Below are 144,179 nucleotides of genomic sequence, written 5' to 3'. Positions count from 1 at the left end.
GGAGATCCACCCTGAATGTGTGTGGCACCATCCTGTGGATTAGGGTTGAAGACTGAATTTAAAAAAAGAGAAAGACCAGAACATTTGCAGCAAGATAGTTGTTTAAGAGGAGGGAGGACATGAGTGGAAGGGATAGGAAAGAGAGAGTGGATGGGGGGACTAAGGGTGAATGTGATTGAAATATATTGTATGGAATTCTCAAATTATTAAAAGATTGTGTGATTTTTACCAAAAAAAAAAAGAACAACAACAAAACTGAGCAGAGCACCTGCTATCATCACTCTCTACTTTCTGATTGCAGACACGTGACCAGATGCCACATGCTCCTCTCCCCACAGCTAGAGTTGCCCATGCCCCCCCCCCGCCCAGATGATGGACCAAGCCCTTACACTGTAAGCCAAAATAAACCTTCCCAGGTTGATCTTATCAGTTATTTTGTCATGGCAATAAGGGAAGCAACTAGTTCAGCAGGCAATCTTCTGCCCTAGCAATTGGCCACTGTGAACCACCACCCCCCATTATAGTTCTTTAAGAGGCAGCAGACCACAAATTCTCTCCTAACTGATGACAGCAAACATGGGAAGAAACAAAGATGTCTCAGTGGATTCAGCAGGAGCTTCTGGGTAGAAATGTCATTTTCTCCTTGAGAAGAAAGGATAGGTCATTCATGCAAGCTGGCTATGATGTCCCTGAAAACACAGATAGCTATGGGCAAAAGAGCAGGAGATGAATGGAGCACAGTCAGCAGTATGATCACTCCCGTCATTCTCATCACTGGTATGGAACAATTCCACATGTTAGCACATAATTATGTACTGTTAGCATTGTTGTCTTGTCCTATTATTTCACCTATATGATCTATCTTACTGACTGGATTTCTACCTCTGTACACAGCTGTCATTATCCTCCTCTGCTATTGGTCATTCTCCGGACTACACAATGCTGTGATGGAACCCACACTTCATGGATATTGGTGATATGATTTCCTGAGCAATACTGACTTCAGTCAGGGTCATCTGTCAGGGAGTCACCTGCATATTAAGAAAACAGAACCATGAACCCAGAGAGCTTGCCTAGGATCCAAGTAAAAATCAAGATGACTTTCCTGACCTAACATAATAAATAGTGCTTGTCTGCAATTCAGGCACTCAGAAGATGGGAGCAGAAAGGTCCTAAGTTTGAGTCAAGCCTGGTCTGCATAATGAGAGCCTGTGTATGGATTATATGACCCGGGTACATATCATAATTCTACTACAAAGTACTGTGCAAGTTACTTACCCTCTGTGAGCAGTAGCTTGCTCAGGCAAATTGTGGCAAATATTACTGAGATTTGCCAAGAATTATATTAAACAGTGTTTGTGAAAAGCTTTGGAGACATCAACAAATAATAGCTATTTGCTACTGTTACTATTCTGTTTTATAATTATATCCTTCCTTAACCTCATCATAAATAATCACCCTTTTCTTGGTGTTACCACAGAACATTAAAGAATACATAATGATCTATAATACCCAGTATGTATGTTATATTTACCATATGCTTGTACTAGTCGTGATAGCCTTAATTACATGCTTAACTGTGTTAAGCTTTGTCCTACAAGCTACATTTGTGTTAATTCACTTAATCCTCACCAGGCAGAAGTGAAGCAACTCACCCCTGCCATGTAGGAAGGGGTAGGCTCACATCTAAAATGACACAAGCTGGTTCATAATGCAGTTGGTTGTAGATGGGCTAAGCTGGTTACCCGGGCTGTGAGTTTTACAGTCATGTTCCCCATGTTTAACTAACCCTTAACACATCTCCGTCACTCCACTCCAGGCGTGTGGTTGTCCATAAAAGGCCTGAACAAAGGAGATGCCATCAGCAAAATACACTAGGACTTCAAGAGCTAACAATCATAGAAGATGCCAACTCTTTAGTGTTCAGGTGCCCAGTGCCCAAAGTCCTGGCCTCCTGAACATTTCTGGCTCAATGAAATAGGATAGAGCATAATCTAATGGGGACATCCCTTGGCACAGAGAATATTTGCTCATTCTTTATACTGTGTGGAATCTGTCTCCTTAAGAAAGTTCTTGAGGTAGGGCAGTGGTGGCACACACTGTTAATTCCAGCACTCAGGAGGCAGAGATAGGCTGTGAGTTCAAGGCCAGCTTGGTCTACAGAGTGAGTTCCAGGACAGCCAAGACTGCACAGAGAAACCTTGTCTTTAAAAAAAAACTAAAAAGAAGGAGAAAGAGAAGGAGTAGGAAGAGGAGGAGGAGGAATGCTCTTGAATGTGCTATGAATATCAAACCCTGGGAAAGTTTGTCTGGAATTGCAGAAAAAATATTAAGCAAATAAGTTTGATTGTTCTCTCCCCCCTCCCTCTCCCTTCCCCTGCTCTTTTTTTCTCTCTATCCTCACTTGCCCCCATCTCTGGTTGACAATATACAGAAAATCATGACTTCCTCAGAGACCCACAAGCCTGGCCACTGGTAGAGAGGACAGATTAGGAGCATGGCTCTGTACACAAAAGGAAGCCTAGCTCTTCATCATCCATCCCCAACAGTAAGGTCTACACCTCTGTCCTCTGAATTTCAGACACAGGAGATGGCAAGTTGCCCGAGTCATCAAAAGAGCACACACCTGCTTCCACTCATTGCTGCCTGAGCCTGGGAGTGCAAAGAGGAAGGCTAGATAACATGAAGCTTCTTCCCTTGCTAGAAAATTTAGGCCCACAGGGGATGATGAAGAAGCTAATGAGGCATCATCGTAGTTGCTCAAGTAAGCATGATATGTATGCATTCAAGTACCCCGAAGTCCGTTGCTGTGAGCCTTCTCTAAACTAGGCATGCGGATGAATCAGGGAGGTTTTGTAAGTAAACAGATCCTGATAGGTATCAGGACCCATGCTATTACAGAGGAGCTGTGCAAGGACAGAAAAGAGCTGAGCTGCCAGCTGGTAGAAGATGGGTGAGGGCAGAGTACAGTGATCTCTGAGCTGAAGAGCAAGTGGGAGTGGAGTATGAAGACATACATATGGGAATGGGTGTGCATGTACTTGTAGGCACATGCAGCAGAGGCCAGAGATTAACCCCAGGTGTTGTACTCAGACACTGACCACTGACAAGAAAGTCCCAGAGATTCTCCTGTCTCCACTTTCCCAGTGCTAGGATTACAGGTACACATTATCACTCATGGCTTTTGTTTCCCTCCACCCATCAGGGGCTCTGGAGATGAATCGCAGGTCCTCATGCTTGCACACCAACTATTGCGCTGAGTGAGCTTTCTCTGCAGCCCTGAGATCTTTCTTGACTCCAGCTTACCGTGAGCCTCCTTCCGTGTCTTAGAACAAATTTATACAGGTGCCATCCTTGTCAACTAAAAGGTGGCAGATATGACTAGAAATTCTAAATGATGGCTATGCAGGTCCAACCCATGAGCCCTCTCACCCAAGGCTGAGGCTTTGACAGAAAAAAATCAGTGCTTGAGCTTCTTATATTTTCATATACCCATAATCTGCCTTGATTATTCATTGACTTAGAATTCATGCTTAGAAGTGGCATATGGTGGAACTAAAGGACAAAAAAAAAAAAAAAAAATAAGCTCCATGGCCTCTACCAAGGCCTCTTCACTTCTCTCAAACTCAGTTTGTTCAGCTGTGGAATCAGTTAGTCAGAACAGATGACCCTGAAGTCAATTTTATTTCAACTGTCTCTGAAAAAGTTGAACTTCTTCAGCCTCAGCCTGTCTCACTAATCTTTCATTTAAGATGTTTAAAACAGGGGCCATGGAAGTGTCTCAGTGAGCAAAGGTGATTGCTGCTTGCTCTCAAGTCTAACAAGATTAGCTTGATCCCCAGAACTCAAATGGTAGGAGAGAAATGATTCCTGCAAGTTGTCTTCTGATTTCTAAACACCTATGGTACACACACACACAGAGAGAGAGAGAGAGAGAGAGAGAGAGAGAGAGAGAGAGAGAGAGAGAGAGAGAGAGAGATCACCTGCATGTCTTGCTAGTGTAGAGTTTACACCACTGTATAGTCACTTGCTTATTGCCTAACTATCCCTGCCAAAATGAAATCCGAATGAGAGCCAGAACTTTTCTTTTGATTATTCTTATATCTCCTATCATTTCCATCAGGTTTTTGCAGAATACAACATAACTGTTACCCAGTGGTTGGATTGGAAATCATGAGGGTAAGGAGCAGGCACAGAAGAACCCTAGAAAGCCATCAAGTCCTAGGGGCTAAACAGAATCATACATGGTGATTTTCCTGAAACTGACATAAGTGGCAAATCAGAGGAGGCAAGAGGGCCAGGACAGCTGAAATTCAGCCATTGGGATAAAAAACTTAGTTGATACAGGGATAAGAGACAAAAAACAAAGGCCAAGGGCTAGAATGGACCAGAAAGCTATAGAAATGACATAAGAAAAGACCAGGTTCAAGAAAATGGCTTTAGCCATTTTCCAATAAATTTCCAATGCCATTAACAATGTGAATAGTTGCACGCCTTTAATCCCAGCACTTGCACTTAGGAGGCAGAGACAGGTGGATCTCTGTGAGTTTGAGGCCAGCCTGGTCTCCAGAGCGAGTGCCAGGATAGACTCCAAAGCTACACAGAGAAACCCTGTCTCGAAAAAACCAAAAAAAAAAAAAAAATGTGGATAGTATACAGCCCCTAAATAGACTGTTGTAACCCAACAGAGGTGGGAAAGACAGGCTCTATTTTATTCCAACCACCCAATTAGACTATAAGAGATGTATCCCCTGAAGTTTTCTATCCCCTGTGTTTAACTAGTCTTAGATCCATTTTTTTTCCAAGTCAAAGGAAGTCTTGAGTATTCTAATACAGTATGAAGGCTTATTAGCCTATACCAATGTTGATATTGATGATGATAATCATGATCACAACAGAATCTCACTTTTCCAAAGGATTTGAAAATAGAAACAACAAATCACATCCTTTAGAGGCTTGTCAGGTACCAAACACTATTCCAAAGACTCATTTAACCCTGCCAACATCCTTATGAAGTAGGAGCCATTATTATTACTGCTGTATAGTGAGGGGGTGGAATCACAAAATGGTGATACTTAAAATCAAACACAAAATAGAGCATGTAAGAGCCAAGTTACATGGGAACAGGCTAATTTTATAATAAAACTTGAGGGGGTGAGGGACATTGCTATAACTTAAACTCAAAAATTAGCTATAAATTTCCTGGCCGGCCAGAGGAAAAGGGAAATCAGATGGGCTTTAATCAAAGATAACACCAGGGAAATTGTTACAAAAAAAAAAAGAGCCCTATGGGCCTAAACCCAAAACTTTAAAAGGGTGTGGTCAGAGTGAGCAATGCCTCTGTAGAGCCAGAGTCCGAGGGAAGTATGGAGTTAGAGAGGAAAGTAGACCCAGATGACAAAAAGGCCAGCAATAATGAGAGTGAGGTGAAACTGAGACTAGAGGAAGGAGGTGAGATTTTCCACATGCAGAGAAAGCAACAATGGATGTAAGCCATCAGTGCTGAAGGTCAGCCCGGGGCATGCAGGGCTCTCATCCTGGGGGCCTGTAGTGCCCTTTGACCCCAGGTGTAGTGCTTGGATCAGTGGTCACTAGATCACTTGGGAAACTTACTAGAAATATGGAAAAATCTGCTCTCACCCAGGACTACAACAAATCTGCATTTTTAATGAAGACACTGTGTGTGAGTGTGAGAAGGATCCCTGACACTTCCTGGGCACTAGGGATCTGGTCCGGGTTTCATAGCAATCATATGAGAAAGATATTCTTCTTGTACCCACTTTCTAGATGAGGACACTGAGACTCATCATCGCTACAGAATAATGGGGCTGGGATTTGTTCCCGAGCAATTAGCTTCAGGTCCAATTCATTTCTATTAAGGATTCTGTAAGCATTCAACCCAGGGACCTGGGGGAAGAGATGGAAAGCAGAGATAATAGCAGACACACTGCTGCTGGTATCTATCCTGAAAGGCCAGAAAAAAAGGCCTGTATCAGTGCTTCAGCAAATAACAGAGCCTTCAGTAATGGGTTCTGAAGGAAGAGGGGGAGGCAGAGGGAGCACGTGTGATGGAATCAGAGGGAGCACATGTGATGGAGTTAGAGGGAGCACTGTGGAGTCAGAGGGAGCATGTGTGATGGAGTCGGAACATTCAAGAGCATGACCAGGGTAGGACTAAATCCAGCTCAGAAAACAAGCCCTTTTACATTGTAACAGAAGGCAAGCAGAGGCACCTCAGGCCAAGAAGCTGCCTTATCTGAGATGTGCCATCACTCCCCCGCCCCCACTCAAGTTAACTGCAATGCTGTGACATCCTTGGGGCTGTTCCACCTCTTTAGCAAAATGTCAATGTGGGAGCAAACTGAGAAAGAGCATGTTTTTCATTTGCCAATTAGTCATGTACCACTTGTAACGGCTCTTGTGTGTAATTTGTGTGTGTGTGTGTGTGTGTGTGTGTGTGTGTGTGTGTGTGTGTGTGTCATGTCATTTAACTTTCTCCTTATTTGTGGTTGCTTTTGTTATGTGGGTAAAGGATGTCCTGTATTTAACTGGATTTCCAGGAGCCAAGTGAGGACACACCACAAATATCTAATAAACTTCAGGAGGTAGAGGCACAATGGTCACAAGTTCTAGGTCATCTTCACCTAAATGGACAGTCTGGGCTACTTTAGATCTTGTCTCAAAAACAAAACAGAGGAGGAAGAGGGAGGAGGAGGAGGAGAAGACTGTATTTACTGCTGGGTTGCCTCTTCTTAAAAGAGTGGGTAAGTCCCCCATTGTTCTTCCAGGGAGATCAGGCAGGGTCAATCGCCATGAGGACTCCTCATGGTCCCTGCCTTGCCTCACTGAGCCCCAGGGAATTCCTGTTGCACTTCTCTTTCATCTTCATGGGAAATGGCAAATTCACCACAAGTAGGTGTGCGGTATGAAGGCACTAGCTGGTGTTCTCGTCTAGGCTGCTGCTTTGTTTCGCTGTTTTCCTGCCCCTTCTTGAGAAGATAAGATCTGGACAGGCTTGTGGTTCTCTCCCACTGGCCCTCAAAGGTGACGCTAGGCCAAGTTCCCACTTTGCAGGCCTCTCCTCAGAATCACACTCCTCTTCAGTGTTCATCATGAGCTTTGGTTCACTTAAAAGTAGTGGTGGGAGATGCAGCTTCCCAGAACATAGAACAAGATCAAGGCCTCTGGGCTTCCCTTTCTTCTCCTAAGATCTCCAAGCAAAACCAATTTGCATGCCCTGACAACCTGCACCCCCTAAGGGGAGATTCAAAACCCGAGGTTGCTAGAGAGGCTGCCACCTTCCCCAGATGATGGGACTGGAAGAAAAGGAATGCTTAACAGAGTACAAACATCAAGGGTCTCTGAAGAGCAAGAATTAGCCCTGCCCTGTAAGACACTGGGACTAGCTGGCCCAGTTACCAGAGAGTTTCTTCAACCCTGGAGGAAAGAACCCCAACTTCCATCACACCTCCTTCCTCTAAAGCTCCCCATCTCCTTCCTCCCTCTTCAGAGCCCTGGACTGTAAACAGGCAGCTGATACAGTTCACTTGGCACTTCTGAGAGCTCACTGGGAGATTAGAACAGCTGTGTGTAGGACTAGCACAGACAGAGGGTGGAGGAAGAAGAGGTTTGTCTCTTAACTTAGAAGCATCAAGGCCTCCTGACTCAGGTCTCAGGTCACGGGTCAGGCTGAACAGAGAGAGAAAAACAGAGTCTGGGGTTTGTAGTATGTGAGAGCAGGAGTCTGGTGTGGCTGTGGTCCCAAGTGACCCAAGGAGAGCCTTTATCAATGGTGAACCCAGCAGCCCCCACTCCCTCTGCCTGATACATAAGTCAGACAAACAGGCCTGCACACTAAGTCCTCCAAATCATGAGGCTGCAAGGGGAAAAGGGGGCAGCTCTGGGGCTGGAGGTGTGGACATATATAGGAATAAGACAGCCAGAGTTTAGAGAAGAGGGGGGAAGAGAGCTGCGTAAACCGTGTCCAGAGGGTTTCTATCACTTCCTCTCCTGCTCCCTAATGTAATAAACTAAGTCTCTCTGTCTCTCTGTGTGTCTGTCTGTCTGTCTCTCTCTCTCTCTCTCTCTCTCTCTCTCTCTCTCTCTCTCTCTCTCTCTCTCTCTCTTCTCTCTGTGTGTGTGTGTGTGTGTGTGTGTGTGTCTTTCTCTCTATCCCTCCCTCTTTTTCCTCTCTCCTCTCCCCCTCATCTCCTTGCTTATATTTGTGATGTTCAATCCTAAGTACATGTGAGTCTCACTTAGTGTTCCCCCAAATCCACTCTCCCAGACTTCAGAGAACCTGGCTTCCTGAAGTGCCATCCTGAAGAATAAGTCTGAGAATCTGTTAGTCACATGACTGGGTGGAAAAAGATGGAGTGCTTCACACAAACCCAGAGAAGTCTTTTATTCCAGCATCCATGACTCCTCCTATCAGAGGCTGAGCTCTCCCACCCCCAAAAAAATCCCAGATGTCTCCCCAGAACAGAGCATGGGGCCATGCAGAGCATAGGCTCTGGGTCCTTTTCCCCTTGCCCTGAACTGTATTCTGGTTCCACCATTTTCTCTGTGACCTTCCAAAAACAAGAATTTCTCTATACTTCATTCTCTCCTGTCTAGAAAAGGGACAGAAATGATCCTTTTTAGGACTAAGTGAGACAGTGTGTACTCAGCACGGGGCCTGAACAGATCCAATGTTCAATCAGCAATAGTTGTTCTTATTTTCATTATCGTAAATGTCATTGCTAGGACCCCAACCATTCCCAGTAAGACCCAGTAAGCTACTGTGGACACTGACACATGGTTTGCCCTGTTTAACCCTAAGGGTCTTGGGCCCCAGTGTAGCTAAGGATGGGTCAAATATTTTGAATATCATCTGATGACTTCAGTAATTCTGTCTTCCACCTTTGGTCAGAACCAGCTTTGCTGATTTTGTTATAGACTGAGTTTCCCTACACAGTCTTGCCCTTGTTTTACCAGGTCCTTATGAAAGGTTCAAAAGGAGGCTAAGCAGCAGCCCTGATGGGGCTTCTGCCAGTCACTACTTCGCATGGCTGCATCCACTTCTCTTCCTCTTCCGGTCCTCTTTGCTGATCTGGACTCTGCCTGATATTCTTGTCACAAGGTCATTGCCCAGGTGAGCTCAGCTCAGCGTGAAGCAAAACAGCTTATCTGAAGGCACCACACAGTCCGTGCAGGGAGGGACCTCCTTCCTCTATCTCCTGTTTTCCTACCAGCAAGTGGACTTTTCACTTTTCTGCTCCATCTTGCAAAAGCCAACCAGAAGGATAATTATCTGACTCTGGGATCCCTCACATGGGGGACACAAGCTGCTTCTGAGTCTTCAGGAGCTGGGTACCCAGACTAGAAGCCAGCAGGCATTCCCTCGGGTTTCTGCTTGGGGCTAGCCACTTGGCTTTAAATGATGCCTGAGCCCAAATTGTTTCCCAAAAGGTCATGACGTTTGTTTGTTTCTGAATTTCAGTTTTAGATCAGCTGGATCATCTCCAGAGCGGAGCCACTCTTGATTGCCACTGAATCTTTCTCTTATCCATACCCACCCTCCCCCCACTCCTGGGCTCCTGGGATCCCTGCTGAACCAGCTGCAGGTTTGTGCACACAGGGTGTTTTTGTATACTTGGGGCATGAGGCGTGTTTTATAAACACACAGTTTACTCTGCCTGGGAACTTAGGGGCTTTCCTCTGGGCGGGAAACAGCTGTGAGGAGCTTGACCAACCTTCATTTTGTGGAGAATGAGATCTTACATCTGACCATCCGTGTGACTATATTAAGAGCTGACCTCTTTAAATGGGTAATAGATATGGCCGGCCACAGTGGCTGTGTTCCTATTCTTACACCTCAGGATCCTCCCAGAAATCGTAGCTAAGAAAGGAGGCCTTGCCTCCAGTTTGACTGCTAGAAATGGCATCGCACAGTGCACTGCCCCATGTCTGGAGTCTGCATGCCGCCTACTAGCAGCACACTCAGCTGACTTCTGTGAGCCACGTAGGCCACAGAATCATGGAATTGTAAGCCTGAAGGAACTTCAAGAGAGCCCTTCACGCAGCACACTAGCTAATCATTTCCTCCTGTGTGCAAAGCCCAGTGTAAGTGTCCACACAGGTGAGCAAGACCCAGCCCCTGCCCTCAAAGTATTGACAGACAGCAGGCCCTTCTGCCGTCCTCCAAAACCTTCTGCAATCTCCTCAAGCAGGCTCATATTCTCCTGCTTTGTATTTTCCTGTCTCTGCAGGCCCCTGTCATGGTACCTACCACAATGCCTAGAGAAAGTTCCAGAAGGCAGGACCTACTGTGCTGGTGATTCTGATGTTCTGTGGACCCTTTTGTAAGGTGTTCACAGAAGGGAAATAAGACCAGAGTAGATTCGCTACATTTACTGGCCACTTCATCTAACTACCAAAACAAGCTAAGGTTGATGGCTTCCTGGACAGAAATGGGTGGAGAAGTCAAAGAGATGCTGCCAATCTGGAGATCCCAAGGAGAAGCCAGTCAAAATGGAAAAAAAAATCTAGCCCAGGGCCCCTCTTGACCCTCTGAAAACCTTCAATTATGTCTGAAGGAGGGTGTTTTGGTTCTCTGGGGCTGCCAAAACAAAAATACTACAAACCAGGTGGCTTCAGGAAGAAATGACTTCCTCTCAGTTTTGGAGGACAGATAGATGTGCAAGGTCAAGGTTCAGCAGGGTTGACATCTGAGGATATCTATTCTTGGCTTGAAAGCAGAAACTTCACCTCTTTGTCTTCACACAGTCTTCTCTCTGTACCCATCTGTGGCTTGGTTTCTTCATACAAGAATATTATTCATATTGGACTATGAAGCATTCATATGATCTCATCTTTATTGTGTTACCTCCTTAAAGACCCTATCTCCTAATGCAATCACAATCTGGAGGTTTTGGGAATTTAATCTTCAATATACAATTGGGGGGGGAAGGACACAATTCAGCCCATAACAGAAATCAACACTGGTAGCCAGGTATGATGGTAGAGTAGGCCTATAATCCTAGTATGGGGTGGGGGTATTGGGGCAGGAAGCTCACAAGTTTAAAATGAACATGGGCTATACAGCAAGACTGTCAAAGAAGGGAGCAAAGAAAGGGGAGGGGAAAGGAAGGGAATATGGAGGGAAAGAAAAGGAGGAAGGAAAGAAGTCAATTCTGATGCTCAAGATGTACCAGGGAGCTTTTATTAGTCAGAGCCAAAAGATCAGGAATTCCTTTCCCACCAGTGACCAAACCGAATTCATATTTTGCTGCTACCCTTTCCTGTATTCGAATCCTTGTCCCTCTCCACAGCATTGCTGCTGCCTCAGATGTCTATATCTGAGACAAGGGCAAGAGGAGGTGTCAACAAACCTATCTCCCTTGGGACTATGATAGAAAATGATATAGATGGAGACCATCTCCAAAGAAAACTACTGGCTTGTTTCTGAAAAGCCATCAGCAGAACCCAAACAAAAGCTCCAAATGCCTAATGTGCTGGCTCTATGGAGAAGTGCCAGGCCACCAACAAGCAGCAGTGGTGCCAGCCCCAGATACTGTGTGCAAGACAGAACCAACGTGGGGCAGAAAGAGATCTAGCCAGTGAAATGGCCTCCCCTTCCCATGCCTCTTTCTATTGGCTTGTACAGGGTCCTGAGTCCTTAGCAGCCTCAGATGTCTTTCACTACAGCTTGCCAGTTGGCTAAGCATCACATTGGAAAGGAGTACAGGATGTGGGCTCCCTGGTGAACTGGTGCATTGTAACCAGGCTGAGCTTAGCTTGATTTCACAATGCCAAGACAGCAAGAGGGGGCTACTGCTGACTCAGTGCAGGAAAACACAAAGGAGAGCTGTTGGGGAGAAGGGGTAGGGGTGACTGGGGATGAGGCAGGCCCACAAAAAAACATAACTAAACTGCCTTGAGATGCTCAGAGCCCAGTTCCAAAAGTATAGCCCAGCTGTCTGAGGAAAAGAAAGTTCGCAGTCTTCTCAGCTGCACCTGAATGGATCTCAGGGTGAAAAGTCCTGAAGAATTGCAGAGACCAGCTGCTGACTTCTCTGGGTGATATGAAAGCTTACTCCCAAACCATCTCAAGCAGTCAAGATGCCAGAGTCTGCAATCTGACCCCGAAATAGCACCAATGCCACAAACCGAGGTGCCAGTTCTCCAGCTGCAAGCCAGAACATCAGAGGCCACACATCTTCCTGAGCCAGGAAACATCTGGGATTTGCCTGGAGAAAGACACATTTTGTTTTTCTTTCAGACAGACTATCAGTAGAACTCATAGTAGGGAATTGGGTCTATCACAGAAGAGACTCTGGGACAGAAAGGACAGATGAGATCAAGATCATCTCTGGGAAGAGATCAGTCTCAAAGGTCACAGGAGATACACACAGAACTGCTTATACTACCTATGATCTTCCCCTTTGACTAATAAAAGCACTATCTTCATGACTTGAAGAATCTGTCTTCACAAGGCCAGAGGAGTATTCAGTACTGGATTTCTGGTGATCCTATTCATTCATTCATTCATTCAACCAACACATTTTGTTCAGTACTCAATTTGTGCCAGACACCATACTGGGTGGAGAAAAGGATAAATGAATTTTCAGGCTCTTCTTCAATGACACTTACATTCTATCAAAGAAGAGGGAAATAATCAATGGCACAGTTCTGAATATTTATAAGTGGCATGTGCTGTGATGAGAGAATAATAGGATAGGATCCAACCAAGGAGGAAAGGCTTCCTTGGAGAACTGATACCTGGGCTGAAGCCTGGAAGGTAAATGGGAATTACATAAATAAAAGGATGAGCTCCAGGCAGAGGACATGAGCAAAAGCTTTAAGGTTGAAAAAAATCAAGGGAGCTAGGAGAAGGGTGTCAGATGGGTCTGAAGAGCATATTTCTCAGGGGCAGCACATCACACAAAGCCTTGTAAACTCTCTAGAGGGTTGCTATTATTTGAATAAGAAATGCCCCCTGGAGGTTCATGTGTTAAAGGTTAGTTACTAGCTGGCAGGCTTTTGGATCACAAAGGCTCTAACCTCATTGGTGGATTAACCTCTTGATGGGTCTATAATTCGATGGCATTGTTGGGGGAGGTTGGTTAAACTAGGAGGAGGTCTAGTTGTAGAAAGTATGTCACTGGGGATGTGCCTTGGAAGGACATAGCTCATTCGTGGTCCCTCTTTCTCTGCTTTCCAGTTTCCATAAGGTGAGCACCTTTCCTTCTACACACCCTTCTACCATGATGTGCCACAGACCCAGAAACACTGAGCCAATTTAGCATGGCCTGAAACCTCTGATGCCATAAATCAAAATGAACCTTCCCTTCTTCATGTTGATTTTCCTCAGGTATTTTTTCACAGCAATGAAAAGTTGACTGACGCGAAGATTGTTAATTTTTCCAGAGAACAATGAGAGCCATGGAATGGTGTGAGGGAGAGAAGAGATGGTATGATAGCATATGCTACCCAAATACTTACTTACCTACCTAATTTTGCCTAGAAACACAGAAGAAACCTGGCCTTTTGTCTGATCCCATCAGGATCTGCAATCTCCAAACCAGGCAATTTAAGAAGGTACATTGCTCCTAGCAAGCAGAGCTAGATAGCCAAGTGATTTACAGAGGCAACATGAAGACTTGTGCTTTCAGTGAGGCAGGACACCCCTGTGGGCTCAAACCTGAGCTGTGCAATAAATGGCATCTGTGCTGTAAGGCAAACAAAGCAAAGCAAAGCCTCTCTCAGGGTAACTGGGAAGCAAAGAGAGTGCTTACTTTTATAACAAATTCCCCTCTCCTGAAAAGCATTAAGCTTTGAACCCTTCAATGGGTTCCTCCATTCATGAGGTAAGAGTCCTCATTATCCAATCACCTCCCAACGACCCCACTTCTGAACACTGCCATATTGGGGATCAAGTCTTCAGCACATGACCTTTTGAGGGGCATTTACGTTACACACCGTAACAATGGATTTCCACTTCTTTTTCAGCCAAGTCCCTATAATAATCACTCCTGAGTTGTCCTCATCAGTATACATCAAGGGATCTTCTTATAGACAGTTACCCCCACTAGCTACCTCTCAAGGCCCTTCTCTGACCTCTAGACACACTCTCCACCAAGATATGGCTAGGAGAGACACCATAAGTAATGGGGCTCCCTCTACTGATGGCTTTTGTGGTGGGGGAGCCCAGGGAGAATGTGGGGATGAGGCTCTCTCCTGTCACTGTTCAGAAAAAAAAAATAATTTTCAGGAGAACCTTGTACTCACCTACAATCTACTACTCTCAAATAAGCATAGCTTAATCCCAAAGATTAGAGGAGCCCAAGTCCTTACAAAAGTGCCAGGGCTCCTAAGACAACACAGAACTTGAAACAAAGGCTAAGAATGGTGTTACATATCTGGACTCCAAAGACTGAAGGATCTGAGGCAAGAGAACCATGAGTTTGAGACCAATCTGGGCTATAACACAAGATCTTTTCAAAAGTAGGGGCAGAGTGTGGAGGAAAAACTTGCAGTTATAAACTAGGATAGGCCCTTAATTCAGTGCTGGGCTGTACCCATGGGATGAGTTTTAGGGCCTAAAATATAACAAGCTCAAAGAATCAAGTGTGCCAAGTAAGTCAGGTAAACATCCATGCTGACTGTCTTGTGGAGGGAGAGCCAGCTTCCCTCCCTCCTCCAAAGGAGTTCTAAAAGCTGTTCACAGATCAACACAAGCTGAAAACTCCAAGGGAAGTGCCAGTAGAAGTAACTACATGAAATATAACATATATTGTTCTCATAGTGCCTTAACATCCAGGTAACCCTAAAAAAAAATCAACACCTCTATATGTCTGAAAATGTTACCAAGAACAAGCTGAGGTGGGGGTATGATGTGCTCAGGTCCCTCTGCAAGTTCCACCTTTGAAAGGATTATGATCCAGGAGAACCCAGAGGCCTGAGTTCTTCCTAGAGTCCTTCCAGGGAAGGAACTCGGGGAGCCAGCCATCTCTCCTTCCGTGCTGAGTCACAGTGAATACCTTCCACAGCTTACCCAGCCTCAGAAACTCCAACACACAAAGCCAACAGTCTTGGGGAGAAACATTAGTCTCTGCTACCCCAAAAAACACCATGAAACAGTCAAAAGAGGCCAGCAGAGCATACAGTTGTAGGGAAGATGGAGGCTCTATGGTTAATCTTGGGGTAACCCCCCTCAGCCCAATTGTATACAGTCCAGTACCAAGGACACCGAGTGCTACTCAAGTGCCCTATTTCCATGATTCTGCTGTCCTTGTATCCGTTACTCTTAATCAAATCCAGTCAGAATAGCATGCTAAGATCTTCCACCATCCTGCTGCCTCTCCTCCAGAGTGTCACTCAAGCTGTGTGCCAGTGGACCATGCCCATTAGTCACTTAGTGACTCAGATATCAGACTGACTATCTCATTATCTCAGTGCTTATATGTAAACAACGCTTTGATTAGACTGATGGTACATCACTACGCCTATAGCAGTCACCATTCACCTCACTTCATCTCTTCTTCATTTGAGATTACGTTGTCTCACATCTTCAAAGGATGAAGAAGGTAAAAGCAAAAGTAAATATGGAATTTGAGAAAGAGAGAGAGGGCATCCACATAAATTTTATTATAGCTGTTCTATAAATAATAATGCTATCATTTATTGCTACTCTCCTATTAGGCCTCGTTGATAAATTAAACTTTAACATAGATACATGGAGAGAAGAAAAAAAACAAAATAAATAGATTCACTACTCTGGGTTCAGGAATCTGCTGGGGTTGCATAACACACCTCTGTGAATAAAGAGGGCTATGATCCTCAGTTTGGGAGCTGGTTAGATGTAGAGGATGGGACAAGGAAGGCAATCGAACTGAGCTAGACTCAAGCCTGGGTGATTCCTAAAATACTAGTGCCATTATCCAAACACAAGGGAGTCAAGATGCTGGAATGACAAAGGGCCTGATGAGTAGAATGTGGATGTGCCTACTAGAATCTGATCTACCAATGAGGCAGAGGTGGTCCATCTAGTGGAAACCATAAATTTATGGAAGGAAAAGAATGCAAGTTACAAATAGCAAGAGAAGAGGGACTGGTTTACGGGCAATCACATTTCTTGAGGCCCTAGCACCTTGTTCCCCACCACCTATTTTCCGAGCTCTTTGAAAAAAATCAGTTCTCTTTCAAAAGTCATAGCTTTCCCCCACCAGGGAACACATAATTGAGAAAAGAGTCAGTGGCTGGGAATATGGTTCAGACCGTAATATGCTTGCCTAGCATGTACAAGACCCTGGGTTCAAACCATGGCATTCCATAAACTGGGTGTGATCATAAACACCTATAATCCCGAGCTTGGGAAGTGGAGACAGAAGGATCTGTTCAACGGTGTTCTTAGCAGCACTATTTGTAATAGCCAGAAACTGGAAGCAGCCTAGATGCCCCTCAACTGAAGAATGGATACAGAAAATGTGGTACATTTACACAATGGAGTACTACTCAGAGGGAAAAAAAACAATGGAATCTTGAAATTTGCAGGAAAATGGATGGATCTAGAAAAAACCATTCTGAGCGAAGTAACCCAGTCACAAAAAGATAAACATGGTATCTCACTCATGGTAAACTCACTCATATGCGGATTTTAGACATAGAGTATAGGATTACCAGCCTACAATCCACACTGACAGAGAAACAAGGTGGACCCTAAGAGAGACATGCATGGTCCCCTGGAGAAGGGGAAAGGGTCAAGATCCCCTGAGCAAATTGGGAGCACGGAAAGAGGGAGGAGGGAGCTAGGAGAATGAGAAGGGGAGAAGAGGAGGGATGCAGAGGACATGGGGGAGAAGAAAGGTTGAGTCAGGGGAAGAATAGAAGATAACAAGAATGGAGATACCATCATAGAGGGAGACATTTTAGGTTTACAGAGAAATCAGGCATTAGGGAAATGTCTGGAGATCTAACTAACAATCTAAGCAACAGAGGAGAGGCTACCTTAAATGCCCTCCCCTGATAATGAGATTGATGACTGACTTATATGCCACCCGATAGCCCTCATCCAGCAGCTGGTGGAAGTAGAAGCAGACACCCACAACTTATCACTGAACTGAACTGGAATCCAGATGCAGAGAAGGACGAGTGAAGAGGAAAGGGATCCAGACCAAGCTGGTGAAACCCACAGAAACAGCTGACCTGAACATCTGGGAGCTCTTGCTCCCCAGACTGATAGCTGGGATACCAGCATGGGACTGATCCAGATCCCAGGAACATGGAATTCAGTGAGGAAACCTCAGAAATCTACGGGACCTTCTGTAGTAGTTCAGTCCTTATCCCTAGCACAGGTGTGGACTTTGGGAGCCCATTCCACATAGAGGAATACTCCCTGAGCAAGGACACACAGGGGTGGACCTAGGCCCTATCCCAAAGGATACTATAGATTCTGATGACTCCCTATGGAAGGCCTCACCATCCAGGGGAAGCAGAAAGGATATGTGACAGGTAGGGTTTTAGTTGGGGGTGGGGGGTAGGGGAGGATGAGAGAGTCAAGGGAACTGGAATTGTCATGTAAAACAATCTTGTTTCTAATTCAAATTAAAAATTAAAAAAAAAAGAGTTCAAAGTCATCCTTAGTTACACTAGGGGTTCAAGGTTAGCCTGGGTTATATATGATGGGGGCTGGGGGACACTGTGTAGACACATGTAGTGCAAATGAAGTGAGGGTACAGAAGAAAACGTAAATGTAGGGATGGGTGCACAAGGGTTTCAACCACCAATGTTTTCTGCTGCCCTGGCCTTTTATCCTGACTTCTTTTCCAACCGTGAATTCCTCTCCACTTTCTAGAGATCCTGACTCAGTTTCTCCCAATACTCCCAGGATTAGAAGGGCCAGGCTCCCAAATAGTGACCACCACTGGACCAGAAGCTACTTTCTTGCCAGCACCCACAGCTTCTTACCTTCTCCCTCACAGGCAGGCCTGGGCAGGCCTGACCCAACCAACCCCCAGCTGGGGTGGGAAAGCTGACATCTCCCCAGAGGTGACTCAGAGGACATGTGTACCAGCAGCCCAGGTCCTATCACTGGGTCTAAGTGTTCCCTTGAGAACAGTTATCAGGCTTAGAAACCTCTTCAATCCAAGATCCCATCAGTGAAGCCTAAGAACAGAAATCAATCAGCTCCACACAAATAAGTTAATTTCTTTTGAGACCTTAAATTGCTTCAGTAGCAGTATTTCTTCATAAAAAAAAAAAGAAAGAAAGAAAAGACCCTGTCTACCTCTATAGGTACTAAAATGTTTCTTTTCTCTCATAATGCTACAAACTCAACTCCATCTCCACTCTTTATCCTTTCAAAAGGGAGCTACTAAGTTGAAACAGTTGGTCAATGATCTGTTCTGTACTGCTCTCCAGATCTGAAGTCTATAGAAAAGGTGAAGGCAGCGCGCGTGCGTGTGTGCATGCACACACACACACAGACACACACACACACACACACACACACACACACACACACACACACACCTCCGGTTTTTAAAGAAAGCCAGCTTCATTATAGACCTGCAGGACCTCCCAAGAGAGACCAGAGGAAATGAACCATAACAGGCAAGGAGGACCATGACTTCTCACCCAGAGCTGCCAACACTCAGGTATGAACCTTTGCTCATCACTCTCAGAACACTCCTCTTATCTTGTGCAGTTGGCATGGCCAATTCCACATAAGACAACAGAAAAATAAAAAGGGACTTTTTCTAATAAATGGTCCTTTGCAGCTAATCCACCGTCTGTAACTGTCAGCCTTCACAGAGCTGGCAGCGCGCCCATCCGATAACAATGCAGCTGTGACCTGAGAAACGTGAGAAGAGGGGACGCTTAAGAAAGATGAAAAACATGTTTGGTAGCTATGTCTAAGGGGAGGTCCAAGGGGAGCTCTCCTAGGGATGTCTTGTCAGTTTAGGGACCCCAAAACCAATACACCTGGTATATGAGGTTTCCCTACAGCAACAGTGGTCAGTCAGATGAGTGAGACCTGAAAACAGAATAGTCTCTTCCTTTCTGCATAGACATGGATTTCTTAAAGTATCCTGAGTCAGCTTTATGGAAAACAGCAATAGTGACAAAGGTGGCACATCACAAATCATATGGTTTGACTGTCCTGAGCCCCCTCCCCACTCCTCCAGACTAGGGACACACACAGGCCTGCAGAAAGATAGCCCAAAGCAACAGAATCATCCACTCCTGATCTACAAGCTCTAGCAAGTAGCCATGACAAAGCAAGGTGGAGCTATCGGGCCAGTGTTCGGACTAAAGATCATATGTTCTTAACCCACAAGTGCACAGATACTCAGGGAGATATTCAGAATAAAACCTTTTCACATTAGTGCTGCCCACAAGAATCTGGGATTTGAGAACATATAGATTAGAAATGCTCTCTCTCTCTCTCTCTCTCTCTCTCTCTCTCTCTCTCTCTGTGTGTGTGTGTGTGTGTGTGTGTGTGTGTGTGTGTAACTGTGGAAGAATACATAAGTTTTGTCTTGTTTTGCAAAACAGTGGATGATGGTCCTTAAAGAACAACATCCAATGCTAACTCTCACACATGTGCACATATGTGTAGTACCCCTACAAACAGCAGGAGGGGGAGGGGCAGAGGGAGGGGCAAGAGAGAGGCTACTAGCTAAGGAATCTGACAAGAAAGGAATAAAGAATTTAACCCTCATCCAGGTACCCCTGTCACCATCTATGACGGCACTTCGACATTTTTCCCCAAACCTGTCCCTCAGTATGTCTTCAAATTCTGCCATATCATTCTTGCTGCTTTTCCTTAGGTCCCTGTGAGCCTCGGTGGGCCCTACTGAAGTACAGCGCTCTGCAATGTCTCCAGCTAAGGAACCTCTATTCTGTCTTGAAGGAACTAAGGGCTGTGAGTTTTAGTCAGGAATTATCCTTGACCACTCTTCTACCTTGCTCATTGAGACAGGTTTTCTCATCCAAACCCAGAGCTTGCTCAAGAGCTAGATATGACTAATCTACAGCTAGATACAATGAGCAAGCAGGCAGCTTGCTCCTGCAGTCTTACCCTCGCCTTCCAAGACTAATGTCAGAGGTGTGCCACCATATCCCAGCGTTTACATAGGTTCTGAGTATCTGAACTCTGGTCTTCATGCTTGAGTGGCAAGCACCAGACTACTGAGTCATCTCCCCAGCCTACCTTACATTTTTACTAGCTAAAATTAATATGTAGAGAATCTACCATGTGAGCCTTAAATCATACAGTGAAGTGACGTCCAATATCATGCAGCTATCACCATTATCTAACCCCAGAACAACCCCACCACTCAGCAGAAGAAACCCCACACTCATTAAGCAGTGACCCACAAAACCCTTCTTTCGGGGAGGTATTTTCTACTGACAGAGCCAAGCATCATGCTCATGGGAAAATAAAATGCCTCTTTGGGGCTGGGATTATAGATCATGCTCCTGAGCTGAGAGGCAATAAACTGACAACTAGAACATTATTCAACAGCTATTACACCTGAAAGGGGAGCCTGAAAACATAAGTAACTTGTCCAAGGTCCTACAACAACATATGAAGTCACACTGTGTGCCTCAGAAATGGGGCACGTGCTTGAGTTTGGATGCCACAGGCTTTGTCATCTTCTCCATTGTACTGACAATATTGATAAGGTACCCTTGCACTCAATCATGCCTGAGGACACTAGGAAGAGGGACAGTTTTAGAGAGTTTTCACCAGATAGTTCTAGGAATTGGGGGGCAGGGGCTTAAAAACAACAGCAACAACAAAAGGTGGTAGACTATCGGAACTCATTAGCAGAGGAGATGTGAGCAGAGTTAATGAAGCCAAGAAGTCCAACTGCCATTCATCGCACTACACTAGACCCAATGTGGAGTGGAAAGGTACAATGCCCCAACATCACGGATCTGGTCCCACATAGTTACATCATCTCTTCCTAGATGATTTCTCCCATCCAGAGCCTGAAAGGCATCCCAGCACTCTTAGCCATTCCTACTGCTTCCTGGATCTTACTCTTTTCCTGTCTGTTCCCATTGTCGCCACTGCCTTTATCTAGAAGTCATCTCACCCTTAATTTTTCTATATACTATCTCTTCTGATGAGCACAGACCTTAACAACACTCCTTGTCCTAAAACATAGAAAGTACACAACGGTAAGAATAGCAACCATTTGGGGTGGAGAGATGGCTCAAGAGTTAAAAGCACTTGTTCTTGCTGAGAACATGAATTTGATTGCTAGGCCCCAGATGGTGGCTCACAGTCATCCATAACTCCAGTTCTAGGGAATCTGATGATGCCTTCCTACATCTTAGGGCACCAGTCACAAGGGAGTAAACAGACAAACATGTAAACAAAATATTCATACACATAAAATAAAACAAATAAATTCAAAAAATAGTAAATACTTAAGAGTCCTTGTGATGTGTCGTACAGTTGCTGTATCAGCTACTCATCTGTTTCTGTGATGAAATATTAAACCAGGAGCAATGTCTAGAAGAGTTTAATTCATCTCACTGTTCCAGAGGCAGAAGATTCCATTATGGCAGAGGGACACACCGGTGAGCGCAGTTGTGGCAGCCAGAGCAGGAAACTTAGAGGTCAATCTCTGGCACAAACAGAAAGCACCAGAACCAGCTGGAAGCGGGGCCCGCACCCAGTGACATACATCCTCCAGCAAAGCTGTACCTCCCCATAACCTTATCCCCAAACAGCACCACCAAATGGGGACCAAGTAATCAAATATGTGAGCCTATGGGAGACATTCTCATTCAAACCACCATAACTACCTCTAAATGTACACTGCATGCCCTCATTTAATTTCCATAAAAGAACCCAGATGAAGAAATGGGCCCAGAGAAGCTAAATAACTACTCAAAGCCTCAAAGCCTGTAGGAGGCAGAACAAAGACTAGAATTGTGGCTTTTCTGAGTACAGAACCCCTTTTACTAAATGTATAGGTACATACGGCAAGTACGCAGGTATGCATTTGTTCATGGGGGTGGGTACACACATGTTTGCATGTGTGTGTATGTGTGGAGATCTAAGGTTGACATCAGATTGTCTCCCTACATTCCTCTCCACCTTATTCATTGAGATGAGGTCTCTCAACTGAACCAAGGGTTCTCTAATTGGGCTAGTCTGGCTAGGAATCTTGTGCTAGGGTCCCTGTCTCTGCCTTCTTAGTATTGGAATTAAAAGTGGGCCACCATCCTCACCTGGCATTCACATGGGCTCTGAGGATCCAAACTCTAGTCCTCATGCTTGCACAGCAAGCACTTTACCTGCTAAGCCATCTCCCCAGCCCAGTCCGGAGTCTCTTTTTTATTCCTTTCATGTTTGACCTTATAATATAATCATTTCCCCCTTAGACCCTTTTAACCACTGTAATGAAGGGCCTGCCGTAACCAAGTGTACACATCACAGGCAGACCTTCATGATAGGATTAATACTGCTTTCCAATTGTCTCACACACATCAGTCATTGCTTTCTGCCAGGATAGAGGCACTTTGAAAGCAGACACCTATATGGAAAAGCAGTTGAACACCATCTCCCACAAGTATATATTAGTCTCCTTCTCATCTACACTGCCTTAGCATCTGTGTCTGAATCAAAATTCAGAAAGGAAACTAAGGAACCTACCAGAAGGTATGATGTATCCTTATATGTTGACCCACACAGTAAAAAAGAGAATTCATGCAACACTGAGAAGACAGAAGAAAGACAGGGTCAGAGTCACTCATTTCTTTGTGGTTAGCCTCGAACCCCATGTTCTCTACCAATATCAACCCAGTAATAACAACCCCCTGACATATGTCAGGCACTGTTCCAAGAACTGAGTTTTCAATGCATGAGCCCACATACAAAGGCCCTGAGCTCAGACTGTTTTATCAATGAGGAAACAAGACTCAGAGGAGTAATTTTCCTAAAGGCTCGTTGCTAGTTGATGGTAGAACTGGAATTCAGACCCTGGGCTTTCTGGTTCCAAAACCAGAGAAGACCTCTACAACCTATTTATGGAACAATACCTCTTATCTAAGTTCAAATTCTCAAAGTTATCATATTAGTTAATGTTCTCTATCCCATGAGAACATCGATAGATACACAGAAGATATGATGCCTGATGCAGAAAGGTTTGACACCTATACAAGAGGACTGATGATGGGAAAGAGGCAGGATACAGGTCAGCTAGACATGGACAACAATGAAACAGGCAGCCTATGAGGGTCTTAACAGGAGAGAAGTGTGGGACATACTCAGAGAAGAAATCTAAGGGGGCAACTTCAAAGTTTTCCAGTATTCAACCATAATGTAAGAACAGACATCTTGCAAAATGCAGTGCTAGGACATACCCCACACAGCCATCAGAAGGAATGAAAACAAAGCTGTCATAAAGTATACCTAGGATTCTTAGTGGGGGCCACAGATAGGCCAAAGGACTCAGCATCAAGGACCTCTCCAAGCTGGAGCCTGGGTGATTGTCAGCTGGGTGGGAAACAGGGGAGTATTGTAGAGACAGAGAGCAGCAACAGGGTAGGGGATGATTTGGTGAATTAGGAAATGCTTATGGGCACTGAGTGCTCACCCCTCTGATATTCCATTCATTAAACAAGTATTGACTGAGCTTCTGTGTGAGCCAGTACAGTAACTGGGGCCTGAAAGAGGAGGCAAATACCAGGAAAAAAAGCCATGATCTCAAAAAATTCTTACAATCAAGGCATTCTACCCTGGAGCCACTTGAAGGTGTTAGATCGTGACATCTGCTTTCCAAAAGCCTACAGATAAGTTATGGACACTAAAAGGCACAGGGATAATGAAATTGCTTTCCAGTATTTTGTGTGTGGTGTTAGTGAAAGTGCTGGCAGGCCTTATGCATGCTAACAAACATTTCTCCATGGAGGCCTATCATCAACTCTACTATGAAATTTTGAAATAAGAAAACGCAAGACATGCTGTAGTAAGGGTTAATCTTTCTAGATGGAAGAATTAGGAGCATATTTGGAAACAGAGAAGAGTGCTGGCCAAATTTAATTATAAATTGCTTTACATTGTCTTAAAACATTCAATTCATTCCCCACAGAAACTGAATCTTATTACCACCATCTCTCCAGCACCATATCTGACTGTCCTAGAAATAATACTAAAAAGCCCTGGTCATTTCACCTGAGCCTAGTTAATCATATTCAGCCCAAGGTATAAACACAACAATAATTTATTTTAAATATCCTCCACATTTTCCGGGATGGAAGTTGGCATGGGTAGAAGAGACCTAGAAAGTCATCCAATCTGATTTCCTTATTTTCAAAATGCAAAACTCAGGCATAAAGACATGAGATGGTTTTTTCCTTGGTGAATCTGTAGTTTTGGCAGACACAAGTCCAAATATCCTTGCAGTCCCTTGACACAGAAGAAGAGCTCTCCACCAAGGGAGAAATCAGGGGTCAGGACAACTCTCAGGTCCTACAAGGCCAATCCCTGAACCATACTTTCACTGACCCTCCTCACCTGACTCTCATTCTATCAACCAACCCCAACTGGATGCAGAACAATAGATGTCACTTGACAAAGCTCAAGTGTTCAGACTTTCCCTGGTCATGGGAACTCTCCAGAGCTACCCGGGCTTTCCTGGGGCTACCTAGTTCTGTCCAGAACTCTGAAGTCTAGTAAGACAAGCCCTCGAGGAACCAAAAGCCATCTCAGTTTCTTAAAGCAAACAGACATGAGAGCAACAGGCCACCAGCAGGAGTTCCTCGTTTAGTGATTCCCTTTGCCAGAGTACACCAGCATCATCCAGGGATGTGGCTTAGCCCTAGCAGCCCTGCCCTTGTCTCTACCGAGTCAGAGGAGACACAAGGGCTCAGACATTGGAGGAGGAAAACTCAGGGGCAGTGTCAAAGAATCCAAGGGCTCTTTGGGGTGGGTGGGAACTGAAGAATGCCCACCAACACCATCTTGGATGGAGAAAGGGGAAACGAGAGTTTCCCCAGAAGACTGCACCCTGCCTGGGAAGGAAGCAGTACCCCAGAAATGACACTTGAGGACCTGGCTTGAGGCCATGAGTGCATATAGCTCAGGGGTTTTGTTTCCACTTTATAAATGGAAGGAGGGAGGTGAGGAGAGAAATTCTTTGGCTGAGTAACACAATATTTCTGAGTCCAGCCCACCAGGCTGAGCCCTGGGAAGAGCAAACAAGCAGCCTCCTCAGTCCTAACAGGTTTGTGGACACACAGCCCAACCAGCTACCACTCACTGCACTGATGCAGATGCTGGAGAAAGTGGGGAAGCAGACTCCAACCCCCAGGGCCAGGCCAGAGCCTGAGGAGGCCCCATTTACCCCATCCCATCTCTGCTCACTTCCCTTGCTGATGCAGTCTCAAAGCCAGCCCTTAGTCCAGAATTTCGTCTTCTCTGGGACCTTCCCAAATGCTTTCTACCCAGGCCAAAGGATGGAAACGTAGATGTGGCATGTGTCTAATAAGCAGCCAGATGGCTTAATGAGATCCAAATGGTCAGGTACAAAGAGAAGATGCCAATAATTACCATTCCTGTTGCACTTAGCAGACAACTGGGAGTTGCTACTGTTTTCGTTCTTGTAACACCTTCTAAGTCGGCCTTATCTGCCCATTTCATTATAGATAACGAACAAGAGGTAGCTACTGAAACAACAGTCGGGTTTTGAGTCCACACTGTCCACTTCTACTCTCACACCTGCACAGGCACTCCTAATCCAGCAGTCCAGTCTACATGGGTAATGGAGAGGAACAGAATTAATACTGGCCTTCCCACACCAGAGGCTATACTAACTCCTGGCATTGCAGATCAAGAAGGTGAACAAATAAAAGGTTCTCAGTTGGCAGCTCTTAGCGGCGGCCAGCAGGCCTGACCCTTAATCAGGGCAGCCAGCCCAGCCACAGCCCATCCCTGGCAGGTGCCCTCTAGCCTCTCCTGCCTGCCCCGCCCATCCACACACTCCTGCCCAGAGCCCTCCTCTTGCTGTTTGTTTTGCTGAGAGTTTCCGTTGGCTCGAGTGTGGGTGTTTGTTGTATTTCTCCTGCAGATGGCAGACAGCATGCCCTCCCCAGCATCACCCCACCCCAAGGGCCGTGCAGCAAGCAAGTGCTGCACGGCTGAACAAAAGCCCCAACAGGTGAACAGCCCCGTCTGCCGGTGCCTTTTATCCAACCCAAGGCACGGACAATATCTTTACAAAATTCCTTTCAACTCCCCCATCATCTGGAACGCTTTCTGCCTGGCTCTGGTCCTACCTGCGGGAGCCCCAGTGCCCTCCACCCTTACAAAAACAGCTGCCCCCCTGATGGGACAAGGGACACAGGGTTCCAAGGGAGCGATTGCCTTCCTTCTTTCTTCCAGCCATTACACCTCTCAGTACTCAGAGATCTGATAGTCACAGAAACTTCTGGCAAAGACTGCATTGATCACTGATATGTAGAAAACAGAAAATGACTCCAGTCCTCAGAACTCCTCAGCAAAAGGAGGGTGACCCTAGGCTTTTTACTGCCCCTGGGGGAATTCATGTCGAGGCTAGGGATTCCCTGGGGAATAGGAATAGAAAGAAATAACGTGTCTGGGTCCATAGTATGAATGCTCTGACCTGGACTTGGTCTGTACTTGCCTGGAAAAACGTCTCAGCACCACCCCTCCCTCCTTCCCTTCCCTCCATCCTTTCTTTCTCTCCCTCTTCCTCTCCCACTCTCCCACCCCTACCACTGCACCTGACCAAGGAACCAGGTCAACTACCACAGGAGACAAGGGACAGAAAACCTCTGATGTCCTCACCACTCATGACTGAGGTTAGAGCCATAACTGGAAGTACCCATGATCATCCCCTTGTTGATAGCTTACCTACTTAGTCTTCTAGGGTTTTCTTGTCAGTTCAGTGGTTGTTTGTCGTCTCTCGGTAATACACCCGAAGGTGAAGTGTCAGGCTCTATCTACCACCCTCTCGATTGTTCTCATATCCACAGGACCTCAGAAACACCCATTGTCCTCCAGGAGAGGAAACTAGTGGCCATGACTTCTCACCTTGATGGGCAATTCTGTGGCTACTTGAAAAAAGGGGCTTGGACATCTCACAGCCAAACCTACTGGCCGGCTGGGAAGGAGCTGTTTCTTGGCAAGAGGAGGCAGAGGATTCATGCCAGAGCACCCAAAGGGTCAACAGAAGGTAGAACACAGAAATTTCCAGGGCTGGCCCCATGGCAGCTCTGTGGGTCCTGACACAGGATCCTACAACACAGATTCTAAGAAGTTAGACTTCTATTCCAAGTTGCCAACTTCTAACACACACACACACACACAAAAAAAACCTAGAACTTAAATGGTAATGTACAAAAGTTCCCATCCACAGTCCCAAGACACAGTGTGACCCAGGTACAGGGGCAGTCTGAACCCTGCCTTTGGCTTCTGTGATACCTTTACTCTTTGTATATGACTTCTAGACCTTCAAGGCCTGGCTCTGAATGTTTCCATTTCTGTGAAACCTCCAGCCCCTTCAGTTAGTCCTAAGTAGAAGCTGAGCACCTCTGTAGGTCATACCCTCAGTGCTTACTAAATTCTACCAGGCATTGTAATCATTTCTGGACTAGGGGCTGTCTTACTCACCTCTGTTCCCACTCAGCACCTAGATCTCCATATTGCCAAGAATGGACATTAGAGAAATATTTTCTTGATCAATATATCCAGGATAATCCCCAAAACCTTTCTGATTTGCTACTAGGGATTGAGGTCAGACACTCAGAGAAATGAAAACAAGAAAACCCAAAACATGTCCCCATCTCCTTGGAGAATACACACATCACTCTAAATTTCAAAAGAGAAAGCACTGAAGATGTGGGCAAAAGGATGTGAGACCCTTCACACCCTCACTGGGCATTGCCATGAATTTCCACTTCTAATTTCACAGTACCTAACTTCTAGTCATCCATCAGAAACTCTGGTTAACATGTTAAAGATAATATCAAATCCCCAAACCCCTAAACTTGAGGACATGCAGACTTCCCCACTTGTGTGGCTGGATACAGCCTGATAGTCATGTGTGACTCTCCCTGCTGCAGGATCACCCTGGCCATGCCGCTAAGCCTCTGTGGTCAGGACCCCAGGGAGGCCTCTCCATGATTTGCATATAATCACACAATGCCAGGCACAACAAAGCCACTCAATACAGGAGAGTCTTCTCAGCTGAGTTTAAGGTTTAATCTCCTTAATACAAAAGTTTCTGCTTTGCTTTGCAGGGTTCTGGGACTCTTGTTAATGATGCTAAACAAATAATCACCATTTATCCCCCTCTGGAGGTTTTACCCAGCGTATTGTGGATGCACAGGCCCTTGCTATTGTGGTTTATGGGCCAAGCCTGCACCTGCGCTGTGTGAGTGCATTTGGGCATCCAGCGGGGCTCTTTAAAGAGAGCCGGACATAGGGACAGGAGCTAGAGCCAGGAAGGAGGCACTAGTCCTGGCACTACTGCAGCTTCTGCAGATGGTCCTTCTAGGCTGCCCATTGCTCTGGTAGGCCCTTCAAGAAACACACAGGAAACACCTTCAAATCCTTCTCTCAAAATCCAGCTCCTTTATGTGTGGGGCCTCTTCCAAGTTGATCTTCTTCATCTTCCTGTGTCTATCCTTCACCTACATGCTTCCCCTCCCAGACTCTTCCCTTCAGTAAGCTATCTCTTACTCATGGCTTCCTAATTGATAGGGGTGACTAAAGACTTGGCTGGGACTGTTGACTAAAGTGTCTATCTACAACCCCTCTCGAGCATGACAATCTCCAGACAATGAGTCTTTACACAGTATATCAAAGCTCCCAGAGAGAATGGCCCAAAAGAACTGTGCAGAGGCTACAAGGTGTCCAGTGACCTAGGCTTTCAAATCCCAGAATCTCACTTTGTTGGTCATTGAAGACATCTTCCTAAGGTCTTCTCAGGAGCCCTTACCCTAAAATCAATCCAGAGCAGTGTTTCCTGGCACTGTGTAGCCTAACCTTTGTAAACAGAGCATTACTGTTACTAACGTACATGTGCTGGGTGTTGGTATCACTGACATGCTTTTCCCCAAAGACTCAAATTAACATCTTACCCTTGTTCTGGCCTAGTATAGCATCTCCAGTTGGCCTAATGCCAAGCCCCTTGACTGTCAGCAAGACCTTTGCTTTCTCTTCATGGCTACTGGCTGTAGATGCTTGTCTTTCCTATGACCAAAGGTTCTCACAATGTCACTGCTTTTAGGTTGTCTTAACTATAGAGACAGGGTTACATGTGAGCAGGAGAGGTCTATTTTATTTGGTACTGCGTCCCATGAACACCTAGCAACACTTGGTCAAACAGGCTTCAGCAGACTCAAGCCAGCCACATGCTCCTTGGCTCCAGCCTCGGAGTGGCAGGTGTCTGGCAGGGAAGTCCCTGCTCTTAAAGTGGGGACATTCTGCAGAGGCTATAAGGTGTCATATTATCTGGGCTCAGAAATCAAAGCATCTCTCTTTGTTGGTCATTGAAGACAACTTTCTCATATGCCAGGACCATAGGCAACTTTTGTTTGCTTTTCTCCATAAATAGGTTTTGGATTTTAGTGTGAAGAATTTAAGCCATGGGGGTGGAAAAAGGAATGAAGAATACAATAACAAACTGCCATGTACCCACAACCTAACTTAAATAAATAACCAAATGAATCCTCAGGGTTCTGAGGAGCTGATGAGAGTCAGCTCTGCCCATTTTCATGCAGGAATAAAAAGACCTGGGTGGGTGGGGCGGAGAAGTAACCACAGCACTGGTATTGGCTGCTCTAGTCACAGAGGGCATGCTGGTTAGGTGGGCAGCTTGGAGGGATGATCTAAATTGGAAACAGGATGTGGAGGCCACAGAATGTTCTTCCTATCCCCAGTTCAGAGATTTTCCCAGATGGCAGTCTGAATTAGGCACCAACTCCTTAGGGATGCCCTAGGACTTGAGTATCAGGTCCCTAAACTTGAGTCTTTTATGTCTACCTATCTCCCACCCTTGACTGTGAACTCTATGACTGTACTTTATTGATGTTATCTCACAAGCTCTTGTACAGAGTCAGGGCTCTGTTATTGAGTTGAGGGTATGATTTATACTTTTTTGTTTGTTTGTTTTTGGTTTTTTTTTTATTAAAACTTTGCATTTATTTGTCAGGTATCACAATTTTATCCGTTGCAATCATTTTTCAAACCTAACCTGAAGGAATTTTCATTTTTACAGCTTTTTAAAAAATTTTTTCAGGCCGGGCATTGGTGGCATATGCCTTTAATCCCAGCACTCAGGAGGCAGAGGCAGGCAAATCTCTGTGAGTTCGAGGCCAGCCTGGTCTCCAGAGCGAGTGCCAGGATAGGCTCCAAAGCTACACAGAGAAAACTTGTCTTGAAAAACAAAACAAAACAAATTTTTTTATTAGTTCAAATTAGGAACAACCTTGATTCACATGTCAATCCCTCTCCCTCCCCTCCCTTCACCCCTCTACCCCTCCCCCCACCTATCCCCACCCTATCCACCCTCCACTCCCCAGGCAGGGTAGGCCCTCAACGGGGACTCCCCAAAGTCCACCACGTCATCCTGGGCCAGGCCTAGGTCCTCCCCCATGTGTCCAGGCCAAGAGTGCATCCCTTCACGTGGGATGGGCTCTCAAAGTCCCTTCTTACACCAGGGAAAAAATACTAATCCACTACCAGTGGCCCACTAGAGCGTGAAGGCCTCCTAATTGACATCCATGTTCAAGGGTCTGGATCAGTCCTGTGATTTATACTTTTTAACCCTTCATAATTAATGGTCCAGGGACAGAAGAGTTAATAGAAAGGGAAAGGACCAAGGGCTGAAAATTAAGAGACCAAAACCCAGACCCCAGACCCTAGATTCTAACACCATTAAAGGGAGCCAAACCACTTTGGGGAAATGGCTGATGGAATGACTAGGGCAGGAAACAGACAAGTAGAGCTTGTCATGCCAATAAAGGTAGGGAAGTACACACACACACACACACACACACACACACACACACACACACCGTGGGCTAGATCAAATGAACCCTCTAGCCAACTAAGAGAGATTTGAGTGGTCAGTGTGGATCATTTTGAAGAAACAAAAAGAAGTAATACTTTTACCTGAAAGTATGAAAGGCTAAATGAGAAAATGAGTCTGACATGAAGAATTCCAAATAACTTAGAGCAGTATTCTACCCTCTGGGATCTGGAACAAAGCTCTCCACTCATAACTGTGGCTTGTCTACAGTGACTTTTCCTCTTTCAACAAGTACAGTATGGAAAAGGAGAAATTACAGTGGAGGAAACCGACCAGTCAGGTGACCAAGGGCAGCATCAGTGGTGTTATGCTACATTAATAGCACGTGTCTTTGTTGTATTAAGAAAAAAAATGTCACTTTATCACTGTGATCTTCTAAAATACCCATAGCTCCAGTCCAATGCCTATACAGATTTAGAACAAATTCTAGCTTAGGCTCATTCTTACAGAGTAATTGTGGAAATTGCCAAAAACAAGAAAATTCTTGAGAAATTTTCACAATTAAAAATCGACAAAAATATGGCTAAATACAATACATGATCCTAGAATAGACAAGGCAATTCGAATGAAGTGTGTACTTAAGTTAATATGCTTAATCATTAATTATAATTATGGGAAGTGGGGTACATGGGAACTCTTTGCTATTTTCTATTCATCAAAAATGCTCTTTAGACCAGGCGTTGGTGGCGCACGCCTTTAATCCCAGCACTCGGGAGGTAGAGGCAGGTGGATCTCTGTGAGTTCGAGACCAGCCTGGTCTACAAGAGCTAGTTCCAGGACAGCCTCCAAAGCCACAGAGAAACCCTGTCTCGAAAAAAACCAAAAAAAAAAATGCTCTTTAGAAACTAAACCTATCAAAATAAATATTTATTCTCATGTTCCAGGAAAAACTTCACTGTAAAAGCAAAGTGAGGAATGGATGAGTCTCAGTGGCCTTCAGAATCAAAACATCAAGAAGTCTCCAACATGTTGAGCTAGTCAAAATCTAGGTAAAATTAAAACTGAGTTGGACAGCCATGGATATCACCTTAAGCCTGAGATGGGAGTGTCCAGAAATAATAGAAAAGATGGAAGCCAGGAGCTTAAAGGTGGTACATGCCTTTAATCCCAACACTTGGGAGGCAGAGGCAGGTGGATCTCTGTGGCTGGATATTTGATCACACCATGTAAAATGTGCCTTCTGACTGGTTTAATAAATAACTGAGTGACCAATGGCAAGGCAGGAGAAAATAGGTGGGACTTTGAAGGAAAGAGAGGAACTGAGGATCAATCTAGGTGCATGGGAGATGCCAGAGAGACATGGAGCAAGTCAAACAAACAGAATGAAAAAAGGAAAAAAGACACATGGCAGAACATGGATGAGTTGAAACAGGTTAATCTGGGTTATAAGAACTAGTTGGATGCAAGCCTAAGATAAAAGCCAAGCTTTCAGAATTAATAAATATGTCTCCATGTCATTATTTGGGGCTAGCAGTCTCAACAAGAAAGTCTCACTATAGATCTCTGAGTTCGAGGCCAGCCTGGTCTATAGAGCAAGTTCCAGGGCATCCAGGGCTACACAAAGAAACCCTGTCTTGAAAAAAAAAAAAAAAACTACAAATATCCAATGAAAGTAGGTATGCAACTAACCATGCTACATCTATTTCAGAGATAACTGAACAAGTATGAACACTCAGGATTGCAAAACCTGTGATACCTTGCTCATTTGCTGCTCACCAACAAGTCCTCTTCTTCTCCCTCCCTCTCCCTTTTTAATACAGGGTCTCACACTATAGCTCAGGCTACCCTGGAACTCCCTGTGGGTCCCAGGATGACCTAAAACCTACAGCAATCCTCTTGCCTCAGCCTCCCAGAAAAAAAAAAAAGAAACATAGTTGGAGCATGAGACAATAGGCCTGGCAGTGAGCAGCTATCAGACCAACTGAGCAAAAGGACAGGGCCTAATACTAAGTCCTCTCAGAAGCTGCATGCCAGAGAAGGACTTGGGGACACAGGTGAGTCTTCAAAATGGTGCTAAGGCTAGGGGTGGAGTAAAACCCAGGATGAGTGAATGTGGCTACCTGTGTATGTGATCAAACAGTCCCTATTTTAAAGGATACACACACACACACACACACACACACACACACACACACACACACACACTTTATTAGAATACTCATGTATAGGAGGTGAAATGAGAATAAGTAAGAGGGGAAAAAAGAATAAATCAGGAAAGGAATCCTGCCCAGACCAGCCATGAACTGAGACATAGAAGGACGTGTGTGTGTGTGTGTGTGTGTGTGTGTGTGTGTGTGTGTGTGTGTGTGTTTAAAAGAAGACAGAGGTGAGGAAGAGAATGAAGAAAAATAAATGACACAGAAGCCCTTAAAAGTGTGATGGAATCAGACATCAGACATAATTTTTCTCAGAATTGGAAGGAAGCACTAAGAAGGTGATAGTGGAAAGAAGAGGCAGACTTAGGTGAAGGAAGACATGAGAGTGTCGGGTCTACAGAGAGTTATTCTGAGCGGCAGAGAGGAGGGCACACTCCACCAAACCAGTGCCAGGTGAGGTAACCTGTCCTTCACACTGTAACATTATAGTTAATCGGATATTAAATACAAGCCTTGGGAGAAAGGAAAGAATGGCTAACTGAAAAGAAAGGGCAGTGGCTAAGGACAAACCCTGGAAGTTCAGAGGAAAGGTAACTTTGGCCATCCTTGCACCATGAAGATGGCACAGACAGAATCGTGAGAACAGCCCCTTATTCTGCTTTCATTATGTCAACTGGGTGACAATCCTTTGTCTCCCAGACTCAGTTTCCTCATCTTCAAGATGACAAGCTAAAACCCATGTGATTGTCAACATAATGGGTGAGTTGACACAGGAAGTGAGTTTAGTGACCATGGTGGCCTCCAGCCTTCAATCCCTTCCTGTTGCTAGCCATGCCAACAATGTTTAGGGAGCCCATTCTTCTCTGAGGTTGTCAACATGTGTCATCTACACAGAGCTTGGCACTCAGCTCACATCTCTTTGATCCTTTCTATGACCTGGGGATGAACCCACCCACAGTCTTTTGCTTTCCACAGAGCTGAGCTTAGCAAAGGACTTCACAAGACTATTTTATCACATTCTAGACCCAAAATGTCTCCATTAATCAAAGTCTCTGAGGCCAGACATCTCAAAGTAGAGAAGAATTAAGGTTCATTTTTTAAAATTTCAACCTGAGGAACAAGCTTAAAAGCATCTTTTCCAGTTTGTTATTCCTGGAAATGCTACACATTGATCTAGCCTTGTAGGAAATGTCCTTGTTCTCTCGTGTTGACCTAGGACATGTCATTTCAGTTTCCTGGGTCTTAGCTTGTCTCATCAATAAAATAAAAGAGTTGAAAGACATTATTACCCCTAGGGAACCTTCTGGCTCTTATTATTCCACTCAGGGGACAGAGTGCCCTGATCCTATTTAGGACCTCAGGATCCCCTTACCTTTCAAGTACAATCTCACTGACCCATTTACCAGATTAAAAGTAACTCCCGAGGCTGACTTCACAGAAGCAGGGGGACTCTCAGAGAGCTGCTGGCCATGATTGGAATAGGCAACCGTGAGTGTCACAGTCAAATTAGGGAAAGAGCTCAGAAAGTTGGGGTCTTTACCACAGGATCTCAGAATCTCACCTATCTTCTCACAGATGAGAAAGGTTGGGGAGATGAGCCCATATCCTGCTACTGGGAAACTTGTATGATCAACATGCAGTGAGCCTGGGACCAGGACACTTTGCCTCCCATTAGCAGGAGGACGTTGAGTGGGTGACTCAACGTCTTAGCACCTCTCTTTCTTGTAAAATAAAGTGAGGAGCTTTGTCACGTCTGTTTCACAAAGTGGTTGTATCAAAGGGGGCCCATGTGACTTACCAACATTCCTTACAAGACTCCACCAAAGTACAGCCCTATGTGAGAGCATGTTAGAAATGCAGACTCTCAACACCTATCAGAATATTCCTTCTTTAATTAATCCTGGTGTAATTGGCTAGCATGGTAGAGTTTTAAGAGAACTGTAAAAATAAATAAATATACAGGTGTACATCTTAATTACCATCAAAATACTTAAGATGATACCAAATTCTCATTCTCTCTTCTCTCTCTCTCTCTCTCTCTCTCTCTCTGATACACACGTGCGCATACACACGCGTGCGCACGAACATGCACAGGAACGCTCGCAGGCACACCTGCAAACAGCATTTCCCCTCCTCCCTCCATCAGAGGCCTACATTACACTGCACGGTATGTGGTATGCGTCACAGCCACTTCCTACAAGCTCACAGTGTCACCTACTGGAAAGACAAAGGCAGGACGTGTGAGCTGCTCAGGGGAAACAAAGCCGCTCAGGTGCCAGTCAATGGGGCCTCCACAGGCTGGGGACTCTGCAAAGCAGTGGCTCTACAGGAAGCTATCATCCTGGGTGACAGGGACCACTCATTCCCAGTAATCTAAATTTCCTCCTCTAAGATGTCTCCACGGGGAGCCTTTACTTCTCTGTACCCCTTAGTTCTCCTTCCAGCCCTGACTGTCAGACAGCACCCACCAATCCTTCTGGGCTTCCAGCACATTGTTTTAAGCATCACCACACCCAGAAAAGAGCCTGGAAAACAGAAAACGCACAATATATATTTTCTGATGAATGACAAAAATAGATTAAGTGAATGGTATGCTCTCAAATTAGGGACACTTCCCTGGATGTGGAGGGAGCAGATCTCCTTAGAAGCAATCAATCATCAGTTATCTGGGAGGAAAACTGAAGAATAACACAGGGCAAATCAAACCAGATACTCCATTTCTTCTCCTCCCCCTCTCCCCCTCCTCCTTTTCCTTCTCTGTCTTTCTTCTTTAACTTAGGCCTCACTGCAATGTGATACAAGAAAAATTTTGGAGGGCTTCTGAGAAACCTCCTCAGAAACCAGAGCACTGAACCCACTCTGGGTTTCTGCTTTCCCAAACACTTCTGGCTTTGCTGGCTTGACTGGTTTTCACAGCAGTCATAAAGAAAGCTCAGTGGTATTACCCATGATCACTTCCTACAGGCAATAAATCAATGGATTCTCATATTTTTGAAAGACAGGCTTTCTCAAAAACATCCACTGAATATCTTCTGTGGTTACACCAGGGACTCTGGATGCCTTACAGTTTCTGGTGATCTCCGGTATGCATATTCTTTAAGAACACTTGACTGATGTCACCAATTTGTTAAAACTGGATTTCAGTCCAGGATGAGCCTCGGAATTTTCCAATGTAAATTGAGGGGTTGAGAGGTTGGGTGGGAGAAAACTAGATGATCCAGAAGGCTCCCTTATGGCTCTCTGAAATTTGAGAGTGTGTGTGTGTGTGTGTGAGAGAGAGAGAGAGAGAGAGAGAGACAGACAGAGACAGAGACAGAGACAGAGACAGAGAGACAGAGACAGAGAGACAGAGACAGAGAGGCAGAGAGACAGAGACAGAGACAGACAGAGAGAGACAGAGACAGTCAAAAAGACTAGGTTATATTTAATCCCCCTGCATCTCTCATTTGGGTTTTGCACACAGGAAATGCTTAAGCGATGATGACTACTTGGCCTTGTAAGCAGAAAGGGCTGGGACAGCTGCTGTCTTCACTACACCGGATTGTAAGCATGCACACATGCACACATGCACACACGCACACATGCACACACGCACACATGCACACATACACACACGCACACACACACATGCCACTCTGGGAGGAAAGGTGCTGGAGAAAGAGAAAGGGAGCCACGGGGTTTCATTGTATGGGCCAAGGCTGCCTGGGGGACCCAGATCTTAGATTTCATCTTCATGAATTATGCAGTGAATGACAGCTAGAGCTGCCACACAGCAGAAGCTGTCCTTCCTAAACCCAGATGGCTCTGCTCCTCTCCCGAGCACCCTCTTCTCGTCACATTGCCTCCCCTGTCTCCCCACCTTTGCCTGAAACAGTCCTTAGTGCCTCTCCTTCCCCCACCTCCATCTCTGCTTTACTCATGGCTGTTGTCACCCCTGCCCAGAACATGAAGGCTCTCTTCTTTGGGAACATCCCAGGGGTACGGGCCCTCATAGTGGTCTTCTGTTTCATTCTCCAGAGGCCTACATGTCTGGCCAGGGAGCAGCCTCAGGCCTGCCAGGGTGAGATTGCCTATGCAAAAGAAGAGTTGGACTCAATGGGATGCCCAGATGGTGAGGGCTTAAGCTAACTTGGCACCAGAAGAGTTTGGGAGTAAAATTGAGGAGAGGCAACAGAAGAACAGCTGTGTGGGGAGGCTCTACAAGTCATCTGGACTAAAGCTGGGGAAGAGGGACCCTGGGGAATCGCAGGGACCAAGAGTTCTTGGAAGTTAACATTGCCTGTCACCATCACCCCCAGGTAGGCTCTGCTCTAGGTCACCACCTGATCCTTGTCCCCCTGGAACTTTTCTCTATGGAATGGATCCCCACAACACCCCTTTCTGCCATCCCTGCCCTCCGGAGTTCTTCAACCCCTGGCATGGCCAGAATGCCTGCTTCCCCTGTGGCTCAGAGGCCACCCAGCCAGAGGAGGGCAAGGACACCTGTATCTGCCGGAAACCTGGGCGAGTGTTCCAGGTATGTTCTCTGGCAGTGGGACTCAAGGGTGGGCTGTATATCCAGGACTGCTTTGGTTTGCAGTCTAGTTTAGCTTGGGCGTAGCCTGATCAATGTTCTTGGCTTTCCAAAGGACATGGGAGTGAGGCTGCAAGATACAGGGCCTTGAACTTGAATTTCATAGAAAAGCTAGGTAATGCTTTATGGGACTAATAAAAAGTGTTTGTTATACAACTGAAATTCAGATTTAATTAGTATTCTGTGGGTTTAGCTAGTTAGTCCATTTGTTTGCTTGTTTGCTTGCTTATTTGTTCATTTGTTAAACGTAGCTACTTTCCTAGAAGGAAATGCCATTGTCTCCCATGATCACTCTCAAAACACCTTCACCCAAGCACTTCCAACCTGAATTCTTCTGTAAGCCAGGAAATGTGCATGTAAATCCTCCCAAATGATTGTGCCAGCCAGACCTTTCCAAGTGCATACCAGTGACCATGCCCCCATGCCACTTCAACCCTGCTTTTGCTCACTTCTCCTCTCCTACCTTGTCTTCTGATACATTTCAGAAAAATTCACAAAGGGCGATGGGTGGTTCATCACCACCAAGCATTAACCAGCCAAACTGAAATAGAATTGTTATCACACATCCTTGCTTCCAGCCCAGTGATAGTCAGTGCCCTTGCCTCCCTGGCTACGAAGACATTGGTGAACCAATGGGCTGTGTCCGGAGGGAACATAAGAACTGCAAGGATGGATCCACTTGGAACCAGGAAGGATTGTGTTTGACCAAAGAACAATGGAATGACCACTGTGCCCACGAGGTAGAAGGATGCTCATAGATTACACCCTGTCCTCCTACCCCTCCCCTCTACCATTCCAAGTCCAATCTGCAGTATTCCATTAGACCCTCCCTGGAAGTACAGAAGGCTTTCCTCTGCAGTTTGAAGTAGTTCCTCGAGGGAGATGGAGGCTGCTGAGGAGTCCCTCCTCCCAGGAGATATTCTCAAGAAGTCTATATTGCTGTGCAGGTGTGTCCCACACCAGGAGCTGCTCACGGCTATGACCCAAGCCTGGGGCTCTGCTTGTGCTGGGGACAACAGTCGAGTGGAATGTGTGGGCCCCTCTGCTCACAAGGACAGAGACATATCCTGCAGCTCAGCTGCGCTGAGGGTTTCCCACAGATCTCTGCCACTGAAGGCACTGGAAGCCAGGTATGGAGTCCTGAGGCCCAAACCTGCACTGAGTCAAAGTGTGACTAACTGCCTTCAAAGATGGACTGTGTGTGGTATGACTGTGCATGGGCCTAGAGGCCACACTGTGCACAGCTCACATCATGCTGCAAGCTACCCTACATATAATATTCCAAGGCAAGAGAAAAGGCCCTTTTGGCAGTTTCATTTCCTCTCATAAACTCATTAAAAATGCTTCAGTGTGTGTGTGTGTGTGTGTGTGTGTGTGTGTGTAAGAAGTAAATACTTCTAGGAAATGCCTAGGAAAGCATGATTCCAGATTGTTTCTGATCAAGTAGTTCTTAGATCTACCATAATTCTGCCTCCTGTCCACCCCTCCAGACAGTCACAGGGGGCTCCCCAAGAGCCCTAGGCTCTCCACACCTTCCTACTAAGTGTGCTATTCTTGGTGTCTTTAAGAAAGAGCTAGTACTGACTATCTAAACCCCTCACATCCTCATTCCTAGGACTTTTACCTGTTGGACAGGCCTTCCTCACCACGTGCTGTGGGTCATCCCTGCAACTTGGACCAGGGGAAGAATTCTGTCCCTCTGTATGTGATCAAGGTGAATGGTAAGAGAGGTGAATAGAGGATGCCACAGGGATGTCATGATCCAGGACAATACACGTGTAAACCTAATCTTTTGCATGGCACGTGTTCAGCCCTCCAGCAGAAGTTGAGGAGTGGTGGGCAATACCTACCTAAGAAGGTATCCCTAAGAACTACAGATGAACTCTGGTTCCTTCATGTTTTATAGGGTAGACTCTTGTGACATACAAATCAGGGCTTCCTAGCTTTAGATTATACCCTTGTAGTAGGAGGGTCTCTCACCCCAGTGCCCATGGAGTCAAAGCCTTATGTCTTGGTTTAGAGCATGGTTTCCTGGGCCTGACCAGACCAGGCCCTGAGCTTCTGCACCTATTGGCCCTGCCTCTCATGGACACCAGGCATTCAGACCAGAGTCCAGGTGAGTTTTACCTCCACCCACCGCCACAGCTATCACCCCACCCATGCCCTTTCTCAGGCTATAGCTCAGGATCATCTGAAAGTAGCTGCTGTGCCTCAAGCCCAGAATCTTTCCTAGGGAAGTTAAGAAAAGAACATCAGCCCCACCCTTGGTCCCTGAGTCTCAACTCCACACACTCTGGAGACATGTCAGGTATCCAAAACCCCATTGTCTGCCTCCAAACCAACGACACACTGGCCTTCCTGGTGACTCATGGGCACTACCCAGAATATGACCTGTGAGTATCCAGTGTCACTGTTCTACACCATGAATGCTATGCATCTGCCACCACCTCCAAATGGTAACACGACCCACTCTCTCCATGCCCAGTGGCCACTTCTACAACACATTGCAGCAGTTTGACTGGGGGCGCTTCCGGGCCCTGGCTGAGGAGCTCCAACTTGCTGAGCAAAGCCCCCGTCTCTTCCTGCAGCAGTTCCAGCTACCTGGAGTCTACGTCTTCCATTTGAACAGCAATCGGCATAGGAAGATGGTTTGTCTATGACAGTCTGCCTCGTTTAAGATTCCATCCACATTTCCCCTCTCTTAAGAAAAATATTGTCTCAAAACCAATCAGATAGCTATCCAATGACAGACAGACCCTATCTGGCATCATCAAACTTCCTGGCTCCCATAAGCCTGAGAGATGATTCTAGGATCATTAAGGTTCCTGTCATAGTAGCCCAACATATAATGTGTTAGAAAAGTTGGGTGTGTGAGCATAGTGGACTGACTGGTTTAGGATCTTGGCTTATCTCTCACACTCCTCCATTTGATCTTCCCCAACCACCCTTCTTTCATCCTTGCATACCCCAAGTCAGTCTACATAGTGACATATCCTAGGAAACTACACCCTATGCCATTATGTATCTTGTCTATGTCACACAAAGGATTTAGTATCTCACCTTGTGAGACAGAGGCCTTCTAAGAGTCCCATGGGCCTAGTCCCAGAGCGTGCAGTCAGCCCCATCTATATGGAGAGTCATCTGATACGAATGAATTTCCCAGGAAAACCCAACTCCTGCCCACAGCCCCTAAAGCTTTTTATCTGGGCCAGTTGGTTAATGTTGACATGCCTAGGTTGCCTCTGTCCCCTGACAGTCTCCAGCAAATGGTGTCTCAAAGACTGAGTACATTTCTCTTCACCCAGTACCTCCGTACTCTCCCACCTGGGGGCCAGTGCTTTGCGGATGGGCCCTTTGCCTCTGCAACGCCCAGGTATCTTATCCAGTCTGGTATTGCCAAGATCCCCAAGCCAGTGAAGAAGCCTCACTGGCCAGGAGTCCTGGGGGAGATGATGCTTCTTCTGGGGCTCTGCTTGCTTCTTTTGGTGAGTAAAGCTAACGAGTAGCACCTTGCTGGCATGTGAGCTGATCTTTCCACCCCCTTCCTTCCAGCTCTGCTTATAGGAGGCAGACACAGAGGGAAGGAGTGACACGGAGGCCTCGGGCCTCTCGTGCCTAACACTTAATAGGGAGAATATAGACAATAAAGGAATGTGACAGAGCTGTAGTAGAGCAAATGCTAGTCACACAAAGATGGGGTTGGCCATTCTCTCTTGGAGGTCGGGGTAGACTTCCCAAAAGATATGGTCCCTGCAATGGGAGACACAGAGGAGCACAGTCTCTGTGATAATAGCGGAGTTGGTAAGTCAAGAGAAAGAAGTGTGTTTTCCAAAGCAGAAATAAGTAGCAAAGAGAGTGCAGTCAGCCCTCCAAATGTGTTAGGACACATTTTCAGGGAGGAGCCAGAAAGATAGTTTAGTAGGTTGCATGTTTGCCTTGCAGGCATGAAGACCTGAATTTGATCCCCAGAACTCATGTAAAAATTGAGCATGCCGGCACATGCTTGTAAACCCAGCTTTGGGGAGATGAAGACAGATGTATTCCTGGGGCTTGTTTGCTAGCAAGCCTAGCTAAATCAGCAAGCCCAGTTAAAGACCTTGTCTTATAAAACAAGGCAGTTAGCAACTGAGGAACACCTGATGTTGACCTCTCGCCTCCACATACACACACACACACACACACACACACACACACACACACACACACACACACACACACACACAAAGAATTAATTGAAGGCCGGGCATTGGTGGTGCACACCTTTAATCCCAGCGCTCAGGAGGTAGAGGCAGGCAGATCTCTGTGAGTTCGAAGCCAGCCTGGTCTCCAGAGTGAGTGCTAGGATAGGCTCCAAAGCTACACAGAGAAACCCTGTCTCAAAAAACCAAAAAAAAAAAAAAAAAATTAATTGAACTTATACTGAACAAGCACAGAATTTTTTTGTCATTATTCTCTAAACAATATAGCATGACAACTGTTTACAGAATATTCACACTGGATTAGCATATTATGTTTATGTAGTATTCATAAATATAGATGAATTGAGGTATATCACAGGGTGTGCATGAGTTATAAACAAATAATATGCCATTTAATGTAAAAGACTTGAGCATCCATGGGAGGTTCTCGGACCATTCCCCATGGATGCTAAGAGATGACAGCATTTGCAGCAAAGTTTCAAAAACATGAAACACCAGTCTTTAGCTATGGGGACCAAAGACTGGCCCCATGGCTGGAGCTTAGGCTGTGAGGCCAAGGATGAAATTAAAACAATTCATCTTTCTAGCTAAATTGTGGCTAGGTAAACCAAGAAATTTAGGCTTTGTCTTCTAGGCAACAGGTAAGAATTTTTGACCGAATGAAACTATGTGAGGAGACTTTAACTTGTGGTAAGCAAGAGAGTAAAAGGTAGGGAAGGACTAAAGAGGTGGAGCTATGAGAGCAAGACCTTTCACAGGGTGAAGGCAAAAGAAAATGGGATACCCCCAAGTCACATCGAAATGGGGAACTCTCATTTTAAATTCTCCAGAAAGGGTGCCTCTTATCTTCCCCTTGCCTTCCTATCACCCAGTTGTATGCCCTGTAGATTCAATGTAACCAACTCAGCTGGGTTCAGAAGGCTGCTCCACACCCCATCTTCAGAACTCACCAACAAGAATATAACCTTGGTGTCTACATCTCCTCAAGAACTGGGATGACATCAGTGAAGAGAGGCCAATCACACCAAGAGTGTGGAATCCTCAGAGTTGAAGAGAATCATGGTAAGTGACAAGCTGGGGTAGAACCCAACTGATGAGCTTCTTTCTGCCCATCTTTCATCTTTCTGGGTTACTCTTTGCTCAGTTCCCACCATCATTCATTCACTTGTTTTCTCAGAAAACATTTACTGAGTGACTACTATATACAGATGCTATTAGGCACTTGGAATACAGTGGAGAGTGAGAAAGAGACAACTAAACACAAATTTGTCAATGGAAAAGTAGCATAACCATGTACCAAGGACTCAAATTAAAAAATGGCAATGTCGGGGCTGGAGAAATGGCTCAGCAATTAAGAGCACTGGCTGTTCTTCCAGAAGACCAGGGTTCAATTCCCAGCACCCACATGGCAGCTCACACCTGTCTGTAACCCTGAGCTCTCAAACCCTCACACAGACATACATGCAGGCAAAATACCACCACAAATGAAATAAAAATTATTTTTTTAAAAAGAAATGGCAATGTCACTGTTGTCTGGCGTGCTGGTCCATAGCCAACCACCTTGGATTCCTTATATTTGAAAGGAGATTAGGAAATAGAGATTGGTAAAGGAAATGGATTTATTTTTATTTGGCCCAATCAGGGAGCTAAAGAATCTAATTTCTATCCACTAGGCCTGTGGCAGTATTGCAGTGGTTTATATTTAGCCTTTATAAGACAAAGGCCAGAAGATACAGAGATTTTGGTGTGGAATTGTTGACTGGGTCTTTTCTTGGAGAGAAGGCTACTTGGCCCCAGGCTGCCTCCACCATCTCTGTGCTCAGTAGACGGCCTCTATTCACAGCACAAAGGGTTGCTACATCTTACAAATTATGATGGCCCACCAGCCAGAGGGCCAAACTGCAAAACGCATTGTACATCCTGCTGAGGCTTCCCCCTCCAACTGGTGCCACTCAAAATGTGGTCAGAGAGCAGGGCTGGGATTCAGCTGTGCCTCTAGAACTTCATATGCATAAGATTCCCAGCTGAACCTGAAGAAGGGGGAGCTCTTGGTCCCCAGATGATAGCTGGGAAACTAGCATGGGACTGACCCAGACTCCAGGAATCTGGGTGTCAGTAAGGAGGCTTCGGAAATCGTGGGGCCTTCTATAGTATATCAGTACTTATCCCTAGCATAGGTGTGGACTTTGGGAGCCCATTCCACATAGAGGAATACTCCCCGAGCCGAGACACACGGGGGTGGGCCTAGGCCCTATCCCAAAGGACATGACAGACTCTGAAGACCCCCTATGGAAGGCCTCACCCTCCCTGGGGAGCAGAAAGGGTATGGGATAGGTAGGGCTTTAGTTGGGGGGGGGGGGAGACTGGATTCACATGTAAAACAATCTTGTTTCTAATTCAAATTTAAAAAAATGGAAAAGCCAGGCGTTGGTGGTGCATGCCTTTAATCCCAGCACTAGGGAGGCAGAGGCAGGTGGATCTCTGTGAGTTCGAGGCCAGCCTGGTCTCCAGAGCAAGTGCCAGGATAGGCTCCAAAGCTACACAGAGAAACCCTGTCCAGAAAAAAAATGGAAAAAAAAATTCCCAGCTGTGGGGAGGGGTAACCTGTGGTCTTCTGAATCCACAAGACAGTGGCCAGGTACAGCAGTCTGCATTTCTGTCAAGTTTCTCAGAAACACTAGTGGTGTTTTTACAAGGACCATGCCTTTAGTAGACAGGCCGAATCTGGATCGCTGAGAGCCTGTAAGAAGGCACACTGCAGATCTGCATCTGGGGAGGCTAGTCATGCTTCCCATCCCCCACAGGTGGGACCTGGGAGGATCAGGTAGACCTAGAGTGGTTTGACACGGAGGCCTTCTTTGAGATTCTGCATCGGCAGTCTCTGACAGTGACAGCCAAACTCAGCCAAACCAAGGAGCAGGTAACTGGAAGCCCCCCCGAAGGTGCTGCCACTCAAGGCTGGCAGAAACAAGGGGAACTAGAAATGGACTATGAGGGAGGGGAAGACATGGGGGGGGGCTAAGAATCTGGGGGGAAGAAAAGTGGGATGGATAGAAGATTTCAGGTTAAATTAGGAGGCGTTTTAGGAAACTTAAAGGTTTTAGAAAACTTAAAGCCTAAGAGTTAGGGGAGGGACCTAGCAAGGCCAAATAAGGGGCCTCAGGTCTTCAGTGACAGGCATTGGAAATGAAGTCAATAAAATTAGGCCAAGAGATGGGAGTGTAGCTCAGTGACAGAGCAACTGCCTGGTGTGTTGGACACACTGAGTTTGACCCCCAGCTCTGGGTTGGAGCCTTGAAAGAAAAAATTCATTCTTGTCAGTTTTATTGATGTCTTCAGAGGAGGGGTTCTCTGGAGTCTCTCCAGATATTGACAGCAGAGGGCGCTCTAAGCCTACAGTAAAAAGCTGATGGTTCTAGGATGGCATTCTTGGCTAACTCTATCATCTCTCTCAGCTCAAAGTCCTCTACCTTAAACTTCTGAATGAAGCTGGTTCCCTCCGACTTCTGTGGCGTGCTCAGCACCGCACCTCAGGCTCCACTAACCAACTTCTGGGGAGCGCCCAGAGAGAACAACAAGAGGTTGGACTTTGAATTCCCACCCAGCCTCTGTGGCCAAGCACAGCTGTGCCCCCTCACAGTCCCCAGGCTCCCTCCCTGAGAACCCTCCCACCCAGTCCACCTCCTTGGCCCCTGCCCACCTCCTTGGCCCCTGCCCTGGGCCCTCTGGAGTTCCAAAGGAAGCTGGGTGTATAGTTCCCAAAGTCGCTGTCCTGGGTGACTGAATCCCTACTGGTAAACAAGTCAAAGTGTCTTTGACCCAGGCTGCTGAGGCAGTGGCCCTGGCTGCAGAGGAAGAGTCTAAGCGGAGGCAAAGCCTGGCAGGCCAGTATGCAGCAAGCCTTAGTCACCAGCTGGAGCTCCTTCACCAAGACCTCTGTGCCAGGCAGGGCCAGTGGGCCTCTTTCTGCTCCGCGTTGATGGAAGCTCAGTGGCTGCTAAAGACACCTTCAAGCTCTAACCCAGGGAAGTCCCCCCAGCCTGGGCAAAGCCCCAAGGGGTATGTACCTGGTTAACCTGAGTCAGGCTTTTAGGGAAGGAATGAGTATGACTTCACAGGGTCCCAGAAGTAACCATACTAACGTGTCCTTTTCCCATGCCTCATTATCTCTGCCCTTTGACCACCCTGTCATGTCCTGTGTCTCTGCAGGGTGCCTTCTCAGCTGGACATACTGCTGGGCCACTTGTCCCAGGCCATGCTGCAAGAAGGCCACCGCTTGAAGGCCTGGGGCTTCCTGGGCACTGGCACAGGGGCGGAGCTGCTACAGCCAGGTAAGCCCCACTTGGACTCATCTGGGGTCTTCGGGGAGCTGGTCTCTGCCTTGAAATTAGTCCCTGCATTCCGGGTGACAGGCACCACAGAAACTCAAGTTCTGCCCCTAAGGCACCTGCAGCAGGGAGCGTTGAGGGGATTGCAAAGCAGTTGAGTGCCCCGGGGGTTGGGAGGGGGTTCCTGTTCAATGACCCCACACAAAATAGAATAGGGAAGTTCAGAAATAGGGAGGCCAGAGAAGGAAATCATACAAATGACAGCTTTGCAGACCACGTGATAGTTCTTTAAAGTAAAAGCCAGGTATAAATGTGAACCATCAATTTTGGAAAGTGTTGGATTTGCCTGGAAAAGATATCCCTTGGTGATTTAAAAGTATGCTGAGTTCTGGAAATTCCCACCCCCAACTCGATACCCACATACCTTTCCCCAAAGGACCCCCAACCAGCCTGTAGTCTGACGAGATCTCAGTGGTGCATTCCAAGGGAAAAGCAAAAAAAACAAGGCCTCTGTCCTGGGGAGCACCATCCTTGTGGGACTGGGGTGAAGTTCTTGCTAACTTCTTCCTGTCACCATGAAGACTTGTAGCCTTCCCTAATCACCTCAGGGGAGGCCCAGCAGGCAGCCTTTGCTTTCCTGCAGCCTCAGCGTGTCCTGATGACATCATCGTGAATCCTGTCACCAAGTTAATGGTTCCTGGGCCCAACTGTATGATGCTCCCAGTCAGTGGCCACATGGGGCCCATACCCCCTGGCTACTTTATCCACCCTGACACTGGGCGTGTGCTGCCTCAGACTGGACACCTGGGATATGATCTGCTGAAGGCAGCCCTGATACCCATTACTGACTATAATGCAGGTAAGACCCTGGCCCACTAACTAGCCCCAACCTTACTTTGGGTTTCAGAGACAGGGCAGAGCTCCCTGGGGACCTCAAGAATGAATACCCAGGGACCACAGCCCAGGCAGCAGGGCTCTATTCTTGGACAGGGGTCTTGATGACTAGCAAACTAGTAAACACCTCTTTCTCCTCCTCCTCCTCCTCCTCCTCCTCCTCCTCCTCCTCCTCCTCCTCTTACTATTTCCACTGGATTCAGGTGGCACAAGCCTTTTATCCAACACTTGGGGGGCAGAGGCAGGCAGATCTCTTGTGAGTTTGAGGCCAGCCTGCTCTACAAAGCGAGTTCAAGGCCAGCCAGGGCTATACAGAGCCTGTATACCCTGTCCAAAAAAGGGGGGCAGAAAACTGTTCAACAAATGAGAACAGGTGTTCACAGCTACTTTTTTTCCCCTGATCTGTAGAATGGGTGGGGGAGGGGAAGAGGCAGGCGGGGAGGCTGGCAAGTAGATGGGTACCCATACCTCCCTGTCTCCCTATCCAGATGTTGTCCGAACATCAGAGGTTGCTGTTCTCCCCTACTTGCCCTACCCAACAAGTCCTGTGACAGGTTGCCCTCCAGCCACTCGCCTGCCTACCCTACAGCCAAGAAGAACATCACAGCTGGGGGCTCTCATGTCTGACCCCATCACAGGCATCGAAGTGCCTGTGCTTGCTGTGACTCTGCACCCCCAAACAAGGCAGTGGCTCACTCTTGGAGGGACATACTGCAATCCTCTCACCAAGACATTGGCCCCTTTGGAGTTGGGGGGCCCCATGAAGGACCCAGTCACAGGAGGCATCGTGCCAATTCTAGGCGTTGGGCTGGATGAACACACAGGTCTGGCAACCTTTGGTCTCTTCCACCCTGTTGTCCCTGTCTGGCCTGGATGCCCAATTTCTCCCAGCCTCCAACTTCCTCTTGCTCTGGCCAGGCTGGAAACTATGCCCCATCCTCTCTTTCCGCTCTGCCTCTGCCTCTCTGTTAAGCATCCCCAAGATGATTTTACAGTAGAAGTAAACCCAAGAGGGCAGCTCTTCCTGCCAGTACCACATACTCCCCTTGTTCTTGTCCTTGGTACTGCATGGCCCTGCTACAGCTCACTTTTGTCGTCTTTCTTCTCCCATATGCCTTGCCTTGCATATTTATACTACCAAGGATCTCTTTCCTACCTAACCTTTTAGGTGTCTTGCTTCCAGGTCAGGTGCTTGCAGTGGGAGGGCTGCAAGATGGCACAGGGAGCCTCCTGCTGCCTGGTGACAACTTTGAGGAGCCACTGAGTGGGAAGACAGTCCGGCTCCTGGGAGCTTCCCAACAGGCAGGCCAGCTATTACCCCACCCAGGAGGGTCACAGGCACTGCTGGATTCCAATGTCCTGGTGGCCCAGAGGCAAGTTATTCTGAGGCTCCAGCAGTGTCAGGAGACTCCAGGGTCCAGGGCACAAGGACTTCTGGAATCTGCCATAAGGGACATGAGACGAGCACTGGCTTTGAGTCTCCACCATATCCTCCAGCAGGCACAGAGACTGGAGAGACAGTTGCAGGCAGCACGTGACATTGAAGCCACTGGTGGCTGTATAGGTATGTGTTGTTTGAGGCCCTGAATTCCCAGTTCCAGCTTGGCTGCATGTTTCAGCTCCTCTCAGCCCAGCTCAGGACAGGGCCTCGGCTCCACTGGCCTTACACATGTGCGACCAAAATAAGAGACTAGATAGAGACTTTGTACCCAAACCCTGTGAGTGGCTTTAGGCTGCATTACTCTTTTGTTCTCTTAATAACATTGAGTCTTATAATTTATGTTTATAAAATACACCATCGTGTTCAAGCCAGGCATTGGTGGTGCACACCTTTAAACCCAGCACTCAGGAAGCAGAGGCAGGTGGATCTCTGTGAGTTCAAGGCCAGCCTGGACTACAGAGCAAGTTCCAGGCCAGGTTCCAATGCTACACAGAGAAACCCTGTCTCTCTCTCTCTCTCTCTCTCTATATATATATATATATATATAATATATATATATATATATATCCTTGTTTTCATAAGGTTTCCAGGCACATAACCAGCATGACACACATTTTACATGGGGATCCTAAAGTATAAGGAGTTGAGTGACTTGCCCAGCAAAGGTTCTGCAGCTAGTTGGCAACAGAGGCAGGCCCAAGGCTAGAATCCCTAAGCCCTCAACCCCCTCCTCACTGTTATTCCTAAAACGGTCTTCCTTTTCCACATATAAACCCAGAAAGGGAGCTGGCCCTACTGTCCCACCTCTTCACTATAACCCATATATATATATATATATAAAAAGCAGGAAGAGGAAGTTAGAGTGGCATCGTTCTGGAGCTTATCTCACATCTCACTCTTTCTAGAAGCTTCCGCCTGCTCGTGGTATAACAAAAAAAAAAAAAAAAAAAAAAAAAGAAAAGAAAAGAAGAAGAAGAAGACGACGACCCTGGGGGTTAGAACTGAGGATCAAAATTACAGTACTTCCCAGACTTAGTTAAAATAAAAGACTGAATAAAATATAATTTATATGGACTATGGACTTCTTAGCTCAAATTCTGACACATAGAGGATAGGTACTCAGGAATATGAGTTCCCATCTCATCCCATCCCACTTCTCAGTGTGGCCTGGAAATTTTTCTCGGCTTCCCAAAACATCTGATGCCATTCAGGCCATGGTAATGTCATAATGTCTTCCCTTCTGAATTAAAAATGCCATCTTGGATCCAAGGGAAACACAGGCAGTGTTTAAACAGCAACCTCTATGGTCAGGGATGAGGCACTTAAAGCCTGGGAAACCTCAGGTGGTTTTGCCTAACCCCCAACTCCTCTTCTCCCTATATTAGGATTAATGTGCTACCCTAGGACTGAGCTCTGGGTCCCAGCCCTGTATGGAATGGAGATTCCAGACCCTGAAGGCTCTGGGCTTATGGTACCTATCCTGGGCATGCATCGAGATGGGGATTCTGGGAATACCACACCTTTGGCTGGCACAATGGAGGACGCTGCTGGTAAAGGTGAAAGGCATCTTGGAACCCCTAAAGCTCCAGGGGGTCAGGAATGTGGCTTAGTCCCTGGTAGAGAAAGCCTTGGAAGGATAGTTGGCCCTGATGCACTGACACATAAGCCAAGAGAAGGGCACGTTCTGATGATTCTGCTAAATTTCTGAGAGCCCCAAATAAGATGTCAAAGGTCTCAAAATGTCAGACCTGCAGATCACAGCTCTCCCCTGAAAGATCAGGGTCCTTTCAAAGATAAGTACTAAGAAACCATCCACCCTCACACAGCTACCTGCCCCAGCTCAGAGCTCTGAAAAGGATAAAGGGGACTCTGGGGGCTTCTTCCCATGACCACTCTTCTTTCCTTCATCTCCATTTACTAAAGTCAGTGGCGGCTTTGACATCCCACAGGTCTTGTCCCAATCTCCATTGGGGCTCAAGCCATCGATCCCTTAACCGGGGAGCATGGTCCTGTCATTGGTGCTCACATGGATCCCTCTGCTAGAGTGGTGGTGCCTGTGGTACAGCTGCTGGAGGCCTTGCCACGTGGAGTGAGGGACCCCAATCTGGTATGTATGAGCAGCTGTTCATTCATTCACTCAACAACCACAATGTTGAGAGCCTTGTAGGTTCCAGGCAATGTGTGCACGGTGGAGATGCAAGGCAATTGGGCTTCTGTCCCTAGGGAAGTGGTTCAAACCCTGATTAGAGGTGACAATGATGTGAAGGGAACTCATGGGAGAGACACTGAACCCTATTAGAGAAGAGTTCAAGGAAGGCTTACCACAGCAGATAATGCTTGGGCTTGAAGATGAGGGCAGAGAAAGCCACTCCAGCCTCATGACAGCAGGACAAACAAAGATGCCAAGAATGAGGCCATAAATGTGTGGAAGTAGAATGATGGATAGATAAAGGAAGCAGAGAGGCCCGTGAGGAAGGCAGGAGATAAATGGCAAACAACCTGTGTTCTTAGAGGCTAAGAAGTGGACTGGGAAGACCATGCAGAGTCAATGAAGTCCAAGTACATATGCAATAGGCTAAGGTAATTGTTTTTAAACCTTTACATTTAAAAACTATGGAATATCAAAAAGTTATTTATAAACCCACTCCATTTTAAAATTACATAAAAGAAGAAGCAAAAGGCCCTTTCCCTAGCAACCTCTGTACTCACGTCACAGGTCAACACCCCAGCAGAGACCTCTTGCAGATGCTACTTCCAGTCTCGCCCACCAAATGTAGCCACCATTAGCAGGTTGTCACTCCTCCTTCCAGACGTTTTATGCTTATGTATAACCAGCATTCTAGAAATTTCCCTCTGGCAGATGTGCAAAGGATGTATGGAATAGAGCCAGGCCAGTGCAGGAAACCCTGTCAGGAGGTTGCTGCAGTAATTCAGCTCTTGGCAGACCTTCATCAAAATAAAAATGATTTAGTGTCTTACCATACATGCTGAGCCTAGTTACAATTTCAGACACAAAGATGGATGTGTGGTAGGAGCTTCTTGATAGAAACTGGGACACTTAGAGTCCTACCACCACCATTTCACAGATCAGCATGAAGGAGTCAGGCTGGTAACTAGTCACTTACCTGTCTTCTCTGGCTCCTCAAGAGAAACACCAAGGCAGGAGGCTCAGGGACTCTGCAAAGACTAGGCTGTAAGAAGGAGGGGATGGCTAGGGAGCTAGAAAGAGGTATGGGGTTGTTTCCTATCTCCAACCAAGTCAACTGCCTCACCAAGTCAGGCATGGCTGGTCAGGGCATCCCGAGAAGCCTTGAGGTCTACAGCCAAGCAATGGGTACCTGTGGCTGTTCAGAAAAGCCTGAGCAGTCTGAACATTGCAGCAGATCCTCTTGGAGCAGGAGCTAAGGGCCCATCAGCAGTACTGGCAGCTTCGGGAGCAGGAGGAACAACAGCTGGCAGAACACTTGTGGCACCTGAGCCAGGAGCTCCACTTCTGCCCTGGCCATGAAGCCACACTGCAAGTAAGACCTAAAGGACCATCTCACCATTTCCACTCTGTAGATGGTTCGTTGTTTTTGTTTGCTTGTTTTTCTCTTTACTCTTTGAGGGGCCCACCATCCAGCTCCCAAATAGTCACACAGAGACTTATTCTTTCTTATGAATGCCTGGCCTTATCTTGGCTTATTTCTAGCCAGTTTTTCCTAACTTAAATTATCCCCTTTGCCTCTGGGCTTTTACCTTTCTCTATTTCTGGATAGCTTTTCTTTCCTTCTTATTCCATGTGTGCTGTGTGGCTGCATGGCTGGGTGGCTAGCCTCTAGCATCTGCCTCTCCTTCTCATTTTCTTGCCCCTCCCTTTTCTCTTTTTCTCCTTCTATTTATTCTCTCTGCATGCCAAGCCCCACTTATCCCCCTCCTGCCTAGCTACTGGTGGTTCAGATCTTTATTTGACCAATAGGGTGTTTTAGGCAGGCAAACAGAGTTAAACAAATACAACATAAAAGAATGCAACACATCTTTGCATCATTAAACAAATGTTCCACAGCACAAACAAATGTAATACATCTTCAACTAATACTCCACAACACCACTCATCTGCCATCACCATACAAGTTCTGCTTTTAATGTCTAGAGCCCTTGTTTCCCCATTGGCCACAAGAATAGAATCCATCTCAGAGTAGACACAATCTCTATCTTAGCTATTTTTCTATTTCTGTGACAAAATGCTATGACCAAGGCAACTTATAAAAGAAACTGTTTAATTGGGCATATGGTTTCAGAGGGTTAGAGTCCATGATGGTGAAGCATCATGGCATGGTGGAAAGAACATATGAGAGCTCACATCTTGATCTGCAAGTAGGAGGCACACTGGGAATAGCATGAGTCTTTTGAAACCTCAAAGCCCCATGACACCCCTCTTCCAATAAGGCCATGTCTCCCAATCCTTACCAAATAGTTCTGCCAGCTAGAGACCAAGTATTCAGATATATGAGTTTATGAGGGTTATTCTCATTCAAACCACCAGAGTCCACAAATTCATAGGGCACTAGAATCTCAGTCACCCCTAAGTCCCTCAGCTGTATGAAAGTAGAAGGGAGGCTGGTATGAAATGGCCAGGCTTAAAGCCCTGCCTTCCCTCCATGGCCCAGCCCTTTGTACTTTGTGTCCAATCTAGCTGAAGGCTGCTGAGGAGGCCTGTGCAGCTCTGGAGGCCTGCTACTTGCAGGAGACAGAACGCCGAGCTAGAGCCCTGAGCATGCTCAGCAGCCCAGAACGGTGCTTGCTTTCTCAAGGTGGGTAACAGGTCCTAGTAGTGGTTACCTTCATCCACCACTGCCAGGGAACATGAGAAGCCTCTCTACCACCTGAATGTACTTATCTCTCATTGATTCCCACCAGGCCCCAGCTCATACCTAGCAGGTTCACTGGCTCCAATCAACTGTTAGCTTTTCTTCTCTCCTACTTACTATGCTGCTAGCTATTGTTTTGTGGACTTTCTCTTTGCCCTTTGCAGCAGACAAGAAAGAGTGGGAAGAAGAGGCGCAAGTGCTGCTGGGCGTGCGAAAGGTCCTGCATAGTTTAGGACAGGCATCAGAAAAGCTCAGGAAAACGTCCACCAGGCTGCAAGGCCAGGCAGAAGAGGTGTGCCTGCAGCAGAGTGAGGATCAGAGCCCACGTGTCTGGAATCATCACAGGAAGGTGGGACCTGAGGCTGGCAAGGGGACCCTATGGGATAAGGACATCATCATCAGAAGGTTCTCCCAGGGTCATATAATATTCAGGGGCTGATGGGGCCCAAAGATCACTGGATAGACAAAGAGGAGCAAGCAAAAAGAGTAAGAAAGTCCATTTAAATTTGGCATTATGCTTCCTGTGTTATAGGTATTACAGCATCTCTCTGATGAGTTCCGGGAGGTAGTGAGGGACAGGCAGAACTTCCTGAATAGGGCTCTTGGAAACCTTCAATACCACCGGGAGCTCAGCCACCTCCAGCTCTTGCATATCCAGGTACTGACCCTCCGGACTTGGCCAAAAAATCTGAGTTTCCATCTTTGATAGGAGATCCACGGAGAAACTCCCAAAAAGGATTTGTGAAATAGGGGTTCCAAGCATGGAATTCAGTTCTCGCTTTCATCCTAGGTCACTGTCTCAGGAACTCCTGTGTGTTTGGAGAACTATCCTGGAGACAGATTCTATGGAACAGTCACTACTTGTCTGGGGAACCAGGCTGCCCTCTGCCCCCTGCTGATCCCTTTCCTGAAAGGCATCACTGCCATGCTCATAGAGGATCAAGGCCATCATCTAGGGCTGGAGGACCAGGCACCAGCAGTGGGTAAGGTTGGTCACTTGCCCACCTTCCTCTTCTTTTGACAACACCATTCATGCTTTGATACTCCTTATATGGCAGTTAGGGCTTCAGGAATCACAGCATCAGGCCACAGTGGGTTGTTTAGGAAGGACACAGAGAAACATGATATATTAGTTATCTATTGCTATATAACAAACTACCCCAACGTTTCAAGGCTTCTTAGGTTACAGTTTCTGTGGGTCAAGAATCTGGGTAAGGTTTGCCTCTGGCTCAGGGCCTCATGCAGGCTCCAATCTGGGTACTAAGCAGGGCTGCAACATCTCAAGGCTTGACCTGGAGGAATTCACTTCCACACTGACTCTTGAGGTTACTGGCACATCTCCAGTTTTCACTGGCCGTTAACCAAAAAATATCAATACCTGACCGCAGAGACTTGACAGTGCATCGCACAGCCTGCAGCTGCCTCCCTCAGAGCTAACAAGCAGGAGAGTAAGTGAAAGCAGCAAGATGGGAGGCTTTGATATAATCTCATGTGTCAATCTCAGAAGTGACAGCCCATCACAGGCCCTATTTCATTCTGTTGAAATGAATCACTAAATCCAACCACACTCTAGGGGAGGAACTCATACAAGAGCTGACACACATTGTGAAAGATCATTGAGGCCAGCTTAGAGGCTGCCTGTCACCATATTTGGTGGGGGGTGGGGAAGGAGAAGAGGGAGAAGAGAGCTAGTTAGCTGGCTAGCTGTACTGGGGATTAACCTAGAGGCTTTCACATGTTAGGCAAGTAAGAACCCTACCACTGAACTGTATCTCTAGCCTGTGTTTTTTCTCCCATCTTTTATTTTAAGGAAAAGTTTTACTAAATTGTGCAGATCAGTCTCGAACTCACTCTGTAGCCCAGGCAGGCCTTGAACATGTGGTCCTCTTATCTCTACCTCCCAAGCAGCAGGGATTATAAACCTGAATGACCAGGTCTAGCTCTTAGGCTCTTCTTTCACTTTGGCTACATAACTATACTTTTACTCACTCACTCATATTCAGATGCAGACAAAGCTGACAATATCTGGACCCCACCATTATTCTCCATTATGAAGAAAATAGATACCTTGTTCCAAGACCCCAGGGAAATAGCTGAACTACAAAGACAAATACATCTCGGACCACACAGACCAGGTAATCTCTTTTCCCTTGAAAATTACTATGGTGTACTCAAGGTAAATGATGATGTAACCTCCAAGCCCCAAAAGATATTGAACCCAAGGATATTGGATCCTATCTTACCAGGCATCATTTCCTCCTTGCCTCCACCCCTATTAAGTCTCCCAAGGGATTTTTCCATGTAAAACATATCAGGCAAGAATCAAAAGATCATTGACCCATAACCTAGTCAATTCTTTCTCTTTTTTTTTTTTTTTTTTGGGGGGGGGGGATGGTTTCGAGACAGTGTTTCTCTGTGTAACTTTGGAGCCTGTCCTGAAACTCACTTTGTAGACCAGGCTGGCCTCAAACTCACAGAGAACCTCCTACCTCTGCCTCCTGAGTGCTGGAATTAAAGGCAAGCACCTAGTCAATTCTTAGAAGAAAGTTCCTAAAGGTATTTTGCCTTCCAATCAAATGCTGAGTCTAAATCTTTGTATTTAATCAACATGTTAAAAGGGAGTTCACAGGACACATGAGATACAAGGATACAAATGAGAACCAACAGAAAGAATATTTTGCCACCCCCAAAAAAGAGCACCCAGATCACTTTGCCAATGTGGGGCATTTTACAATGTCATGTAGTGTTCTGAACCTATGGTAACTCATTTACAACAACCTGCAAAGGTAGGTATTAATATTCACTTTATAGGGGAGAAAAGTGAAGGCTCTGTATAGGCCAAGTAAGTAGTCAAAGATCCATTGCTGATGTGTGGCTCAGCTGAAACTCCGGGAACCTTCCCCAGAGTCTCACTCTCAACCTGCATCCTAAAGAAACTATCCAGGACCATGAGGCACTGCCAAAAGAGATGCGGGCAACTTCCTTGATAATGAGATTGATGACTACCTTATATGCCACCCTAGACCCTTCATCCAGTGGCTGATGGAAGCAGAGGCAGAAACCCACAGCTAAACACTAAACTGAACTCCTGGAGCCCAGTTGCAGAGAGGGAGGAGTGATGTGCAAAGGGGTCAAAATTGGACTGGTGAAACCCACAGAAACAGCTCACCTGAACAAGGGGGAGCTTAGGGACCCCAGACTGATGGCTGAGAGGCCAGCATGGGACTGATCCAGACCCCCTGAATGTGGGTGTCAGTGAGGAGGCCTTGGCAATCTGTGGGGCCTCAGGTAGTAGACCAATATTTATTCCTGGCACATGAATGAACTTTGGGAGCCCATTACACATAGAGGGATGCTCTCTCAGTCTGGACACATGGGGGAGGGCCTAGCCCCTGCCTGGGATGCTATGACAGATTTTGGAGATCCCCCATGGAGGGCCTCACCCTCCCTGGGGAGCAGAGAGAGGATGAGGGGGACTTGCGGAAGGGTTGAGGAGAGGGAGAGGGAGCTAGGATTGACATGTGAAGCAAGCTTGTCGCTAATTTTAAAATTTTTTTTAATGAAAAGAAAATAAAAGAGAGATGCAGGCAACGTACTCCTGTGAATGTCCAGGAAGGCAGATTGGTGTGTATCAGGAAAGCCAGGGCAGGCTTGTAGGAGAGCAAGCTCTGTCTCCTAGCATGAGGATTAAAAAAAAAATACTTTAAACTCCAGTTGTGGCTCTTGGCTGGCAAAGCCAAAATTATATACTATCTGGACCTGGCCAAATAAATAAATAAATAAATAAATAAATAAATAAATATAAATTTTAAAAAAGGGTTACTGATTCTGATTCTGGAGGTTGATCAACGTGATTAATTCCTTTCATAGGAATTGATGAGAAACAAGGGGAAAGACATGAACCCTCATTCAAGGATAACCCTCTCCAACCATTGTAAATTCTTATGCGTACTGTCTTGTTTGCCCCCGAGAAAATCTAACTCTAATTCTATTATTCATTTCTTATATAAATAAGAGAAACAATACTCAAAGATGCATGTGACTCTCTCAATGTCTTACACAGCCCGTGCCAAGACACAGGTATCCTGATGGCTACTTATTACATATTGCTGGCTAAGCCATTTTACATTGTCCTCTTAAGAATAAGACAATAGAAGTGTCTAAAGTCCCACTTAGATAAATACCCATTTAGAGCAATTATCTGGAGGCCCTTTAGAGACAATTTTATAGATAAGGAAAAATCTGAATACATCAGCACGTATAGAGTGCTTGCTGTATGCCAAATGATATTCTGCATATAGCATGTCCAAGGAGCCAAACAACTTTGGATCTACTACTGAGAAAATACTGCCACCTCTTCTGTGCCTCCTCCTAGGTCTTCTGTTCCTGTTGACTGGGGCTCATTTTTCCATGTAGATGACTGGGGATGCATGAGGCACAGGCCTCCCTGGAGGATGGACTGACAGACAGACTGACGGATGATGGATAGATAGAAATAAACACTTCCCTAAGTTGAATGGTCATTTTATTGTTATTGTCAACTAATCATTACTGCATTAAAAAATCAGTGAAATTATCACTAACTTGTCTTGATTTCTGCAGGCCCAAGAAACTCTTTGCAGAATCTCCTGAAGACTCAGACGATGCAGGGAGAGCTGGTAACTGTGCAAACCATGCACCTTTCTGCCTGGGAGTTTGTAGTTTACCAGTATGGTCTCTCCGTCCTGCACCTCCTCATCCCCCAGCTGCAGGTACATCTGTTTCTGGCATTCTGTGAGGCAGTCTCCCATGAAGCTGTGGAGGTCAGGGTGGCCAGGAAGAGACTCAAGAGGCATCAAATTATCTCTAGGAAGAAGTTCCTGCAGCAGTGAACTGCCTCCCTTAGGGCAGCTGATGGGAGCTATGACAGCAGTCTCAAATCAAACCTTTGGATGGATAGTAGCCATGTGCAGAAACCAATCAAACACTGTCTTTTGTTGATAATTTTCATGAGGCAACCCAATTGTTTCAAAACTCTGACACTGATACAATTATTTTTTCCACTTTCAAATGGAGAGAAAACGATGCAGAGTGGTTGGGTCAGCTTACCCATGGTCATAACCATGAAGGCAGAACCATGGTTAGAATCCAAGCTCTGGGTCTGTCAGTCTAGGAGAAGCAGAGGGCTGAAATGATTGTTGTTCCTACAATCACAGTTGGTATAAATATAAAACACACAGCTAAAAGCTTCATCTTCCAGCAGTGTATTCTGATTCTACTTCCCCTGAGTGTACTTATAATTTAAATGGATGCTCCAGTGCACTTATTTCCTACTATGTTTGATGATATATAGCTGAGGACAACTTTTTAGCAAAGGATGGGTTTTGGTTTTGTTTGCCATTCAGGCTCCGGAAACCACCCTACAGATTGCTTCTCATCTGCCTGCCATGGAAGTCACAGGAAATGCCTTTGAAGGTTCCTTCTTCTATCAGGTGATGCAAATTCATCTCGGGATGGGGGCTTTTGGATTCTGAAATCTGGTCAAGGCACACAGAAGCAAAAGGAACCAATTTTATAAAACATTTTTCTCCCTCAAACCCTAATGAATTTTATTCTCCTTTGAGGGGGGAAAAAGCCATTTAACTAAAACATAATAAATGTCAGTGAGTAAGAGCTTTTCTAATCAGCAAAGTAAAAAGTCCTGGCTGGTGCCCAGTGGAGCATAATGGCTTCATGCCCATTTATGGATCTATGGCATTGTACATCTGGTGTTGTGAAACTGGTATTTCCCGTAAGAGTCATGGGCCCAGCTTCAGGGTATCTTTCACAATCATATCTCCTTATAGAAACAGTCCTGTATCTTTCCGGCCTCTGTAGTTCCTCAAGTCCATAGACTGGAAGTCTCTTCCTGGTAACTCCAAGCTGATGTATATGAACTTTAAGCACTGAAGACAGTCCATTGGTAAACTAGTCAATGTGACCAAGAAACAGTTTAAACTGTTAGTAATGGATTATTGGGGGCTTTAATAAGAACCCCCAGGACACATAGATAGATAGATAGATAGATAGATAGATAGATAGATAGATAGATAGATACATACATACATACATACATACATACATACATACATAAATACAAAGATACATAGATACATAGATAGATGGATAGATAATGCTCATTTGACCTTCAAAGAACTATGAACTCAGCAAGAATTTAGCTCCATTTTACTAATGTCCAAGGAGTTGGGGCAGTGATGGGAGGAGGGGAGGGGGGATTCTCATAGGCAAGGTATCAGGCCCTTAGTTAGGTTCCTTCTATGTGTTGTATTGTTTTCAATTTCAGCAACCTTACAGGATAGGTACTCTTTGCCTCCATTTTGTAACTGGACAGTGGAGGTCTAGAGATGTTATATAATAGTCTAAGTGTTAGCAAGAGTTGAGAGTCTAGTTCTGATGTATTTGTCACACACCTCATCCCCCTAATCCATCGCTAGTTCAAGGTACAGCTCTCAGACCCATTCCAACCATCTTAAGTTTTTCTGTGCTAATCCACTGCCTCCTGGGAGAATAGATGAGGGTGTCATCTCAGAAAAGATGTTTCACAAGTGGTTTGAGAACCCGATGACAATGAAAGCAAAAGGATGGAGCCTAAGATCCTCTCAGGCCCTTACTCTTGACCTGTGATCTTGGACTGACTGCATCAACTGCCTAAGGAGTATGCAAATGCCTGGCCCCACCCACAGCCCCAAGCTAGACTCTGGAATGGGCTTTGACAATACTACCATCTCCTTGGCAATGTCCCTTCAACCTGAGGGCTGGAAAAGCACTGCCTAGCGAAAACCTTGATCAGGTGGCCCCAAGAAGAGTCACCTGGTTCTGAATCTCAGTCTGTCTTCTGTAAATGGAAGTGTTCTTAAACAATTAAGAGATGGCCACAGAGATGGCTTGGTGGGTAAGGGTGCTTGCCACCAAGTCAGACCACCTGAGTCTGCTCCCCAGGAGAGAACTGACTCCCTCAAGTTGTGGCCTCCACATTCATACACACACACATACATACACGCACACAACACAAACACACACACACACACAGAGAGAGAGAGAGAGAGAGAGAGAGAGAGAGAGAGAGAGAGAGAGAGAGAGAGAGAGAGAACCCAGGGAGGGCAGCGGATAAATAAATGGGAGAACGTAGGCAAAGTTATTTTTTCAAAGTTGAACTAAAACAAACTTTCTTCATCTCTGAAGCTTCCTTTCAGTAAATCTTAATCATGCCCAAGGAGTCTTATTTTAAGTGAACTGAGAAATGTGGAAATGCTCACAAGATTGACGTGTCTTTGCTCGGGGCATCTTTTCCACACAGAGCACTGAAAACACCTTGTTTGTTGGGAGAGAGTGTTTGGCCTCTGTGGGACGTTTCGTTCTGTTGTTGATCCACTGCCTGGCCCACATCACTACTGGGGACTTCAACCAGGACTGCAACCCCAAATTTCTGGGGTCGTTTTATGAGGTAGTTAAGACATGTACAGAACTTCTCTTTCTCTGTGACTCAAACGTCATTCCACAGGACAATAAATGCTGTAAGCATTGAAATATTTGGGGTCTATTGGAGTCCCATTGGTGGCCTGACTGACTGGGAAAAGGCTGTTCCTGGTCAAACTTCCGGTAATAGCATATGACAGAATGCATGCTCTACTGGGGATGCAGACTAGCTCTGAGGATAGTATCTCAGCTGTGGCAACACTGTCAATGCATAAAGCTCACCAGAATTGTTGGGGAGAGAGCAGGTGGAGATGGTCTCGAGCCCCATTTTGCTTTCAAGCATCATTTGAAAGCTTTAATAGCAATTACTCCAAAGTCATACTGAGCTGTCCTTTCTCTTCCTTAACCAGGGGCTGAAAGCCTACTTCAAGGAGGCATTCTCTACTACACTGCAGATGTCAGCAGTTTCCTGGGACAGTAAGTTCGACCAAAGCCTAAGTGCTGTTCTGCTGAAAGAGCAGTCCACCTCTGAAAAAGAAAGAGATCTCCTCTCTAAACTCATTGAGAGGAAGTGTGAGCCTTGCTTGTCAAGACAGTCATCAGAAGAGGTAAACTACATTTGTCTCAGATATCACATGGTCTTAGTTAAAAATCAACTCCCTCACAAAGAAAAGGCCTTGCTGTGTGGCCCATTCAGATAGGTCCAACACTTCCTTGAGTTGTCACTGCCTATTATCAATAAATAAGCAGAAGTCTATTGTAACCTCATTGTGACTCAGAGACTAAATGTAAGTGACCAAATGATCCTACGTTTATCCAAACATAATGTGCTGTTTTCTATGCAAACTTGACCATGGTCTTAACAATATACCATTATTAAGGACCTTTCTGAAAATATCATCTCATAATCCTTTTAAGAATTAAAAATAAAAGATCCTGGAGATACTTCTCCACAAAGAACAATAAAAGTTGCCTCTTATGGTTAGTGGAAGAGTGAAGCAACAGAGAGACTGGGGAAAGAAGAGACTGGAGGCAACAGTACAGCAAGAGAAACAGAATATCTCAGAGACCTGCCACCCTGACTTCACAGGATGGGGAGTCTCACCCACTCTATCAGTGCTGATGTTGGCAACTGTAGCTACTGGATAGCAGTCATGGCTCTCAAAGGCCAGCAGACCACTTAGACAAGTAACCTGAAATATGCATAATAGCCCTACTTTGGAATTTGGTTTCTGCTTATATAAGATATACCATGACCAAAGCAATTTAGGCAAAAGGTTTGCAGATTATAGTCCATTATCAGGGGAAACTAAGGTGGGAACTCAGGCAGAAACCTGGAGGCTAGAAATGAAACAGACACCATGGAGAGACACTGCTTACTGGTTTACTTTCAGGCTCACATCCACCTACCTTTCTTATGTATTGCAAGTTCTACCTGCCCCAGGATGGCATGGCCCACAGTTGAGTGGGCACCCCACAGTAGTTAGTGATCAACTACATGCCCCATAGACATGCTCACAGGCTCAATCTCGTGGACTCAATTCCCTCTTCTCAGGTGTGTCGTTGATAACCAAAATTAACCATCGTAAGCCCAGCCCCTGTCAACTTGGGCACATAAATCTACACAGTGAAAACTATAACAGTCCCTTTCTTGCTTGCCCTCCAAATCTCATGTTCATGAACATCAAATGCAGTACAACTTTAAAGGGCCTCACAGTCTAAAGTTTTTCAGTGCTTTAAAGTCTCAGATCTCTTTAAGAACCCTAAGTCTCTTGACTGTGGGCTTCTGTAAAATCCAAAACAAGTTACATACTTTCTTATTTCAAGAGGAAAGAACCAGGGCACAATTGCAATCAGATCAAAGCTGATTGGTTGAGTGCCCTGCACTCTAGGGGCAGTGTTGTAACACAGGGGAATGGAGGCTGTCACCAATCCAGAACCATTATCAGTGCACTCAATTTCTCAGGCCAAAGATGTGGCTAGCTACCAGCCAGGTATCTCCCACCCCTTCACACTGTACTGAACTCAAGATCCTGTTCCTGTTAAGCAGGGAAGCAATATCTGTGGTTCACACTGATGGCCTAGCCACCTTAGCAGGAGTGTGCTGAGGGGCTTAAGCAGCTCTCTGGCTCTGCCTATCACCCTACTCACAGGCACCCATTAGAGCTGTAGGAGTAGGGTAGAGCAAATGAGCACAGCTCTAACCACACACAGACAAAATTGGGCCTAGAAGAACCTCCCCTAGCATTCCCAAGAATGCACTGACGCCAGGCATGCATCACCAGCAGCAGAAAGGAAAACCATAGTTCCTGCTGCCACTCTACCTATAGATTCTCCACTGTTGCCCCACCCCTGCTTCTTGTCTGACCACACACTGCTGTCAGGACAGAGTGTGATCAGCACAGAAGAGTGCTGCTGCCCCCACCATTGCCTCTCTCCATGCATGGTTTGGGCCAGCATCACTGACTGCTCCAAGGACGAGGTGCTGCAGGCCCCTCACCACCACTAAGGCCACCGGGGCTACATAGAGGCCCTAATATGTAGTTGAGCTAGCAACAATAGTGCCTAAAGAGACTCCAATCATCCAATAGGCACCAGGACTCCCATTGAGGTAGTGGCTATACAGTAAGCACCCCATATTTAATGAGAAAACCAGATCCACTGCAATGTATCCCGCATTTTCCTAAATACTAGTATTCCCATCTTGCAGAGCCCACAAAGGTAGACAGGTCTCCTTGACTCTACCACAATTTGTACTATGTAACATCATTAAGCATAGCCAAAGATTCTACAGGAAGACTACACTGCAGATATGTTGCTTTGGGCCCAGGGCTAGGCATAATATCATTGCATCAGAAGCAAGCATCTGAGACTACTCACTTCATGGCACATAAGAAGAAGAAGAATAGGAAAGGACCAGGGCCCAGGTCCTTTCAAAGGCATGCTTCCAGAGACTCACTTCCTCCAAGTAGCCCCAGCCTTCCACAATTCCATCAGCTCCCAGCAATCTTTTGAAAACTTGAATGTATCACTGGATTAAACCATTAGTTTGGTCAGAGCCTCATGATGTTTCTCTCTAGAGCTGTCCTCATAGACACACACACACAGAGAGAGAGAGAGAGAGAGAGAGAGAGAGAGAGAGAGAGAGAGAGAGAGAGAGAGAGATGCCTTACTGGTGACATTGGAACCTCTCAATCCAGTCAAACTGGCCACAGAATTCTGTCATAATCCAACTCCTGTAGATCAGAGACCAGTCAGTTCTCTGTCCGTGTTTCTCAGCAGCATTGCACAGCAGCATTGCACATCTGCTCACTCTCTCCTCTTCTGTACATTTTCTTCACTCAACTCCCAGGACATTGTCTTCCTCTGGTTTTCCTCCCACACTTCTGGTTGTTCCTTTCTGGTCCCTTTGCTGCCCTCTCAGAATTAGAGGGCCAAAATTTAGTTCTCTGGATATCTTCACCTCCTAACCCTCTAACACAACTCATATATCAAATTCCTTATTAATTATATCCACCTAGTTGGCTACGAAGCATCACTAAACAGGTCCAAGATCCAATTTTTATCTTTCCAAATGAGGTCCACCTAAAAGCATGCTCATCTTGATTGATGGCAACTCCATTTTTCAAGTTTTTCAAGACAAGGCTTTCAGAAACACTCCCCTGTGTGTTTACACTCCACAGTCCACTCATTAGGAAAGTCCTGTTGTTCCACCTTCAAAACACATGCAGAGTTTGACCACTGTTTGGTGAATGATACTGCCACCACTTAGTCCCAGCCACCCATCCAGTCATCTCTTGTCTGGATTTCTTTATTGTCCAGATGTCTTGATACCGATTGGCCTCCCCAACACTGCCCTTGCCTCTCTTCAGTCTGTTCTCATCACAGAAAAGTGTCCTTTTAGAAGAAAAGTCAGATATCCTCAAAACCATTTTGTGACTTCCCATTTCATTTGGAATAAATGGGCGGAGCCAAGTCCCCCTCACCTACTGGTCTTTGCCCACTTCGTTTACTCAGATCCAAACGCTCGGTATATACAGCTTATTAAGTGTCCCTTCTGTCCGTACTGTTCTTCCCACTACAGCAATACTTCTTGAACAGGAGTGATTTGTCCCCCAGAGGATGTTTGGCAATGTCAGAGACATTTTTGTTGTTATGACTCAGGAGAAGGAAGTACTACTGGCAAATAGTGGGCTGAGAACAAGGATACTGCTAACTAGTCTAGAATGCATAGAAAGCCCTCATAACAAAAAACCATCTATCTCAAAATATCAAGTAGAGTAGAGCTTCAGAAGCCCCATTCCAAGGCATTAAAATGCCCAACTCCCTCATCTCCATTGTCTTTGCTCAAGTCAGCAGCCAACCCTGACTGTACTACCTTATTTTTCAATCCTTTTTATATTCATTCACAAATTCTTCCTTACTCTGCTCTATTTTTGCCTGTTCCTCTATTGCTTTCCAAAATACAAATTTGACTTGCTTGTACTGTTTTACTGTTTTTCCTCCTTTGCTACAGTATGAACCACATGAGAACAAGGATAGTAGTTGGTTTTATTTTCTGATCTAGCCCATCTACTAGACTTTATATGTACTTTACTTACTGTCTAATAAATTCCTGTTGAACATGAAGCTACATACTGACATTATCACAATCTACCAGAGTCAGCTATATGAGGGGTAATAGGAACATTTTATATATGCCTGTCATGTGTCAAATGTTATGCTGAAAATTTTACATGCCCTGTCTCACTAAGTTCACTTCTGGAATAGTAGACCCAACAGTACTTAAGAGCAAGGATATTAACTCTGTCCTTCACACTCTTGACAGTACATTAAGAAAAGCAACGAACTCCTCCTTTTCACTAATATGGAGCATTTCCTAAAAAGCATCCTTTCTGAAGAGCAACAAATCTTAGTAACACCGAGAGCTGGACTCCATGGCAAAGAGAAGGTGAGATGCCATTTCTAAGGAGTGATCGATAGCCTTAGAATTATACTTTACTATATACACTTTCAAATGTATTGGCGTGTGTTTAAGGTCATGTTTATGACTGGACACAACAGCAGAACAAAGAATTGGGAATTAATAGTGATATGGTTTTAAGTACATTATTACTTAAAGAACTTTTTCTGTACCAACAAATCTTAGATCTTTGAGTTAGAAAGAACCCAAGAGATCATAGTTTGTTCCTCTACCCTTATGTGGATTAAGTGTTAATTGCAGAGAAAAGGGACTGAAGAGGGCTTGCTTCTTGTCACCCCATGAAAGAGGGGAAAATATCTAGAACTTGAGTCCACTGCCTTCTCACTTAGCTGCTATTGATTTGTAAAACACCATTTTTAATCATATATATTTCAAAATGTTATGAGTTTTGTTTGTGGTCCTGGAGCCAATCAAGAGCCTTGCACATGCTAAAGTGGCACTCTACCAGTGAGCTGTACCCCCAATCCAAAATGTTGAGTCTTTAAAAGTCACCAAAATTAGTATTTGATAATGTCTTTGAAAATACTAACAAAGAAAGAACACCAATGTCTTCCTTTCCCCCATGTAGAGTAGTGGCCTACATAGGAAAATCAGGATCAGAAATTAGCTACTGAAGAAATAACTGGCTCCAGTCCTGGCCTCAATTCACTTTGTTTAAGATTATCTCTAATACCTGAGATGAAGACTACCTTTATAATTTTGTTAAAGTGTTACACAACTTTAAAAGCAAACAAATCATATTCACATGACTCACATAAGCATATAGTTTGAGGTATACATAGAGCATAATAGGAGCTGTTTGCTCCTCAAATTTAGGAAATAATTCTACCTTCACAGGTTGGTTTGTATGTGTTCACAAAACTGACAGAACAATCACAAGGGATGAGTCACGTTATGTATTGTTTCCATTATTCAGCTTTGGGATTCATCCATATTTGACAAATAGTCATAACTGGGTTCTCTTTGCTGTATTTCATTGTGTGGACTTACTCATTCCACTAGTGATGGATATGTGTGTGTTTTCCAGTTAGGAATTACTATAGTTAGTCCCCGCTACCTTCTAGTGACCACGTGTGATTAAGGTTAGTTAGATACCTAGAAAGAGAAACTCTGGATCCCCGGAATGGCTTTTTTAAAAATAATTTTATTCTTTGAAAGTTTTATGCATTTATATAGCATACATTAATATATCTGTCCACCACTACCTTCCTCCAACACCTCCAAACTGTCTCCATCCCAACTTCATGTCCTCCCTTTAGGTTTTTTTGTAATTAATAACTCTGAATCCGGTAGTGCTGCTCATATGCATATATGGACAACTATCAACTGGGACATGAGCAACTTACCAGTGGCTACATCCCCCAAAGAAGAATGACCCTCCTTCAGCACCCATCAACTGCCATTATCTCCTTCAGTGGGGGTGGGATCCCAAGAAATCAGTATTTTTCAGCTTCAGTAAATACTAACTAGAATTCCAAAGTGATGAACTATGTACTGTCACCATAGAGCAGGAGAGCATTCTCATCATCAACATTTGTTATTTTACATCTCTTGTATTTACCCATAAACTACCCATTGTAGCATACGGCAGAAAGTTTGAATTTTCGTTTTGTAATAACCACTGAGACTCAGCATCTTTCTAGTGTAAATATTCAAATGTTTGAGCAACTTCTTCTATAAGGAAGCCTTTAACTCTTTTGCCCATTTCTCTCTGAGTTCCCTATTTCCTTACTGATTTCTAGAAATTATTTTCCCTAATTTTATGAACCTTTTAAAGATAAAAGTAACTATCTTTTTTCTGTTTTATTTTTAGATCTAGAACGGAAAGTGGTGACCACATTTTAGCCAGCGTGCAAAAAAAAAAAAATCAGTACAACATCTGATAAAATGTAAAAGATTTTTTTTGAAAATATCTGTTCTATTCATGCATAAATCATACAAATGTATATTATAGAATCTTCCATGGAAGAAAGGAACTTGCTGTTGTTTTCACTGTAACTGAATTATATCTGGTGTTTCATTATTTGTTAAATACACTGACTGACCTCTTCCTGGAATAGTAACATCTGTATTAATAAATAACATGAAGTAGATATGTAGCTACAGTACTTAAGATGTAGACTATATGACAGACAAAATTCTCTGAATGGATTGGCTAGAACACTCCAGTTGGTACGATATCAGAAACTGACATTCCCAGGGTGAATTAAAGATCAGAAGAGATATGAAATGATTGCAAGAAAACTTTGAAATACAAAATCCAGACTTTAAAACCTGCTGAAATTACAATCCAATGGCTGCCATTCAAGGCTTTTCCCATACAGGTAATTCCCTTACTTGCACTTCAAGATGGATAGCAGAAATATTTTTAATGCAGCAACTGTTAAGCAGCATCCTCAGTTATGGAAGGAAGGCAGACTGGTGAAAGATTAAAGCTCCATGCAATAGGGCTGGAGTTGGAGCTAAGTGGCAGGGAGTCCACAGATCCTAGGTTCAATTCCCAGTACATGCCCCACCTCACCAAAACAAAACAAAAACCTGTACACAAACTTTATTTGGGTAACTAGTAAATAGTAAGTAATCAATAAGTTCATTGTTTTTGCTCATTTTTTTGTTTGTTTTTGTTTTTCCAGTACTGAGGTTAGGACTCAGGACCTAGAACCTGGGACCTTATACACACGAAGCAAACACTCTACCAATGGAACTATATCCCCAGCCCCACACTGGGCATTACCCATTCAACAATTGGTGAAATTGTTGATCTTTTGCCACAATTAAGAGTTGTCAAAAAAAGAAAAGAAGAAAGAGTTGTCTTTAGGTGGCTTGGAATTTAGCTCTAAGTTCAACCAATCAAAATACTAGTGGAAATTACTTTAGAGAAAATACATTTAAAATACTTGAAGCCAAGCATGGTAGCACACACTTGTAATCTCATTACTTAGGCTGAGGTAGCGGGTGAGTGAGCTCCAGGCCAGTCTGGGTTACATGGTCAAACCCTGTTTCAAAATCCAACCAAAACCACTTGAGTCACCATAAAAGATTTATATTAAGGTTTAGCAGAGGTTTGTAAAGCAGACCATAAAGACACCTGCTCAGAGGCATTCTTCTGTTTCTTCCACCTGATGTCAGGCAATGAATCTGACCTCTTTCTGCTAGCAGCTGGCCTCTTGGCTTACTTATGTTAAATAGTTGGGTTAGTTATCCAGTCACTGTGAAAAGTAAAGACTAAATGTTGTTTAAATGACAGGGGCCCCATATGTTCATATATTTAAATGCTTGACCCCAAGTTGGTGGAACTGTTTGTTTGAAAAAGATAAGGTGTGCTGGTGCCAGGAAGTGGTGACATACTCCTTTAATCCCAGCACTTGGAGGCACAAGCAAGCATATCTCTGTGAGTTCAAGCCCAGCTTGGTCTACAAAGTGAGTTCCAGGACAGCCAGGGCTGTTAAACAGAGAAACCCTTTCTCAACAACAACAACAAAAAAGGGACATCAATTGAGAACAATGCCTCCATAAGTCCTGTTGGAGGGTAAATTCCTAATTAGTGGTTGATGGGGAGGGCACAGCCCATTGTGGATAGTGCCAACCTTGGGCTGGTGGTCCTGGGTTCTGTAAGAAATCAGGTTGAGCAAGTCATGTGTAGCAAGCCAGTAAGCAGTATGGCTCCATGGCCTGTGCATCTGCTCCTGGCTATGGGTTCCTTCCCTGTTTGAGTTTCTGTCCTGATTCCCTTCAATGAACAGTGATGTGGAAGGTGGGAGCCAAATAAACCCTTTCCTCCCCAAGTTGCTTTTGTCATGAAGTTTCATCACAGCAACAGCAATGATGACCAAATCAGAAAATGTGACCTCATGGAAGGAGATCTATCACTGGGGACAGGCTTAAAGGTTTCAAAAGTCCACGTCATTCCCGGCTGGTTCTTTCTGCCTCATACTTAGGGATATACATGTGAACGCTCAACCATTGCTCCAGCACCATGCCTACCTGCCCGCTGTCATGCTCCTCACCATGATGCCCATGGACTCACCCTCTGAAATTGTAAGCCTCCAATAAACTCTTTCTTCTGTTGTCTTGGCCATGGGATTTTGTCACGGCAATTGAAAAGTTACTAAGAAAATGTGTGGGCTTTAAAATGACCACATTCGTTGCCATTCTGATTAAAATCGATTGCTGCTTTGAAAACACAAAATGATGTTTAAGTATGAGGTATGAACTGTTTTCCCATCTTTTCCATGAATGAGGTATCTTTTTCTTTTATCAGTACTGGAGACTGACCCTGGGCCTTACACATCATGTTCAGGAAGTACTGTACCCCAGCTGCTTTTAACTTGCAATTTGGAGACATGATCTCATTAAGTTGCCTTAAACTTGTTAGCCTCCTCCTGCCTCAGTCTCTCATATAACTGGGATTACCAGCCTGAACCACCAAGCCAAGCTTGAACTGGGCACTCCCAAACCAAAATTTAACAACTTCACAATATTAAAAAAAAAAAAACTCTCCAGCACTTTCAGTTTGATTTATATTGGGTGTGTGGCCTCAATAACTTTAACTACTCAAATAAATTATGAAATACATTTCCCATCAAGCAAAGTAAAGATGAATTAAACCAGGCACACAAGACTCCTTCGGATAGTTAGGACAAGAGTCCAAATCCCCTAGGAGACGTGTCAAAGAAAAAGTAGTGCAGAAATTCTTGCATATTCCTCACTCTTGGCTGAACACGGCACCTACCAGAACACAATCCTATTAATTCTCTGGCCAACTCTTCAGGCTTTCCATCAGATTTCCATTAATATACTAATAGCGCTAAGCTTTTAGCAAGCTCATGCTTCATAATGGAAAAGTCAGAGACCCAAGGCAGGATCAATTCTCCATCCCACTGCATTATGTGTAATTACTGCTGAATCAAGCCAATAGCAAGTTTCCTTTGTGAAAATCTGAGGTGCGGGTTATCCTGAGGGAACTGCGTGTGTGCAAACACACATACATGTGCAGATAAGAAAACTGCAGCACACATGGATCACAAGGATTGCTGTGACAAAATACCAGACTACCGCAACTTAGGAAGGATTCTGCTTTGCTTATGGTTTCAGAGGACTTCAGCTCATCACAGCAGAAAAGGCACAGCAGTAGGAGTGGCTCAGTGCATGAGGTGGCTGAGTACATACATCATGGCAGCCAGCCAGGAGGCAGAAAACAGGAACAGAAACAAGGCTGGGTTATGCCACCTTTAAAGCCTCTCTCCCAGTGTCATCCACATCAACCAAGCCCCACCTTCTAAAAGGTTCTACAACCTCTGAAACAGCACCACCCGCTGGGGAACAGCTGTTTGAGCATGAAAGCCTAAGGGGCACATGTCACACTCCCATCAAAACATCATAGCAAAAGGGATCCTTTCCCCAAGGTATAATCCTTATCAGGAATCACTTTGGGTGCTGGAGAGATGGCTCAATTGGTAAGAGCACCTGTTGTGCAAACATGAGGACCTGAGTTCAAATCCCCAGCACCCACATAAAGAGCCCAGCATGGGTGTGCCTGCCTGTAACCCTAGCTTTGGGAGACAGAGACAGGTGGATCCTAGGAACTCAGCAACTATCCAGTCTAGCCTAAACAGTGAGCTTCCAAATGAGAGACTCTGTCTCAAGACAACGAAGTGGGGAGTAAAAGAGGTAGATACCTGATGTCTTCCTCTGTCTTCCACAGGTCCACACACAGGTGCATGAACTCACACTCACATGCATGCACCACACCAATATACTAAACACACACACACACACACACACACACACACACACACACACACACACACACACGAATTGCTTTTTTTCTTTTTCATTTCAAAAGTGGGTGTGTGAATGTTGAGCCTAAAAAGGCTTCAACATGAGGCCCACTGTAACCTCCTAAGCCTGGCTAGAGTTTGGCGACCTGTCCTTGGCCTGTAACCTCCACATGGGAGTGACTTAGCAAGGCCTGATGTAAGACTGCCCCCTGCCTAGCTACCTATCAGCTTGGTGGAATATTATTGGCCCCTACTCCTCACGTTACCTTACCCCATCCCAAGATTCCCATCCCTACCTCAACGCTATATAAGTTCCTGCCTGTTATAATAAAACAAGATCCTGCTTCGACAAGTCTCCTACTCAGTGTGTTTCTGCCCAGTAACTAGGAAGGGGTCTGGGTCATTGACACTCACCATCCCACTCAGCCCCAAGGGAGTGACCTGTGGGACCCGTTCTCCCTCAGCTCTACCTGCTGGAAAACCCCAGCATGTGAACATCCATTTTCAGGAAGTTAAGTAGATATATTCTACATACATCTCCCAAAACAGGCAACTAAAATTTGGGGTCATTATATATAAAATAAATATAAGAAGCTATAGATAAGTCAACAGAGTGGATAGCAACTTCAAAACTTAAGGGAAAAAATGATGAGGTCCACAAATATTCCTTTGCCTTCACACATTCCAAGATTGGAAGTGAATTAGTTAATAACACATATACACTACCACTAAGAAAAGATCATTAAAAAAAAAGGAAGTCTGCTCTCCCTATCCAAAGGGTCAGGACAGACATCAAGATGAATACATTTTCACATGGCAACTGCATTATTGCAGTAAACTGCCAACCAAAGTGCCCCCTCTACCAGTAAAATGGAAAGCACAGAGGAAAATCCAGCCATGGATTGTCAGTAGAACAATATAGTCGATCTGATACGAGAACAATATAGACAATCTGATATGAACAAGAGAAAAGAGCTCCTGGGATCTCTGGAACAAAGCCAAACATTCAACATTCAAGACAACAAAGTAACCAAAGAAATAAGATCCAAAATGTGAGCAAATTTGGCAAGAGGCATAACTGGGGAAGCCTAGTGAATCTCCAATAGGATGAGACCTAAGAAATCCACATCTGTACATGTCCTAAGTAAAAGTCATGCAAACCAAGAGAAAAGCAAATAATCATGAAACCCCACAGAGAAAATGGCGCACAGAGAAAAACTAAACAACATCAAATCCCTCACTAGAAACCCTAAAGTCAGGGAAAGCCAAGGGTAAAGAGTTACTATCAACCCAGGATTCTATAACTAGTAGAACTAGTCTATAAAAGATAAAGACAAAAACAATACATTTACATAAAAAGCTAAGACTATGTCTCAGGCAGACTTACCCTAAAAGGACTAATGGGACGTGTGTGGGTTAGTTTTCTGTCAACTTGACAAAACCTAGAGTCACTGGGGAAGAGGACACTTCAGTTAAGAAACTACCTCCATCAAACTGACGTATAGGCAAGTCTGTGGGGCATTTTCTTGATTAATGATTCATATGGGCAGGCTCAGCCTACTGTAGATGCTGCCACCCTTGAGCAACTGGTCCTAGAAAGTCTAAGAAAGGTAGCTGAATGAGAGCCTGAGGAGCAAGCAGCGTTCTTTCATGGTCCCTGCTTCAGTCCCTTCTTCTAGGTTCTGCTTGAGTTCCTGCCCTGACTTCCCTTCATAGTAGACTGAAAGCTGTAAGATGGAATACTCTCGCATGCTCAAGTCCTTTTGGTCATGGCCTTTCTACCAGTAACAGAAAGCAAACTGATCCACTGACCCACAGCTGTCTTTACTGTACTAGGGCCATGAGCAAGCATACAGAGTGCTTAATAAAGCTCAAACAGAGTCTGGTTTGCTCCTAACTTTCACACAGCACCAGATGAGAAGCTCCCCCTCCAACATCAACTGCATGTTTTAGGCTGTACAAAAGTAGATTAAATATAATAGCTAAGCCATGCACTGAAGACAAACAGACTTTATAAGAAGTCAAAAGAGTCATGAACCACTTACTACAGAAATGAAAATTCTATACAGAGCTGTTCACATTAAACTGGAACAAGGAAAAAGCCAATATGGCAACTCCATTTAATACTACAACTAAGAAGATTAAAAAAAAAAAAACACAGAAGAATCCAGAGTAATAGAAATCCTAAGTCAGGACACAGAAGAAAACATCATGTTTTATATTAGAAAAATATGGTTGAAACACTTGCAACTAGATGGTTAAAAATACAATAATGTAGGATATGAATAATGCCACAAATTAAAATCCAAAATATTCTAGAACTAATAGAGTAGAAACAAGAAACAGACTGATCAGGATTGAGAATCAAATTGACAGGAGGCTTAAGACAATCAGGTTTAAAGAAAAAGAAAAAATTTTAAGTGGTCAAATAAATAGATGAAAAGGAAAAAAAAATGATCCATTATAAGTTGGTTTGTGACTGCTATTACTGTGGTGGTCTGAATGAGAATGGCCCCCACAGACTTGATCTCCAGTTGGTGGCTGTTTAGGAAGGATCAAGAGGTGAGGTGGTTTGAATAAAAATGGCCCCCATAGGCCCATAGCTATTAGGAGGTGTGGCCTTGTTGGAGTGGGTGTGGTTTTGTTGGAGTGGGTGTGGTTTTGTTGGAGGAGGTGGGTCACTAAGGGGTGAGCTTTGAGGTCTCAGAAGCTCAAGCCAAGCTTGGCCACTGTGTCACAGTCTCCTCCTGCCTGCCAATCCAAATGTAGAATTCTCAGCTGCCTGTGTGTGGCCAGGCTTCCCACTATGATGACAATGGACTAAAGCTCTGAACTGTAAGCCAGCCCCAGTTAAAGGTTTTCCTTTATAAGAGTTGCCATGGTCATTGTGTTTCTTCACAGCAATAGGAACCCAAATTAAGACAAAGGATGTGTTTCAAAAGCCTCCTGCCAGTCCTCAGGGTGCTCTCTGTCTCCTGCTTGAGACATGAGCTTTTGGCTGTCCTGCCACCCATGCCTTCCCTGGCCATCATGGACTCAAACCATCTGGATCCCTAAGCCCAAGTTAATGCTTTCTTTCATAAGTTGCCTTGGTCATGGTTTGTTTTAGCAATAGAAAAGTAACAAAAATGATTAGGGGGGGGTGAGAGTAAATGTGCAGATCAGAAAGGTATACAATGTTCCAAAAAAAACAGATACGTTTTTGGTTGTGAGCCTAGCCTTTAACCGCTGAGCCATCTCTCCAGCCCTGGCTGGAGAGCCCTGGCTGGAGAGCTGGCTCAGCAGCTAAGAGCACCAACTGTTCTTGTAGAGGATCCAGGTGTAGTTCTAGCACTCACATTGCAGCTCACAACAATCTGTGACTCCAGTTCCAGAGGATCTGATGCCTTTTTGTGGACTTGCTAAAATTCCTTCCCCCAAAGGAGAGATAAGCAACATATACCCTTTCTAAGCCCAAAGACAAACTGAGGCATGATTCCACCAAAGTTCACTCCAGGGAACCAATGAGTTTACTATGCCTCCTTCCAGAGCATAGGTAAGGGGTTACTTGCAGGGGTGTGGGTACCCCTCCCCCAACAGGCCACACCTGAAAAGTATTACCTAGCAGGGATGAAAGCTTCCCTGTACCCATGATTGGAGACACCCTCCCCTACTCTTTCCCAGCCTGTATACTCTAACACCCCCCTGAAGGCCACAAAAAATAAGGCAGAGTTGTACACAACAGGTAGTAGGGAGGGGCTGGGTACTCAGGTGAGGGTCTCCGATGGTCTCTGCCCCTCTCTGCCCCTCTAGGAGGGATCAAAAAGTCCAGCTTGGATGATCTTATGCAAGGGAACAAATCTGAACACCCCAAGAGGGAGGTTGCTTACCTCAGAGGCTCAGAATAGGCCTCCCTGGGCACCAGGCACACACATGGTGCGCACACATGAATATTTTAGTGACAGAGAAGAAAGCTAGGGAGATGGCTATTACTAAACTGGTGTTCAAGCATAATAACTTGAGTTCAGGTCCCCATCACCCACTTAAAAAGCCAGGCACTCCTGCATGAGCCTGTAATTCCAGCATGGGGAAGGAGAGACAGGAAGTTTGCAAACCAGCCCCATCTAGCCAATGAGAGAGCTCCAAGTGAGTGACCTTGTCTCAAAACAATGAGAAGAAAAACTAAACAGACATCCAGAGTAGACCCTTGAGCTTCACAGGCAAGTGTACACACAGGCACATGTGCACACACATAAACATGTACACACACACACACACACACACACACACACACACACACACACACACACACACACACTGACATTGTGATTAAGTGACAAAAATGTAATCATCCTAACTCAGATAGTGGGTATAGCAACAAATAGATAAATGTAAAATAAGTTTTAGGTACTGTACCAACATGATGCTGAATTCCAGATACAACTTAAGAAATTAGATATTTGTGTGTGGAAAAGCTTTGAGCCATTTCAGGGCCACTTTCAATTCCATTTCAGGGTTGTTTGTTACTTTATGAAAATCAAATAAAACCAAATTTAAATACTGAACAGGTATCTCCTCTGGCATGGGTCTCTTACTGAATTGCTTATCTGTGTATTCACTCTTATTTAAAAAGATTTTTATGTTTACATATCTGGGGAAGGGCATGCAGGTGCCATGGTACACACGTGGAGAGCAGAAGACAGCTTGGGGGAGTGAGTTCTCCATTCCACCACATGGGTCCTCAGAACTGAACTCGGTGACATGCTTGGTGGCAAGGCCCTTTACCCACTGAGTCATCTGAAAGCCTTGTGTATCCATTCTTAAATCTGTATATATGCAAAATGTACCTGCAACTCGGCCACCGTTTGATATTAGTAATGGTTGCGTATGGCTTGCTAATAGGAATTTTTATTTCTTTTGGTAGTGAGCTTCTTGGCTTGGTTGGAATTCTTTTTAAGAAGCAGGTGCTGCTTTTATAAAATAGGTTGTATCAGTAGGTCTATTAAATTTTAGTAGTAAATCAAACTTTTCAAAAGACAAACCAAGGGAATTCTCTTAAGAAAGTTCCCAATAAGTTTTGACCAGATTTATATGATAGACAAATGTTAAAGATGAATCCATAGGGCTTTTCTGTCAGTATCACTCTTCCTTAATTGAAAACAGTGACTACAGAACAAACAAAAGACGTAAAACTTTCTTGCAGCAAACTGAACTAGCAGTTTGTTAAAAAAACAGTACATTGATTTCAACTCTTCCTTCCTATAATTTTATTTTATCGCAGGCAAAAATCTCAATTCAATCACTTTACTAGACACATATATTCACTAGTGTTACATAAAATTTTATATAAAGTTAAGTAAGAATTAAAAGTATAGCTAAAAGATGAGTGGTGATCTGTGTGCAAGGTGTCATCTTGTACACTCTCACCCCTGAGAGAGTTCTTTCTTCTATTGAGGGTTATTTCTTGGCTTTAGCCTCATTTTTGCTTTAGGGACAACATGGCCTCTTCTTCAAGCTCGATTGGTACTGCCTGGCCACTATACAACTGTGTGTTGACCCAGTGGTACCTGTCCACCCGTCGTCCAGCCAGCCTGCACCATTTAGGGTTCCTGGTCACTGGGTGGTAAGCAGTTCCCAGGAGGCCCCCACGACCATCTGCCAAATGTTTTCTACGAGGAAGGCAGAACCACGGTTGGAAGGACTGTTTGAAGTTTCCAACCTGGGAAGGAAAAAGACAGGGAAAACAATGTGTGAAGGTCACTGGACTGATAGACAGCTCTTAAGACTATTAGCCCATAACTCAAAAGTGAAGTCCTTCTAAATCATAGGGATTACAAATTAAGAAAATCAATGTAAATAGTCATCTACAGAAAATTTTCCAGCATTTCATATCCCTTAGAGATCATCAATTCACATCTCTAAGCAAAATGATTTTTTTCTTTTGTTTTTCTTTCATGTGTATGGGTGTTTTGCCTGAATGTATGCCTGTACCATGTGCATGCCTGGTGCCATTGAGACCAATGGAAACCAGAAGAGAGTGTCAGATTCCCCATCACTGGAGGTACAGTTAGTTATGAGCCACCCTGTTCATGGCTGTGTTCACTATTGAACCTGGGTCCTCTGTGCAAGAGCAGGCAGCTCCCTTAAATGCTAAGCCATCTTTCCAGCCACTAAAATGAATTCTTAAGTGAAACCAAAAATATTTAGGCTATGTTATAATAAGGCCTTTAATGCCAGTTACTTGGTAAGCTGAAGTAGGAAATTCAAAAGTTTAACGCCTGCTTAGGGAAATTAGTGAGACCCGCCCTCAAAAAGACGACATAATGAGATGGGGCTGGAAACTCCACTGAATACCTAAGTAGATACCTATCATGCTAGGTTCAATCCCCAGCACCACACACAAAAAGAACAGAAACATAAAGCATTTCAAATGCATATCTCTCTCCCTGGGTTCATCCTTACCCTGCTCCCTCCTGACCCCTGCCAGCCCATTCCAAAACTGCCTAAAAAATGGTATCTGGGGTCAGACCCATTATAAACATCTCAGATAATTGACAAAGATGTTTTATAGACCACACTCTAAAAAGACATTACCATAGAACAGTTTAGCCTCCTACAGATATGAACCCTAGATGCAAAGGTTCCTAAAAATAAAGTGTTGTATAGTTTTAAACTGCTACACACAGAGAGAGAGAGAGAGAGAGAGAGAGAGAGAGAGAGAGAGTTTTTTTAAACTAAAGGAAAATATTTTCCAGTAATGTTTCTGACCCATAATATATGATAATACATAAGGACTTCAAAATAAATTTCATGAAAAAATTTGAATATTTAATTTTGTTAGTGCAATCTACTACAGGGATTATTCCTCAGATTACTTGATTTTTATTAGAACAGGAAAATTTTAGAAAAAATGGTAAAGCAGATATTAGAACTAGTGAAAAATTAAAACTACAGCTTTCTACTAGGTACTAGGTATTAGGAATCAGTAAACTATCCACATTTAATGGCCTGGAAATTTCATGTTTGAGAATCAAGTCTTAAGAAATAACTTCAATTTAGCTGGGCATTGGTGGCGCATGCCTTTAATCCCAGCACTCGGGAGGCAGAGGCAGGCGGATGTCTGTGAGTTCGAGACCAGCCTGGTCTACAAGAGCTAGTTCCAGGACAGCTTCCAAAGCCACAGAGAAACCCTGTCTCAAAAAAAAAAAATCTTTTTGGTTTTTGTTTTGTAACAAAGCAATGTGGAGGCAAAATACTGGCTGGTAACTGTTAGAAGGAAAATAACTGAATACTAACGTAAATGGTTAAGACAAAAGCATGCATACAAATTATTTGAGAGAGAATCTCTTCAGATTTGTTTTTTCGAACAGGTCATGAAATCAATGTAAGATGCCTGTTATTATCTACTGAACACAGTCAGAAGTATTGGAGGCTCCTAGTATGTATGATTATCGTCTCATGCAACTTCAATATAAATGTGAATCTCTATTGATGGGTTTTGATTCTATTGGTTTTGATGGTTTCAGTGTTTTGTTTTTCAGATAAGCTGCGTTGAAACTGGCTTTGGCTTTTTAAAAAGATTATTATTGTTTTGTTTTGAAAACAAACTACCCTAGTGCTAAAATGAAAGTGTTCTGGTCTTTCTTAAATAGTCTAAGCTTTCTCTAGATGACATGTCATTTTAATTAATCAAATCTACTAAATTGAGTGAGGAGGCATATACCTCTAATCACAGCGATCAAGCAGGTGACAGGCAGGAGAATCAGATGTTACAGGCCAGCCTGGGCTATTTAGGGAGTCTCAGACTTACAAACAAAACCCACTAAGTATTACAGTTTAACCTGAAGGAACATAAGTGAAAGGAAAGCCATGTACTTCCAAGTACTATGTGAAGAGACAGGACAACAAAAGATCATGTCTCTTACAAACTAGGTCAAGTGGTGACAATACTCAGGGTAGGACGACAGAAAAGGTTCTGACATTGGGAGGAGGTGCTTTCACTGTTTCCTGCTGTTGCTTGGGAGCATGTTCTTTCAGAATTAGAATAGCATGGTGTACCACACACAACCTGGTAGATGCTCTTGGGATTGTTGACTTTGGGAATGACTCGGGACTCATTTTCTTCATCAGAAGATGTTCCAGAAGAGCAGTCTCCAGCAGCCCTGTTAACTGCGAAGCTGATGTGCTGAGCTAGTTCCCAGTTCTCCCATCTGCCTTTAAAAGAAGCAATTGTAAAGGGATGCTTTTTCTCACCATACCTATGTAGGAAAAGAAAATATTCGTTAGAGACCCAACAAATATGATCTCTTTGTCTGGAGACACCATATCAACTTTAACTTTTAAAAAGCTGTTTTTCAAGAGCTTGGCTCTTTTAAAAAGCAGACTGGAGGACAATATAACCTGAAGCTACTAGGATGTTGCAATTAGTGAGCATATCCTTAGACAGCTATTCTGTTAAACTGGTCAGAAAAAAAAAAAAAACACACACACACACACACACACACACACACACACACACACACACACACACACACACACACACACACACACACACACACACACACACACACACACACACACAAATAAACTTTTTGTTTCTTTTGGGTAAGTTGATGGAGTGAACTGTCCTCTGATTTAGCTGATTCCTCTGCCTTCCTTGTGTTTCCTACCTATGCTTAAGAGTTGTAAATCTGCAGTACGCTGTAGGTTGCAATGACCCAAGTCACACTGCAAATACACTGCAGTGCCTTTGTGCTTGCCAATTCAACCATCCCTAATGGTTTACTAGACTGCTCTAGTAAAAGTTTACATCTGAAGCCATGATCAAATAGTGTCCTAGTTGCTAAGCCAATGCTTTGGGTGTCATCTTTCACAAACATACATAGAACTCACTAAACATCCCAAGTTTCCAAGGGGTCACCAAGCACACAAACCATGAAATTACTCACCTACAGCACACCTCAAAGGGATCGACCCATATCGTCATCTCCTTTGGAAGTCCCAGGTGAAAAAAATTCACATTGCTCTCAGAACAAGCCCTTTCTAAAATAGGGTCTTTATACTCATTGTTGTTTATCCTGATACACCTGAGAAGAATATAAAGCAAGAAAAGGGGCAAGGAGGCATGTTAAGAGGTACTTCAGCTGGAAATCTCATCATGGGTACAGATCTTGCCTTACCCACCTCTTCTCATCCTCCCCTGCCCTCCATGCTTACAAATGGAAATAAAACTTCATTCACTTTTGCTACAGTGACTCAGAATGGGTGTCATAACATTAAATCACAGTTAGATCACCAGATGTCCACAGTCTGTCTTTTATGGCAAACAGATGAGAAATTGTCTAATGCTCCTCACTTACAGGTCTGTAGTGTTCAACTATCCACACCTCTTTATTTTAGACCTATGTTCAAACAAATTAATAGGAGCTCATAAAACATCCCTAACTTGCTGACAGACAAAAAAAAAAAAAAAGTTGCATTTTCCTAGCAGATGCTATTTCTGGCTGATTACTCCTCCCCCCATGCCATGTGAGCGCTCACCTGAAAGCCTGTCCCCTAGAAGGACAGTCAGGGTGCCAATGACCTCTGTATTTTTCAAACAAGATGGTCATCAGCTTTAGTGCGAAAGCTTCTATCTGTTGTGCACTCAATTTCTCGTGTTTTTTCACCAGTCTTGTGACAAAAAAAACTGCTGTTGCAATTTCATCTCTCATGATTCCAAAGCAGTCTGTGTGGAGACCTGAAACCATCACAGAAAGGGATCACAGAGGGAATGAGGTTTCATTTATCAGCAATACATAATTTTCAGGCTGGAAATTTTATACCCATTAAACTTAAATCGTTTTTTTTTTTTTGTGGGGGTGGGGGTGAGTCCTCAGTGAACTAACACATCAACAGGCACACACCAAAAAAAAAAAGAAAAAGAAAAAGAAAAACCAAGTAACAACAACAACAACAAAAAAAACACACACCTATTCTTCAACCTTCCTGTTCTCACACTTTTCCAAAAAAATGTTTTTAAAAGTTTAAGATACTTATGAAATCAAGATAAAACATAAGTACAAAGCTACTAATGTGGACAGTAGATTTCACCAGCAACCATTTTTTAAGAGTGTACTTACAAAGAGTCAAGCATCCAGGGTTCAGGGGATTGCAGTTGAGGAACGTGGATTACAAAAGCTGCACACTAAAAGTTAAGACTAATAAAAACACACTACAGTTGCCAGTAAAATTTCTCTAGTTCCCCCCCAAAAAAGTGGGCCAGCGTTAGAAAGCCAGCTCTACTACTTGTTGCTAACTCTTGCTCACACCTGTTTGGTGAGGTTTGGGCTACTCCATATATGCCTGGCTGTCAAAGCTGATTGGCAGCTCATCCCACACAGGCAGTCTCCATTAGGACAATCACACAGCTTTCCCCAGGACTCATCTGATTCCCCCATAGAAATGTAGACTATTCTCTAGACTGTTTAAAGGTATAGCCACTCTACGTGTGTGTGTTTAATACCCACAATTAGTGACCAGTTTCTGACTAAGAAGCCTATTTTATATCCAAAAAGCTCCAAATAGCAGCTAGACCTTACAAGGAGACAATTCCATCACTTGGATGTTGTACCTATGCAACCTAGTCTTCCACACTGGAACTATGCAGATTACATGTAATCCTCCATCAAGGAGTGGGGGGGGGTATTCTAAATATTAGCTATTTGGCTTCCCAAGTCTTCTCTTTTTAGAGTCTAAATTTTCTCAGCTTGTTGGCAGCTGTTTCTTGTGGATATATTGCTCAGATAGTGCAGTGTGGCAAGCTGGCATTTGGATGAGCATCACACTGTGTGACAGACTCACATCCTCTTTTAAAGTATTTGCTCACACTGCTCCAGGTGTGTCAGCTGGTAAGCACTAGAGTGGGACTGCCACCTCCCTTGCCCTGAACACTGTCCTTGGATGCAGCATCAGGTGGCCTCCCCTTGTTGGCACCAACATCATCACGTCACTACCTCACACTGAATTTGAAAGTACACTTTTTTTTTTCCACTGAGGTTTTGTCACATCTTCCTCTTCCAACATGGCAAAATGTTTAAGAAGTCTGTGAATTTGCAACTTAGCAGCTCACAATCTGTTAGCTAAGTGTGGTGACGGCACACCTGGAATCGAAGCTCTCAAGAAGGCTGGGTGGGAATGGAGGAGCTTCAGTTCAGGAGGCAGCTGGGCTACATAATGAGTTCTAGCACAGACTTTGTCTCAAAAACAAAACAAAAAAGAAAAGAAAAAAACATAAAGCTGGGTGTTGGTGGCGCACGCCTTTAATCCCAGCACTCGGGAGGCAGAGGCAGGCAGATCTCTGTGAGTTGCAGGCCAGCCTGGTCTCCAGAGCGAGTGTCAGGATAGGCTCCAAAGCTACACAGAGAAACCCTGTCTCAAAAAAAAACAAAAAAAAAAAAAAAAGAAAGAAAGAAAAGAAAAGAAAAAAAAACATAAAACAAAAGCCTCACTATCTGCATAATCTTGGCAGCTGGTTTCAAATATTCATAACTTTCAGTTTCCTGTCAGTGAATGCAATTTCACAGGCTTGTTATCAAGATTACAGTAGATAACTAATACACCTGGCCATAAGCTGCAGGAAGGTACTATAGAAGAACCGTTAAAAAGAAAATAGCAAGCAGATATAAAGTCAGTATTGTGGGTTGGAATCCCAGGCCTCCATCTCATTAGGAACTTAGCAAAGTTCCACATGCTCTCTAACCTTCCCAACCTCTGCCTGAAAAGACGGGAATAAAGTGAGTGAAGAACTAGACTGTTGACTCCACACTAATCCTTCGCACTGAGATGGATCCCAGCTCAACCCAGGGCTTGGACCTTAGCAAGTGATTCCACCACTCTGTCCCTCCATTTCCTCATGTACACAAAGGAGAAAATAACAGGGCACAGTTTGTATAGTTATTATGAGAATTAAGTGTGAAATGCTTAGGATACCTGGAACTCAGTAAACGCTCTATAAATGTTGGGTATTGTTGCTTCTGCTAGCAAATTGACTGTGATCTTAGAGGGATCTTGCCAAGGTTAAATTATAAAATTATGCATAAAGTATTTCATAGACCACCTGGCATAAAGTTCTCAAAGTGGCTGGCTGTCTCATTTACAAATACAAATGATTTTGTACCTTTTTTTCTATGCCAATTTTAATGTGCATTGGTTAGGTAGGATAGAAAATTATATATTGCAGCTGTAATATCATATTCCACTGTGTTGCTTCACTGATGTATTTGAAGTGCTGAAGTGGAACCCAGGGCCACATGGATACGAGGCAAGTACTCGACCAAGGAACCATATTTCCTGTGCATGTGTTACATTTAGGTCATTGCTACAGTGAATCAAAATTTTGTTATTTAGTTATTTAGTCGATTATCTCTTTTGGTTTCCTGATATTTGTGTATTTAGTAAGAATACTATCTGTGCCTTCCAAGATACAAGTTGAACAGGATGAAGACCAAGCAGAGCCTTTCACAAAGTCTTAAGCATTGCCCCCTCCAACTGCCTTTCTTTCTCTTCAACCAATTAATTCTCTCAGCTACAGTGGAAAGAGTCAGTGGTAAAATGAAGATTTCACAGATTACTTTTCAAATCTAGCAACATTTTCTTACTCTGTGAAGAGAAGAGTACTACCATAAAAGGAGAAGGAATTTTAACCAGACATGGCCCTCTTGTCCTAAGTAATCCCAACTTTCACAATATATAGGAACCACCTGATTGGTAAGAGTTGAGAGCTTGGGGTCAAGATAGCTGGTGTACAATTTAAGTTGCCTACCATCTTCCCTTTTCATGAAAACTGATTCCTTTGGTTCAATTCACAGCAACTCTGAAGGACCACTGTTTCTCTACAGTTTCCCGAAGACAGGCCAAAGCCCCTGCCAAAACTTGGTCATTGATTGTGTCTCCCTCTATTTTTCACTTCCCTAAAGCCTCCCACCTACAACTCCCAACTCAGAGTCTGTTTTAAAGGACCCAGTCTCAGACTTTTGGTACTAAGTATGTGAAGAAGCAGAGTCTATTTACTCACTTTCTGTCTGAAATAACTCATGACTAGGGGAAGTAGAATATGGGTCTGGATAGCTCCTGTCATGTTGGAAGGGCATGAGTATCAAAATTCAGCAGTGGTAGACTAAGATATAATACAGATGCTGCAGACTGTCCTAGACATTGAATATCCTTGAGGCATTAGATGTATAAAAATAAAAATGGTATAAGGACCACTAAACTAGATAAGGACCACTAAAATAGAGAGCTGAGTACTTTGTCACCTCAAAATGGGCATCTATGATCAAATTAAAGTTAATTCAGTTCAATTCAGGATTTATATGGGTTCTATGTCCAGAACATATGAAAACAAAGCAAAAGTGATACTAGGACTTGAATGATCTACCCTCTCAGGATCTTATTTATTTCAGTCATCCATGATGTATTTCTCATTCTTTACTCATAAGAGAGGTTACCAAACTACTATGCTTTGGAATCACCTTTAAAGTACTGAAGGCTGCCTCCTCTGACACCATGGTTGAACAAGAAATAAGTAAAACCTATGCATCAGTGTTTTATTTAATTTAGAGAATACTTTATTAGTTTCTGCAATAAAACCTTATAAATAAGACCTTCCATATTTGACACAGTGTATTACCCCTGTACAAATGGAAAAGAAATAAGTTTAATATTTCTACACCAAGATGGCGGTTAATATCTGTAAATGCCAACTCAATGTGGTAAATTGGGATGCTTTTTCCCAAAGCTGACAGCACAGCAATGCTCCAGAAATTCCAAACACACACAGAGAGAGAGAGAGAGAGAGAGAGAGAGAGAGAGACAGAGAGAGAGAGAGACAGAGAGAGAGAGACAGACAGACAGACAGACACACACACACACACACACACACAGATGTCCAATAACAGACTGTCATGCATCAGTAGCAGCAACTACTTTTCCAGATTCTTCAGTCATTTGAATGAAATTGTACAGATGCCAGGACTCAATATCAAGATTTTTAAAAGCTCCCCAACTGGTTTAATGTGCAGCACAGGAAAAAGTCATTAACACAAATCTCACCTTGCTATCAGTGAGATTTTATATCATATTACATGTTTAACTGCTTAACAATGCCTTAAGAGATTATTATGATATTTCCTATTCTCGTCTCCTTTTGTTGCATATTGCTGAAATAGAACTTGCTTTTGAACTCAAGGCAACATAGACATTAACAAACACAGGCTTTGCCTTTGAAAACGCCTGCTGTTTACATTATTAAATCAATGGCGCCAGGTGTTTACTAGTTCTTTTCTGATTTCACCTTCCCAGATGACATGCTGTCAGCTACACTGAGTTGGTGAGGCACATTCACTTAGGAGGTTCTGAACCTTCCCCTAGCATTATTTTCGGCAACAGGTCCAAGCAGGCCTTGGGAAGCATGAATAGAATGATCGTTCAGGAAAGAACAATCAGAGAGTAAACATCATGCAAAACTTCCTTCAGTTGCTTGTGACTTCGAGCACCTGATATCAGTTGCCCCCTTCCCATGAATGACATCTGCTCCTCCTGCTTTGCTGACACTGAGTTCCCTCTGACGACCCATTGACATTAGACATCCATCGTGTGCGCTAAGTGGGTAAAACAAAACAAAAGGCAACTCAACCTTCCCTTTCCAAGAGATTTATAATCTAGAGAAGGAAAGCAAACATATGCACAAGCTATTGCTTGAATACAGTATTTTAAAGATGGGATACTCACAAAATGGCTCCAAGTTCTTAGTAGCCAAGAAAAATATTGAAATAAGTAGTTCAGTGGGATGGTCAGAACAGAACCAAACAAATACTGATTGGTTAAGTTTAAAAGTGAATTTCCAGTGACAACTTAATGCCAGATACTAAATGTCTGTTGAAAGGATATGAGGGGGCTTACAACATGGCTCAGTAAGTAAGAGTGCCTTGCCACCAAGTCTGACAACCTGAGTTCAATCCCTAGGACCCACAAGGTGAAAGGAGAGAATCACCTACCATAAGATGTCCTCTGACCTCCATATGTGTGCTATGGTATCCGTATGTCCACACATATAACTAAACAAATGTAGTTTTACAGAATTTTATAAAGAGGGGATATAAGAACTTAGATCTAACATGGACCAGTCTAAATAAACCTCTTAATTCATTGTTTGGTTGTTAGGTTTTGTGATTTTTGTTTGTTTTATTTTGAGATAGTCTCATTATGTAGCCCTGATTGGTTTAGTGATTACTATGTAGATCATGCTGGCCTCAAATTACATCAATCTTCCTATCTTTAGCCTTCCAAGTGCTGTGACAAGAGGCATGTACCACCATATCCAGTTTTAACCTCACTTAGCTAGAAAATGCTAAAATTTCAAAGGCGAAAATCATCTCTCCACTGATCATGTATAATGTCCAAAGTTCCCATTATAAGACAACTATTCCCTTAAGACATTGTCTTTTAAGGAATTCTTTTTTAAAAATATCAGGTGAGTTATCCATAGAACAAAATGGCGGTGTTCTGTCTGCAGAGGTTGGGTAAGGGGGCTAAGCCTGGGTAAGGTGCCAGAGAAAATGGAGAAAAGGAGACTCCAGGCTATTGAATGAGGAAGATCAGAAAGAAAAGCCAGTATGAAAGATGCAATTTCCTTTCTATTATATCTGTGAGAATGGTGTAGAGCATGAAAATGACCTTATGCAAGGAAGTTTCCAAAAACTCAATTTCTCCATATTAAACTATACAGTTCAACTTGATTGATAAAGCAAGGTATAGCCAAGCCCCGAAAGGCATCAATTAAAAAAGTAATGCATGGAAGCAGAAGAGATGGCTCAGTAGTTAATAGTGCTTGCTGGTCTTGCAGAGGACCCAAGTTCAGTTCCTAGCACCCATGTTGTTGGGCAGCTCACAACCACCTGTAACTCAGCTCCTAGAGATCTGATGCCATCTTCTGGCCTCCTGGAGCACCCAAACACATGTGGCATTTACTCACATAGCACAAATAAATGCAAATTGATCAAAATAATAAAAATCTTTTATTAAGAAGTGAAGTATGAAAGAAAAAGAAGTGAAGTATGATTCAGTCCTACATTTGTCTTCTTGATTTTAATTAAGATTTATCTACAAAATGAATTTATGATTATAGCAGTTTAAGGCAAGGATATTAACTTGCCATAATTATTAAAGCATATTGTACAAATCAATGGCTTTCACTGAAGGGTTTCACCTTCCATACCTAATAAACCCCCTTTCTTTTTTAGTTGCCTGTGTGATGGAAACATGTGATATTTGTCTGTGTCTAATTTATTTTGCTTAATATGGTATTCCCAGTTTCCATTTATTTCCTTGCAAATGCTATGATTTCATTCTTTATAGCTAACTACCACTCCTGTATATATACCATATTTTATTTATCCACTCATCCATTAGTGGGCACCTGTGTTGATTGTACATCTTGTCTATAACATATAGGTAGCACCTCAGAAAATATGTGTATTCAGAAAAGTAATTTCAAAAATTACCTAAACTGAACATTAAATGTAATTGATTGATTTATGAAGTCATAAACAATTATAATCAGCCCTACTTAATTTTTTTGAGACAGGGTCTTACTGTATAGCCTTGAATGGTCTGCAACTTACTTTGTTGACCAGGCTGACCTAAACCTCACAGAGATCTGCCTGCCTCTGTCTCACGAGAACTGAGAATGTGTAGCACTGCATCCATATCCTATCTAATTTCTTTACCTTTCACTCCTTAAGCTGAAAGCTATATTTCCAGGCTCACCTATTCATTCGCGAATGCATGTCACTATTAATAAAAATAGGGGGACATAGATGTTTTAGCAAAACTTCACCATCACTAGAAGCTTCCTCTGGTAACAGCATATATGTGTACACCATTTCATAAAACAATGAGTGGATTCTATTCCCTATGGACAAACTCAATCTCACTGTGTCCAAACTGCAGTTAAAGAAAATTACATTAATTGTTGAAACATAATTTTCAAGTTTTAAGGTAGTACAAGACAGTACAGTAAAAATAGTTCAGGGTGAGAAAATATTTGTACACACAGTATACTAATAAATGTGTCTGTACATGTGGCAGAGTTGTATATTGTCTTCATCAAATAATAAATTAAAAATAAAAGTACAGGTGGTTGATATTTTTATTAATGGGAGATGCTAACTATAGACTGAATATATGGAGTTCAAAAGAAACAAGAGGAAGAATGAAGATGAATAAAGGCACATTGGAATATTTTCCCAGGAAGTAGGGAGGGCCTGAGCTCAAACTTTAAACAGGCTATATATAGATGAGCTAAGAGGGGAGAAGACAATACAAACTTAGCTAAACATAAATATGAGGAAATCCTTGAACTATATGTTATGTGTTTAGAGAAAATAAAGAAGTGAGTTATAGAATTGTTAAGCTATATAAAAGTTCCATAGAGGAATCAAAAAGGCCTAAGTGTGAAATGAGTACAGTACAAATAAATTCAAGAATAAGTGTACACAGAGCAATGCCTGTGAGGATGGCATAAACTATTTTCATTCTTGTAAATAAATCAGTTGACAAGGTAGTTTCCTATTTTGGCTTTACAGAGTTAAGAATACATGCTAGACCTTTGAAGGAAAATGAACTCTCTTCAACAACCCACCTAGACAACTAGTTAGCGGTTCTGAAACCCCAAAACTACTTTTACAAACCAGGAGATCTATCTTAAGTGAGAGAAGCCAATCTACAGGCAGGTAAATTAATCTGTCTACATACAGACTAGGAAGGACCACCTTATTTAGCATGTACTTGCGTTCAACCCCAGTACAAAAACAAAAACAAAACAAACAAGCAAACAAAAAAGAATGGCATTCCACTGTTGATCACCTACCTCATACTTCCTACCTGAACCATGACAAGCAAGAATAAGCTACCACATCATTGGAGACTTCATTCAACTCTTTTTTCAACTTTAATTTTCACAGTTTCAGAACACTGCTAACCCTCTTTTTAATTCTGACCTCTTTCCAGACCTTCAGCTTAAATACTTAACTCAATCCAGGCTGAGACTCAAACTCATCACAAACATCCTCTGACTATGTGTTCCCCTCAGCTCCTCAAATCGTCACCGAGAGTTGGTAGCTGACTTGTTAAATTGTGAATCAGCCACCAAAGCCTGAAGAACTCCCTTCACAAAATCCCTCATTTATCCTGAATTTCTTCCATCACTCCATATTCAGATTTGTTAAAAAATCATCTGCACTGAATCTCAGCCTCCTCTGTAATCTATGCAACTTTAACCTCCATAAATAGCACACTTTGTATACATCAGGGGCTTTCTAGCCAGAGAATGATACTCAAACTCCCTAGACTAATAGTTCAAGTCTTCTAGGCCTACTTCCCACTATACTGGAGTTAACATCATTTTGGCCTCTCTTTGTATTTTGGTTCTTTTTCTTATCTTTTCCCAAATGTTGACAAATACAGAGATAGCACTAGAATTCAGGATTCCTTAAGGGCTTATTAATCTAACCACTTTGACATTCAATATATCTCTATGTGATATAAATGTAGTATCTGAGCATTTAATGCCTTAATGTAATATTAATTTGTATATTAATACTATAATGTGTTGCTACAATTAACATAATTTAACTCTCTTAATTATCTATGTAAACAGTCTATCCTTCCAATTAGACCACGAGACTGTGTTCCCTAGAGATGGGAAATATACAAGAATTGCTCCTGCCGCTGAGCCACAAGACTTCCAGCAACCTTAATTAGGATGCTATTTTGTTAGATTGTTTATGATTTGCCTAAAAGATAAATTAACATCTGATACTTAAAGCAACACTTGATTAATCAATAAATATAAACAAGAAGCTAATTAAGAACCTAGAGCACTCTTCCTAATTCGAGTCCAGTGAGATAGAACCAGAATCATGGGACTGCTGGCAGTTAATGCTAGCTCAGAGGAAAATCTCCTCACATAATTAAACAGATTCATTGATTTGTAGTTTTTCAAAAGCCAAATTGACTTCAACTCAGCCTTGCTTCAATGTTATAGACTAGTTCCTAAGTGTTCTATCATGAATATTAATAAGTTCATCTGACATTTGACGGTCTTAGTCTACATAAAAAAACAAGACATTTTTTTCCTAGCAAAGACTATGCATTTTAAAAGCAAGTTTTGAAAGAAGCTGCTAAAACAGTTGCTTTCTAATTAGTGTTATTCTTCACTTCTTCCGTAACAATAACCTTCAAAAAGCTTCGGAAATAGTGGCAATCTAGAGGTGGTAACAAGAATTCAAGAGTTCAAGGCCAGCATGAGCTAACTGTGTCCCTGTCTAAAATACAAACAATAGCAAATGTTTAGATGGTATGTTTGTGTGTGCTGACTGAGGGAGTCATCTCTCCCTCTCTAGCCCTCTCTATATAGGAGTAGTAAATTAAGCAGATATAAATTTTCCAGACTAATGTAGGAAGTTCTTGCTTTTGATACTCTTTTTGGTTTCCTTCTAGTCAATACATTCACCCCTTCTCCTCAAAGGTCCTTCCCCATCTCCCTGATCACCAAAAGCCCAGAAATTAAAACAGTAAACAGTTCCTCCTCAAGGTGCATTTTAACCACCACAAGCATTCCTACTTAGATTAAAACATGAGTCTCCCTGGTGTCTAGACATGCCTAGACATGACCCGCAGATGCAATGAGATCGTGGAGTTTCTCTAGTAACTGAAGGCCAAATCAACAGCAACCCTCAGAACAAGCATTCTTCTCTGCTGCTGTTGTTTTTTTTTTCTAATAGAACTAGAGCACACACATTTTTTATTGTCATTTTACTTTTTATCTTTAAAGAAAAGATTTTACAGTCTACATTTCAAGACACTATAGCTTTGGATGGCAACAATCAAACTCAGGTAAGATATTTAAGATACAACTGATAATCAGGAAATAAAAGAAAACATCAGCTAGGTGGAAGCAGTAAGTGTAGTGTAAAATGGAGCAAAATGTAAAATAACTGATTTTGTAATGATATCTTCACAAAATTTATAACTTTCCATAGTGTTAGTGGAATGAAGGTTATTCTACTAGTTTTATTTATTTGTGAACATTCAAATGACATTTTGTAGCATATAACATTGTTCCTTCCTCAAATAGAGGAATAATGAATACAAAATATAGTTACTTACAAATGATGTCTTTTGCAAGTTAATTTTACAATTACCTGGCATTTTCTACTTCACTTTGATTCCTTTCACTTAAGTGTTCATAAGTTCATAAAACTATGATTTTTGGAGAAAAAATACCCTACCATTCAAAGATAATCTTAAAATATATGCAAGTTTATTCTTGGGAAGTTCTTGAGTTTTAATGGTTTGAGTTTGGAATTTGTGTTGAATGTTTCTGATGACTAGCATGTAATGACTAGCATGTATTCATGTTATTAATGGCATCTATGAGACCATTTATTTGCTGGGCTTAGGGGTCAGTGTATAGCTAAGAAGTTTCCCTTTGTAAACTGTAAGACTTTTTGGATCAATACAAATGGGTATTATTATACTGTGTACATGAAGACAACAGTCTGGGGAGACTACGTCCTACTGAATTCCACAGTTTGCAATCAGAGGATATTGTGTATCCTCTCTGGTTTCATAGATAAACGAAAAGAGAGGAAAGATTAACTTAAAGGATGGATATATTAGTGAAGATGGCACAGAAATGCTGCCACTGCCCCCTCAGTGCCTCTATTCCAAATATACACAAACATACCAGTTATTCGCTGTGAAATACTAAGAGCAAGAAAAATTTAACTGTCACAAGACATTGCTTCTCAGGCTTCGGCAGACCTCACTCTTGATGCCCAAATCTACCTTTGTTTCAATGGTCTACTCAAAATCTCACCTCCCTCAAGACTGGTGTCTGTCAGCTCTTCTTTACACTCCCCCCAGCCCCACTCTCACCCCCACCCCCGCATGCTTCTTTCTATTGATAAAATCTATCATTTAGTTTAGCAACTTCATACTGTCTGGAACAGTAACTAATGTGTGATCAATTTGTGTTACCACCTGAACCTGTCTGATGAATAGTAGAACCAATACCCTTCGGGTGCTAAGTATGTAACATACATTTAAATAAAACAGGAGCCCAAAGTGGGAATGGTTTCCTCAAGGCTTACCATGAGATCACAAAAAAAAAAAAAAAAAAAAAAAAAAGTAATTTTGATCTTAAAAGGGCCACACTTTGAACACAAGGGGGTTGGCTCAATGTTTGATTAGGAGAGCTGAGCGGCCCTCACCTCACTGCATGACCCTATAAAAGGTAATCCTAAGAAAGAACTCAGATACTGGCAAGGGCAATCCTGCAGTCAAGAGTACCCAGGTCTGCTGCGGAAGGAAGGCTCAAGCCTCTAGCTGAGGTACCTGAGAAGCTGTTTCTGAGAATGGGCATGAACATTGAGTGGCCTTGGGAACTTCTTGGGCAATAGGGGAGGAGAGATGAATGTAGGTCCTTGCGCTTCCTACTACACCATGAAGGTAAACTTCTCAAGAATCTGTGTCTCCATCTCCCAGGCCCCCTCCCAAGAGGCTCTTCAGGAGCCCGCCCATTGCCCCTTCTAGTAGCTTCTGCCTCCCCTCCCCCACTCGCCCCGCCCCCTCGACCTCGGGGTTCCAAGGGCGGTTGGTCGCAGAGCCACAGCCACTTGGCCAGTAGGAGCTGCCGGGCGCGCGGGGTGGACAGAGCCTGCTGTAGAGTTGGGGCTGGAAACCGAGGAGAAGTTGTCGGAGACGGGTCAGACCCGGAGTGAGGGAAGCAGGAATCTGTCCGGATGCCCTGGGGACAGGGGCGAAGCGGGAGGGTCTCGGGGGATGGCGGGGACAGGGGGCCCGGCGCCCGGGGGTCACCTGGGGTCGCGCGCGGCCCTGCGGGGGGTATGAAGGGGCCCCGGGAGCCTGAGGCATCTCTCGCTCCGCCACCCTCGGCCGTTAGCTGTCGGCCGTGGTGAAAAGGGGACGAGGGCCCGGACACTCGGGAGCTGCAGCGGCGGACGCCCGGTGCTCGGTTTGTAGGCAGTGTAATTAGCTGATTGTACCGCGGTGCTGACAATCACTAACTCCACTGCCATCAAAACAAGGCACAGCATCACCCGCCGCCCGCTGGAGGAGAAGCAGGCGGCCGCAGCCCCGCTGACTCTGCAGAAAGCGGAGGCCGGAGCCGGGATGCGTCAGCGAAGGGGCCCCGGAGCACGAGGTCTATGTGCAAGTAACCCTCAGAGACGGGCGGCCTGCTTTAGGAACCGTTGGGCTACCTGTGTCTAGGAGCCAACGCAAAACGGTTCAGTGATATGCAAAGGGAACCGGTGTACACCGGCCTGAACATCACAAAAAAAAAAAAAAAAAAAAAAAATGCCTGGACGAGTCCCCCAGAACAGTTCCTGCTGCCTGCTGTGATTCACTGCCTGTTTTCCACTTCTGAGAAAGCTATCACCAAGGCAGCAACTAGAGTCAACCACAGCTTGGCTGATGATTTGCTGGTCACAACCAACGTCTGAGAGCTCCAACTGCAGGCTTTTTCTATGAGTCTAGTTACTAGGCAGTGTAGTTAGCTGATTGCTAATAGTACCAATCACTAACCACACGGCCAGGTAAAAAGACTGAGATTCCTCCGACTGAGCCTCGTGCGCGTCGTCAATTTGGTGAGGACAGGGCCATATGGAAATGCTCATACCTATTCAGTTGTTTAGGAAAAGAAAAACTAGCACTTAAGCTGATAAGTATACAATGTGTGCAATATGGGGGGGAGGATTGCTACATTTCAATGATTTTTTTTTTAGATATGTTGGAAAACAGAAATTATCCCTTAGTTGATCTGGTCACTATATTGACTTGTGATTATAAATCTTTGGACTTTGCCTGACACTATATTATTAATAATACTTTGAAAAATAAAGTGCCACGAAAAATGCCAGCTATCAATATTATCATGTGTCCATTTCCTTTCCAAAACTGGCTTTAGTGTGTCCATCTCAGATCCTGTCAATCCCTAAAGTAATTAAATGGTCAATTACTATATAGACAAAATCTCCAGGGAAAATGCTCACACATGATTGTGAACCTGCTTGTAAGGATATATTTAAAATGTTTTCATAATTTTTCACCGGGTGGGGGAGGCCTCAACCCACTTTACTAAGTTTTTATTTTTTAATGATAACGGTTGCAGTCTGGGCAACTTTTGGTGTGAATAATTAGCGAACACAATTTAAAACCAGCTTGTTTCCTAAGATTTGTACTAAAAGATTTGGGAGGTTTTTTAAAAAACACAAAAAAACTACCCTTGGGTACCTCTCGACCCAGTTCTGGTCTAGGACATTATGCTGCCTTGATGTACCAACGCAGACCTGAGAACTTCGCGGGTTAGGGTGCTGAGCCTTAGCAATCTTGTCCAAAAGAGGAGCTCTTTAAGTTCACTTTATTCATGTTTGGGGGAGGGGACGCTGATTTAGGATATAAGAGACTTAACTGCCTTCCACTGACTCCAGGACTGTACGCATCACAAAGTTGATGCTTTGACTCCAAGCCTTGACTGACCCCGAAAGCTGTGACCTCGACAGAAGCCAGCTGCAGATGGGCCACAAGCGCTCGAGGACCTAAGGAAGAAACCCAGGCTTTCCTGTGGTGACAGTTACCAACGGGACAGTTCTCCGGTGGGGGCGGGGCGAGGGAACTAAGGGAAGCGTCCTGAGTCACTATGGAGACGGGGCACAAAAGCAGTTCTAGCTGCAGAAAGGATACCCACGAAATCTGCTCCCCTGGATTACTGGTGTTCACAGGCTGCTCCGAGCAGGATGCCAACTTGGCTAAGCAATTTTGGCTCGGGGCGTCCATGTATCCCCCTGCCGAATCTCAGTTGGTGCTGACCAGAAACAGCAGTCAGCGGCTACCGGTGGCCAGGAATTCTAAAGACCTTGTGAGGGGTGAGTAGCACTGCTGCCTCCTGGAAGAAACTGTCCAGCCTAATTGTAAAAGAATGAACTATCTGAGAAGTGTAAACAAGCGGTAATAGGTATATGAAAATAGTTCTGAAACTGCTGCGATTCTCCACTGCAAGGATGGTATCGTTACATATAAAAGGACAGCCTAAGAGTCTCTTAAGTGACGGATATTTGGCAAGTAGGATGGGTTAATCTAAGAAAATGATGTGTGTTGGCTAAAAAGACATTAGAAAACATAAAATTTGAGTTCAAACTTGAAACTGAGAAAAAGTTGGAGGTAGAGTCAAATTTAGGAACTGCCTTCCCTGACAAGCCTCTGGCCAAGGGTGTATAAAGTGTTCTTACTCAGTATTAATAGGTATAGAAATTCAAATACTTTGAATGTTTGCTTTTCCAATAATTTACTTTCCATTTGTATTTCTTAGAGAAAAATTCTGCTTGGTCCTTTCCCTTTGATCAAAACAGTAAGTACCAGGTTTTAAACCCCTCAATAGGTAGACTCCCCAGACTGTCCCTAGGATTTTTTAAAAATGTAAATATTTACACTGGTATAACCGGGTTGCATACCCCCATACCTTGCCTCGGGGGCCTAAACCACACAGTCAGAAGATAACTTTCTGTAATATGTGACTAGAAATGCAGATTAGTATCTCTGATCCTACATGTAAGGATTCAGGCATTATGCTGGCCTGCCCCTGTCACTTGGCAGAATGCACTCAGGCAGTACCCTGGTCAGCCCAGGTGCAAAGGACCCCTTTTTAAAAAAGACCTCTATACACTTATGCTCTCTTTCTGCTCTTCTCTTTTCTGCTCTCTCTTTCCCTCTCTGTTTCCTGCTGTTCCGCTGGGGGCAGACAGGACTTTTCCTGTCTCCCTCTTCTCTTCTGTCCCCTCTCTGTGTCTCTACCTCTGTTCTCTTTCCTTTTCCATTCCCTCCCCTTTCTAATAAAACTTCTCACTAAGCTCTGTCTGCCTGGTGTGTTTGTCCTCCACCTAGGTCACCCTCGCCTGCCATGGAATCCACCAAGATATCCCCCACATGTATTATTCTAACACTACAGGCACTTTCCCTTTAGAGACTGCTTCTTGCCTCCACTCATGCTTACTCATGATCTAAAGGGATTAAAGGTTTCTGGATGGCATTGATAATTCTGGTTATAAGGTTTCAAAACAGTATTTATTTGTGTCCCCTCCTGCTCTATTAACCCATATCCAATTTTATGTCAATACTATAGGAGTCATGATAAAGTTATTTCAGATTAAATTTGACTTTATTTACTCTAGAGGAGACGGATGTCTTTGCTAAAGTCCAAAAGATTCAAGAATCTGAAGAGAAGGCAAAGTTTCTTGAAAAGGTGAGCCAATGCTCCATTTCTTCTGATTTTCATTATTCTTCTAAATAATTTTGATAATACTGTTTATTGGTGCTGAGTATATTTTACTTTTAAACACATGTAAATAAAATGTATTTCAGATATCTCAGCCTTGAAAAGCTTTTTGTTAGATTTTTAATTAAAAATTTAGAAATTCTTGGGGCTGGAGAGATGGGTCAGTTGTTAAGAGCACTTGATCTCTCAGAAGACTCGAGTTTAGTTCCCAGTGTCCATGGCAGATGGCTCCAGGGGGTAGAGAAGCAGGGGCAAGAGAATCAAAAATTCAAAGCTAGGTGCTGAAGAAATGAATCAATGATTAAGGATGCTTGCTATTCAAGAATTAGGACCTGTGTTAAAATAATCTCCAGAACCCTTGTAAAAGGCCAGGTTGTAACTCCAGTGCTGTGGGAGATGGAGACAGGAAGATGGCTGGGGCTTGCTAGATCCAGGCTAATGAAAAACCCTGTTTCAAGGGAAGAAGGCAGGGAGTAATAAAGCAAGATACCCAGTGTCGTCCTGTGGTTTTCACATGCAAAGAAGAGCACATACCAGTACAAACAGTGTGCATATCACACACACACCCACACACAAAAACACACACACACACACACACACACACACACACACACACACACGGGGGGGGGGGTAAATTTAATAAATATATAGCAAGGATACTTAAAATAATGAATTAACAAATACTAAAAACATTCAAGGCTAAGTGGGAATGTAGAGTTGGCTCAAGGCCTGCTTGAGAAATTTGGTGAGGCTGTTTTATAATTTTAATAAACGTTTAAAAGGGCTGGGAATATAGCTCAGTGGGTAGAGCACTTACCTAGCATGTGGAAAGCCCTGAGTTTGATCCCTATTACTCCAAAAAAGAAAAATGCATTCTATTAAACTTTGGCTATTCTTAGTCTCTTCCAAAGCTCACAGGAACAACAGAAACATAAATAACATAAATAAACATAGACTCACTTTTCAAAAAAGCCTCAAACCATGCACAATAGTCTAAGAACAAAAATACTTTTAAAATGGGAAAATTGTTCTCTTAATAGGTCAAAACCAAGGGAACCAAAGCACGAGTCTGTCATCTGGACCTGTTTTAACTAAAAGCTGATAGTAAACACATTGCTGTTCTGAAGCCTTTTTTGGCAGCCACATGATACAACTAGAGCTTTTAACTCAGCTGCTAATATCATGATTAATGGCAAACCAATTAGTTTGGTTCATGGATAAACTCTATTTCAGTATCAAAGCTGAGATAGAATACCTATTTTAGCCTTATGTGTTTAACCACTGAACATATTGGCAAACTCTAAAGGGCATGCTGGGAATTCCACATAAATTACAGATCAATTCGCTTGACTTTTCTGGTCACAATTCATTTAAGACTACTGGTGATTATTTCAAATAAATTAAGTGATTAAAAATATCACTTTCTTCTTTTTTTAGAATATTAAGTACTAGACTCTGTCTCAAATACTATGTACTATATATTTATAACAGAATTTTATAGGGGTTTAAAAAAGAATATTGTGTGTGTGTGGAAGGTGCAGGTAGGCACACATTCCATTGCATGCATGTCAAGGTCACAAGGTCAGTTCTCAGGAGTCAGTTCCCACTTCCCACCTTGTTGAAGGTCTTTCTTATTTCTGCTGCTGGCCTGTTTCCAGACGATTCCATTTCTGCCTCCTGTCTGGCTATGATTGCAGATGTGTACCACTATGTTTGGCCTTTTACATGGACTCTAGCATTGAACTTGAGTTTTTAGGCTTGTGTGGCTAGTGCCTTTACCCACTGAGCTATCTCCTCACCCTTTACAGGGATTATCTTTTCATTTTTAAAAACACATTTATTATTTGTGTGTGTGTGGTGTATGTGTTTAGGTTAGAGACAACTTATGTGAGTGGGTTCTCTCCTTCTACCATGTGGGTCCCAGGGACCAAACACAGGTCATCAGGCTTTACAGCACGTGCCTATATTCTCTGAGCCATCTCTCTGTCCCCCTTTATAGGGATTTTTTAAACCTAATTTTCATAGAGCTGGGAGTATAATTCAGTGATACAGTACTTTCCTAGCATGCATGAAACCGTAGATTTAATTCAATTCATGCATGCACACACACACAACACACACACACACACACACACACACACACACACCACACACACACACACACACACACACACACTCACACACACACACACACTCACACACACACACACACACACACACAAACTTGAGCCAGGAATAGTGACTCCTCCCTACAATCCCAACAGCTGGGAAGCTAAGGCAAAAGGAGCCTCATGAATTTGAGGCCGGTCTTAGCTACATAGTAATCTCCAGGCAAGTTCAACTACTTTGGTACTTTTGCAATTTCATTGTACTTCATTTTAGGAAGGGATTAGAAATAAAGATTAAAGACAAACTTAATAGTCAATTTTATCAGCTTTTGCCAAATAGTAAGAATGATGTGAATACAGGGGACTGTAATATTATAGGCCACATATAACTAATCTTAGAACAGATTTCCATATCTTGTGTCCTTTTAGTTTATTAACTACTCAATTCCACATCAATTTATTGAGAGCCAACTTGGTATATGTACTATGTTAGATGCAGTCAATGATTATGATGTAGTCTTATAATATATGTAAATGATAGCACAATAACATATTTAATTGGGCATAGTAGTATACCCTTCTAATCTCACTGTTTAGGAAGTTGTGGAGAATATATGAAGTTACAAGTGAATTGTTTGACAAGAGTGCAGACATGGCAAGGACCTCAGTGCCTTAGCCTTCTCTTAGTCCTTGTTGGCAGGCTGTTCAAAAATGTGGCTCACAGATTCCTACTCCCTACCAAGATTAACTAAACCTCACTCCCTGTTCAATGTAATAACCCTGCCTCATAATTCAACTGTATAAAATAAGTAGGCTAAGTTTCCTGGCTGCTGTATCTCCCCTAGAATGCATAAACCATAATATCCCAGCATTTCTGTATGTGTGTCTATCCTTTCTTCATTCCCTTGTAGCCCCAGTTTTGTTTCCAGGGCTATTCTGTGTGGGTCACAGCAGGAAGAAATTCATGAGTTATGGTCAATAAGCCTGGGCTATATAAAAGATCCTATATCAAAAAACAAAAATACCAGGTGTGGTGGTGCATGCCCTCAATCCCTGCACTTGGGAAACAGAGGCAGGCAGATCTCTGTGAACTGAAGGCCAGCCTAGTCTACATAGCAAATTCCAGGCTACATAGTGAGGCCCTGTCTCATAAACAATAGCAACAAATCTCACTGAAGGTCAAAATTAAGGTTAAGACATGAAGAAACCTTCCCAAACCACTGAGTTTTGAAAATTGTTTCTTCAGCCTGCAGTACACTTTCTTGTCACTAAAATGTCCTTCCTCATCTGCATTCAAGGCCTGGCTCCCCTGACAGCTTGTGAAAAGCTTTCTCAGAAGCTACCTATAAATTGAGTGAACAGTGCCTTCCCAGTGCTTACATACAACATCAGAAGTGGCTTCTCACAGTGCTGTATAAAGAAGGCTCTGGTCTGTACTTGAGGCAACCACCCATGCTGCTGTCTGCCCTGCTAGATTGTAGGCACCATAATTAACTGCCTTTAGAGACCACAGGTTGGATCAGAAGCATAACTCTGCCACTTACCGCTTATGTGACTGAGCAATGTATTTGAACCCTATCATAATCTGCTTCCTCAAATAGCAAAGAAGAAATTTTAAAAATATCTACCTCGTATATTTGATGTAACCTGTATAAAGCACCTGGCCATGGTTTACCCTCTATAATTGGTCCTTCTAAAAGGTAGAAGTCATGTCTCGTTTGCTTAACTCAATGTTTTTCTGGATCTTGAAATTCAGATATTTGTTCATTAGCCCATGAACATATAATCTATGTAATGAATCCAATTAATGACTGAATGACCACTTACCACTGGTATTTTTTGTTCTTATTATTGGGTCTCGGGAGTTAAACCCAGGGCCCTGTGCATGTGACACAGGACCACAGCTATGCTGTCAGCTGTGCAATGGATCAAGTATAGTCCTTTTCACATAGACTCATCTGGAAACTCTTCTAGGCTGATAGTCTTTTACAAGAATACTTCCAAATGCACAAGCACATCCCCTGTCTTGTCAATTTTGCTTTTATCTCATGGGTCTGGATATTAGAGGAGAGAATGTGACTCCATTAAATATTAAAACAGAATCTAGTTTTGGATATTATGGCTTTTCTGAGTCTATAATACCCTCTCTGCATTGTTGATCCCACCATCAACAATTTGTAGCTTGATAGTAGAAAATGAAAGGAAAAAGACATGGGTCTTTTTGCTGTATTACTTATTTAATTTAATTTTCCATATTTTGAATATACACATCAATAAGTATACTCCAGGTATGTTTCATCTTTTTTTTTTTTTTTTTTTGGTTTTTTGAGACAGGGTTTCTCTGTGTAGCTTTGGAGCCTATCCTGGCACTCGCTCTGGAGACCAGGCTGGCCTGGTCACAGAGATCTGTCTGCCTCTGCCTCTCGAGTGCTGGGATTAAAGGCGAGTGCCACCAACGCCCGGCGGTATATTTCATCTTAAAGGGGTGAAAAGCTTCCCGATAAATTCTCTTGAAGGTGTATTAATATTAACAGAATCCTGGAAATTTCTATTTTCCTGAAAGTGACTTTACAGCCCTCTTTCCCAACAGATATTGATTTTTCAGTGGCCAAGGTTTTAAACTTTAATGTTACTCTCCATTTTGGAATATTTTCCAGGTATACATTATAAATGCTTTTTGTTAGTGAGCAAAATGCTATTAATCACAACTACTATTTCAGTGATAGATATCAATGGCAGGAAATCAAAAACAATTGAGCATGTCAAGATTAAATGGCTTACTGTGTCCATGAAGGAAGCCTTATGGCACTGTATTGGACCATTATTTTTCCTTTGAGAGGTCTAAGTAGTCTGAAAACATTATAATAAATGAATAGTCAGCTAATTCTTTGAAATCATAAAACTAATTTGCTTTCTAGTTTTGCCACCTTAAGAAAGCTCTTTAGCTGATTATCTCTTTATGGAAAGAATTATAAATAATTTATTTGCTAGGAGAGTGAAGAAGAGGTCAGAACAGTATTTTAAGGCACGTACATATGAGGTGCATTGGTAATGTGCATCTGGAAGCAATTCTAACATGAGGGAATGTAAACCAAAGGTTTTTAGGAGGAAAATGTGCCATCCATAGTACAACATCCCAGACAGGCTCCTTACTGGGAATGGGCTTTCAGTCATTCTGTCACACATGCTATGCAACCAGTACTGGCCACAGCATAAGTCTTCCCCAGAAGTTTGTTACATGGTTCTTGTTTGAATCAAAAGCAAGTCATGTTATGATGGCATTAGTCTTAGAACCTTAGGAAGCTTTTCAGCATTATTGTCTATTCTACACTTGCAGAGTAGTAAAGGAGACACTTAGAATCATTATGTTAGCTTCAAAGAGCCAATGGAAGACACCAGTTTCCTTAGAGCTGCTTCGGGGACAGCTGATAGAAGAGACTCCTCTGCTGTGTCAGCATGATAAGAATGAGCTCCCTAGTTGTCTAAATGGTCCTAGTAGGAGGTATATTATCTGACCTAATATAAAATAATATTTATGAAATTCTTTCTCTGACATTAAAAGAATACAATAGGATTTCTGGATTCCTTCAAAACAACAAAATATATTGAGTTACATTTTGCTGTTTCATGCCAGCATACAACTGGAACAATCATGAAAGCAGATTGCATTTTGCAAGCAAATTGTGGAAGACTAGTACATTCTTCTTGCTTGTCATCATCTTTAACATCACATTGTTTTTTTAAAAAAAAATTATTCAGTATTAGAAAAATTCTAGGGAGGCAAGAGAAGGTGCCTCAATCTTCCTTAATAAACATCTAGAATCCATGAAAACATACTTGGGAAAAGAATCAGAGTTTGGATCAATATATGAATGCATTTGCCCTATAAAAATCCAGCCCTAGCTGGGCAGTGGTGGCACACACCGTTAATCCCAGCATTGGGAAGGCAGAGGTAGGTGGAATCTCCAAGTCCGAGGCCAGTGTGGTCTACAGGGCAAGTTCCAGAACAGTCAGGAGTACACAGAGAAACCCTGCCTTGAAAACAAACAAAATCCAGCTTTAGATTTATATAGACCTTTCCTTCAAATGCATCTCTTCCCCTTTTTTCAAAGATCAGTACATTTTGTCTTCCATGTGCTTCACCAGAAGAACAAGGTAAAAACATTTTAAACTATTAGATAAGGACTCTCATTAACCATCTCCTTAAAAAAATAAATAAAGCTACTGAATGTAAAGTGATGCAAAGGGTATTTTTAATGAATGACTCATTTGAAGATACAGACAAAGCGGTTGAAATTTTTGAGTTGTCAAACACACAAATCTACTGAGCACAATATGTTCTTCTACCTTCGTGTTTCAAATCATACTGTGACAAGTATCTTTTTAGTGTGTGTGTGTGTGTGTGTGTGTGCTCTAATGTGGAACTTTCCTATTTTAAATAGCCTCCATGTACTGAAGTGCACCCTAATGTCTCTAAGTGTAAAAAGGCCATGATGCAACTTATGAAGAAAATGCATATATCATATGAGCCATGCCCAGGCCTGAGTCACCATACGAGTTCTATGTTGATAAATCAACAGTATATTTTGAAATAGAAACACACACAAAACAAGGTTATATGCAGTTCTAATGATGAAATTCTGTAGCCAAAGGCTATCAGGAACCTAAGAGCAATGGCTTGATAGTCACTATTCATTGTTTGTGATAACTTTCTAGAACATAACTACTGCAAATAATGATTAAGTGTACTCCTAGAGTTGATCTAATCATAGTTTAAATGTATGAAAGTATCTGCCTCCTACCATACCTCTCTACATCTACTTACCATAATCAGCCCTTAATGCAACTTGTACTGTGGTCATTTGAACCACTCATACTTCCAAGAAACCTCCAAAGAAAAAAAGATAGCTCTCTTGGCTGCGGTAAAAATGTTTTCTGTATTATATTTGAATCTCTGAGGTTTCAGATGGCAAATGTTCCCAATGGATATGACTGGTGTTGGAGCGGGTAATGATCTTAGCCTGTATGTCTTGAATTTGGCATTGTCTAGGTGTCACTCCTAGACATGAGGACCACCCCATCCCTGAAATGTAGGGTCATGGGGTTAACCTGAACTTTATAGGATGTTTCCAGAAGCAACTGAAAATTCTTTTGGCTTAAGAGATGTAAGCAAATTAGAGATCAAAGCCAAATACATAATTTCAAGCTCAAGAAGGAGCAAGCAAAGCTGTAAAAAATAAAATGGGTAATGGGATGCAAGTTAGGAAAATCTGCTTTGAAAGAACTGTGCAAGTTTTATTCAAAACATATATTAGTTGTGTCAGGCATTGTGCTAGGCACTAGGATTTAGAAATGAACAACACAAAACATGCTTTAAAGACACAAAGTTAGCCCTTGTATGAAACTTTCAGTCTAATCAAAAAGAGAGAAATATTTAATAAGGGATTGTACATGGTGGTAGGAGGACAGTAAGGTGGCATTGATCCAGTCGAGAAAAGCAGTGGTTTTACACAAATGGCAAGTAAACTGAGATTTGAAGGAAGAATGGAATAGCTAGGGCAGAAGAAGACAGCAAAGGAAACATGGAGCAGGCAGTCCAGGCAGCAGAAATAGCATGAGCAAAGACTGTTCTAGGAAGGGCACTGTATACTGCAGAAGCTGCAGAATCAACATAGACCCTGAAGAGGGAAGTTAGGGCATAGTAGAAACAAGATGTCAGGAAAAGTACTTAAATTGGAGGACGATGATATTGGGGTTTTTTCAAAAAACAAAACAAAACAAAAGACCAGAGTCTTTTCATATGGAAAGTGTATTGATAGGGGCCAGAAGTTCAGAAACTAAACTGGAGGCCATTGCAGTCATCCAGCAGGAAGGTGATGGTATCTTGGTGACAGTGGTACTTGGGAAACAAAATAGATTATATGCTGGGTAGAGAGGGCAAGGCATAGCAGATATCAAAAATAGTACAGTTTTCTAGCTTCTGTACTAGGATGGATTCGAGGAGATGGTTAAAACTCACAAAGTTTGAGTTGTTTTTTTAGCTAATCGGGTGATGCTGTCATGCAGCCTGTAAAAATCTTGGCTAGAAAGAGAAGTATGGGCCTGTGGGAAGTTTGAGAGGAAAGGCATTTCTGAAAGATGAGATCAAACCCATTCATCCATTCATCCTTTCATCCTATCTGAAATGGTGACAATATTAGTCTCAGTTGTCCATTTTCAGCTAGAGACAAGCTGTGATAAATACTGCAGACCAAATTGTCAGCACTGTACTTCAATCATATGCTTAAAGTTATCCCAAGTATATGTGTAATTTAGGAAATTTTAAGTTATATTATCTATTATATGCTCATATTTTCTTCAACATTAAAATATCACATTGCATTCTTTAAATGTACTTTTTAAAGTGATATTAAAGCAGCCTTTTAAAAAAACACACCATGTTAGTCCTTCATGCATTGTGTAATTAGGTTTTTTTTTTTTTTTTTGGTGGGTGGAGGTGGGTTTGGGGATTGTTTTTAATTTTTTTTATTAGTTCAAGTTGGGAACAAGCTTGTTTCACATGTAAATCCCTTCTCCCTCTCCCTCCCCTCAGCCCCATCCCTCCTCCCCCACCCCTGACCTACCCCCCACCCCATCCACCCTCCACTCCCCAGGCAGGGTAGGGCCCTCAACAGGGGCTCTGCAAAGTCCACCAAATCTTCCTGGGCTGGGCCTGGGCCCTTCCCCATGTGTCGAGGGCCAGAGTGTATCCCTTCACATGGGATGGGCTCTCAAAGTTCCTTCTTACACCAGGGAAAAATACTAATCCACTACCAGGGGCTCCCTGGAGTGCAGAGGCCTCCTTATTGACATCCATGTTCAGGAGTCTGGATCAGTCGATGTACGGGGGGATTGTTTTTTAGTGGGAAGAGTAAGACACAATCTTACTCTGAAGTCCAAGCTACCCTGGAACTCACAGTAATCCTCCTGCCTCAGCCTCCTTAATGCTAGGATTATAGGCATGAGCTACTACATCTGGCTGTGTGTGACAGTTTTAAAATAAGAGCTACATTCTTTAGCCAATTGTTATTGATTTTCTATTCATATATATATATATATACATATATATGCATATACATATATATATATATACATATATATCACAACTAAAATATGTAAGAGCCAAGGTATTTCTTCCCTAACAAAAATAATTATACTTAATTGAAATCTATATTCTTTATAAAGTCTACATTTAAAATTTTTGTATTAATATCTCTCATGGAATGACTTGTAAGTTTCTTCATTTAATAAATTGCTATTTTTAAAATGAAGCTTATATGTGTTAGAGCAAACTGAGCCAAGATAGAGCTATTTCCAAGAAGGATGGAATGGTCTTAGCACTGCATCTTTTTCTGCAAGTCAGCGTCCTTGCTCCCTCTGATTAATAACCCTCTATCACATTCTGTCCACTCCCATAGATCACTGCAGTCAGTCCTGTTTACAAAACTCAGATTGCTGCTAGAGAAAGTCTCTTCACTGATTATTCGGTTGCTCTTTTAAACACAGTAGATTATTTGAGAGCTAACAGTTCTGCATCTTATTACAATAGTGAATATAAATCCACACTGCAGCATCTACACAGCACACTCTAGTTGGCAGGTATAGGGAATAGCAAGTTCATGGGTAAAGCTAAGCAGAGTTTTTGCCTTTTGAAATCAAGTCCAGATGTGTGGAGTTTTTTCTTTTACTGATAAATTTGCCTTAAGCTAATCACACTTTTTACTTTCCATAAGACTGCATTTGTAACATACATGTGAAATTTGGTCTAACAAGGATTAAGACTCTGTGAAGACAAGAACTGAATTGCCCTAGTTTACTCCTGATCATAGACACAGAGTTAAACATTAAATGATAACACCTAAAGAAAATGAAGATCACATAATATTCTTAATCTCTTTAAAACCATAGAATATTGATTCTGCTTATGTAACATACTAAATTTGATGTTTAATTCCCATTTTTAGTTAATATAATCAGAACTCTCATCACAAATACTTCATTTAGATTAACAGTGATCTTAGAAAGCTTATCAGTTTCTAAGTATCACTGTAACTCTTCCATGACACCCTTACCATTTAATCATGTTTTTGCAAAGTTCCATGTGTAAGTAAGTTGATTTTGGTCAAGGATGACCTAAGTCTGAATTAGCTGACCCTGATGTCTAGGCCCATCACATGCCTTTTCTACTACAGCATAAAATAACAGAAACTGTGTCTTCTTCACAATAGTTGATACTGATTCTTCATTTTTGAAATGAAGATTTGTCAGTCCTCCCTCCCACCTGTCCCCAATCTCTTTCAAAAACCCTAGCAGATGTTTGAAACAACAGATGCATGGAAGTGTGGAGTCAACTAGAACTGAAAACGAGGTTCAATCTTGGGTTTTGTCAGTTAATGCTTGCTTTAGTGACCCTAAGCAAGGACGTCTATTTTTCTGTGCAAGAAATAACAAGCATTGTGAGAATAAATACACGCAAAGGCTAAGGCCTAGAAGTTATTCAATGAAAATGTGTTTAAGTCCTCTCTGATATCCTCTTTTTCTCTTCCATTTTTTCAACATTTTAAAATTATTAAAAGGATGTTTTAATCTCATCATAATAGTGGTATTTAATGCCTACAACTTATTAAATGACTACCATTTGCCACTCATTATATTAAGCATTTTTATCATCTCCAGTTTTCACAAGATTCCTCATAGAAGAGAAATAATTCAGGAAAGTATTCTTTTTATTTACCCAAGACTACAAACTTCCAACCTATATTAGTGATTACAGCTGGAGGAAGGAAAGGAGGAGTTAGAAGTCATTAGTCTCAATGTAAAATTGGGATTCAAGCCCAAACATACCTGACTTCATTAACCAATGCTGCCACTTAAATTGCCTAACTTTGAAAAGCCAAGAAGTGAAAACTAAATTATTTAACTCCAGAGTGATACAAAAATTTATTAACCACCCAATGCACACTGAATGTATATATAGTGTCATCATATTCTAATTTCATGTAATCAAATTTTATCTCCTATTTTTCAAGAATAGCATCAATATAAGTAATATAAATAGAATAGAAAGTAATTATCAAGGTTAATGTTTCAAATGTTAATCATGATCCCCTTATGTATTGTTTAGGGGTTAATTATCAAAATGTTTTACAATATGAACTTCCAATAAATAGCTCATCCAAAACATGGTTGAAGATGAGATATTCATGATGTAAATTGCAAGGATTTCTTCTTATCACTGAATTGCATTTAGCTTTCCTGGAAGAAATTTCTTAGAATAGTTTACAACATTTTGTTCAGAGGACACAATTGTTTACAGTAGTTCTGTTATTCATTCCCAGGAAACATGTCCAGGAAGCAGAAACAAAATCTCATTTGAAATCTTTGTGTCTGGGGTTATAGTTACTAAAAATCTATTCTGAATTTTTAAAAGGGGTGGAGAACTGAAATCCAAGAAAACATGAATATATTTTGTCCTGTTATTTTTTTGTATTTATTTTTATACTAAAAGCATGTGACAATTTAACTTCCTATCATATCTCAAGAGTTACACAGAAATGAATTATAATAGTTTGCTTGTAGGAGGATTTTAATAACTAAACTTACCCAATTTTTAACTTCATTTTCTACTACTTTTGTTACACAATTCAATGATGCTATCCATATAACCATGATTTGAGCAATTCAAGTCAATAGAAAGTCATTAATAATAACACACTAGGCATTTCTGAGCTCTAAAGAAAGATAGATAAGGCTCTAAAAGAGCTAACTAAGAAAGTGGAAAGAGTAAGAGCAATAGAGTAAGTAAGGTACAACATGCTGTGCAGTCACTATATGGGAATAATTGATCCCAACCGAGGACACAAGTCATGGGAGACCTGAAGAAACCAACATGGAACCTGTGCAATGACAGCATCCCATGTCTGTACTGGCAGACACCACTTTATCAAACATATAAAAGTTGATAGGTCATACAAAAGTTTGCTTAGTTGCAGAAGTGCACATTTTTTCATGTATTCACTGTGTTACAGATGATGTCTAAATGTTAGATATAAAGTACATATATTCTTCCAAATAGTAAAACTTTTTAGGTTCATAAGGCAAAATTTGGGCTGGGAATGACAGTGCACACCTGTAACTGTGGCACTCAGGAAGCAGGGGTAGGCAGATTCTCTATGAGTGTATGGCCTACCTGCTCTACATAGAGAGCTCCAGGCAGACCGAGACTACATACTGAGGCCCTGTCTCAAAAAGGAGTTTCAAAATAAGTAAAAGGCAAAATTCAAAATTTAGTGCAAATCCAAAGCACCCTGTAGAACTGGCCCAACTGCTGATAACAGCTGCCAATCACAGCCCTCTTCTCTCTGTCTCAAGGTTCCTGGTGTCACTGTATTCCTTAAACTGAGCTATGGAGACTGGAAAACAACCCCAATGAATCAGCAATCTGCAGCTTGGACAGTGCTGGGCACTGCTTCCTCTGTCTGAAAAGCTGTTTTCCTATCCTATCTATCTCCATCATGGAATCTACCCTCTCTAAGTCTCTGAATCCTGGTCCCCACACGCACCCTAGTGTGAATGAAGAGTTCTTGATCTCATTTGTGGCCTTGTGTGCTCTACTAAACCCATCATGGAGCACTACAAACTACCCACTTTTTCTCCATAAGCACCAAGTCTCTTTCCAGACAGGAACTGTGTCTTGCTCAGGCACTGACATAGCAGTGTGACAGCATAAGTCCTTATGAATTAAAAGTTATTATTTGAATAACTGATTTGGAAATGCAGTTGATATGGATGAAATTAGTTAAGATGGAATCATACTGGAATGGGGGGAGCTAATCCAATATGACTGAAGTAATCAGAAGAAGGTAGCTCAGGAAAAGATTAATGGGTGTAGAAAGAGGGAAAAGAGGGTGGCATAGGATTAATGTGATCAAAATACATTATATACACATATGGAAGTGTCATGAAGAGACCCTGTTATATGTAATATGTGCTAATAAAAACTTTTAAAAGGGGCATAGTAAACAAATTTTTGAGGCTGTTTCTTCCACAGCAAGGTGTACTGTTTTGTAATTAATTTTTTTTCTGTAAGTAGAACACTAATAATAATTTAAAAAACTAAACACAACCCCTACCCCAAGTGACTGTGCGAGACACAAGAAAGAATGCCATGTGACAGCAAAGGCAGAAACTGTAGTAAGTCAAGGAATGGCACAGATGGCCAGCAGACCACTAGACCACAGGAAGTGGCCCAGAAGTCAATTTCAGAGGAAGCATGGCCTTGCACACTCCTTGGATCTGGACCGAAAGCCGCCAGAACGGCAAGAAAAGGTGTTTTAAAGCAAGCAATGCGCTACTTAGAAACAGAGAAGCCCAAGCACAGTGCATGATACATTTGGATGGATAGATTGACTTGGGATTTTCCCATCTCTGAAAAACACATTTTATTCTCACTTTGTATTTCTTTAGTCTAGCCTTGTTCTAAACAGAATGCCCTTACCCCCGAGTTTGTCTGCTCTGTAGTTTATTGATATATCTTCATGCCTGTGATAAATTAGGTTTCATGCTCATGAAAACATACCTACTATATGAAATCTGATAGCCAAGAAAGAAAGGGGAGAGGTGCCAGGAAAAAGTTTTGTTCTCAAGTGCAAGTTCTAAGGCCAGCATTCTTTTGTTGTGCGCTCAGGTGAGGTGTGATCTCTGGGTTTACTGATCCTATATCTAACTGCCATTTAGTGTCAATTTCCTTTGGTTGTCAATAGCTAAGACTTTGTCATCAATATCTGGATCAAGCCCAATTTGTCATTGAAATGCTTGAGAAAATTGTTTAACCTAACTCTGCCTTAGTTTCCCCATCTGTCGAATGGAGGAGGAAGTGTCAATTTCTGAATTGTTAAAATAACAATATTTTAGAGATCTTAGGATAGTTCATATGATAAGATCTAAATAGAAGTTGGTTGGTTTGAGCAAATAAAATCTGTATGTTAAAAATCAAAACCAAATTATTCTGCATAGATCTATTGTGGAAAACATATTTTAACATCCTGCTAATGCCAGAGAAAACTGAAAATTCTACCTTCTGCAGATACAGGCTTTAATGTATGTCAAAAAAGCTCATATTTTTTCTTCAAATAGGCCAAAAAGAGAGATGAGATTATCCAACTTCTAAGAAAACAAAGAGAAGAGAGAATTTTGGTAAGAGTGGTGGTGGGGCATTGGATAGCTGACTGAAGGCATGCATGATCTGTGGAGAATGTTCAGAAGCTTTGCAGGTCTTTAAGTCTGTACTCTCATGTCTTGAACCTTCTATGCACCAAAGACTGGGAAAACAGAGATTAAGTAACTGGACAACCCATAAACCAGAGAGAGCTCCAGAAGTTTGTCACTCTGATAGCAGAAGAAACAAGGTCTGAACATCAGGGAATCTACTGTTAACATACTATAAAGTTGTAGGCTACTAATATGGACTACTTCATTGCTAATGATTTTACAATGATTGTTCTTTGTAGACCACAAAAACAAAAACTTAGGTGATTAAAACCTTTATTTTAAAAAAAAACTCACTAGAAATATACAGATGTTCAAACACAGGCTCCTGAATGGACCTCAAAGTCTTGAGCCCTTACATTTCTGAATGAATAGTGTTCAGGTGCAAGAAGCTTGTCTTTCTAGCTCTGTGATGATTTTACCTTAGGCTGTTTCCAAGTGGATAAACTTCAGACAGAGGAAGTAAGCATTTTCCTTTTTTTATTTTTCTCTAGAAAGAACTGGTTTCATTACCTCATAAACCCAAGGCCAAAGTACCTGAAGCAAAGTAAGTTTATTTCCAAACAGCCTCATCTTTTTATGTACTGTCTTTGAAAGAACATTTTTGGTTATTTGTCTCCTACCAACAAATCTTCTAAAAAGAAACCTACACCACTGTGTTGGGGTTTCCTTGCCTTAAGTAACACACTTCTCACTGTGGAGATGTGCACCCAGGTGCGGGTGCAAAGTGGAGAGTAGGTACTGGAGCCTCTGTGTGCCCCACCCCAGGCCATTCTCACCTGCCTTCATGCCCCCCAGCTCCACCTTCCCATGATCAGCCTGCCATCTTTGGTGCATCGTCTGGTCTTAAAGATGACCAGCCCCGTTGGCCTGTTGGTGACAGAACAATGTTTGACTGGGGCAGGGACATACTCTAGAAGAATTTGAGAGAACTTGACAGGTCTCTGAAAAGTATCCTCTTTTCTTGCTGTATTCACAGAAGAACAGTGGTGGAAGCAATAAGATTTTGACTATTTCATTGATGTTGAATTCGACCCCTTTAATGCCAGCAAATAGCCTTGAAGAGTAATTAGGTCTACACAGTTTTTTTTTTTTAAATCACTAATTACCTGTCTGTTACCATGCTTCACAAGTTAATTTCTTGCTTTCAAGAAGATTATTTGACTTACTGCCTATGAGTGGAGGAACATAGCTTAATGGAGACTTAATAACTGACCCAGACAGACGATGGATAAAGACTGCTGTTGGAGTACCACAGACATGTCTGGGTGCCTTAGACTTTGCATGCATGTTTGCAGCATACTGTGTTACTAACCTTGTTGATTTGCCTACAAGTGTATTATTTTACAACTTAAACATAATTTTAGTGAATAAATGAACTTAGTAGGATCATTTACTATATAGCAGGGGATGATTCAGGAACAGCTATACCGATGAAAATTAAGTCTCACTCCAAATCAGTTTTGTAGCTCTTACAGAATTTAACATTTGGGCATGAGGAAGTATCACATGGAACCCCAAAGAGGCTTTTGTAAGGGTTTCCTGGGGGGTATTATGCCCTCCCTTAACCTCTAAAAGTGCATGTTAACAGCCCCGTTAGCATAGACCCAGCTATCTGTGGTGTAGATTGTTTCATTGCTGTGATTCAGGCTCAAGGTTAAAAGGTAATTTTAAATTTTAAATTCTCACTTAATTTCTTTTGTAATATATTCTCTCCTTAATCCCAAAGCCTGGGTTTCTTTCCATTTCACAGCAGCATCTTCATCTGAATGTAAAGGCCCCGTGTGTACTATCCTTTTGGCAGTCACACACTGCTAGGTGTCCATATTTTATAAATAGTTAATTCACTATCTTCAAGTTATTTAATAGTTCACATAATTTTATGCCTTGTCTATAAATATATTGTAAGCTCCTTGAGAAACTGGATCATCCAACTTAAGTGAATATTGGGATTCAGAATATATTTGTTTTTAAAAATCTGGAATACCATGTAATATTAGGTATTAGCTAATTTGGGAATTAATGCCTCTACACTGTACACTAACTTATACAAACATTTCTTAAATTTTGTAAGTATTTTTCCCTTAATCTTGCCCACTCTACCCCAAATTCCTACACTAAGCGATGCAGGCTTATAATGCCTCCCTCAATAACCTATGCTCTTTCTAACATAAAGTAAATTCATAGTGATGCTTTTAACAGTGATATACTTAGCATTCTCCCTGGTAATATTTGCATTTTCAAGGGGGACTGAATAAAAGGATATAGGAGTAATCAAAGAAATCAGTTAGGGTAGGATGTTGTGGTTCCCGCCCTTCACATCACACTTCCCAGTATGATAACCATTTCTCTCACATGTGTTTCATATTAATACACATTCAGAATCCATGATGCTGCCTACTGGGGAAATTTTCAAAAGGGAATTTTCATTCCCCTGCTACATTGTGATCATGATGACTGCATTCTATTGTACAGGGAAGTCTCATCAGAGTCAGACAAACAGGAACAAGAAGAAGTCAAAGCCTTGGAATGATTTGATTGATAGATGGAAGCAGGTGACTGGCATGTATTCACTTTTGAAACAAGTTATGCTAACATCAGGATCCCTAGGTAAAAGATGTGCAGATTTCCAGAAATTTGATAACTACTGAACATTCATGTTTGAATAGACTAAAATAAAAGTTAAGAATACAGACAGGTGGATTTTGCCAGTTATTGAACATTTGTTTCTATTTTATTTTATTTATTGTGTACCATTGTGTTTGACATTCTGTAATCATCTTTCTCATCTTACACATCCAAAACTCCTGTTTTTTTCTTTTATTTAAAGGGTATTTCCAGAGTGTATGTATTTAATTGTATTATGAATATTCAACAAGAATAAGGGGCTATCTATGCCCCCTGACTTGGGTACTATCAGCAAAAATAATAAGACAGGGATGAAAAGGCATTCTTAAAAACTTAAAGACTTCTCTTAAAAATATCCCTTTCCCAAAATTTGGCTTATCCCATTTCTAGAACATGCCTGAACCCAGGGCTGAGTTGCTGCTACTGGACCTATGAATAATGATCTCAGCATGGCTGTGTCTTATACACAGGTGCATAACCCCATTGCCAACCAAGCTCACTCAGAGCCTACTTCCTTTAGTATATATTGGAAAACAGAAGGCTAAGGATTTGTCTCTCTGCACTGTCAAGAAGAAAAGGTATCCTGTTATGTTGAAATATTTATCAGACAGGTGGCTATTGTGAAGACTGACAGGGTGGGTTGTCAAAGCCTAAAGTTTAAAATCATGTAACTAATACCCTTTGCTCTGGTTCCATGTTCACTGGGGATTCTTTCCTTGCCTAAAGGAAGACAATATGCTTCACAAGTTAAGCATTGGTTTACCCTAGGTTTATAATTCTCAATGTGTAAACATATTAAGCAGCCATCATCCAAAAACCTGAAATCAGAACGAGGTCAAGTATCCAAAATCCAAATACTTTTGAGTACTGGTATCACACCACAAATAGAAAATTCTGTACTTGGCCTCATGTGAGGATTGCAATAAAAATACAGGTACACTAAAAATATAGTAGAAGGTGCAAAGGGGATGGCTCAGTGGCCATGAGTGCTTTTCACACAAGCATGAGAACCTATGGATCCCAGACTTGGATGCAGGGACTGGAGGATCTGTACAGGTAGCATGGCTCTCACTGGCCTAATAGTCTAGGCAACTGGTGAACATCAAGTTTGTCAGAGACATTGTTCCAAAAAATAATATGGAGAGTAAAATATGTGCAAAATAAGCAGTTGAGGAAGATACCCAATGTCAGTGTCTGGCCTTCATACATTCAAGCACAAGTGCACACTCACATATATATATATATATATATATATATATATATATATATATATAATACACACAGACACCACACATATGAAAAACAAATATTATATTGCAGAACATTACCTTCAGACTATGTGTAAAAAATGTAGAGGAAACAATTTTGCATTTGAACTTGGGTCCTATCACCAAAACATCTCATTATGTATGTGTAAACATTCAAAAATGCAAAACATTCTGAGCTCAAGCATTTCAGCTGGCGGTCTCTTATCTTCGAGCTCATCAAGCTGAGGAATGGATCTTGGGCCAAAGAAATTTTACCAAGAAAAATTACATATTGTCCACCAGGCAGTGGTGGCACACACCTTTATTCTCAGCACTTGGGAGTCAGAAGCAGGCAGATCTCTGTGAGTTCAAGATCAGCCTGGTCTACAGAGCAAGTTCCAGGACAGACGGGGATACACAGAGAAACCTTTTCTCTAGGGACTGGGTGGGGGGGGAAGAAAGAGAAAAAATTATACATTGTGGGGATTTTGTGGCAACTAGTCCTCCCACAGTGACACATTCCCATGTTACCAGGTACAACAGTTAGTTATTACAGCAACAGTACTGCTTAACAAAGTTACAAAGCAATCTTTGCTATTTCTCAAAGGTCAGCTCATGGTCTAACTGATCTGATTTCAGGGCACTTAAAGCAGCTCTGTCACACTTTAAGCCTGTCAACAGACTGAGGCAGCCCTGCACTCCACACCATCCTCTTGGGGACACTCATGGGTCAGTGGGCTATCTGAGGCATGATCCTCTCAGTCAAAAGATCAGAGAATGAGCAGAACATGAAAGGACTTTTCTGCTGTAGGCTCATAAAGTTCTGATTTAGTCTATGGGTTAATCAAGTCTCGTTGCATAGAGAAACATTCAGCCTCTTTAGTAAGGAGGACTGGATTATCATAATAAAGGATATGTATCCTGGGAAATGTGAAGAATTGGGGTCATGACTATAAGTCACTACACTCAGCTTATTGTATATGTTAACGAAGCTAATATGGACCAAAGTCAGAGTGTCACAAGGAGAACTCAGGACACAATTTAACTGTTTGAAACAAAGTGGTCATTTCATAAGTTGAAGCAGATCTTGTAATAGAAAAAATTTTAAACCGACATTAAGACAAATGTAACTCCATATTTACATACATATTATCCTTGACAGACCATCACAAAGGTCTTAAGGTAATTATTAAGGCCTCCAAGAAACATAATGCTAATTCCAAAGGTCACACAGATGCTGAGGAAAGGTGGCACTCCAAACAGAACATCGGGTACCACTTCAGTACCCTACCACCACAACAGCTGTTGCTTTGCTGGGATGGCCAAGACCTTCTAGGAAGAATAGTTGTTTGTTGTGAGATATTCTAATCAGAACACAGGGAAGGACTGCTCGCCCCCACCCTGTCACTGCTGTGTTCTGCAACTGCAACACAGTCTCAGCTGGAGCTGGGGCAGAGCCTGTTCCTACTCCTGCTTTATTCCAGGCCTGTTTGTTTAGAACTGCAGTGGGTCAAGACTGTGGGAACATCACTGCTTCGTTTTTTAAAAGATTCATTTTCATTTTGTGTTTGAGTGTTTTTCTTGCATTTTTTTATGTGTGTGCACCACATGTGAGCCTGGTGCCCCCTTTGGGCTGGAAGAGGCCAGGAGATCCCTTGGAACTCTTGTTAGAGCCATCACACTGGTGCTGGGATCTGAACCCAGGTTTTAGGAAAGAGTAATGAGTGCTCTTAACCACTAAGCCATCTCTCCAGCCCCATCTCTGCTTTTCTGATTGCTCCTCTGAAAAGCTAGATAAATAAGTAAAGAGAAGCACACTGGAACCAAAATCTAGAAGTCCGTAGCTCAGATGTGGCTTCTGCTATGGTTCACAACACCATAGCCTAGAGGAAAGGCAAAGAAACCTTGGCTTTTTACTTAGTTCATAGTTTGTTGTTGTTGTCCTTTGGTTTTTGGTTTTTTTGTTTTGTTTTTGGACAGGAAACTGGTTCTATTGTGTGAATTTGAAAACACATTCACTAAAAGACACAAATATAAACAACTATTGTGGGAGTTTTAAGGGGAGCGTACACTTAGGCTACATTGGTTATGGAAGCTTTAATGGGGGGTAGGATCATTCTTTCCTAGGAGAGTCATCTTTCTGTCCACCAAACCACTCCCACCTGCCAATGTGTCCTGCACAAAGCAGATGGCTTTCTGGCTGAGATGTGGAACACTAGCTTCTGGTGGAGGCCTCTTAGGAACTCCTGCTCTACCTCATTTTGTGGAAGCTCCTCAGTCTGAAGCACTCCTAGGCAGTAGACACACCACCTGCCTGAGAATCCATTCCCCTCATGTTGTCTTTTCTTGGGTGCAGCCTGGGTCTGAAGCTTACTGAGATGTGAGTAGGGGTCTTGCCACTTTGGCCCACTTGGTAAGAACTGGGAATAGTGATAAGGGTGAGAGGTTATACTATTTGAAGATATTGTACCCTCTTCCTGGGAGTTCAGAGACTCCCTAGTGGGATTTCACTCTCTCTCTTAGGCAAACCCAGGATCTCCCTGGGTGGCTCTCTCCGGAGAGCTGGCCCTGTCAGCTGCCGGCTCCCTCCTCTAAACAAGCACTTTCTGGAGCCTGGAGCGCAGAGCACCAGATCAGGCCCTCGGGGGGCGGGCCAGCAAAAGGGGCTGCCTTCCCCGCAGTGACGTCCCAGGAGGCGGAGGGGCAATCAACTAACAGACTCTGCGCCCTCCCGGACTCCTCCCAGTGCGGGCTCTGTGTGTCCTTAAGAGATGCGGCTGCCTCGGTGGCAGTTGCCCGAACACAGCCGCCTGTTTGCCCACTTCTCTGCCTTAGTCCCGGGGTGTTGGGACGCACTGGAGTCCAGCAATGCAGCCGGGACCAGCGTTGCAGGCCGTGTTGCTGGCGGTGCTGCTGTCAGAACCACGGAGTTCGAAGGGTCGCCTGCTGAGCGGTGAGTATGCGCCCCTGGGGAGAGGGCTGGTGCCCAAGCGCCTGGTGTTGATGCCCCCAGTACACCCCAGTTGTTGAGGACTGTCTTCAAGGCCACTCTACCCCTTCTCTGAGGGGGTCAACGATCCCTAGATCCACCCCGGGACCCAATCTTCCCTTTTGAGTTTTCTGCTTCCAGGGAGCAAATGTGTAACTAGCTCCAGTTTCTGGGGCAGCCCTGGGTACCCTGCAACACTAGAAGTACGTTCTCGCCCAGGGATTACCAAGGGGTGAGTGGGAGGACGTAGCCTGGGTGGGGCAGTGGGCAAACTTGCTCCAGTGAGTGCCCCTCTGCCTGCATCCTTGAGCACTGCTTCGCAGTATAGTCCCTGGATCCTTCTAGCAGAGGTAGTGAATTCTGGATCTGCAGGGCTGTGGGAAGCCTACCTGTTACTCTTGCTCTCCTCTGAGGGAAGGGTGGCTGGCCTGAAATGGGAGCGCTTGGACATTGGGAAAGCAGCCTAGTTAGAACCGGACCAGCCCTGCCAGGCTCCAAGAATGACTCTACTTCCTTCCTTGTTACTGCAGCCTTGGACTTGGACCCCAAAGGAGGTACATTACTCTGACTTCTACCTCAGTCTGCATGTCTAGAGGAGAATATCTATATCTTTTCTATCAGGTCCCCTTTGGCCAAAGAAGGACAGAGGAAAATGGGAATTTCCACTGTATCCCAGCTTGTAGGTCTGATTTAGGGAATCTAACTTTGGTTTCAGAATGGGGTGTGGTTCTGCTCCTGTAGAAGAGCAGCGAGGGCTAGGGCTGCATGGCTCCTCACTTGGTGGCGATGGGAGACCTCCTGCCTGCTCTTCCCCTTCCTGCAAACCAGAAAAGAAAGACACTTCCTGAAGGCAGGGGAACCAGATGGGTCCTGGGCTGCCTTCCAGCTCTGGTGCTCCCTGGCACTCACTAGCATGCACGGGATGTGTGCAGCCATCCTGGACCATACAGGAAGCTTTATCAAGGTGTTAAGCTTTCTCTTGGCAGTCTGTCCTGGAAAGGTGGGACTACTGGTAAAGGCAACTCCAGTTTCTGTTGTGCTAGTGCCAGGCTGGGAGAGGCCAGGACCCCTTTGCCTTCCTCTGCTGCAGGCCTTTTCCTTTTCTCTGGACACCTCCTTGGTCCTCAGCAGCAAGCCCAGTTTCTGAGCACTCCTCATCCTCTGGAGGAACCTGTCCTGTTAGAGACCTTTTATCTAGCAGTGACAGCTTCTTCTAAAGGGAAGAAAGAGGTACAGGACACTCCCAGCTCCTTGGTCATGAGAATTTATCTAAGTGTGGAGTTTGGGGGAGAATCTTGTATTGCTTCTTCACAGTCCATCGTCTTTTGGCCTGCATGCTGGACAATTATTGGAAATAATGTACATTGCCTGGCTCCCTGCAGAGCTGAAATACATACTGGGGAAGTTGTAACACTCCAGAAGGTCTGGCAAGAGACTCAAAAATGAAAATCATTTATGCCTTACTCCATGGCAGCAATTCATACCTGAAGCCTACAGTTTGGCTCTTTTATTGCAAGGGACTAGTCTCCTTGTTGAAACTTGGCTTTTATTTTGTACACTTAACTCAAGAGTCAAGCTGTGGGCTCCTGTGGGTTAGCAACTGGCATTTCTGTATTCTGGATGCCTAGCACATCAGGCTGAACAAAGGGCTGACTGGGCTAGGTTTCAGCTGCAGCAAGACTTCAGTCATCCAGACACAAGCTAAGGCAGCCTGTGCTGGTGAACTGTTTGCTGCTTGCTGCTCAGTGGAGTCTCATCCATTTTTCTGAAACTGTCTTCAGTCCTGAGAATGTCAATAAAACAAGACATGGGCTCCCAGTGCAACCTGAGCCTATCAGAGAGTGGGGAACCATCAATGCAATTCAGTGATTCTGGTATGACTTTATAATCATATATGGATCCTGACTCTGACAGTGCTGCTGATAGCTGTATGACAAATCAATTTCTCTGAGCTTCAGTTTTCCCATGCATGAAGTGGGGCATAAATGGTCTTGACATTAGAAGACAGTCTTGAGTACTAAAGGAGAATAATCTTTTATTAAAAAAAAAAAACCTTTACCATAGCTAATGGGACATGGGAAAAGTTCGTAAACTCTAGCTATTGTCTTTAGGTCAGAGATCTGATTATCAGTAGTGGAAAAACCCATGGATGCTCTTAGCTTCTGCTCATACCAGAGACTGAGCAAAAAAATTAGTCCCACTGCACAGACAGGGAACTTCAAGATAGAGGAATCCATGGCTGACTTTACAATGCTCCTGTGTACTGAAGGAATCACTTAGCAGCAACAGTTATTCTAAGCCCCTCTTAATTCCCCAGGATTCCCTAAGGGCAAGACTGTCTTATTTGTATGCATTAAGTGAAGCCATAAATATTTACCTATTCTCTTTAAAATACAGAAACATCTTCAGCAATCTGCACTGCAACAAAAAACATGGATTCCCCTATATAATACAGGCATCAGAGTTTAAAAATCACCATTACTTTGTGCTGTAAACAGTACTAATTTTCTCTAGAAAGGCCGAGTGATAATAATCCACAGATGAACCGTCAGGATTCCTGTCGCAAAGACAGCTTCATTCAGATGTCACTAAGCACATCTGCGCCGGTATACTTTCTTGGGACACTGAAACAGGTTGTCTTCTTTTTTCTCTAGGGCAGCTGGTCTGCCGGGGAGGGACTCGGAGGCCTTGCTATAAAGTCATTTACTTCCATGATGCTTTTCAAAGACTGAACTTTGAGGAAGCCAAAGAAGCCTGCAGGAGGGATGGGGGACAGCTCGTCAGTATTGAAACAGAAGATGAGCAGAGACTGATAGAAAAATTCATTGAAAACCTCTTGGCATCTGATGGTGATTTCTGGATTGGCCTCAGGAGGCTGGAGGTGAAGCAGGTCAACAACACAGCCTGCCAGGACCTTTATGCTTGGACAGATGGGAGCACATCACAATTTAGGTAAGTGTGAGTATTCCATAGCAGCTGATTCCCTTGCTATAGCTCAGAAAAGAGACAAGCAGGACCCACAGTGTCAGTCAGATTCATGAGAAGGTCTGTCGATAACAACAGAACAGCTACTGATCAGAGCAGTATGGCAAAGATGGAGAGAACTCAGCCTTCACTTGGGCCCAAAGTGCCCTGTTCAGGTGGGTGAATGAAGCCCAGAAGCACTTTTCAATAGCATGCCATGCTTGGCGTCTATGGTTCTGGACTCTGGCCCTTGGAGCTAAGACTGTGTTGAGAAACTGAAGGTACATAAAGCTGGGGCCAGAATAGGACTCCAAATCACAGGGAATCATGATAAGGACAGAAATTCAGAGCCAATATCTTACTCTATCGACTGGCCAAAGGTGGAGACTTCAAGAAAATTATAGTTTGTAAGAAATTCCTAAAATCACAGCATCAAGATACTGATGAGTACACACATCCCACCATGCACCATGACACTGACATCATCTCTTCCTAGAAAACACAGGGACATGGACAATGTTTCAAAAATATCAACATTACAAGATAAACATAGGAAAGGGGAGAACAATATAGCAAAGAGTTAATCTTTATATGGTAAAGAGTTGTAAGACGATTGAAATACATAGATGATAAAATGCAAAGGCCTAAAAGACAAAAGACCTAAGCAGAGAGCTCACAATGATGAAAACTGAATTTACTAGACAGTTATATGAAAAAACATGTAGTCACTATCACTCAAAAGCATAAAGATTATGCTTTTGTCTGGGCTGGAGAGATACCTCAGTAGTTAAGAACACTGGCTGCTCTTGCAGCAGACCCAGGTTTAGTTCCCAGCACCCACATGGCAGCTCACAACTGTCTATAACTCCAGATCCAGGGGGTTTTCCTCCCTCTTCTGGACTATGCAGGCACTTTATGCACAGACATGGTGCACAGACATGCAGTCAGTAAAAACACTCACACATACAAAATAGATAAATATTAGTTTAAGATAGTTTATCTGTTACATTAAGGCACCATCCCAGCTCTCACTCTCTACTGATTACACTTATAAGATCTGATCTTCATATAAGTTGTAGAAGAAACACTTCTGAGATTCTTACAGCCTTCTCTTTCTGGAAGAAATTTTGAAAGAGAAGGCTCAGAGCAGGAAGTATATTTCTCATCATTCAAGATGATCTTAGAGCCACAGCTGACACTTGCTGACATCCCACCTTTACTGACCCATAGCATACCCTACCCCTTCTTCTGGTTTCAATGACTGACTCAGTAGCATAACCAGACCATCATCTCTGAAGTGCAAGAGTCAACTTACACTTCTCAGCCTGGAGTTAATATGCTTTCCCATTGACTTTCAAAAGTACGATGTAAGCATGAAGATATTCCCAAGTACATAACCTGGAAGGCTCTTCCTACCAATACCATACAGCAGCAGCAAACCACCTCCTTCTTACAGAGTAAATAGCCTCCTGCCTAGATACTCACATCTCTTCTTGTCTACTCATCTCTGAACATAGATATCCCAAGTGCCCAGTGGTAACCATGGTTTGTGGCTTGGTTAGACTCTTGCTATGTCTCCTAACAGAAGTGTTCCTCTCTGAGAACTAAGTTCCTGCAAACTCCCAGAGCATAGCATTGCAGAAATGAGAAGTTCAAATGCCACAAGTGAAGATGGTATCCAGTGGAAGAGCTGCTGCTCTTATCCCTTGATTTCAGACCTCTATATTCTATTCTTAGAGATACAGGGTTATGGAACTTGTTACTTTAAAGTAGACACTGATACTTGGAGAATGATTTCCCCCCCCAAAAAAATTCAGTTACCTTAAGGCTGATGTTTCAGGCATATTTTCTACAGCTCTTCCATGAGTTGAGCTGACAGCTGTGGGATGGAGTCATATGTAATCTGACAAGGAATTCCCATGATCAGGGGCCTAGTCTCATACTTTCTTTGCTACAAAATAAGTCTTTTGCCTGATGAGACTTATTTCAGATCATATTTTGATAGACAAAATACTAGTTACACCTTTGGATAGTGGATCTGACTAAAACCCTGAGGCAGAAAAAGCAAACTCAATGCCCAGATCATATCTATTCCTACCAAAATGAGTAACTGTCCCTGGCAGGGTCCGATGTAGCTGATTTACCACCAAATATCATGTTGATCTCCTTAATTACCAGTGCTATACTATCGTCTTCTCATCATCCCCACCTTCTGGTGGTTTCAATGGCTGATGTACTGGCATTGACAGACCCTCTCTGGGGTCACTTGAACTTCTCAGGCTGGAGTTGGCATCAGTCTTAATATTGGTCTCTATTGCTGAAAGGCTGGATATTTGTTGGTAGTCACAGCCAGATCAGTCTTGCTGTATGCAATCCAAAGTGTTGAGGCCATGCAGAGCCTCTATGGTTATTATTTATTTATTGAGTTAAGTTACTATGGGTGTGACTGAGAATAGCCAGTTGGCATCATTTGGCTCACTCATTTTTGTCTCCCTCATTGTTTAGTGTCAGTTCTGTAGAAGATACTCCCTGGTGAGCTTATCACATGACAAAAAAATTCCCAGACCTCATGCTCACTTGTTTATCTCTGTTCACTTCAATCTATCCAAGATGTCATTGTCTCCAGTCTTCATCATTTTTCTTGGATATTATTTCTAATTGGCTGTGCATCTTCATTTCCCCCAAGGTCCATGTTTTAACCTCCAGAAACTTCTACTTCCATATAAAGTGGTTAATGAGGTATACTAACTAAAGCTCTAGCCAATGGGAGGCTGTTCCCTTACCACTGGCTTGCAAGGCCACCTCTTAGAGCAGCTGTGGTAAAGCTTGTAGTCATTTTAGCTTGTTTGATTTCACTTAGAACCAAGATTGAGCTGACTGTATCAACTAGTCCCATGGGTCTCTTCCACACACAGGGGTGTGAGCCTAGGAAGGAGCTCTGGCACAATTGTGAGAAATGCCTGAGCCTACACCTTCCTTAAGAGTCCCTTTCCACTCTAAATCCTGCTCAAAACTGACCATCGGTCATACAGGCTACAGTAGTACTCTCAGGTGAGAAATAGGAAACCCCTGCAACACAAAGAGACCTGCCAAGTGCTATGCTTCCTTTAAATTATAGTATGATATAGTACTTTGTCATTTAATTTGAAAGGGATGTTCTGGCATTCTCCAGATCACAAGACATCTGTACATTCCAATGAAGTGATAGGTCCTGAATATTCATTGAGTTTTTCTCCAACCTTCTGGAATACATGAGTCTTACTAATGTCTCCAATATACTATCCTTTTATTTTCCTTGCTCATCTGGTGCAATTAGCACAGTGGTCAGCAGTATAATGGTCCAGTATGATTTTCTTCACAATTTTAGGAAATCCAGGTATTATAACTGGGTTGAGAAAAAAATCAAAATAAGACAATACCATAAGTGTATACTGGAGTCCACTCCCAATGAATATAAACTGTTCCAGGGTCTCTTGAATGGGTTCACCAGATCTGCATACTTCTCAACAAAGATATCACATACAGATCAGCAGCCACAGTTGGAGTTCTGTAGGGTTGAGTGTGTGCTCCTCTTGTAGAATCCTTTAGGATCTGCCTGGGTTTCACAGGAATGAGACAAGTGAACTAAACAGAGGAATGATGAGAGATGCCACTCTGCATTATCAGGTCTTTAAGGTAACACTGCTTCCTGCCATCTACCTCTAGATAAGATGCTGTGGTGAGAAGAATGCAGTCTCCGAGGTTTATGCTTGAGTTATAAACTATGATAGGCTAAGGAACCAATGTGGAACTACATCAGCTACTAAATAGGCCTATTCAGAGGTCCTGGGTTCCATCCCCAGCAACCCCTAAAAATAGAATAGTTGATGGATATGATATGATCCTTCCTACTCCAGAAGTAGAAGCTAGGAGATCAGGTTCATGTTTGGCCTCAGTTGGCTCAAGGTCCACCTGGAAGGGCTACACTAGACCTTGTCTCACAAGAGATTGCGTGCACACACACATTGTGTGTGTGTGTGTGTGTGTGTGTGTGTGTGTGTGTGTGTGTGTGTGTGTGTGTAAATTTGGAACTGGGCCAATGACTACTGGTTAGGCCCCACTATGAACTATGAGCTGACTGATTAAATACCTTGCCCCAATATGCTCCCACTCTGATGTGGGGCTTTGATGACATCAATGCCCATTTATATCCTATGTTTAACAATTCTACTAATATTTAGACATACCCCCTTCCCAAGTGTATGGTTATTTGGTTAAATAGTCAAAGGTCCTCCTGAAGAAAGAATAGAGGAAATTCTTATCATAGACAATTGCCACAGCATTGCAGGATTTTCTTCCTAGGCATCTGGCCTCTCCATTTATCTGTGAATTATGAGTTTGAAAACTGGCTCAAGTCCAAAATTATTATTTCAGGAATAAATCAATATATCTCTCTCCTCCCCTCTCCTTCCCTCTCTCTCTCCCTCTCTGAGATGAAGTAACATAACCCCATAAAGCTATGGGGAGAGCCAGTTGGGTTGGAACTAGCTAAAGATACACAAAGCCTAGTCTCCACCAAGACTCCCCCAGGCATCAATCATATCCAGAGTTTTATCATAAATTCATCTGTTGTTCAAGAAACTCTTTCAACATGGTAGGTGCAACAAAGGACCTTCCTTTGGGCAGACTGCAACACAGGACTAAAGTAGAGTCATGTCGTGGTGTTACCAGAAGACATGCCTCTTAGCCGACTCTCCTGAAGAAAGGCTTGAGAAGACATGGGCAGAGCAGCAGTGTCTAGAAAAATAGTCTGAGAGTCGGAGCTCGATCCTAGCCCCAGACAGAAGCAGATCAGGTACTCGGGCAGACTACAAAGCCCAGCCCTCAATTGACAGATGGGGTAAGTGCTTGCAAACTTCTACTCAGTGGGCTCCTGGTTCTCACATATGCAACAAGGTGGTAGCACCACTCAGTTCCAGGAACTACTGGATGGTAAAGCAAAATCAACTATGAACCCTTTCAAGGAGCTAAAGAAGCAAAAGGAAGATACCACAGAGTGGAGGCAGGCAAGAGGGCTTATTTCCCTGATCCTGTGCAAATGATTTGAAAACTAACAAAGACCAAGATGGCCTCCTGTCCCCTTCTCCAACCCCTCTCCTACTTTGGCAGCCTCTATATTTTGGGATATCTCCTTCAGACTCTTCAACTTCTCATCCATCATCTGGGGCTGGTGCGGCAGAGGTAGCTATTGGAAAGTAGCATGATGGTAGCAGGGAGAGCTTTGAGAGAGAGATGCCATGTCTCTCCTCAGCATATATGATCTCTGAAAAGATATAAACCAAGCCCAACTAGCACAAAGCCAACAAGAAGACAAGCATTAAGATCTTCCAGACTAGACACATGGGGGAGGACCTAGGCCCTGCTCCAAATGATAAGACAGACATTTAAGATCCCCATGGAAGGCCTCACCTTCCCTGGAGAGCAGAAAGGGGAAGGGATGGGGGTCCGTGGGGGCAGGGGAGGAGGGGAGGGAGAGGGAACTGAGATTGACATGTAAAACAAACTTGTTTCTAATTTAAATTAAAAAAAGAAAAAAGAAAAAGATCTTCCAGACTAGCCCTGTCCTAGCTGCTATTTCTCATAATTATTTTGCAGACATAAGAACATTATATATTCCTTCCTGCAAAGAGGTTGTGGCAAATGTCAAATGATTGACTGTGACAGCCACACTGGATCAACAGCGTGTGTCTCTTGTTGGCAGGGCTTCAATTTCCCCTTCTCTCTGTATCATGTTCTGGAGCAGAATATGAAAATAAAGAGATGTGGGTGTGTTTCTCCAGTTGTCTCCATTGTCCATCCTTTTCCTTCAGGAACTGGTATGTGGATGAGCCTTCTTGTGGCAGTGAGGTCTGCGTGGTGATGTACCATCAGCCATCGGCACCACCTGGCATCGGGGGCTCATACATGTTCCAGTGGAATGACGACCGGTGCAACATGAAGAACAATTTCATTTGCAAATATGCTGACGGTAACAAAACTTTTCCCCAGTTATATGGCTAAATTCCCAACCGCTTCCCGCATTTCAAAAACAGCTGCTGGTACCAAGGTCTTATTCTGTGCTCACCGAGAAAGCTTTATAAAAATGCCAGCAACATTAAACTTTGAGAATTCTTGTAATTGGAAATGTGATGACACTTCCTCACTGAGAAATAGTTCTAGCAAAGGAGAGGCTATCAGGTGCAAAAGATGAGTTGAGAAAGGAAAGGACCTAACTTACTTTATGATAAAAAAGTAAGACTTATGTGAACATCCAATAAAGGCCTCTGTCGTGAACAGGCACAAACTCACTCATTCCATGTGTGGTTGGCTGTGGGAGCCTGGAATAAGCTGATGCTACTTCTGCAAGTCCTGTAGCAGCCACATGAGATTATTTCCTGGAATTTAAGGAAACAAACTGATGACCAGAAAAGGCAAGTGACAAAGTGCCCCAACTTCACTGGCAGTCTTAGACAGCGGGCACTTTGATGAAGAAGTTTAAAAGTCCCCAACCACCCACCACCTTTATATTTGCCTTGCAAATTCAGCTTGCATTTGCTCCCAGATCTGCAAAGAGTTGGAACTGACAACAAGCCCACAGTCTCACTCTGCTGAGTTCCTAGACTCCTTTATTAAAATTGACTTAGAATTAGACTTAAACCCATTCTTGACGTGTCCCTGAAATTTCTCACTTCCCTGAAGCCAACTGCTTGGTCCCAGTTCCACAGCCCTTCCCAACAGGAGTAGAATGACTTGTTAGTCATATCTATTATAATTTGGGACTAAATACTACTGCCATTTTTAGCTGTTTGAACTACATTATACTTTGGTGACAATTTTGTGTTGAAAGATGTTTGTCCTCACCCATTCTAGCCTCAGATGAACTCTTCTCCAGCCCCCCCCTCTCTCTTTGGTTTTTCGAGACAGGGTTTCTCTGTGGCTTTGGAGGCTGTCCTGGAACTAGCTCTTGTAGACCAGGCTGGTCTCGAACTCACAGAGATCCACCTGCCTCTGCTTCCCGAGTGCTGGCATTAAAGCCGTGTGCCACCAACACCTGGCCCAGGCCCTGTCTTTTCTTGCCATTCACAGATGCCTCAGGTTGAGAAAGGCTGCAGAGACCTGGACTGGCTTAGCAAGCCACCTTCTCAGAGCAGTGAAAGAAAGCACTGGTTACTCATGGACTTTCCATTTTCCATCACTTTTGTTTATTAGATTCCATTAACTTTATGGTTGAAATGTTTGTATTTTTTAAAACATAATTCCTTATTGATTCTTTGGAAATTGCACATCATGTACCTCAATCCTGATCATCTCCCAGTCCCTTCATATCCTCTCCTTACTTCTTCAGTATGCCCCCCAAAATTAATTAAAAACAAACAAAAAACCCACCTCACTCCTCCATCTTTCCAATACCTCTTCATTTATCCTAGTGTTATGTGACGTGCCACGACGTATATCCTTTTTGTCTGATCAGCCTCACCTGCAAAATGTTAACTGCAATGAGTCATTAGTCTGGTTCAAGGCCTCTGGTTTCTGGTACACCATCATCATTGGGCCCTCATAAAAACTTCTCAGTTTTCTTAATGAGAGATTTTGAGATTTGCTTTAATACCCTTTTTATATTTTTTAACCTGGTACCTTTTAAAAGGAATAAATTACCTATCACTTTATCATTGCCTGAATTAGTATGACTGAGTTCTTGCATAAAAAAATATAGCACACCCTAAGGGTTTAATAAAGCGAATGTAATAAAAGGCTATTTGCAGAGATGTAGGCCAAGAGTATATGATAAAGTGTCTATGGATTATCTACAATAGGAAGCTCTACCACCCCTAAACCTAAACCTAAAGGAACAAATTAGAGCTCAGACCCTCCCAACAGAAGCCAAAACCACAGAATCCAGCCGCTGACGAACCACACTGACAGGAAAGTGAGCATGAGGAATGTATGCCATGACCTCTGCCTGCCCCTGCCTTTGCTTCCCATTGGCTAAGATCAATAAGACACCAACAGACAGGGATGCCCCAGTGAAATAGTCCATGGAGATCAGCCTCCCAGGACATATAAATGGGATCTTATAGAGGGAGATAGGCACATGGAGAAGAACTAACTGGCCTTCATGACGCCACATTCCCACAAGACAAATTCATTCAGTTTACCATGCAGGGAAAACATCCTCATGAAAAGACTCTGGCCTCAGTTTTCAACCTCACCTCTCAGCACTCTCAACTCTTCTCCTTGTCCTATTCCAATACTTTTGCACTCAGTGAAGTCCCTTGAAAGTTCTTATCTGCTATATTCTTTACCTAAAACATTTCTTCCTTTCCCAGTCAACTCATTCTCACCCTTTGAGCTTCAGGTTAAATACTACCTCCTCTCCTAATAATTCGATGCAACAAGTTGCTCTGGATTGCATCCTAGTCCAAGAGGATGGTGATGATAGTGATGATAATGATGTTCTATAAGTGGCATAATTGTGTCAGTTGCCAGAGTGTGAATAAGGCCTGTAGATTAAATAACAATATCTTATCAATGTTGAGTCCCTGGTTGTGATCATTATACCATGTTTATGTAAGATAATGCACTCTATTTTTAAGATCAAAGCCATTAGGAGTAAAGGGGTACCATGTCATGTCAGCAACTTACTCTCTGAAATAAAGTTATGTGTGTGCATGTATGTATGTGTTTACAGATACAAATAATATTTAAGTAGGTAAGATGGCAAAATAATTATGAAAGGTATGTTCAGATTCTTTGTACAGTCTTGTAAAAAATTTTATAAATATGAAATTATTTCAAAACAACAATCTTAAAACCTGTTGAAAGCCTCAAAGGAGCAGACTGCCTCACACAGAGTATTTATATGCCTACTTACTTGTTTGCCCCTTTCACTTCATGGTTGTCATGAAGTCTAGAAACATACATTTCCAGCCACTTAATGAACTCAGGATAAATTCTGTGGTTCCCACAGGATGGCACACCACCCTACTAATATTCTGACACACTGGGAAGGGACTGTGTGAGTGAGTGAGTGAGTGATCATGTCTAAAACTAGATTTGAGAATATGATCATGTGGAAAAAAGAAGAAGAGGAGGAGGAGGATTAAGCATTTCTTCCCTTTCTGAATGAAATTCCTGGTATCTGGGACTGATAACTATGATCTCTAAAACCTTCAGGATCCTATGAATCCCAGGCATCTGATTAACATAAAGAGACTCCTGCTAGTACCAGGTCAGCCAACAGCAAAATCATTTGCCATATGTCATCTGTGTAACTTAGAAGCTCTTAGAAATGCTTTAAGTCTCTCAAGGATAATCACCAGTCTCTGCCTTGAAACTGGGCAGTCCCTCAGCCACTTCCACTTCCTGAAGACCAAGTGTTTGTTGCTTTCTGAACTGTCCTCAGTATGAGCTGATAACAGATCTTGGGACACTTTAAGACAATTTCAGCCAGGAACTGCAGTGGGGGAGTAGGGATGGATGTTGAAGCTCAAGCAGCTCCTCGATGACAAGGTGGAGGTTGTATGACAACACACAGGAGCTCAGTATACTATTTTGTGTGCATTTGGAAAGTCTAATATTCGAGTTCTTAAATACGTTTTAAAAACGCTGAAGTAAAACTGAAGGAAGGCTATATTCATGTGCAAGTAACTCTTTGACTTCAACAACCTACTTCTGGTATCTGATAACAATAATTAATAAGGTAACAATAAGTGGAGTTTATTGGAATTGGATGCCACACTCAGGTGATTTTATTCAGATTAAGGAAAATGTAAGCATTGTTTTTGTTTTTGCTTCTTTCTGCTACAGAGAAGCCAAGTACAACACCTTCTATAAGGCCTGGAGGTAAGTCTGTCATATGAGATTTGGGTTAATTTGGGCCATTTCACAGTCCCCTTCACAGTTTTAAAATCATGACTTTAGAGCAGATTATGCAGGAGGAAGACCACTGGTATTTACCCAGACAATATGGGCAGATATCTGTCACATCTGACTGTGGCAAATAGCTCATCATTCTCATTCTCTGCCCACTGTTATCTATGTTGATCAAAACTGGAAAGTAATAATTTGAAAATTCCATTTTGGATGCTTATTATTATTATTGATATAAAGGGAGAAATTTAATCTAATGAAGTAAGACAAGAGCCCAACTGATTATTTATGGTTCTAGCAGTGAGTCATTGTACTTCTTCCTATGTACTTTAGTCCGTTATATTGCTTGTTGGCTTTTTGGTGCCTTATAATGGCAAATGTCTCACCAAAAATATGAAGACATGTCTGTGGAGACAGCTCAGTGGGTAAAGTGCTCCCTGTGCAAACATGAAGACCTGGGTTAGAACTCCAGAATCCATGTCTAAAAGCTTGGCACGGTGATATGCACCTCTGATCCCATCACTGGAGAGGCAGAGTCAGGGTTTACATGTCAGCCAAGCTACCTGAATCTGCAAACTCCATATTCAGAGAGACAATGTCTCAAAACTCAAGATGGGGAGAACAGCAGTTGGAAGATACCTAGTGTCAACCTCTACCCTGTATACATTAACACAAAATACACAGATACACATTTTTGCACACACATACACATGAACACAGAACACATACACATTTACACACAATGAAGAAAATCCTAGTGCAACAAATTCAAATTTTACTGTGTTTATCAATGGCATTGGTCAAATCACTGCTGTTTCCTTGAACACCACTCTACATGTGGAAGGACCTTAGAGCATGCCTGGACTGTAGCACCTTTCTTCAAGTTCTCAAGTCCGTGTGTATCTCTCTCAGGTGAAGCAACTGAGCCACCAACACCAGTACTTCCAGAAGAAACACAGAAAGAAGACACCAAAGAAACATTCAAAGAAAGCAGAGGTACTTGGGAAAAATAGATACTGGCAGTCCTTTGGCTAGAAATTACCTATGGTTATACTTCCTACTTTCTTCTTCACACAGCTCTTTAAAAAGTGAGGTTTTGTTACTGGACAACTTAACTTTAAAGAAAATTTCTCTGTGCTTCAGTTTAACCATTTAGTATTTTTCATACCTAGCTGACAGCATGATCAGCTTCATGAAGTAAAATGTAATGTTTGACTGCAATTCATTTCTGACACTGGGGATCTATGCAGATCCCACACACACAGATTAAAGACACATTCCACACCTCTCTCATCAGACAGACATCAATCACAAGTCTCACAGTCCTCAGACCACCTGAACTGATGATGTTCAACTGGCTACGCTTTCAGGAGTGCCCATGAGCTCTGTCAGGTTCTGTAATTAACTAGAATTCACAGAATTTAGGAATGCAGTGTCTGTACATCTTATTATACAGGATCCAAATAACAGGACATCCAGAGAAAGGTCTGGAAGGGTTTCAGATGGAACCTCCCAGTAGAATCAGGACTATCAACCTCTTTGTTACGGTTTCACTGTGAAATGTCTTCTGAATGCTCATGTAGTGAATGTTTGGTACCCAGGTGGTAGTGCTATATGAAAGATTCTGGAAACTTCTAGCTGGAGGAAGTGGGCCACAGTAAGCATGCCTTTGAAGCTTATACATGGTGCCTGGTATGATCCTGGCTGTCCTAGGAGGCAACGACATCCACACTGCCCCCACCAAGCGTGTTTTTACTAAAAAGTACATGAAAAAGGAGGATTATTTTACTCTGGAAAAAATATCAAACATAATTTTCCAATATTTGCAAGACTCCAAAATTTAAACTTGTCTACAGTATCACTTAGATTAATGGGTCATTTAGAAAATGCTCATTTGTTGAAACTAGGGACTCTGCTAACTGGGTAACTGCATCTATTTATCTATTTCCTAGATGTGCTGCTTGGACTACTCTATTGATTATGTTTTTTAAAGCCTGGTTTGAAAGGAAACATACAGAGGTGGGAGGACCACCAGGGATAATGTATGCTTTTTTCTTTTTCAGAGGCTGCTTTGAATCTTGCCTACATCCTAATCCCCAGCATTCCCCTGTTCCTCTTACTAGTGGTCACTTCAGCTGCATGTTGGGTTTGGATCTGTAGAAGAAGGCAAGTAGAACCTTCATCATGAAAACCTCTGCTCCCTCTGCAGTCTTTGAGATTTGGAGGCTACACAGTTGGTATCATTAAAAGCCATGGAAACTCCAAAAGAAGGACCACTGTAGAACTGAGAGTAAACTCTGGCTGACTCAGGACTCAAGGTCCACACCAAACAAGTAGCATTCAGCTGAGCATTTGTGCTAAGTTGTAATTAAGTTAGTGGTCCTATGCACTTTATTTTCTCAGTGTGTGGAAGATTTTTAAGCATTGTGAAAGGTAAAACAGTGTTATTCACTTCCTGTGCACCCATGTATCACCCAGCAAAGTGCTCTCCTAAATGTAGATCCTCATGCCAAAAATGTTTGTTGAGTAAGGAATGACTAATGAACCACACGAAAATTGTGTGTTCAGAGCATTTCTGACACAAAGCCAGTCCATTCAGAATGAATCAGCCAAATTCTTTTTAATTGACTTTTCTTTTGATTTCAAAAGTATGTTGTTGCAAAGCGGCTATGCCAGGTAGCAAAGGCAGCCTGTGTATGTAATCTGGATCATGTGCTCATGTATTTTAGGTACATTCAACTGTCCTCAGTTACACTTTTGTTCCCTATCATCATAGTATACATACAAGAGGGCTAGCATTCTCACTTTTACTGAAGGAAAATCTAGGTCCAACTTAAGTTTGACTCACTGCGATGAGCAATTTGAAATAAATTTGTAAAAGTCCAATGCAGAACCTACTTCATTTAATAATCCCCTTAAAGGATTATTATGGTACTAAAACAATGAATACACACATAACAAGCATATTACAAACACTCAAAAGTATTAGCCATAGAATTAAGTTTTAAAAACTACAAATACATTTTTCCAATGGCTTACACTGCAGTTGGTTCTTAAATGTACTTAACACTTTGTTGGGCATGGGGAGCTGCAGCTCTCTTCCAAAACCATTTTCAATCTCCACTCCCCATCCTTCCCATCTTCCTTCCCTCCCTCCTTCTCTCCATCTTTATGTCTCTGTCCTGCTTTCCCTTTTTTCTTTTTTCCTTCCTCCCTTTCTTCATTTTTTTAAACAGTCCTTAGGATCAGCCCAGGGCTTTCCACATGCCAGACAAGTTACATTGAGCTATTCCTAGTCTCTTGAACAATATTTTAAGTGTATCAAATAAAATGCATTGGTAGAAAAAGGAAGCAATCATACCATTACATAGTTTAGCAAAAATATTTCCCAAGATGAATTGTTTCTTTATTAATGACTCTTAATGGTAGGTATAATTATAATTTTGAAGTAGAGGTGAACATAAAATATTTCAAAACAACTATAATAACTGATACGATATGGGAACATGACTTCTGTTGGTGATAGAGTCAGTGACATTATTAATCCTACTCTTGTTGTCTAAGCTTTTAATGGTAGGATAAAAATAGAATAGAAATAGAAATAGCTAACTTTACTTAGAAATGAGGTTTTTGTATTTAGTTTTTAGTATCTCCTATTGCTTTCTGGCCCCACATTCTCAAGGGAGTCCTGGAACCCAAGCTAGTGATAGTAAATGGCAGATGTAAGAGCACTATGACCATAACGCTTTCCTGGGCCGACTCCTACCTGACCTGCAAAACCTATAAGTGTAGGCAGTGGAGCAGTAGAGCTGGTTCACTTCCTCCACTTCAATAGTAACAGTATTGAAGGGATATATAATCTCAGTACCCTGGGCTCAAATACTCAGCCTGGTTCTCTTCTTCTAGAAAACAAGAGCAGCCAGATCCTACCACAAAGGAGCAACACACCATTTGGCCCACTCCTCACCAAGAAAACAGCCCCAACCTAGATGTTTACAATGTCATCAGAAAACAAAGCGAAGCTGATTTAACTGAGCCCCGCCCAGACCTGAAGAACATCTCATTTCGGGTGTGTTCTAGTGAAGCCCCTCCTGATGATATATCTTGTGACTATGACAACATGGCTGTGAACCCTTCAGAAAGTGGGTTTGTGACTCTGGCAAGTATGGAGAGTGGATTTGTGACCAATGACATTTATGAGTTCTCCCCTGACAGAATGGGGAGGAGCAAGGAGAGTGGATGGGTGGAAAATGAAATATATTACTAAGACATATGAAAAACTGGCAAAAATGAGAAAACAAAAGCAAAAGCCTCCTATTTCTCACAAGGAAAATGTTCAGAAAGTTTATGAAGATGCTCAGACCAGTTCTTAAGGTGAGCACAGAATCTCCACAAGTTCCTACTGGGTCCCCAAGTTCTGGATGTATCCCTTATCCCAGAGCCTCACCCAGCTCAGCCTTGTGAGAAGGCACCTTGCCTAGGGGCTGCCATACAGCAGACCCTCGATAACTGTCAGCCAGTGTGCTGCAACTGATGTTCAAGGGCTGATGCTTCCAATGGTCAGGATAAAGGTGTCACCAAGGAGTTTGGAAAGCCCGCCTCCTAGGCTCCTTGCTCTCTACAGCAGCACGTGCAATCATAGAAAGACATAAACTCTGGAATCTTCTCAAAGGCTATGTATGGAAGCCCCAGGCTGGCCTGCCCAGCAACAATTCCCATATCTTCCCCTAGCCCAAATAAAATCCAATAAAAAGCAGGAAGCAGAATGTTAGTCAGTGTGTGTCTACAGTCTTTCCTCTGCATGCGGCCTCAGGGGACCTTTTTTTTTTTCCATTCTCCCAACATCTAAACTTGGAAAAACCCAACTTGGAAATACTTTCAAAAGTAAAAATGAAGTCTGTGTTTGCTTCAGGGCTCCTTGTTCTCCTGGCTCAGACAGTATGTGTTGTTCTGGGGATGGGTGGCAGCAGCATTAGCGATTGACTGTGTAGGCAGAAAGACTGGTGAAAGAGGTAGACATACTAAAGATAAGAAGAGGCAGGCTTCTCTATATCAGAGAAGGCAGTCACAGGCATCAGAAGGGGGAAAACTGGAATAGATCCTACCATGTTTGATGCAAATAGAAAACAGTGGTGTCACTTTGGGGCTTTCCATATTTCGTATACATACAGATACGCGTATATTCTCCACTAAAGTGAGCCAGGGCTTTGTGAAATAGGATGACTCCAGGACAGACAGAAAAAAATATGAGTTACTTGAGTAATGAAAAGTAAAATAATGGGTACCCAAACACAGGTAGAATTCACAAATCTGTTATTCCACAGGAATAGTGGTGGCCTGCACAACAATGGCCTATTACATATTTATGAATAACTACAGGAAAGGAGCTTAAGGGCAGCAAACACAGAGTCATGATAAGAATATGAGGATTTTTATTGCCCTGGCTTATCAGTACACATTGTATATGTATGCTGATAAGTCATGCTACTGTTAAAATTTTTATATTTGATTGGGAATGAGAGTGGTCATTTGGGAAACTTTACACAAACACCAAGCAAGAATGATTAGAAATCGGCAGATTACAAAATTCAACTTACAATGGAACACCTTTGGTAACGTGGGATAAATTGAGTATCAAAATCATTAACTGTTAACACTCTTGTTGATTTTAAAACAGAAAAACATGGATGTATGCTGATGCAAAAATAAATTAATTAAAATTTTGATGAGGGGTGGAATATTTACATGATTTCAAGTGCCTCATCCACAAAAGGATCATTAATTACAAAAGTGACACAACAGGCAAACACCGCCTCAGTCAATTGATCAAAGTGACTACTTATCAATATTGAAGTGTACTGAGATTAGAGGCCTCATATTGTGGTTCAGTGAGAGGAACATGGCATCACACTTGTGCTGTTTTAGTCAAAGCATATAAGCTGATCATAAGGAAGCCTTACACAAAAAGAAGTTAATAGACAATCTACAAAGTAACTGGACTGCAAATTTGATAATGAAAGTGAAAGCAAGATAGGGGTAGCTGCAGTTAGAGGGCAGTAAAAGATGAAAGCTAAAGGCACTACTTGATTCTGAAATGGATCCCCCCCCCTTTTTTTTTCCTGTAAAGGAAAATATGGAAACAAACTTGGATGAAGTCTGACGATTAAATGGTAATAATGTGTTAGTACTAATTTCCTGATTTTTACACTGCATTGAGGACATGTTCTTCTGATAGTGGGAATGTCTTTGTAGAAAACACACATTAAAGCAATAGAGGACAATGGATCATCAGGTTGACAACTTTCTCTTAAGTACTTTGGGAGGAGGAATGCTCTGTGCACTGTACTTGCTCTCTCTTCTCTTGTTAGAATCATTTAAGGAAAAACGATTTACAAACATCAATACAACATTATTGATTATATTACTTACTCTATGCCACCCATGCATCTGAGCTCAGTACACATGCTATGACTGAGAGCATCTAGCAGCCTTTGATCCAAGACAAAAACAAACGATTTTCTGACAACACCATCATCAGAACCCAGCCCCAGGTTATGGCCCATCTCACAGATCTTTGTCTTGCCCTTAAAGGCAGCAGGGAGCTGGGATGAACCACCTTCGGTCACCCTGTAAAAGCCAATTCAGAGACTCCTTTCCTCCAAGGCTCCTTGTCTTTCCTCTTTGGAAATTCAAAGTCGTGTGATCTAGAATAATTTTGTTGTTGTTGTTAAGGTGTCCTTCAACTCTAAAATTATTTTATTTCAAAATGTCATTTTTCCTAACTTATTGAGTATATGACAGCCTTATTAACTAGTAATAATAACATGCATAATGGCAAAGACAGATACAAACAGGAGGTTGTGGGGAAATACCCTATTCTGTAGAGACCTTTATTTCTTTCTGCCAAAGACCAGTAAATGGTTACTAATTGCTAAGTAATCTTAAATTATCATTGAGTCCTGAGTTTGAACAATAGAAAAGGTGACCAGAATGACTTATCAGCTCAAGGACATTAGGAGAAACAAGTTTCCCAAAATATATATAAGGGCAGTTATAAAGTTTCCTAGAAAAATGGAATTATTAGACGAATAATAATCACTTGAATAGGTACTTGAAGATTTTCTAGCACTTACAAATTCTGATCAGAAAAATTAATCTACCTTAAGAAGTTAAATTTAGTACCCTGCTGGTAATCTCTATCCTCACAAGTCCAGAGAGAATTTATAACTGCTTGACAATAGTAGTAGGAAAAGCACAATATACTAAGGACTTTGCCAGAAAAGTGGGGGCAGCTTTAATTTTATACCACTAGGTGGCAGTATTGAGATGCCACAGAAATTTTGCCCAATTCTAATCTCCAGTTTGTGTCAAATTCCTACATCTAAAGTAAGAAGGGGGTTGGATAAGGATAAAAGGAGAAGTAACACAGTAAAACAAAGTTCTTAAGAACATGGGCTCTGGCATTAGGTTCTAAGCTCCCAGTCTTCCTTCTGCCACTTACTGGTTGTGCCATCTTAAACAAACTGCTTCATTATTGAAGACTCCGTTTTTCCATCTCCAAAATGAGGATAATAGGGTCTGAGGATTATTCAGCTTATAAAGTACTTGCTGTATAACTATGAGGGCCTGATTTCAGATCACAAGCACCCACATAAAAAGCAGGGCCTACCAATGTTCCCTATCAGGGTGATCCCAAGGGCTCACTGACCAGCCAGACTAGCTGATCCAGCTCCAGGCTCAGCCAGAGACCTTGACTCAAAAAACAAGGTGGAAATCAATAGAAGAAGACATTCAACTTCAAGCTCTGGCTTGAAGATGAAGGCAGAACAAAGTGATGCTTCTACAAGCTAAGGAATACCAAAGATTGCCAGCAAATCACCAGAAACCAGGTGAGAGTTGTGGACAAGTATGCCTTTCACAACCATCAGAAGGCAAACCTGCCACTGCCTTGATCTGAACTTCTAAAATTGTGAGGAAAAAAATAGATTTCTTTTGCTCAATCCACCCAAGCCGTGATATTTGCTTCTGGCAGACTAAGCCACTAATATAGCACATGATAAGAGCTCATTAAACAATAGTCAGTATCATCCCTGTACACCTTTTCTCTATTTGCACAAGACAATACAGTTTTTTTCTTAACTGTCCTAAACATTTTACCCTACCTACACCACACAACTCCTTGCTGCATCAACCTATCCTTAACACCCAAGGAAATGCTTAGGAAGAGGAATAGTTTATGCTGAAATAGGTGCCACTGCAAGTCACCCCAAATCCTCCTTCCTGCAGAGAGAGGGGTCCACCCCTGTTGCTTAGGCTGCCACGTTGTCGGCAGCTGTGTGGAGCTGCCTGCTCTGTGTTCATGATACAGACAGAACATTAGGCAATGTTACCTCTCAGGGTAGCCTCACCTAGCTTGATGCCACATGTCTCCAAGACAGACACCACCCTTGGCTTAGAGAAGAGAAAGAGAAAGAGAAATAACATAAGAACACATTGGCCCCTGATTAAAATTTTAAATAAATGGAATCATTAGTGTGTTGTCCTTGTTTAAGTCTTTACTTGAATCAATTTGTCAGAAAAAAAAGACATCTCAAAACAAGTTGAACATAGAATGACAAATATTTGTGCTACTGTTAAAAGTTATGGTGGGAGCCGGGCGTTGGTGGCACACACCTTTAATCCCAGCACTGGAGAGGCAGAGGCAGGGGATCTCTGTGAGTTCGAGGCCAGCCTGGTCTCCAGAGCGAGTGCCAGGATAGGCTCCAAAGCTACACAGAGAAACACTGTCTCGAAAAAAAAAAAGTTATGGTGGGGTAATGTTTTAATTTTTGTTGTTTGGTTTGGTTTAAAGAAAAGGTCTTACTGGTTAGAGATATATCTAGGGCTGCTGAGATTGCCCAAAAGGTAAAGGCAGTTGCTACACAAGCATTGCAACCTGAGTTGCTTGATCCCTAGGAGCCATGTGAAGGTGGAAGGAGAGAATTAACTCCACTAAGTTGTCTTTTGGCCTCTATGTATGAGTCATGGTATGTGGACATATACACACATATCACTTGTGCACACACACACACACACACACACACACACACACACACTTACTATTATTTACTTACCTTTTACATTTTAAACATTTTAAAGATGTATATGGTAAAATTATTCATTTCTGACATTTCTTTTTAAAACATGCTAGCAAGAGCAATGACAGGAAGAGCAGTGAAACAAGACTAGAAGACTGGTGACAATTTCAGAAAATAACAGATACATGGAGGTTCACTGTATTAATCTCTTGGCTTTTATGTACTTGAAAGTTTCCATTACAGTGAGTGTATGTACGTCATAAAAGTAGAAAATGAACCAAGATGGGAGAAAGAGCTCTTACGGGGGGAGTAGTGAGCAAGAGAGAGTAATACCATATATAGGATGTGACAGCATAAGGGGAGACTATTTGTGGAGAAGAAAGGGACCAACAAGAGAGTGAGGAGAGAGGGTAGTGGGGGATGAAAAGGAACAAAGTATAAAGAAATACATGTATGAAAATGCCATAATGAGGCATTTTTCTATTTATTTTTAAAAGTTTCCACTGGAAAGTTTTAAAAACAAAAATGGGAAAAGAGTCACAGGCCTTCCTCTTGCTGGGGGCAAGTTCCACACTGGGTAAGGTAGAAAGTTCAGAAATTCCTATGAGTTTCTCCTTGTGGGAAGTAATCATTAGTGGCATGGAGTTGAACACTGGTATTTTATCAGTGTTTTTACATAACATCTGCTCTCTCCCAGGAGCTGAGCTAAGATGAACAAGAAGATGCAGATTCCCAGAGCTAATCCTCACAATGCTGCAAGGAAGAGAGTACCTTTATCAGGGACCAACTGTTTAACTAGTAGGGGCTTTTGCTATGTAGCCTGTCCCATAAATCATCTCACAGATGGCTGTGTGTCGTGTCCTAATGTGGATACAACTGGAAAGGCATTGTTCTTTTAAATGTATACAACTTTGCCTCTACAGAAGCACAAATGGAAATCACTTGCATTTTTTTCATGCAATGCCCCTGCCATTTTTTCATCGGCATGTATATCTTAAATACCTTCTGTGTTTCCAACCCTGTAAACACAAAGATAAATCTGGCCCTGCCCCAAAGTGTTCACAATCTACCCATAAATAAGCAAAGGTCATTGTGTATGACATGCTGTCTTTGAAGTACATCAAAGAGGCAATTGTAGCACAAGGGAGGAGCCTGACATAGCACCTACTCTTCATAAACCCAATAGTCTTCCAAATTCCCACCTGCCTGTGCAAGCTTCCCAGGCTTCCATACAGATCTGTAAGTCAACTTGTCGCCCACAGCCCTTAATATATGCTTGCTTCATCATAGCATCTTTCACAGTCACAGATAAACTTGCCCTTGAATTCACTGTTTCTATGAGCCACCCTAAGTGACTCATTTATCTCACAGTACTCTCCCCACAACTCTCAGAGAAGTGCTTTGCACTGCTTGTGTTCATGTAAAATGAAAAAGCAAGTACAACAGGGTTAATTTTCCACTCTCCCAGTTGCCCTTTCGATCGTATATTTCCTTATTTTGCTACTAAAAACAGTCCATCTAGAATCTCTTAGCAGAGGTCAATGTGTTTTCGATATGTACAAAATCATTATTGTATACAAAGAAACATGCAAAGTCACTTTCTATGGGATAATAATTATTTTTACAAAGTAGGCAGAGAGATCTGATGTAAAGAGTTATTTTAGAAAAAGTCGCTCTGATCTAAAATCAACAAGCAAGCTTATGTTTTGAAAAGACTTGGGTTTTTTTTCTTTTCAAGAAAAGAAAGTCTTCTTTTTAGAAGAGATTGCTTTTTCTTTTCCCCTTTTCGATCAAGAACAGCACTTTCTCAAAATGCCTTGTTTGGGGTTCCAAAGCCATGTAAACATCAATATGCTCTTAGCATCTTGGAACCAGCTCTTTTCTACTTATTATTAATCTGAATTTGCTTTGTGTCATCCTCCAAATAAATTCACATTATTTGTGCTTTTTGCTTAATCTAGTAATAAGTGCCCACAAAAATAGTGAGTTTTTATCATCCCGAGTTCTAAGGCTCTGTTCCTGGACAGGGAGATATACAATCAGGTGTCACCAAGGCTGTAGTAAAGAAACTGAGAAGAGACTATGAGATAAGCCAGCCCAGCCTCCTCTGCATTACAGTCTCTCTAGTAACAGGTGCACAATGAGCATTTTCAAGGTTACAGTATATCTCCTACATGGACCAATGTCTGAATATCTTCCTTCTAATCTAGAACCACGTAAAAATTGCCATAATCAAAAATGAAATAATTTATGTCCAATGTTGGTAAAACAGAGTCAGGTAGCCTTGAAGAAAGGACTCTAGTGTACACCTACTTATCATAAGAACTATGGCAAGGACTCTCTGAATACCACAATCTTGCACAAAGGTTACCACATTTCTGTGAAGACACCTGCCCAACAAATTCTGTTCAACTTGGACTGGTGCTCTCCTTGTTGTTAATCTTTGTAGTCAAGGATAATGGTTTCAAAAAACTTGTGTAGCCTTCTTCACTCTACTTTTAAAGCCTTTCTTTTTCCTTTGCCTCCTCTAAAATGCCTACAGACCCTAACAGCACTTATTTCCAAATAAGTTGCAAATTCCCTACTCAACTCTAAAAAATAATCATTTCTTTTGAGATTCTCTCCTTGTTTCCTGGACTGACACTGCCCAGCTCAGTATCCAGCAGCTTACATGATTTGTCAGTTGCCACATCTGAATCACCACGACTTTCCCTAATAATATTCAAGACTTGCTGCTCTGACACACACTTGCCTATTGCTGACTTTGCTCCTTTTCTTTCCTTGACCAAGAATGCTCTTTCCCTATATCTTTATGTGACAAATCTATCATAAATCAAAATTCAGTTACATACTACACACTCCTTGGAGCCTCCCTTCTTCTAATGTCCTTTAGATATTTCTCTATATCCACTTTTCTCAAGGTTCCCAGTCCTTTTTGCCTATAGGTAGTGAATGAAATAGCAGCAGAGAAAAAGACACAGAAATAAAGAGGTTAAAAATCAACCTATATGTGGACAATTTCCAAGAGGGATGGAGAGATGGCTCAGTGGTTAAGAGCACTGTCTGTTCTTCCAGAGGACCCCTGTTCAATTCTCAGCATGCACATGGCAGCTCACAACTGTCTGAACTCTAGTTTCAGGAGATCTGATGTCTTCTTTTGTCCTCTGCCACATCTGCACAAACATAGTGCATAGATATACATGCAAACAAAACATCCATACGTAAAAAATAAAAGCTGAAAAAATGAATGTTTCCAGGACATGCGATATACACTGACCAAGTCTGACTATAGAGCTATAGGTGCTGTAGAGTAAATGGTATTAATATATTTATTCAGTGAACCAACAAATCTGTTCTATATATATGACAGTTACTCTGGAGATGTGAATTGTAGAATACATAGCATAGTATATAATCTTACAGTGGTGAAAGTCTAGTAAGGAGCCAGGTAACAGGCAATAAAGCATGCTGTGAGAATGAATAAGCCAGGAATGCAGGGGTCCAGCATCATTGAGTTCAGGATGTTGGGTAGAGCAGAGCTTCTTAGACTTTCCCACTTGCAACCCCTTTTACTCTACACAATCATAGGTAGTTAGTATAGAAAACAGCTATAGAAATCAAACCTTTACTGACAATAAATTATAGAGAATTGGTTTTAAAACATTTCTTTGGCATTTATATAATTTTACCACTTAATGGAGATGAAAACAAAATTGTATACTAATGAATTGCGTGTTAACTTTTACACAATTAATATTAAACTTTGGCACAGGACATTTGAAACTGTAGAATATAGAGCATCTTCAACATTCTACAGGTGATTGACATTGTGATTTTGTGGCCACCAATGCTAAGAATGGCATTCACATAAATATCTAGTGCATAATGACTGAAGTATATTTGGGGTCATTTCAAAAATTGTTGGAAACTCTG

At 42.8% G+C, this 144,179-nt stretch overlaps 4 protein-coding genes and 2 non-coding genes across 6 annotated transcripts; 5 read left to right on the top strand and 1 right to left on the bottom strand.

Annotated features, from left to right (window-relative positions):
* The first annotated feature begins 46,913 nt into the window (after window positions 1-46,913).
* Window positions 46,914-67,751, top strand: LOC103160929. The gene is made up of 17 exons (XM_027412173.2): window positions 46,914-47,119; window positions 47,643-47,978; window positions 48,338-48,718; window positions 49,981-50,151; window positions 50,545-50,702; window positions 51,976-52,116; window positions 53,271-53,388; window positions 53,610-53,794; window positions 53,978-54,103; window positions 54,236-54,428; window positions 55,449-55,580; window positions 58,048-58,196; window positions 58,830-58,916; window positions 60,782-60,928; window positions 61,311-61,508; window positions 65,729-65,851; window positions 67,698-67,751. Exons 1-17 carry the CDS (start codon window positions 46,951-46,953, stop codon window positions 67,701-67,703), a joined length of 2,820 nt encoding a protein of 939 aa, XP_027267974.2. The 5' UTR covers window positions 46,914-46,950; the 3' UTR covers window positions 67,704-67,751.
* A 9,158-nt stretch (window positions 67,752-76,909) lies between these two features.
* Window positions 76,910-93,438, bottom strand: Btg4 (BTG anti-proliferation factor 4). Its single transcript, XM_035443693.1, has 5 exons — window positions 93,322-93,438; window positions 81,184-81,382; window positions 80,592-80,729; window positions 79,712-79,901; window positions 76,910-77,362 (listed from the first exon to the last, which is right to left on the bottom strand). Exons 2-5 carry the CDS (start codon window positions 81,354-81,356, stop codon window positions 77,120-77,122), a joined length of 744 nt encoding a protein of 247 aa, XP_035299584.1. The 5' UTR covers window positions 81,357-81,382; window positions 93,322-93,438; the 3' UTR covers window positions 76,910-77,119.
* On the top strand, window positions 93,375-114,146 carry Hoatz (HOATZ cilia and flagella associated protein). Its single transcript, XM_027412172.2, has 7 exons — window positions 93,375-93,451; window positions 95,199-95,633; window positions 96,077-96,115; window positions 96,936-97,006; window positions 111,322-111,381; window positions 111,948-112,000; window positions 113,929-114,146. Exons 2-7 carry the CDS (start codon window positions 95,408-95,410, stop codon window positions 113,984-113,986), a joined length of 507 nt encoding a protein of 168 aa, XP_027267973.1. The 5' UTR covers window positions 93,375-93,451; window positions 95,199-95,407; the 3' UTR covers window positions 113,987-114,146.
* On the top strand, window positions 93,719-93,796 carry Mir34b (microRNA mir-34b). Its single transcript, NR_105220.1, has one exon. It is a non-coding gene; the product is annotated as a microRNA mir-34b (primary transcript).
* On the top strand, window positions 94,242-94,315 carry Mir34c (microRNA mir-34c). Its single transcript, NR_105221.1, has one exon. It is a non-coding gene; the product is annotated as a microRNA mir-34c (primary transcript).
* A 3,940-nt stretch (window positions 114,147-118,086) lies between the features above and the next one.
* Layn (layilin) lies at window positions 118,087-135,917 on the top strand. The gene is given in 7 exon segments (NM_001246681.1): window positions 118,087-118,281; window positions 120,972-121,269; window positions 127,131-127,288; window positions 131,107-131,142; window positions 132,082-132,165; window positions 133,233-133,335; window positions 135,076-135,917. Coding segments are annotated over 7 exon segments (1,125 nt in total). The 5' UTR covers window positions 118,087-118,196; the 3' UTR covers window positions 135,437-135,917.
* The last annotated feature ends 8,262 nt before the right edge of the window (window positions 135,918-144,179 follow it).

The sequence above is a fragment of the Cricetulus griseus genome, chromosome 4 (genome assembly GCF_003668045.3).
Source record: "Cricetulus griseus strain 17A/GY chromosome 4, alternate assembly CriGri-PICRH-1.0, whole genome shotgun sequence".
NCBI lineage: Eukaryota > Metazoa > Chordata > Mammalia > Rodentia > Cricetidae > Cricetulus > Cricetulus griseus.
This window is presented reverse-complemented; position numbering and strand designations above follow the sequence as displayed.

Bases quoted from the DNA above. Each gene is read 5' to 3' on its own strand.
- LOC103160929 (XM_027412173.2), top strand. From the start codon at position 46,951: ATGGTTCCTGGGCCCAACTGTATGATGCTCCCAGTCAGTGGCCACATG. The intron at 53,389-53,609 runs GTGGGTAACAGG...TGCCCTTTGCAG, and splicing joins ACGGTGCTTGCTTTCTCAAG to CAGACAAGAAAGAGTGGGAA. The intron at 58,197-58,829 runs GTACATCTGTTT...TTTGCCATTCAG, and splicing joins TCCTCATCCCCCAGCTGCAG to GCTCCGGAAACCACCCTACA.
- Btg4 (XM_035443693.1), bottom strand. From the start codon at position 81,356: ATGAGAGATGAAATTGCAACAGCAGTTTTTTTTGTCACAAGACTGGTG. The intron at 80,730-81,183 runs GTGAGCGCTCAC...TATTCTTCTCAG, and splicing joins TCTAGGGGACAGGCTTTCAG to GTGTATCAGGATAAACAACA. The intron at 77,363-79,711 runs GTTGTGTGTGGT...TTTCCTTCCCAG, and splicing joins ATCCCAAGAGCATCTACCAG to GTTGGAAACTTCAAACAGTC.
- Hoatz (XM_027412172.2), top strand. From the start codon at position 95,408: ATGGAGACGGGGCACAAAAGCAGTTCTAGCTGCAGAAAGGATACCCAC. The intron at 95,634-96,076 runs GTGAGTAGCACT...TGTATTTCTTAG, and splicing joins TTCTAAAGACCTTGTGAGGG to AGAAAAATTCTGCTTGGTCC. The intron at 111,382-111,947 runs GTAAGAGTGGTG...ATTTTTCTCTAG, and splicing joins AAAGAGAAGAGAGAATTTTG to AAAGAACTGGTTTCATTACC.